The sequence below is a fragment of the Monodelphis domestica genome, chromosome 6 (genome assembly GCF_027887165.1).
Source record: "Monodelphis domestica isolate mMonDom1 chromosome 6, mMonDom1.pri, whole genome shotgun sequence".
Classification (NCBI taxonomy): domain Eukaryota; kingdom Metazoa; phylum Chordata; class Mammalia; order Didelphimorphia; family Didelphidae; genus Monodelphis; species Monodelphis domestica.
The window spans coordinates 13,319,877-13,424,799 of NC_077232.1; the positions used below are offsets into that span (position 1 = coordinate 13,319,877).

Here is a 104,923-nt window from a genome sequence, read left to right on the forward strand (position 1 = left end):
GGACTCCTGTACTAGAGAGAGGTATGGGCAGATTTTTGATGAAGGAAACTTTAATCTAAAACATCATCAAGGTTCTATTTTTATTAGATCTTGTCAGTATCATTCACGTTTCCTTTTGTGCCCTTCTCATGTCAGACTCTCCTCTGACTGATTTAACGTCTGGTGATACTGAGTCATTGCAGTGATTTGGCCTGGTGAAAATGGAAGTATTACTTCAGAATACCCTGAAACCCAGCTCAAGAGGGATCAGAGAGACTTTTGGATCATCTCAAAACTCCGGGAAGCTACGGATACTTCAGGGACGGAAAGCAGAAAAGCAGCTACTTTGTCCCTTGAGTTTTTAACTCAAAAAGGAGGCTACAGGTGTAGAGTTGCAGGGCAGATTGGTTCCCAGATGCTCTCACTTTCAAACACTGGTCAACATAGTTGTTTGAATTGTACTCCAGAAGACTGAAGATGTGGCAACTTTCCTTATCTCTCCAGAGGGACCAAGAAGAATAATATCCAGGAGGCAAAAGTGTCCTATAAATATCCCCTGAAACCCTTTGTCTTAAACAGGGGCCGGTCTCCTGTCAGACACTGATTTCCCAAGTATTAGGGACCGTGCAAAACTTGAGCATCTATTAGAAAAGTCTTTAGTCTCAGAGAATGTGCTGATAGCTGAATGAAAAAAGAACTTCAGTAATCTTAGACTCTCTGATTCCTTGGTACTTTATTGATTTTGGATAGTCCCCATGGGTTTGAGTAAGCTCAGATTCCCTTTCTTTATATTATTTGTGATCCTTCTGCTTTTTCAGATTTCTTTTTCTGAGTACCAGATAGGGGAGCATGCTTGCCAATTAAAGAGACCATACAATCCTACATATACAAAGGAAGGAGACCTAGTCATAGCAGGCTTCTTCTCCATGTTTTCGATCACTGAGTATAATATTTACCAGTCAACCTTCTCATCTTCTCCTACATGGATTGGTGCAGCCAAGCAGTAAGTTGCTATTTCTGTTTTTTTTTCTTGCATGGTGAAATATATTAATCCATATTTTTGACTGATTGACTCTGTCAGTAGAGTAATATTTTATATGGCCTCACAGATTTGGTTAAATCAAGGACTTGGGTTTGGAAATGTCTATCATATTGGTACTCGGGAAACAGATAAAATCAAAGGCTTTAAAATCATTGTGCAGTTTAACAAGCAGGAAAGTAGAAAATCTACATACACAGGAGATCTCAATTGAAAGAATCATGAATTCTTACAGACTGAAACAACTCTTGTAGGGTAAAGTTGGGATTCAAGTGGCAAAATGATATTCCTCAAGAATATCCTTTGTTGAGAAGTTATTGCTTCCATATTTGGAAGAAAGTATTCTTTATCAGAACCATATTGATGAAGTTCTTGGAATCATTTATTTATGTCAGCCTCAGATAAGATTTGGGTTGGGAGAGTCTTTCTATCTTTACACAGGAAACTGGCCAAAGGATCTAAGAGTACTTACCTAAGACACTAGAAAAGAGAAATCATTGAGAATCTTACCATCAGTGTAGAATTTTATCCAACTAAGAAATTCAAAAATTCTAATCAGGTCACTTCTGGAGTGCTGCATTATTTTCTGGTCCCAGGATGTAGATGATGCTAAGAAAATTTGTGTAAATGGGCAAGAAGTATGCTGAAGAAAGAGTCTTAAGACATTTCATAGGGTATTCAATTTTAAAGAATCCTAGTGGTTTTAAAAACCTGGGTGGGGGAACATGATAATTTATATATATATATATATATATATATATATATATATATATATATATATATATATATATAATGTGAAAGACATTTAAGACATTTAATTTGGAAGACTCATTGATTTTTTTTTTGCCTTATACCAAAGATCATTAATAGGAGAGATGGTTCAAATTTGATAATGGACAAACACTTTCTAATGGTTAATGTTATTTAAATATGGCCTGCCTTCTCTTGGAGACTGTGGGGTCCTCTTCCATGGAGAAGGAGCTGAAATAAAATGTCAAAGGAACCCTTATCATATTTTTTGTAGAGATGAACCTTTGAGTGGAATGATTTGTGTCTTCTCAGAATGGCCAGAAGAGTATTTGATAACATGAGTTTGTGTCCATATTGGCACTAATGAACATCCCTGGATAATTATTGCCTGAAAAACCAAATAAGAATTCATCTTTTGAGGTCTGCTAGCCTTTCAGGCTCTGACCCAGGCTTATCTGCCTTAGAAGGGAACAATATTCTCCTTGAAGTAATCTATATTGAATCCAAACTGATTTACTTGCTCTATCTCATATATGCAGTCACATTTCTTTCCATGACATCTTAGCACAGACTGTTCCCCATGTCTGCAAGATATTCTTATGTGTCTCATTCACTCTAATCCTTTGGTTCCTTTAAAGCACACCTTGAGTACCACTTTCTACAAGAAATTGACTGAGTCTTCAAGTTACTCTATCAAAAAGCCTCCAATTTTTATCCATTTTGTGTATCTATTTTCCATTTTTGTTGGGTGTGTTTGTATGCATGCAATTTGTTTCTTATCAGTAAAATATAAGCAAGAAATATCGAGGATGATTTAATTCCTCTATGTTGATCTCTAGCTCCTAGAACAGTGATTGGCACACATAGGGAAGTTAGCAGACATACTTAATGAATAAATGAATGAACTAAGCAGTCGGGAAAATGCTGCAGACTGGATCTACTACAAAATTGTATTATGTCATCCCAGTTGAGCTCTCCCTGATACAAGGCCACTTGGGTATTACTTCCCAACAGCTCATCAGTGTGTTTATTTACATTCACAAACTTCATAGAACACTTCAGTATCCTTATTCTCAGCTGATAGCAGGATCTTGCTATATACTGAGAATACAGAAACCATTATTTTGATCTTCTCTTTCTGTCTTCCCTCTATCCAATGTAGAGTTCATATAAACCTTTGTATAATCCAGTGCTTGATTAAGGATGAAACCAATCAGTTGGTTACTCCTAATCTCTACCAACCTCTAAACTCCTACATTGTCCCCTCTTTCCACTCACTTAATGGCTGCCCTTTAAGCACTGGTCACCTCTTTTCATGGCTTTGAAAGGATTCCCCTAATGACCCACAGTCTCTCCACTATGACACCTTGTTTCTGTGCATGTCAAGTTTTGCCCATTTCTTCACTTTCTGTCATTTTAGGTTCATGCTCAAAAATTACCAACATTTTCTCACTTTGCAATTTGCTGTGGATCAGATCAACAAGGACCCCCATTTGCTGCCCAACATAACCCTGGGATACCAGTTACTCAATAACTTAAACTCTAACAAAGTAGCTGTGGAGAACTCCTTGACGTATTTATCAGGGAGGTCTCTGACCATCCCTAATTATAGCTGTGGCAGGCAGCACAAGTCAGTAGCGGTCATTGGAGGGATGTCATCTGCACTGTCCATGTCCATGGCCACCATTCTGGGGCTCTATAAGGTCCCACAGGTAAGGAACTGTTGCATATTTTCAACCAATCTGCTCTTTGGGGTTCAAATAGACAAATCCTTTATAATGTGTCCTGCTGCAGCATTAGTGATTCAATTAGCAAAGATCAAGAAATTCTAGGCTCTGTTTTGAAAACAGAAGCTCCAAATAGTGGGCAAAATTGTCTTCCTTGATGGAATTCACCGTGTCCTCTAGATGAGGCAATGCTCTCTCGATTCATTTGTTTTGCCTCTGATGGTTCTGAACCAAGTAAAAACCTTCCCAACGAGTAGACCTGCCCTCTCAGTTCACCTTTTTATATTTGAATACGACTCTGTAGATTTAAGATGTAAGAGATTTCTTTTTCTCTCTCCTTTCCATTTTCAAATTGATCTGTGCCTTTTCATGAAAAGTATGAAATACTAGAACTTCCTTGCAGCATTTATACTTATAAATTCCATCCAATTCTGTGTTATAGCTATCTTCCAATTCTAGTAAGTATTTTCTTCCTTCTAGAATTTGGGTTTGATTTGTTAAAGATGTGATCTATCCCTTCAGAACAGAAATTGCTTATTCATTTAATTCAACTCATTTCTGGGGCATGATAACCGAATAGTACCAGAATATGATGATATATCACCTATGGCCTCTGTGCAATCTGTTTGGAGAGGCATAAAGGCAGCATAACAGAATTAATAGATGAGTAAGTGTAAATTCAAGATGTCATTTTCTTTTCTGTGCCCAAACCAAACCAGAGGGATTGATTTCAATCCTATAGAGATAGGCAGAGGAGATAGGCACACGCAGTAGAAAAGTAAGGAATTATGTATGTCCATAAATTCACTGATGTTCCTATACCATAGCTTATTTATAGTGTCCTTGTGTCCTTACGTGATCTTTTTGTATTTTCACAGTTTTTATCCTTCAAACATCATAATGATTTATCATCAGCTTTTAAAAAGCAAAAATTAATTTTTATTTCAGGAAACAAGTCAGGATTAGTGAAATCCCTGAATTGTAAACCAAATGAGATCGAGTACAATTCTGTACAAAACATTTTTATTAGCCTGTTTCATGTGACATGCATTGTGCTAGAATGTAGGGATCATGCTGAATGAAATTTCAATTAATTATATAAAAACTTCCTATTCCTTCATGTAGTTGTTGTTGTCCTGTTGGGTCACAAACAGCACCCTAATTAAATTACATTTCCAAAATGTTGTTGTTCTTCCTTTGCTCCATAACACATGCTTTAGCTGCCTCATGGCCATTTTGGAATGAATTTTCATCTGCCGATTCTGGTGGATATTATCTTCATGTGCTTGAGGTAGACATCCCAACTGATGAGATTTGAAGCCAGTCAGTTACCCTTAACTTGGTTTAGATTGTTTACAAAGAAGGTTTTACTGGTGTGTGGCCACTGCATATTATAGCTTATTGGAGCCACAAAGGAGTGTTGGTGTACTGGGTTTTCATGGAGGACTAGCACCTCTGGTCTGAGGACTTCATACCTTTTTCAGGGCTGCTCATTCACAAATTATTCTGATATACATATATACACAGTCATCTACGTTTGTATGTATCTCTTGTAAGATAAACATTAATATCAATAACTCCAAGTATTAATTTATAATATTTATTAATAATCACTTGAAGTAGAAGAAATAAAAAAATACAAAACCTAACTACCTAACTAAAGTAAGATGATGTGTGTAAATTCTCCTGCCTGGCTCAAAGCCAGCTTCAGCAGCTGCATTCAAGGAAAGAGAGAGAGAGAGGTGGGGTCACACCAAGACTTTATCCTCTATCCACACAATATCCATCTATTTTTTCTCTTCAATGTCTTCTCAATACAAACAAATGCTGAAGGAAATCATTGAACATTGCTGTATCAGCGAGTATAGATTCCCAGTTGAATTGGGACGTTCATGGCCTTAGTGACTACAAGAGGTAGGAGATCTGGAAAGAAAAATTGTTCAAAACACTGAGGCACAGAGTAAGTTTTTATGTTTATTTAATATCAAGGAATCTACTTCAGCTGAATATTGAATATTTGTATTCTAAGGATTTTTGTTAATGTTGTTTAATCATTTCAGACGTGTCCCACTCTTTCTGACTCTATTTAGAGTTTCCTAGGCAAGGATCCTAAAGTGGTATGTAATTTAATTTTCCAACTCATTTTTACACAGCTAATAAGTATCTGAGGCCACAATTTAACTCAGAAAGATGCCCTTTTCCGATTCTAGGTCCAGCATTCCATCTGTTTTGTCACCTAGATGTCATATTTGAGGGATATAAACTTAAATTTGCTCTGAAAAGTACACTGTTGCTAGCATGCAGATCAATATAGTTTCTGATTCCTTCTTTGTAGAGAGAAAGAAGTTTCTAATCTTATGAGGAGCAAGAAATTATTTTATGTGCCAAAATCTTAGAGCCTGAAATAGAGGACTTCCTCACATTCTTTTTTGAAAAAAAAAATTTATTTCATTAGATGATTTAGAATAATTTTCCATGATTACAAAGCTCATATTCCTTCCCTCCTCTCCTATCATTCCCCTCCCATATATGATGCACAATTTGCCTCGGGTTTCTGCTTCCACAGTTTTGACTCTGAATGTGGATAGTGGTCTTTCTCGTAGATGGCTCCAAGTTGTTCAGGATTGCTGCATTGAAACTAATGTAGAAGTCCATTACATTCGATTGTACCACAGTGTATCAGACTCTGTGTACAACGTTCTGGTTCTGCTCCTTTGGCTCTGCATCGATTACTGGAGGTCATTCCAGTTGTCATGGAGTTCCTCCAGTTTATTATCAACACAACACCTTATTATTAATATTTGCACTAGGGTGATCTTTCAGAGTCCACTTTCCCAGTCATAGTCCCCCTGACCCATGTGATCAAGGGTTTGGTTTTCTTCTGTGTTTCTTTTCCCACAGTTCTTCCTCTGGATGTGGATAGTGTTCTTTCTCATATGTTATTCCAAATAGTTCTGTTTCCTTGCACTGCTACTGGTAGAGAAGTCCATTACATTTGAATTTACCACAGTGCATCAGTCTCTGTGTACAATGTTCTCCTGGTTCTGCTCCTTTAAGTCTGCATCAATTCCTGGAGGTCTTTTCCAGTTCACATGGAATGCCTCCACTTTATTATTCCTTTTAGCACAATAGTATTCCATCACCAACATATACCACAATTTGTTCGGCCATTCCCCAATGGATGGGCATCCCCTCATTTTCCAATTTTTGGCCACCACAAAGAGAGCAGCTATGAATATTCTTGTACATGTCTTTTTCCTTATTATCTTTTTGGGGTACAAACCCAGCAGTGCTATGGCTGGATCAAAGGGCAGACAGTCTTCTGGTGCCTTTTGGGCATAGTTCCAAATTGCCTTCCAGAATGGTTGGATCAATTCACAACTCCACCAGCAATGCATTAATGTCCCCATTTTGCCACATCCCCTTCAACATTCATTACATTCCTTTGCTGTCATGTTGGCCAATCTGCTAGTTGTGAGGTGATACTTCAGAGTTGTTTTGTTTTGTATTTATCTGATTATAAAAGATTTAGAACACTTTTTCATGTGACTATTAATAGTTTTGTTTTCTTCATCTGAAAATTGCCTATTCATGTCCCTTGCCTATTTATCAACTGGGAAATGGATTGATTTTTTTTTTTGTACAATTGATTTAGTTCATCATAAATTTGAGTGATTAGACCTTTGTCAGAGGTTTTTGTTATAAAGATTGTTTCCCAATTTGTTGCATCCCTTCTAATTTTGACTACATTGGTTTTGTTTATACAAAACCTTTTTAATTTAATGTAATCAAAATGAGCTATTTTGCATTTTGTGATTTTTCCTAAGTCTTGATAGTTCTTAAAATCTTTCCTTTCCCAAAGATCTGACAAGTATACTATTCTGTGTTTGCTTAATTTACTTATTGTTTCCTTCTTTATGTTCAAGTTATTCACCCATTCTGAGTTTATCTTGGTATAGGGTATGATGTGTTGATCTAAACCTAATATCTCCCATACTGTCTCCTAATTTTCTCAGCAGTTTTTATCAAATAGTGGATTTTTGTCCCCAAATCTGGGATCTTTGGGCTTGCCATAGAATGCCTTGCTGAGGTCACTTCCCCCAATTCTATTCCACTGATCCTCCTTTCTGTCTCTTAGTCAGTACCATATGGTTTTGATGATCACTGCTTTATAGTACAGTTTAAGATCTGGTACTGCTAGGCTACCTTCCTTCGCAGTTTTGTTTTTCATTATTTCCCTTGATATTCTTGATCTTTTGTTCTTCCAAATAAACTTTGTTATTGTTTTTTCTAATTTTATAAAAAAAAGTTTTTTGGTAGTTTGATGTGTGTGGCCCCAAATAAGTAAATTAGTTTGAGTAGGATTGTCAGTTTTATTATGTTATCTCATCCTACCCATGAGCAATTAATGTTTTTCCAATTACTTAGTGCTAGTTTTAATTGTGTGGAGAGTGTTTTGTAGTCATTTTCATATAGTTCCTATATATATCTTGGCAGATAGATTCCTAAGTATTTTTTACTGTCTGTGGTGATTTTAATGGGAATTTCTTTTTCTAACTCTTGTTGCTGAGATGAGTTGGAAGTATATAGAAATGCTGATGATTTATGTGGGTTTATTTTGTATCCTGCAACTTTGCTAAAGTTATTAACTATTTCCACTAGCTTTTTAGTTGATCCTCTAGGATTCCTTAAGTAGACCATCATATCATCTGCAAAGAGTGATAACTTGGTCTCCTCATTGCCTATTTTAATACCGTCAATGTCTTTTTCTTCTCTAATTGCTACTGCTAGTGTTTCTAGTACAATGTTAAATAATAAAGGTAATAATGGGCATCCTTGTCTCCTGATCTTATTGGGAATGCTTCTAATTTATCCCTATTTGCAGATGATGTTTGCCTCTGGTTTTAAATATATATTGTTTATTATTTTTAGAAAAGGCCCATCTATTCCTAAGCTTTCTAATGTTTTCAATAGGAATGGGTGTTGTATTTTGTTGAAGGCTTTTTCTGCTTCAATTGAGATAATCATGTTATTTTTGTTGGTTTGCTTGTTGATATGGTCAGTTATGTGAATGGTTTTCCTAATATTGAACCATCTTTGCATTACTGGTATAAATCCTACCTGAACATAATGAATAACCTTTGTGATCGATCACTTGCTGGAGTCTTTTTGATAGTATTCTATTTAAGATTTTTGTATCCATGTTCATTAAGGAGATTGCTCTATAGTTTTATTTCTTTGTTTTTGATCTACCTGGCTTTGGAATCAGTACCATATTTGTGTCATGAAATGAATTTAGTAAAACTCCTTCTTTGCTTATGATGTCAAATAGTTTTTATAGTATTTGGATTAGCTGTTCTTTGAATTTTTTATAGAATTCACTTGTGAATCCATCAGGCCATGGAGATTTTTTCTTAGGCAGTTCTTTGATGGCTTGTTCAATTTATTTTTCTGAGATAGGGTTATTTAAGGATTCTATTTCTTCTGCTGCTAATCTAGGCAATTTATATTTTTGTAATATTCATCCATATCATCTAGATTGCGATATTTATTGCCATGTAATTGTGCAAAATAATTTTTAATGATTGCCTTAATTTCTTCTTCATTCAAAGGTCAGGTCTCCCTTTCATTTTGGATTCTATGAATTTGGTTTTCTTCTTTTCTTTTTTTAAAATTAAACTTACCAATACTTTGTCTATTTTATTTGTTTTCTTTTTAAGTACCAGCTTCTAGTTTTGTTTATTCATTCAATAATTTTTTTTACTTTCAATTTTATTAATTTCTCCTTTAATTATTAGGATCTCTAATTTAGTTTTCATCTGAGGATTTTTAATATTTTTACTTTCTAATTTCTTTAATTTACATGCCCAATTCATTGACCTCTACCCTCTCTAATTTATTAATATGTGAACTCAAGGATATAAATTTCAACCTAAGTACTGCTTTAGCTGCATCCCATAGATTTTGAAAGAATTTCTCTTCATTGTCATTTTCTTCAATGAAATTATTGTTTCTATGATTTGCTCTTTACCTGATTTTGGAGAATCATATTAATTTCTAATTAATTTTTGATTTGCCTCTCCCTATATCTTTACTAATTATTATTTTTATTGCATTGTGGTCTGAAAAGGTTGCATTTATTATTTCTGCTCTTTTGCATTTTTTGCAATGTTTTTATGCCCTGGTATATGGTCAGTCTTTGTGAATGTACCATATACTACTGAAAAGAAGGTGTATTCCTTTTTGTCCATATTTATTTTCCTCCTCATATCAACTAACTCTAATTTTTCTAAGATTTCATTTATTTCCCCTACCTCTTTCTTATTTATTTTTTGGATTGATTTATCTAGTTCTAGAGGAAGGTTCAGATCTCCCACTAGTATAGTTTTTCTATCTTTTTCATTCTTGAGCTTCACTAATTTCTCCTTTAAAAAATTGGATGCTATGCAATTTGGTGCATACATGTTGAGCACTGATATTTCCTCATTATCTATACTGCCTTTATCAGGATGTAATTAACTTCCCTATCTCTTTTAACTAGATCTATTTTTACTTTGTCTTTGTCAGATATCATGATTGTAACTCCTGCCTTGTTTTCATCTGATACCCAATACATTTTGCGCCATCTGCATACCTTTACCCTATGCATAACTACCTTCCTCATGTGTATTTCTTGTAGACAACATATGGTAGGATTTTGGTTTCTGATCCACACTGCTATTTACTTCTGCTTCATAGGTGAGTTTATTTTATTCATATTCAAAGTTATGATTACTACTTGTGTATTTCCCAACATTTTCTTTTTCTCTCCTTGCTCAGCTCTTTCCTCTTTCATTATTTCCTTCTTTATCAATATTCTGTTTTTAATCAGTCCCCCTAATCCCTATCCTTATTTTACTTTCCTTTCTCTCCTCTCCCTTCATATTCCTCTCTAATTTTCTTTTGGGGTCTTTTTAAGCTACCCCACACACTCCCCGCCCTTGAATTACTTCCCTCCCCACCCTTCCTTTCTGCCCCTCCCTTTTTATTCCCCTTTTATTATTTAAAGTCTATTAAATTATCTTCTTCCTCTTCCCCCCACCCCCTTTTTTGGTATTTGTGGTTTCCTTTTGCCCAATTATATGCTCATATTCAAAGTGAAATGTAAGTGAAATTGTTTGTGGGAAAAAAATCCATATTTGACAAAATTGCTGGGAAAACTGGAAAGTAGTTTAGCAGAAATGAGGTATAATCAACAGCTAACACCATATTGAAAGATATGGTAAAACTGATTTAGATAAACATGATAACACAAGCTAAATCAGGTAGCATGGAAAACTTTACCTATCAGATCTATGTATAAGTGAAGAATCTATGGCCAAACAAGATATAGAGCATTATGATATGTAAAATTGATAATATTGATTATATCAAAATAAAATGATTTCAAAGAAATGGGGTGAATATAACTAGGATGAAGAGGAAAGCAGCAAAGTGGGTGGGGGAAATTTACAGCAGATTTCTCTGATAAAGAACTTTTTTCCTGAAATATTTAGAGCACTAAGTCATTTCTAAGAATACCAATCATTCCCCAATTCATAAATGATCAAAGGATATGAACATGTAATTTTCAGATGTAGGAATTAAAGCTGTAGATAAATATCTGAATACTACTCTTAAATTACTATTATTAAAGAAATGCAAATTAGAGCAAATGTGAGCTACCCCTTCACACCTTCCAGATACTAATATGACAGAAAAGAAATATGACAAATGTTGGAGCATATTTGGAAAAATTGGGACACTAACACTCTTATTGTTATTTTGAATTGTTCTAACCCCTCTAGAGAAGAATTTGAAGCTGTATCCAAGGAGTTGTAAAACTATACCTATTGTTTTACCCAGCAATATCATGATTCTGTCTATTACCTAATGAGATCAAAGGAAGAGAATAAAGGACCTTTACATACCAAAATATTAAAGAAACTCTTTTTTGTGATTGCAAAAAATTGGAAATGAAAGGATTGCCTATCAAATGGGAAATGGCTGAATAAATTGGGCTATATGATTTTGATGGAATCCTATAGGGGTATAAGAAATGATGAGTAGGATGCTTTTAGAAAATCCCAGGATGATTAGTGGGAATGATGCAGAATGAAGCGAGCAGAAACTGGAGAATATTTTTATAGTAGTTTATAGAAATATTAGCAACATTGATGGTAAAGTGTGTATGACAACTACTCTCAGAAATACAATGCTTCATGGTAATCTATAAGAAGAAAATTTCCTCATTTCTATTAGTTTAAGAATCTCTTTAGTTTGATACCTTGTAACACTGTGATTTGAGAGTAAGAATTTAGTCTCATGCAAATATCTGTGTATATAACCAGATTAGGCAAGTAGTTATAGGATACTAAGTGGGTAATTAAAGTTATTAAGTTATTTATATTGTTAGAATAATTTTAAGTGTATTATATTAATCATAAGTGAGTTATTATGTTAATCCATTCACAAGGTACTCTGAGCAAGGTAGCTCACACAGGAACCAGGGGATCACCTGAAGGCTCTGGAGCTCTAGAAACCCCAGCTCCAGAAGGAGCTCCAGAAACCCTGATAGCTCTTTGAAGCTCCTCAGAGCTCAGGAAATCACCTTCTACACCTCTTGGAGGCCTCCTGAAGGGGCCAGGGAAATGTGGAGTTTAGGGGTAAGGATGGGGTTAGGTACAGACAGGAAACTATAAAAGCACGTGCAATTTGCAAAGTGGTGCTCCAGATTTTGAACTGGGAGGAAACCTGCAGACTTCTGGCCATGTGATTTCTTTGTCACAATAAAGCCAGATCTTTACTCAGAAGGGTCTTTCAGCATCTAATTTTTTTAATTTTATAATATTTTATTTGATCATTTCCATGCATTATTCATTAAAGATAAAGACCATTTTCTTCCCCCCCCACCGTAGCCTACGCATGATTCCACTGGGTATCACATGTGTTCTTGATTCGAACCCATTGCCATGTTGTTAATATTTGCATTAGAGTGTTCGTTTACAGTCTCTCCTCTGTCATGTCCCCTCAACCACTGTCGTCAGGCAGTTACTTTTCCTCGGTGTTTCTTGAAGACAACATATGGTAGGGTTTTGGATTCTAATCCATTCTGCTATTCGTCTATGTTTTATGGGTGAGTTCATCCCATTCATGTTCAAAGTTTTGACTGTCACTTGTGGACTCCCTGGCATTTTGATATCCTTCCCTAATTCTAACCTTTCTTCTTCAGCTCTACCTTTTACTCCAGTGATTTACTTTAAATCAGTCCCCCTTACCAAGCTATCATTCTTTGCAGATGACATGATGATCTACTTAAAGAATCCTAGAAATTCAACCAAAAAGCTAATTGAAATAATCAACAACTTTAGCAAAGTTGCAGGATACAAAATAAACCCACATAAGTCATCAGCTTATCTATATATCTCCAACACAGCTCAGCAGCAAGAACTAGAAAGAGAAAGCCCATTCAAAATCACCTTAGACAAAATAAAATACCTAGGAATCTACCTCCCGAGACAAACACAGGAACTATATGAACATAACCACAAAACACTCACAACTAAAACTAGACTTGAGCAATTGGAAAAAACATTAACTGCTCATGGGTAGGACAAGCCAATATAATAAAAATGACCATCCTACCCAAACTTATTTATCTATTTAGTGCCATACCCATGGAACTCCCAAAAAATTTCTTTACTGATTTGGAAAAAACCATGACAAAGTTCATTTGGAATAACAAAAGATCAAGGATATCCAGGGAAATAATGAAAAAAAAACACAAATGAGGGGGGCCTTGCAGTCCCAGACCTCAAACTATATTATAAAGCAGCAGTCATCAAAACAATTTGGTACTGGCTAAGAGACAGAAAGGAGGATCAGTGGAATAGACTGGGGGCAAGTGACCTCAGCCAGACAGTATACAATAAACCCAAAGATCCCAGGTTTTGGGACAAAAATTCACTATTCCATAAAAACTGCTGGGAAAATTGGAAGACAGTGTGGGAGAGATTAGGAATTGATCAACACCTGACACCCTACACCAAGATAAATTCAAAATGGGTGAAAGACTTAAACATAAAGAAGGAAACCATAAGTAAATTGGGTAAACACAGAATAGTATACATGTCAGACCTTTGGGAGGGGAAAGACTTTAAAACCAAGCAAGATATAGAAAGAATCACAAAATGAAAAATAAATAATTTCAACTACATCAAATTAAAAGGCTTTTGTACAAACAAAACCAATGTAACTAAAATCAGAAGGAAAACAACAAATTGGGAAAAAATCTTCATAAAAACCTCTGACAAAGGTTTAATTACTCAAATTTATAAAGAACTAAATCAATTGTACAAAAAATCAAGCCATTGCCCAATTGATAAATGGGCAAGGGACATGGATAGGCAGTTTTCAATAAAGAAATCAAAACTATTAGTAAGCACATGAAGAAGTGTTCTAAATCTCTTATAATCAGAGAGATGCAAATCAAAACAACTCTGAGGTATCACCTCACACCTAGCAGATTGGCTAACATGACAGCTATGGAAAGTAGTGAATGCTGGAGGGGATGTGGCAAAGTAGGGACATTAATTCATTGCTGATGGAGTTGTGAACTGATCCAGCCATTCTGGAGGGCAATTTGGAACTATGCCCAAAGGACAATAAAAGACTGTCTGCCCTTTGGATTCTTTCAATCTCTACTTTCCCCTCTTGTTCTAGGATCTCGGGACAGTTTTCCTGGATAATTTCCTCTAGTATCATGTCCAGGCTTTTTCTTTTGTCGTGGTCTTCTGGTAGTCCAATTATTCTTAAATTGTCTCTTCTTGAACGATTTTCTAAATCATCTGTTTTGTGAATGAGATGCTTCACATTATCCTCAATTTTTTCATTCTTTTTGTTTTGTTTTATAGTGTCCTGCTGCCTTGTGAGGTCACTTGATTCTAGTTGTTTTACTCTGGTTCTTAAAGATTGGATTTCATCTCTGGCTTTTTGGTCATCTTTTTCCTTCTGGTCTGATTTTCTTTGAAGATTGTCTTTCATCCTCTTTACCTCGTCTTTCATCTCCTTTGACTCATCTTTCATCTCCTTTGCCTCATTTTCCAGCTGGATGATTTTGGCTTTCAGGACACTATTTTCTTGTTTTAGTTCAAGTGCCTCTGTTTCCAGATGACTTATCTTAATTTTTAAGTTCTTTTCCCAATTGTCTTCAGTCTCTCTTAGTTGTGTTTTGAGTTCTTCCACAGCCTGTATCCAATTTGCTGGGATTTCTGATTTATTGTTTGCTGATCTCTCCCCCTCTGTTCCATTTGCTGAGTAGTAGCTGTCTATTGTAGTTTCTTTCTTCTGTTTCTGTTGTTTGTTCAAATTCACCCCTTCTTTCCTCCCCGTATTTGTCTGTGCTTTTGTTCCTCTCATTTTTTTTGGATGGGCACTTCTATTGGTCTCCCCTCTTGGTGCTTTAACAGAATATCTCTTGGTGTAATCTCTGGGGGAGGGTTGTTGGGGGTTTGAGCTTTCCTGCCCTATGGAGGCTTTTGATTGGCTTAAAGTCCAGCAGTCAATGAGGATGGGTGGGGAGCCTGGGCTTGCCTGCGTTCTGGAGACTTTTGATGGGATTGAGTTCAGCTTAGTTTGCTGGGTTTACTCTGAGTTTTAAACTTCCTGAATGGCTGGAGCAAATATGGAGGATCTCCAAAGCTCTGGCCAGGCTGCCAGGTCTATGCTCCTTCTAGGCTGCCATCTTGACTTGGCCTCTAGGTTTCTGTTTTTTCAGAAGACCCTGCTCTCTAAGGGGGAGGTGCATGGCCTCCCTGGGCTTTGAGGGATCCTGATGGGATTAGGTTCACCTGGTTTGGGCCAAATGAGCCCTGAAGCAATAAAACCTCCTCCTCCATAATCTGTGTTGAATGCCTGGAGACTGGCCTAGGTTGTTATCAAGTTAAGCCCTTCTGGGGCACTGAGGTTTTTGTTCTTTCAGAAGCTCTGAGGGCTCCTGATGGGATTAGGTTCAGGTGGTGTGGGTCAAATGATCCCTGAGCCAAAGAAAAGAGGAAAAAAAAGAAAAAAAAACCAACCTCCTCTTCCACAGTCTGTGTTGAATGCCCGGAGACTGGCCCAGGTTATTTTCAAGATACACTCTTTGGAGCAACCCCTTTGCTGGCTCTGAGTTTTCTGTCCTTTCAGTAGCTCTAAGTGCTCCTGATGGAATTGGGTTCAGCTGGTGCCCTAAAGCTGGGACCTCCCTTGAGACTCAGATGGAAGGACCCAGCCAGGGTGCTACAGGCTTCCCCCTTTTCTCTATGTTTCCCTGCCATCTGTGTTGGGTGCCCCGGAGACTTGCTCAGGTTGCTTTCAAGGTGAGTCCTCAGAGCCCTGAGGTTCCGGCTGCTGCCGTGGGCTCAGCACTCTGGGTTGGGGGGAGATGGGTCCTGGGACCTTCCTTCTGCCTACCCCTTAGATCCGAGTAATCTAGGGTTCTGGCTTTTGGGGTGCGGTACCTTTTGATTCAGGTCCAGGAGGAGGTTTCCCCAGTTCTATCCTGTTGTTCAGCTTGAATTTCGGTGTCTTAGGAGCACTCGGTTTGTGATCGGTAAGGAAGGGTTCCCGAGGTCTGAACTTTCGCTGCTTCTATGCCGCCATCTTGACCGGAAGTTCCAACTCCTCAGCATCTAATTTTTACAAATATTATCTTTCTACAGAAATGGAAGAGATAGGATATAAACATACTCAGACATAATTAAAAACATACTTAAAATTTTTGATATTCTTGGTTTTTTGGTCTGGGTTTTCTTTTGCAACATGGCTTGAGTGGAAAAATTTCATGTGACTATATGACTATATATATAGTCACGTAATATATATATAAAATCTAAAAAGGGGGAGGGAAGTTGGAACCAGGAATTATTACAAATGTTAAAAACTTTTGTTTACATAAAATTAATTACAATTCAATTAAATTAAATGCAAAAATCCAAACCCAACCAAAGCAAAACAAGCAGAGTTGAACCAATCCAGTGAAAGTACCATTTCAGCATAATCCTTCACACATAGAAATTCCTTCTGAATGGGTGATGTCCTTAGTTTATAATTAAGAAAACTAATGGACTAAGCCCTTGATCAGAACAGATTTAGGTGATGATTATTCTATCTCACTGATGATATCCAAGATGAAACGGGGAAAAGGATCACACATATAACCTAATAATAATGTCCATGTTTCATCTTGTATTGTTTGTCTTGAATATAATTTTAGATATTCATAAAATCATGCATTCATGTAATAGTTTATATGTTTTTCATACTGAGTTTTTTTTTTTTTTTTTGTATTGGAGCTAGACCTGTTTGGTAGTACTTTTGCTTCCTTTGCTATTTGGTTTAATATGTTGTTTATTAGGTCATCCTATATTATTGCCTATATCCTATATCATTGCCTATATTATTCTATCATAACATGTAATACAATAACAACAACAGCAGGAGCAGCTTCGACAACAATAATAGGTTTGGATAGTATTTTAAGCTTTGCAAAGGATTTTATAAATGTTGATATATTTGAGCCCCACAGTAGCCTTGGGAACCAGGTGCCATTATTATTCCTTTTTTATAGATGAAGAAAGTGAAGACCAGTGTCGTCTGTCCAGTGTACCACCAAGCTACCTAGATCCTAGCTCTAAGCCTCCTCTTCCAACCCCCACCAGATGCTGGACAATTGATGGTGGAGGTAAAAAAAAAATATCCAGATGGGAGTATAACTAGGTTATAAACAATTTGGGGGGGTGTATGGGGTGCTCAGGGAGGAGTAATATCTTTGGTATGGAGGGCTTCTCGTGCCCTCCTAGGGCAGCTCTCCATCCTCTGACCCTCACCAGACACCCAGCTCTCACTTGTGGCTCCCAGTAGCTGCTAGCATGCAGCAGCGGCCACACCCCGGGCAACGGCTTCGACAGGCCGGCTAAACCTTGTGAGGGTAGCCATTGGGTCATCGACCCCTGGTGAACCAGGGCTTTGCTCACCAAGCATGTGAAGACTGCTTCGGCGGAACAGGTGGAAGAAACCAATAAGAAGGTTCAACAACTGAGATGGCGACGCAGCAAGGCACTGTGGAGTGCTCAGGGCATGTTGGAGCACAAAAGACAACACGGCCACCCAATGCAGCTGAGGAGTCTCCAGGTGTAACGATTTTTCGTGCCCCTGGACCCAGGATTCCAACGCCGAGAGAGTGGGACTGTCTCTGTACATCGACTTTTCCACTTAAATCTTCATGCACAAGTGTCTTTGTGCACAAAAACGCACAAAGACAATCGTCATCCTCGGTTACCGAGAGACTACTACCATTAGGTCATCCATTGTTATTATTTCTTTCCTCAAACACTTTTATTTAATCTATTTTCATGTGTCATAGAGAAATTTGCTTGTGGCATATGGTACATTTTACTGGCACTATGATTTGCTGATATAATATATCAAGTATAATATATTGTGTTATTTCTGTTGCATGGGTTGCTGATATTCATTCATTCATTTTTGTTGATTCTGTTCTTTTTTGTTTTTGCTATGAATGATATTCTGACTTCCTGGTACCTTGTTTAATAAGTTTTTTCCCTTCTGTGCAGTGGCACATTTCATAAGTACAAGCCCCATTGCTAATGATGTTGTAAGAGACTATAATACTCTCAACCTTTGGAAGAAATATAATAATTCATTGCAAGATCTTGGTTCTTCATAATGACCTTGGTATTGATAGTTCTTCCTATCTTGGGAAGGGAAGACAATGAAGTGAGATTCTCTCTCAGAAGGGAAGATTGAGGGTATTAAAAAATTGTTGATTCTGTGCCACAAATCTGGGTCCAGTCCAGCTCACAGCTCCAGGGGTCCTCGGCAGGTAGAGTGGCAACATGGAAATGAATGATGGAAGGCAGCTGTGTGTATGTATTTGCCTGGGGCAAGGCTCTGCATGAAGTGGCTGTTTCACCATGCTCAGGTTTAGCTTTTATTTTTATACCCATTTTCTTGGCACACAGCTACATTATTCAACATATGTGTTCGAATAAAAATAATTGGATGTGATAGTGACTTTTATTTTAATTTAAAATTTTAATTTCATACATTGTTCCTTGGTTACAAAAATAATTTTATTTCTCTCCTTCCCCTACCCCATCCCTCCCATAGCCGATGCGCAGTTTGACTGGGTATTGCCTGTGTTCTTGATCAGAAGCTCTTCCCATGTTGTTGGTACTTGCTTTGTTCATTTGGAGTCTATTTCCCCATTCATATCTTCTTCGACCCATTCATTAAGCTGTAGTTTTTCCTTAGTGTTTTTACTCCCACAGTTTTTCGTCTGTATGTGGATAGTGTTTTTTTTTTCTCCTGTACCCCTCTAGGTTGTTCAGGGTCATTGCATTACCACCAGTGGAGGAGTCCATTACCTTCAATTGTACCACAATGTGTCAGTCTCTGTGTACAATGTTCTCCTGGTTCTGCTCCTCTCACTCTGCATCATTTCCTGGAGGTTGTTCCAGTCTCCATGGAATTCCTCTACTTTATTATTCCTTTTAGCACAATAGTATTCCATCACCAACATATACCACAATTTGTTCAGCCATTCCCCAATTGAAGGGCATCCCCTCCTTTTCCAATTTTTTGCCACCACAAAGAGCGCAGCTATGAATATTCTGGTACATGTCTTTTTCCATATAATCTCTCTGGGGTACAAACCCAGCAGTGCAATGGCTGGATCAAAGGGCAGACAGTCTTTTATTGCCCTTTGGGCATAGTTCCAGATTGCCCTCTAAAATGATTGGATCAACTCACAACTCCACCAGCAATGCATTAGTGTCCCAACTTTGCCACATCCCCTCCAGCATTCATTACTTTCATTTGCTGTCATGTTAGCCAATCTGCTAAGTGTGAGGTGATACTTCAGAGTTGTTTTGATTTGCATCTCTCTGATTAAAAGAGACCCAGAACACTTTTTCATGTGCTTATTAATAGTTTTGATTTCTTTAACTGAAAATTGCCCATTCACGTGCCTTGCCCATTTATCAACTGGACAATGGCTTGATTTTTTGTACAATTGGTTTAACTCTTTATAAATTTTAGTAATTAGACCTTTGTTGGAGATTTTTGTTATGACAATCATTTCCCAGTTTGTTATTTCCCTTCTGATTTTGGTTACATTGGTTTTGCTTGTACAGAAACTTTTTAATTTGATGTAGTAAAAATTATTTATTTTACATTTTGTGACTCTTTCTAAGTCTTGCTTGGTTTTAAAATTATTCCCTTCTCAAAGGTCTGACAAAAATTCTCTTCTGTGTTCACCTAATTTACTTATAGTTTCCTTCTTTATGTTCAGGTAATTCACCCATTCTGAGTTTATCTTAGTGTAGGGTGTGAGGTGTTTGTTCAATCCTAATCTCTCCCACACTATCTTCCAATTTTCCCAGCAAATTTTATCCAATAGTGGATTTTTTCCCCAAAAGCTGGGGTCATAGACTGTTCTGCTGAGGTACCTTACTCCAAGTCTATTCCACTGATCCTGATTTATGTCTCTTAGCCAGTACCAAATTGTTTTGATGACTGCTGCTTTATAATATAGTCTGAGATCTGGGATTGCAAGGCCCCCTTCCTTCACATTTTTTTTTCATTATTTCCCTGGATATCCTTGATTTTTTGTTCTTCCAAATGAGCTTTGTTATGTTTTTTTTTCTAATTCTGTAAAGAAGTTTTTTTTTTTTTGGAATTTCAATGGGTATGGCACTAAATAAATAGATAAGTTTGGGTAGGATGACTATTTTTATTATGTTAGTTCATCCCACCCATGAGAAGTTAATGTTTTTCCAATTGTTCAGATCTAGTTTTATTTGTGTGGGAAGTGTTTTGTAGTTGTGTTCATATAATTCCTGTGTTTGTCTTGGCAGATAAATTCCTAAGTATTTTTTATTGTCTAAAGTGATTTTGAATGGGATTTCTCTTTCTATTTCCTGCTGCTGTGATGTGTTGGAGATATATAGAAATGCTGATGACTTATGTGTGTTTATTTTGTATCTTGCTACTTTGCTAAAGTTGTTGATTATTTCCACTAGCTTTTTAGTTTTCTCTAGGATTCTCTAGGATTTTTTAAGTAGACCATCATATCATCCACAAAGAGTGATAGCTTGGTCTCCTCATTGCCAATTTTAATACCTTCAGTTGCTTTTTCTTCTCTAATTGCTACTGCTAGTGTTTCTAGTACAATGTTAAATAATCGCGGTGATAATGGGCATTCTTGTTTCACTCTTGATTTTATTGGGAATGCATCTATCCCTATTGCAGATGATGTTTGCTGATGGTTTTAGATATATACTCTTTATTATTTTTAGGAAAGACCCTTGTATTCCTATGCTTTCTAGTGTTTTTAATAGGAATCGGTGTTGTATTTAATCAAAGGCTTTTTCTGTGTCTATTGAGATAATCATGTGGTTTTTCTTGGTTTGCATTTTGATATGGTCAATTATGTGGATGGTTTTCCTAATATTGAACCATCCTTGCTTTCCTGGTATAAATCCTACTTAGTAATAGTGAATGACCCTCCTGATCACTTGCTAGAGTCTTTTTGCTAGTATCCTGTTTAACATTTTTGTATCTATGTTCATTAGGGAGATTGGTCTGTACTTTTCTTTCTCTGTTTTTGACCTGAAATCAGTATCATATTTGTGTCATAAAAGGAATTTTGTAGAACTCCCTCTTTGCTTATTATTTCAAATAGTTTGTATAGTATTGGGATTTGCTGTTCTTTGAATATTTGATAGAATTCACTTGTGAATCCATCAGGCCCTGGGGATTTTTTCTTAGGAAGTTCTTTGATGGCCTGTTGGATTTCTTTTTCTGATGTGGGATTCTTTGAGAATTCTATTTCTTCTTCTGTTAGTCTAGGCAATTTATATTTTTGTAAATATTCATCCATATCACCTAGATTGGCACATTTATTGCCATATAATTGGGCAAAGAAGTTTGTAATGATCACCTTAATTTCCTCTTCATTGGAGGTGAGGTCCCCCTTTTCATCTATGATGCTGGTAATTTGCTTTTCTTCTTTCTTTTTTTAAATTAGATTGACCAGTACTTTGTCTATTTTTTTGATTTTTCAAAATACCAGCTTCTAGTCTTATTTATTAGTTTGATAGTTCTATCACTTTTGATTTTATTAATTTCTCCCTTAATTTTTAGGATCTCTAATTTTTTTTCTTCTGGGGGGTTTTAATTTGTTCACTTTCAAGTTTTTTTACTTGCATGTCCAATTCATTGATCTCTGCCCTCCCTAATTTGTAAATATATGCACACAAGGATATGAATTTTATTCTGAGTATTGCTTTGGCTGCATCCCATAAGGTTTGAAAGGATGTTTCACTGTTGTCATTTTTCTTCAATGAAATTATTAATTGTTTCTATGATTTGTTCTCTAACTTATTTTGGAGTATTATATTATTTAATTTCCAATTAATTTTTGATTTGGCTCTCCATGAACCCTTACTGATTATTATTTTTATTGCCTATTGATCTGAAAAGGTTGCATTTTTTATTTCTACTTTTCTGCATTTGTATGCCATGTTTCTATGACCTAGTGTATGGTCAATCTTTGTGAATGTGCCATGTGCTGATGAGAAGAAGGTGTATTACTTTTTTGCCCCTATTTATTTTTTTTCCATATATCTATTAACTCTAATTTTTCTAAGATTTCATTCACATTTTTACCTCTTTCTTATTTATTTTTGACTTGTTTTATCTAAATTTGATAGTGGTTGGTTTAGGTTTCCCACTAATATAGTTTTACTGTCTATTTCCTCCTTCAATTCTCCTAGTTTCTCCATTAGAAATTTGAGAACTATACCATTTGGTGCATACATGTTGATTAGTGATATTTCCTCATTGTCTATTCTCCCTTTAACAGGATGTATTTACCTTCCCTATCCATTTTAATCAGGTCTATTTTTGCTTTGGCTTTGTCAGATATTGTGATTGCAACTCCTGCCTTCTTTCAGTCAGTTGAGGCCCAATAGGTCTTACTCCAACCTTTAATTCTAACCTCGTGAGTATCAACCCACCTCATATGTGTTTCTTGAAGACAACATATGGTAGGGGTTTGGATTCTAATCCACTCTGCTATTCGTCTACCTTTTATGGGTGAGTTCATCCCATTCACGTTCAAAGTTATCATTGTCACTTGTGAATTCCCTGGCATTTTTATATCCTCCCCTAATCCTGACCTTTCTTCTTTTGCTATAACCTTTTTGACCTCTGATTTACTTTAAATCAATCCTCCTAGTCCCCTCCCTTGATATGCTTCCTTTTCTATCCCCTCCCTTTTTGTTCCTTTCTTGTTTGTTTGTTTGTTTTTAGGGCCTGTTAACTTCCCGCACCCTGTCCTTCCCTCCCTTTTTATACTCCCTCTCCCCTCCCCTCCTTAATTTTCCCTTCTTGCTTACCCTGTTGGATAAGGTAGAATTCAAGATTACAATGAATCTATATGCTCTTCCCTCTCAGAGTTGATTTCACTGAGAGTAAGGTTTATGTAATATCAATTATCAGTCTCTTCCTCTCCTTCTTATAGGAGAATTCTCCCCCCCCCTTTTCCATGTATATCTTTGTGTGAGAAAGATTATTTTATTTAATTTTTTTCTATTTATTCAAGTATATCTTAGTATCATCAATGATTCCCCTTCCTTTTTTCTTTCTTTTTGCTTTTCTTTCCCCCTTTCTCCATATCGTCTTAACACCCCACTATTTCCCTATGAGTGATTCTTCTAATTACTCTAATAATGTAAACAATTTTTGAGTTACACATTACATTTTCCCCACATATTAATATATATATGTGTATATATATATATATATATATATATATATATATACATAATTTGATATAAATGTAGTCCTTATAGGAGAGAGTTTAAATAAAAGAAAAATAAAACATTTTCCTCCTTTTCCCTTTCCTTCATATTTACCTTTTCATGTTTCACTTGCTCTTTGTGTTTGGATGTCAAACTTTCCCTAGAGTACTGGACTTTTCTTTACTTGGAAATCTTTTATTTTGTTGAATGCCCATACTTTCCCCTTGAAGTATATAGTCAGTTTTGGTGGATAGGTGATTCTTGGTTGAAGACCCAGTTTCTGAATGTCATGTTCCAGGCCTTGCAGTTATTCAGTGTGGAATTTGACAGGTCTTGTGTGATCCTGATTGGCATTCCTTTGTATCTAAATTGTCTCTTTTGGACTTCTTGTAGGATTTTTTCTTTTGCTTAAAAGCTTTGGAATTTGGCAATTATATTCCGGGGAGTTGTCTCTTGGGGATTTAGTGTAGAGGGTGTTCTATGAATTCTTTCATTGCCTATTTTGCCCCCTTTTTCTAGAACCCCAGGGAAGTTTTCTTGGATGATATCTTGTATTATGATATCAAGATTTCTGCTCATTTCTGGCTTTTCAGGTAGACCAATGAATCTCAGATTCTCTCTCCTTTCTCTGTTTTCCAGGTCTGTCACCTTGTCAGTGAGATATTTTGTGTTATCTTCTAATTTCTTAGTCTTTTGACTTTGCTTTATTAATTCTTGATCTTTTACAAGATCATTGTCTTCCAGTTGCCTGATTCTGACCTTTAAAGACCGGTTTTCCTTTTCAGTTTGGTCTGTCCTGCTTTTTGAGGCTTTTAGCTGTTTCTCCAATTGAGAGTTCTTGTGCTTCATATTTTTAATTTCCCTTTGCATTATTCCTATTTTTCCTGCCAGAAGGCTTCCATATTTTTGATAACCTCCAATTTAAATTCTTCAAGAGCTTGTAGACAATTTCCATTTCTTTTGGAAAGGTTTGGAACATTTATTTGGGTTTCCTTTTCTGCTATTTCCTCTGTATTCTGTATTTCTCCTCCATAAAAAGTATCCAATGTCAACCCCTTCTTGCTTTCTTGGTGTTGGGGTGTTGTTGTTTCTGGGCACTGTTTGCCATCTCTATTTTTTTCTCCCCTTTCCAGTCAGAAATCTGAGTGAGGAGGGCTAGCTCTCTGTCTATGGGTCTAATGATCAAGGCTTTTGCCTCAGGCAAATTCTCGATTCTCCTCAGCTGAGCTGTTTTCCTGGGGGAGCCCAAGGTCTGCCCTCCCCTGCCTGCCAGTGTTTTGGGTGTTACTGCTCTCAGGGGTAAGTCCTTGGTGGTCTTAGTTAACTCCCAAGACCTATAGGTGCCCCTTGTTCACTTCAGGTGTGCCCTTCATGCACTCATTGATTATAGCAGGCTAGTTCTGAGCGCCCAAGATCTGAGCTCCCCTTGCCCACCTGCCGGGATTTTGGGTGTCACTGCTCTCAGGAGTAAGTCCTTGGTGGTCTTAGTTATCTCCCAAGACCTATTGGTGTTCCGTGTTCACTTCAGGGGTGCCCTTTGCACACTCATTGATTATAGTGTGCTAGTTCTGGGCACCTGAGATCTGAGCTCCCTTTGCCCGCCTGCTGGGGTTTGGGGTGTTACTGCTCACAGGGGCAATTCCTTGGTGTTCTTAGCTCCCCAGACCTGGAGCTGCCCACTGCTCAGTCCTGGGGTGCCCCTCTCTCACTTGTTCATTCTGGGGCTCACTGACTTTAACTCTGGCTCTGTAGGTGTGGTAGGGGAGGGTAGGTTAGCTCAGGTTTGGGTGGGAGCTTTTTCTTTCCCTTATAGTGTGGAAATGCCCGAATTCCACATACCTTCAGTGCTGCACCCTACAGTGGAGTTCCTCCATTCTTATGCGGATGGTTTTTTGGGGGTCTTTCGAGGTCTCCTGTATTGTTGGGTCTGAGGAGGGGAAGTGAGCCATGTCTAATCTGCTGCCATGCTTACCCAGAAGTTGATACAGTGACTTTTAACAAATCATTTGATAAACATTCTGAGATCATTCTATACTTATATTGTAACTATTGATTCTGACAGGATACGCAAAGGTTTTGCACAACATAAATTATTTTTTTACATGTGGCTTAATTTTCTCATTAACCTACGAGGAGCTTGAGATTACAGACAATCAAGGAAAATCACTTATTACCTTTAATAAGAATAGATAATCAATCAGAAATCCTAAAGACAATTAACCATCATAGCAGTGAGGATGAGAGATCAAAGGGGTACTGAAAACACAATTCAGATTTAGTATTAGGCTGATCATTTTTCAGAGTTTGTTCAGGAGTTTTTCAAGAAGGGTTTCAGCTGGTAAATCAAGTCACTGAGGCATGTTGAGACATGGTATACCAAAGCATATTGTATAGGCCTCTCCTTATGAATAATTTATATATACTGGCTTAAGAGAATAAATTTCAGTGCATGGGAGTAGGAGATTTCTGGGCAGAGCTAGTGGGCACAGATTTTGCTAGGAATCATATACCTAAGCAAAAGTTAACCCATGATGGTCCTTTGGGTTTGTTTTTGTGAGTCTGATCTTTTGGTGATATTTTGTGGAAATAGTGTGCAAGCATTTTGCGCTTATATGACTTCTTCAGAGACTAAGGAGAGGACAATAGTCATGTCAATTCTATTAGTAAAGGATGTTGGTGAGAGAGGACATACAGAGGGGGGTGTGTGGGTGATTCTCTCCTGTCAAGGAGCCACTTTGTGATCTCCTATCTTTCATGAGTGATCTTGTCAAGACATCATGGCCTGATGGCTCCCAGCAATTCTGAGGCAGTTTCTATGAGCTTTGGGAGGATAATGAGGGGGAGAAGCAGTCAAGTTCCAATACTATGAGAAAGATTTTGGTAATATGAATCCTTTACTCATATAAGTCACTTTTTTAGGACCAGAAAAGATGATATCTGAATGGATAAATGGTGTAATTGGTGACTTTTTTCAAATTTTAGCCCTCATCCTTGTAGCAGATGTGCTCAAAGTATACTCAACTCAAGGAACAGGAGCTTCTTATCCTAAATGAGCTTTTCTCTTCAATGACGTTTTTTTTTTTCTTACCCTTCTGATGACTAAATTACCATGTCCATGGACCACATTTTATACATTTTTATCATAGATACAAGCCTAAGAATAACTAGATGTTAGCATATGTCATGGGGGTGGGGAAGTACTATTTATCCTAGTTTCTTATTTTCTCACTGACCATATTCCAATAGTAGATTTGGCTGACAAGGAAATCAGTTTGGGAGTAGGAATCAAGATATTCATGCTGATTGGGTTATTAGAGCATGACTGAAATCACAGTTCACCATTAGTTCCTTTATCTCATTCTCAGAAATTTGAGGATTAAGGATGAAGACAGTATGCATAGTAAACATTACCTTGCTCTAGGACAACCCTGGTGATTTGGAGGAGATTTTGGGGTAGGAGATCATGAATTGGTATAATTAATGCATACAGAGTGGTGAACCAGTGCTCATCTCATAGTTTATTAAAGAAAATTAAATACCAAAAACATATTTCTGAACAAAACTGACATTTATTGTTAGAAAAACAAATCAGAAGGCCAAGTTCTAGACATATCCAGTCCTGGTATAAGATCTGTGACCCAGAGTTACATAAATATCAAGTATAGATTGTCAATGCAAAAAATCCAGATTAGACATACTCAACTCTCCAACTCCTCTCTCCAACATGACGAGAGAAGGGTGCCAAATGAATGTTTCTTTTGAGGTGGGGCAAACAGACTTTCCTCCTCTAGATGATTTCCTGTTTCAAGAAAGTAAAGGCTGTTTTTTTTTTCTTCTAAATCTTGTGGGCAATTAAATCTCTGTTCCATATATGGTGATAGTCAAGATCACTCTATAGCTTCAAAACTAATTGAGATATCATAAATCTCTTGCCTTAGGTGCATCTGGACATTTTGCAATAAGATTAAGTCATGCACACAACTCCCATTGGCAAGGATGTATTGTCAAGGCATTTCAGAGGATTTATTGTAGTTATTTTACTCACAATATTTTTTATTAATTACTTATTCTCTCAATTATTCAATCAATAATTGTGATTTTTTACTTTCTATTAAATGTAAGGTAATAATTTATCATTATAACACTGGATATCTAATAGGATTTCATGCAGAGGTTATAGTTCTAAAATAACAAAATGAATATTAACTGATAAAATTTGCTTTACTAGACTTTTCTTTTACATTTCCCTCTTCACTCCAACTATGGATCCAATTTAAGAGATGTTCTGGTAGAATCAAATTGCTTAGAGGTGTATTTTTATGAGGAGCAATCGCAGAGGGAAATTCTCCTTCTGAGACAAAAAGATGATAAAGGAAATTGGGAAATAGATTTGCCAAACAGTACCTATATCAAAGCAACATATTATGGTGTTATAAATCTAGAGACAACGAAAATTATGGTCACTTAAATTATATAGATGCTGTACCAGGAGCAAGGTTGTCTGGGGATGATTGTGAGGTAAATCATCATTATAAGGTCTGACAAAGTATGTGTTGACTTTCCAAGTTTCTTGGAAATAAAGGTAAAGAAGAAGATTGACAGTTATGAACACAGTCTAGCATAGCAACTAAAGCATCATTTAAGTAACATTGGACCAAGGATAATAATGGCTAGAACAATGAGCACTTATCTCAAAATAGTAGACATAATTCTAATACCCAAAAGCCAGGAAAAGGTTGAGGAAAGCCAGAAAAATGGGTCTCACCATGGCTGAGAGGAAGAAACAGGATTCTCATTTACAACTTGGTGAACTTTTCATCTGATCCTTTGTTGGACATGTGTAACAATGTCATCAGGGATATTTATGTATTAGCAACAGCACTCATTAATGGTGGCATAAGTCCCTCTTTGAACATCAGTGAGGAAGGTAAAAACTAGTTGATCCTGTATACTGTTTCAGCATGAGATAAAAGGATCCAAGAATCTTTTTCTTTAACCTATATAGTGATACTTCCCAAGATGGTTGTATACATCCAGCACAATGTAAAAAAAATTAATATACCCTTGCCTTCTTTCTTAGAATGAATACCATGTGTTGGTTCTAAGCCAGAAGAGTGATAAGGGCTAGGCAATGGAGGTTAAAGGACTTGCCCAGGATCACACAGTCAGGAAGCAGTGTAAATTTTTATTTAGACTTGGTCCTAAGGTTGAAAATCCATATAGAGAAAAAATCAAGAGTTCCAAGTTGTGTATTAATGTCTGATTGCTTTAGCTTCTTTAGCCACCTCTGCAGCGATCTAATATAATATAAGAGGAAATAGAAAAGTCTCTTTCTAGTAGTAATGTGTACATTAGACAAAAGATTCAGCATAGAAAATAGGGTGACCAAAATATTTTATGAGATGAAACATAATATCCACCCCCTTATCTCTACTCCAACTTGAAGAGAACTAAAGGCAAAATATCAGGCCTTGTGAGGTGAGTTTCTGACTTAAAGTGTGCCTATCATGGTCTTAAATCCTTTGTTTATCCCCTCAACTTGTAAACAGAAGAGCTTAGTATCCTTATATAGTGAAACAAAAAGTAAAGGTATATCAATATTAACTAACGAGTCTCTTTGTTTTTCAGTAACCCATCTCCAATGGTGACAAAATTCATCTCAGATCTCAGATATCTGAAGTAGTTTTCCAAAACCAGCTTCTCTCAGACATTCTGGGATATGTCTCCTTTTTAGTAGATTTGCTTCATTGGTTCTAAGTTGCTTATAGAGATTCATTAAATGTTCCTGCTAAAGTCATTTACCAAGCAGATCTTGATACAAATTAGTATATCTTTTCAAAGATTATTTCTCCAATTCCTAGTTAAGGTGTTAAAATCATCCATAATCTTGTAGTCTTAATCTTCTTAACTATGATGAACTGTCAGAAACTCACAGTGCCCTTAAAATTCAGAAAATTTGTTTTTTTTAATGTTCCATTAGAATCCATTACATTTGAAGTACAGAATAATTTAATCCATTACTTTTTCAAGACTTTGCACTCCAATAAATTTCACTTTCATTAGGAAGTCCAGATGTTATAAGGAATTTAATGCCAAATATAAAAATCATAAGAACTTTGGCAGATATAATTTCTCCACTCCCTAATTTCAATGACGGTGCACATGAGTTTACTTAAAGAGAATGAGAATTCCATTTGAACAAGAACTTGGGTTTGGATCTGCAGATACATTTAATTAATTATGGAGAAGATTTTACACAAAAATTAGTTATAACCTTAAAGAATGAGGTGTTTCAGAGACTCAATGTGATATTTGATTTTGTAAACATTAACTGGCAGATAACAAGTTCAACTACCAATTCACTAGGTTGTTTGAGATATGGAATGAGTATATATTTCATTTAAAATAGTAATAATCCGAAGGGTGATGATATAGAGATATTCTCAAGCCTCGCCTCATTTTGGACTATTTTATTTTAAAAAGAAAAAATCTAGTTGTCTGATTATGCTCTGGCAGAAGTGAAGAACATGCAGAAATATGAGAGCAGACTGGAATATTGCTGGCTATAAAGTCTAGAGTATCTCTATTATAATTCTTAATTGTGGTACCTACAGATTTTACATTTTATTGTTTGGTTTTGTCCAATTCTTTAACTGATTAGATTGCTTATTTAAAACTTGTACATTTTCTGAAACTTCTTTTAAAATCAAATTACTCAGTAGATGGACACTCACATACATAAAGTCAGAGAAACTTTTAACAATTCTAAGTTTAAACACACACTCCTAGACCACTCAGAATTTGAGGTAGAAATTTATCTTATTCTTGCACAATCAGCCCCTTTGAAATTAAACACACACACACACACACACACACACACACACAGACACACACACACTAAATGTTGGAACTCTTGTTGTAAGCTCTAGGAAATCAAGATAATTTGTGATTCTGCTAAGAACTTTAAAATTGGTGAAGGAATTAATCTTATCAACTTGTAAAAATAGTGGTGATTGAATGAATGTCAGCCCTCACCCCCAAACAAAATCTCAAACCCACAAAAAAAAATCCAAGCTGGTTATAAGATAACCGTCAAGCCCAACAAAATTCTGAAGCATAACATATAACAACTAAAATGTATAAAGAGAAAAAAACAGCAAGTATCTATAAAAATTGTCCAAGGCCAAATTACTTCTTAAAACAGCTAAAGTTATTCACCAGTCTCAGAAGTAGGGATCTTAGGTGAATTGACTTCCTTTACTAGTTAGTATCTCGAGTTGGGGTTTTCCTCGGACTTCCCCAGGAGATTCTCCTGAAGGAGCTCAGGTACGAGGAATCTCAGTCCAATTTGCAGTCCATCTGAGGTGGCCCTTTATAAAAGAAAAATAAATACTGGAAAGTGGTTATCTCAGTCTAACTGACATTTATTGATAGATAAGTGATCATAACACCAAGGAATAGACACACCCAGCATTATGATCTAATACCCAGAATTGATGAAGTGTAAAGTACATATATATATAGTCAGCACAAGAGTCATATTACACAATCACAAGGATCAGTTCATTGTTTCTTCTCAATGGGCAAACCAGAATTTCATCTGCTAGAAGATTTTTTTCAAGAAAGTAAAGTGTTCTAATACTCTAGGCAATTACATAATCTGCATTCCATATATGGTAACAGCCAACATCACTGTAGTTTCAAAGCCAAATCAGAGGTCATGAATCTCTTAGATCATGTGGACACGATCCATGATGTTGAAGGCACAGAAAATTCCCATTGGCAAGGATTTTTTGTCAAGCCCTTCCAGAGGATATTTCCTTTTTATTTTATTCACACAATGATTATTAATTTCAGATTCTCATATATGATTATTAAATCAATGATTGAAAAGTTTTCTTTCTATTACTATTATAATCTATTCTTATAATACTGGGTATCTAATAGTATTACATGCAGAGTGTACAGTTCTAAGAAAGCAATAAATATATAATTTAACAATAAACAATAAATATACATATAGATAATATATGTAAACAATGAATATAATCTGATTAAGGTTTCTTAATTGGGTTTTCTCTTAGGTGTTCTTATCAAAAAAGTAGGGATAATATGTAATGCCAACCTTGAAAATTGATTTCAGGCTAAGGAAGTCTCCCTCTTATATCCATGATTGAGTTTGGGCTAGAGAAGTTTTCCTCCTATGCAAGATTATGGGACCATGTGTTCCTCCCTGAAATCATGACAGGAGTAGAATGTTCACTCTAAAAAAGCTGAATAAAGGAATGGTTGATGATTGAGCCAAAGAAGACATGAGATAAGTTAGAAAGGATAGATAACTGTGCTCCAATATTTAACTGAGGGGTCCATTTTTCCCTAACTGGAAATTTTCAAATGTATACTAAATAATTGCTTAAGGAGACATTGGGAAAAGGATTCTTGGTCAGGTACAGATTTAGATTTCCCTTCAAAATGTCACATTCCAAAAAATCAGCATTTATTAATATCTGGTGTTTATAAAGCACTGATGAAAACAAAAGATACAAATGACATACATTTGAGATACAAATAAAAAGATTGTGGGATTTCTAAAATTAGGAATTCTGTTATTCTTATTTTATTTTTTTTTAGATTACTTATGGCCCATTTGATCCTGTCCTGGTTGATAAAGTCCAGTATCCATATGTCTATCAGATGAGCAGCAAGGAATCTACTCTACACCTGGCAGTGGTCCAATTGATGTTGTATTTTGGCTGGACTTGGGTAGGACTTCTTTTTTCAGATAACCCAAGAGGGCAACAGTTCTTCCGTGATCTGGAAGAGGCAATGGTTATGCATAGTATGTGTCTAGCTTTTAAGGAAAAGGTTCCTGAAAACTTTAACCAAGAATATAGGGAAGATCATAAAATCTTTCCTAAAGTCATTGCATCATCATCAAAAGTGATTTTTATCTATGGAAATACATATAGCCTTTTAAAATTTTCTATATTCATGACTCAATATATACTATATGGGAAGATTTTGGTCACTACCATTTCCTGGGATATTTCTGCACAGCGTAATAGTAAAATTATGAGCCATTTACATGGCACAATAATATTTTCTCAAGCCAACAGAGAGATTCCTGGTTTCAAAGATTTCCTAAGAAGCATAAATTCCACTGTAAACTCTGAGGACATTTTCCTAAAGACTTTCTGGGAGGTAGTCTTTCATTGTAGAATTTCTGAAGAAAGTCCTGTAAAAATGGTATATTCTTTGTGCCCAGAAGGTTTGTCCTTGGCAGATGTATCTACTCATGAGTTGAACACAGATATAATGACATTGAGTTCTAATATTTACAATGAAGTGTATTTATTGGCTCATGCTATCCACCAAATGCTTCAGATGGAGATAAAAGAGACACTGGAACTTGGAGTCCATCCACTTCTTTCTTGGAAGGTAACATTTCTCTTCTACCTTTGAACTTAGAACAGATTACTCACATCCTTCAGTGGCTAGATTTGTTGTATGAATGATGTAACAATAACCTGATATTTCATGAATACTTCTTATTCCTTAATATTTTTCTGACCTCTTTTCACATGTGTTATATTCTGGGTAAAACAATGGGATTTTCTCAATAGGCATTTTCTACAATTCTTATATAATAATAATTGCAATATTGTTGGTATTCTTCCTCATACACATCCCTCAGGATATGAGTCTCTGTGGCAAGAGAGTTTCAATGAATCTAATTCAAATTAGGGTATTGATGCTGGCCTTGATTTTAATCTTGCAAATGCCATAATGATTCCATGGGATTTCTCATTGATCAATATTATTTTAACTTTTAACAACAGCTATATGATAAACAAAATATTTGATATTTGTATTTGGACACGTTTGCTGCAATACTACAATTACTTGTTTTTGCTGGGTTTATGTATTGTCATGCAAAATATATTTCCATATTTTTCATTGTTGCAAATGAATATGCATAAAAAACCAAAACCACTAAGTAAATGCATCATATTAGCATCATGGTATTCCATCACCATCATATACCATCATTTGTTTAATCATTCCCAAGTTGATGGAAATCCCCTCAATTTTCAATTTTTGCTACCACAAAAAAAATTTGGTATAAACAATTTATATAATTAGGTCTTTTCAGCTTCCTTTTAGATCTCTTTGGTATCTAGAACTGCTAGTAGTATAATTGTTAGAAAGCATATGCACAGTTTTATAACCCTTTGAGTATAGTTCTAAACTGCCCTCTAGAAAGTTTGAATTGGCCCATACCTCCACCAACAGTGCATTAGCGTCTCAATTTTGCCATATCCCTTCCAACATTTTACATTTGCATTTTCATTTGCATATTAGCCAATTTGATAGGTGTGAGGTGATATCTCAGAGTTTTAAAAGTTTGCAGTTCTCTAATTAAAAGTGACTTAGGAATTTTTTCGTATGATTTTTGATAATTTTTATTTTTTCTTCTGAAAACTACTTGTTCATATTTTTTGACCATTTTCAATTGGAGAATTACTTATTCTTATTAATTTGACTTGGTTCCCTATATATTTCAGAAATGAGATCTTTATCAGAGAAATTTGTTATAAAATTTTAACCCGGTTTGTTTTTTCCCTTCTAATGTTGGTTACATTGTTTTTGTTTGTCAAAAAAGCCCTTTTAAAATTTAATATTGTTAAAATTATTCATTGTATATATTATAATGCTCTCTATCTTTTATTTGGTCATACATTCTAGCCTTCTCCATAGATTTATAGATTTGATGGCTAAACTATTCTATGTTCCCCATTTTTTATGGTATCATCCTTTATGTCTAAATCATCAACCCATTTGAGTTATAGGCTGTGAGATACTAGGTTATACCTCATTTCTACCATACTGTTTTCCAGCTTTTCAAGCAGTTTTTGTCAGATAGTGAGCTCTTATCCCCAAATGGTAGTTTGGTGGGGTCATTTACCTCTATATTTTTGTATCATATGTATTGCATTGATCCATCATTCTAGTTCTTAGCTAGCTCATTGTTTTGGGGATTACTATTTTATAGTAGAGTTAGAGATTTTATGCTGCTAGGACCCCTTCCTTCACATTTTTCCCCAATAGTTGCCATGATATCCTTGATTTTTAATTCTTCCAGTTGAATTTTGTTACTGATTTTTCATTTCTCTAAAATGTTTTAGAATATTTTTCCAATAAAATATTTTTGGGAGTTTGATTGGCATGGCACTGAATTAGTAAATTAATTTAGGTAGAATTATTATTTTTATACTATTGGTCTACTTGCAAACAATATTTTTATAGTTCTTTAGATCTGACTATTTGTGTGAAAAGTATTTTGTAATCGTGTTCATATAATTTCTGTGTTTGTCTTGGCAAGTCAATTCCAAAGTATTTTATATGGTCTAGAGTTATTTTAGTAGAATTCCTTTTATCTTGATGCTTGACTTAGCTATCCATTTGCTTGATACTTTTCTAGCCATTCATTTATGTGGGTTTATCTTGTATCCTGCAACTTTGCTAAAGTTACTAATTATTTCAACTAGTTTTTTTAGGTGATTCTCTAGTATTCTTTAATTTTACCATAAATATTATCAGCAAAGTGATAGTTTAGTTTCCTCACTGCCTACTTTAATTGCTTCAATTTCTTTTACTTCTTTTCTAAAGGTAGCATTTCTAGCTTAATATTAAATAATAGTGGCAGTAGAGGTGATAATGAGCATCTTTCCTTCAATCCTGATGTTAATTGTAAGGCTTCTAATTCATTCTCATTGCAGATGATACTTTCTGTTGGTTTTAGATAGATACTACTTATCATTTTTAGAAATTCCTTGGCTTTCTGTATTTTTAAAAGGAATGACTATTGTCAAATATTTTCTGCATTATTGAGATAGTCTTGTGATTTCTGTTATTTTTGTTATTGATATGACCTGATACTGATAGTTTTCCTCATATGAAATCAGCCCTGTATTTCTGGTATAAATCCTACCTGGTCAAATTGAAAAATTCTTGTGATATGTTATTATAGTCTCTTCACCAGTATTTTATTTAAGATTTTTTCTTTGATGTTAATTAAGGAAATCATTTAGAAAATTTCTTTCTCTGGGTTTTGTCTTCCTAGCTTAGGTATCAGCACCATGTTTGTGTCATAAAAATAATTCTTAAGATATCTTGTCATTTGCCTATTTTGACAAATCATTTATGTAGTATTGGGATTAAATGTTCTGTAAATGTTTGATAGAATTAATTTGAGAATCCATCTGGCCTTGAGGATTTTTTCTTGTGGAGTTCTTTGATAATATTTTTCAATTTCTTTTTCTGAGATGAGATTGTTTAAGTATTACATTTCTTCTTTTGACAATCTGGGCAATTTATGTTTTCATAAATATTCATCCATTTCATCCAGATTGTCAGATTTATAGTCAGATAATTGGGCAAAATTGTTCTTAGTGATTATTTTAATTTCTTCTCCTTTGGTGTTGAACATATTCTTTTCTTTTTGATACTTGATATTTTATTTTCTTCTGTTCTTTTAAAAATCAAATTAACCACATATATTTTATTTGATTTTTATAACACCAACTCCTACTTTTATTTATTAAGTCAATAGTTCTCTTAATTTTATAATTTCTCCTTTGATTTTTTGTATTTCAATTTTAACATTAAGCAGGGATTCTTAATTCATGTATTTTCTAGTTTTTCTAGAATACCCAATTCATTGATTGCTTTTCCTCGATTTTATTGATATAAGCACTCAGAGATATAAATTTTCCCCATAAAAACTGTTTTGACTATATCCCATAAATTGTCATTATAATCTTTTTAATGTCATTCTCTTTAGTGAAAATATATATTGTTTCTATAGTTTGTTCTTTGATTTACCCCTTTTTTACAATTAGATTATTTAGTTTCTAAATAATTTTTATTTTAGCTTTCCACAGACTTCTATTGGTGATCACTTTTATTGTATTATGTTAAGAAGGAGAAGAGATGATGGAGAGGAAGAGGGAATAGGGGTGAGAGAGTGAATGGTTTGTTCTATTTGTTCTTCTCCTCCCTTACTTCTGGGGGGAGAGAAGACAGGTTATAGCCCCTTGAAAAAAGGAGTATGTCTCCACAGAGATATTTTCTGGGAGATGGAGGACAGGAGGCTAGTGTGGGATTGCCTCAGTGAGATGAGAGGATGCATCCCTCAGAGGAGCCCAGGGCTCCTGAGGTCAAATCTGTCCTTAAGAGTCAAGATGACCTCTTATGCCTCTGCTTCCTCCACAGACATTAATTGTCAGCCCTTTTCAGGGTCTTAGAAGTGGTCAACTGTCTAGGAAAGATGTCAGTTCCTTTGGTCAGACAATCTTGAATCTCAACCCTCTCTTGGGTAGAGGTGTGACCCCGCCCCCCACCCCAAATCTTCAATCCCCTTAACTATTTTGTTTAAAAACAGGCCCAAAACAAACTCCTAGATGTCAAATATTTTATTGAGGTTCAAGCAGAAATGAGATGTCAGGGATGTCAGGCAGGAAAGTGAGTAAAAAGGGAAGCCCTATGGATTGTCCCCTCTAGCAAGTTGCCCCCCTCCCTCAGAGTCTGAAGGTCACATGTTTCTCAGCCCTGACCTCTCCCTTTTGCCAATTGCTTTCTTGCCCCTACTCTCAACTAGCACCCTGAAAGTATGAGTCCAAGGACATATAAGGGAGAGAGAGAAAGGGAGATAAATCTTAGGAAAAGGGTCTGTGGATGGCTTTGTTCAAAGTCCTAATCCACAATCCCACTTGAGGATTTTAGACTACTATAACTGAAAATCTTATTGGAGGTGTTCAGGGTTTCAGAAGGCATAGTAGATCTCCAAAGAAATAGGCTTCTTCTCAACTTCAGGGAACCTACTTTTCTCCTCTACCTTCCCCAGCTGGAAAGGAGTTGCCAGCTGGATTTTCAAGCTTCTAAATGTTCCTGAGAATTCTCAGCTTTTCCTTTGCCCCTCCTCCACTCTCTCTTCAGCTGGTCTCTTCAAGAGACTCATATTTCCTCAATTTAGAATCTCTCTTCTCTTCTCTTACAATTATAATCTGAAGAGGATGCATCTGTTATTTCTGCTTTCTTGCATTTAATTGTGGAGTTTTGATACTTTTGTATATAGGCAATTTTTGTTCAGATGTCTTTTATGACTGAAAAGAAAGTATATTCCTTTTTTTATCCCCATTCAAAACTTAAAAAGCAGAATAGGCCAAATGGGAAAAGAAGGTTCAAAGGCTGGGAAAATGAGGAAATAAAAAAAATTCTAAAAATAAAAAATTATAATGGAGTAAAAAAAAACAAGGCATAGATTCAGAAGGGGACATATGACCGTAAAAATGTGGATTTAAATAAAAAATAAGTGGTCGCCATGAGAAAAATTACCAAATATGAAATATCCAAGTCAGCTGGGTTTTATGAAAATTTTAATTAATACAAATGAAGGAATTTAAGGAAAGAGAGAAAGACAGAGTAAGAGGAAATAGTAGGAGAAGGCCTATACCAGCTGGGGCCAGCCTAGGCCTAAGCCTTAAGAGAGACTAGTCAGTCTTTTATCACTCACCACAAGATTTGTCCCAATCAAAACCCTAGTGTTCAGAGAGACCCTCCAGATCAGCTCCTCAGCTCAACTAAGTTCAGTCACCAAGCCCAGCTTTCAGCTCCTGACCTCCTTTTAAAGAGAATTTTCTCCTATGTCACCTCCTCTAAATTTTCAGATCTACCAATCACAGTAGATGTTTTCCAAAGGGCTGACCATTCTTAATTCACATCTTGTTATCACCTTCTCTGGGGAGACTAAAACTTCACATCTCTTTGCTAAGATTGCCCTTTGTAAATTGCTTGACTTTTTAGTGATTAATTTGACCTTCATAGGTATTTACCACCCTTTTGTATTAGATCTAAAATAGACCTAACTTGAGATTTTGGTCTCACTATGTGACAAGGAAATCACTTTAAAAGACTGATATATATTAATTTAAGGTCACCAAGGAATTCAGCTATGTAATTCCTAAATGAAAACTCAAGTCAGCCATCAACCTTTTATAGAGTTTAATTACAGACAGGAGGAAGAAAGGAATTAGAGATAGAGAGAGAGAGGGTGAGAGAAAAGGGGAGAGAAGGGAATAGGGCTTAAATACCCCTTCTGTTTAGGCTGGGCCAAAAGGCCCAAGCCCTTAGAGAGCTGGGGCAAAGAAAAGAGATCAGTCCCTATTACTCACGTGACCAAAATGGAGAAACAGTCTCAGAGACCCCCACCTTCAGCTTCCTTCAGAGCAAGCTTCTCAGAGCACCTCTCCAAACACCCAGAGCCAAAACTCTCCCACCCCCCAGTCCTCAGATCCCTCTCTCTTTAAGGAAACCATCCAAGTTCCCTCCCTTCTGTTCTCACATCTACCAATCACTGTCCATCATTTTCCCTGTGCCAATGGAGGCTCTAGCTTAACCCAGGACCACCCAGAGGTCTGGGCTTTGCACATGTCTGTTGGAGGTCATATTCTCAAATAATTAAATTTTGATCTATGCTGCAGCCCTTCCTAAATCCTGTTAGGACTGAGTAGGGTAGAGATTGGAATAATTAAATTTTGATCTATGCTGCAGCCCTTCCTAAATCCTGTTAGGACTGAGTGGGGTGGAAATTGTATTTTCCAAGACCTGATTCTGTCATTCCAAGTATCTCTATTGTATCAATTCTAAAATCAATCATGACTCAAAGAAATTCCTGTTCTGTGCTTAAGCATAGGTCAAAGCCCTTTCCATTGTTCAGCAAAAGGTTTCTGTCCTAAAGTAATCTTAAGAAAGGAGGAGAAGGAACCTCCCATGCCAATGGGGTTCACATTCCAATACATTATCAGTAAGAAATTTTCCAAGTATGAAATTTCCCAATGGTGAAATTTCCAACATTTATAAGTCTAAGAAATTTTAAGGTTTACAACTATAAATATGAGTTAAGTACCTTTCCATTGTTCAGTAAGGAGTTGTACAACTTTATCTTCCCCTAAAGTATGGCTAAGTATGGGTGGAGTAATGTTAGAGTTTCCAATACATTCCTGATCAAGTACCTCCATTGTTTAAATGGGGAATAGCCTTAACCAAAAATGTTCTAATGTACAGTCTGAGAATTTTTAAGATTCACAGACAGCGAGTTAAAAAACTATGTAAAACTTCAGAGAAAAATGGAAATTTGAATCAGGCTCTGGAGGAGTTAAAAAAAGAAATCTAAAAATCAAATAAGAATTGCAAAAGAACAATAGGAAAGAGGAATAAAAGCCATGCAAGAAGAAAATAGCTTAAGGAGCATTCATTTTTTAAAAGACAGAGGAACTCTGGGTGGAAGGGAAAGTGAGTAATGACAATAAAGAAATCATTGATCTGTTATTTTTTCCCATGGTTAGTCTTCCACAATGAATGAGTTTTGTAATTGATTATAGAAAAACAAAATAGTAAAGAGAGATAATTCTTTGTTCTGAAGTGGTACACTTCACAAATGAGTTCAAACACCTAGAATTTCATTCATTGGAACCATAATTCTTTAATAAAAGAGAGAGAAAAAAGAGTTTACTAATTGGGGCAGAATTCCCTAATGGAAAACTTCACTGGTTTGACATTAAGGAACAGTTTATATAGGTTTCCAAGATACAAGTTATTTCTCTTCACATTTAGGTTCTTATCTGACAGTACACAGACCTTAATGCAGGAATTTGAGGTTGGAGACCAGAAGCCCATCCTGGGGTTGTGATCTTAGGAGCGTTTATCTTTACTTAGTCAAATGTTAGTTCTCTGACCCTTTGATATTCCTGAAATTCCTCTTTTGTCTACTGCCCCTCCCCCCAAGCTAAGCAGAAACCAGTTTGTTATCTGATTAAATAGCTTGTCTCTCCTGGAAGGAAGGGAGACCAGGTCTATCCCCCCAAAATGCAGGCAGGGGTAATTTTTCCATCTTTGGTCTTTTTGGGGCTACTTCAGTTCAAATTTGAAATTAGATTATGAAATCCCTGCAACTAATATTTGAGTTGACAAAATGTGGATTAGTAAATGTATAGATAAAGGATATTCTGACCAGGGCAAGGATGAAGGTTACCCAGGAGCTAAGCTTTGGATCAACTGATTAGTGTTTCTGAGGGCATTTGAGACTGTGGGTCTGTGCTCATAAATGATTGGGAGAACCACCTGCCCATCTTGTACTGACTTTCCCCATCCCCCCACCCTCCTAAAGTGATGAGATAGCTATGATAATTTACTGAGTATTGTATTTAGATTTAGAAAGATTTCATTTAAAAAATCTAACCTCAGACACTTAATAGCTATATGATCTCATTTAATCTCTATTTTTCTGATTTTCCTCAACTATAACATGGGGATAAGAATAACATCAGCCTCTTTGGGAAGTTTTTTTTTTCCCCAGGGATTTTTTCCCCTTTTTTATTTAGAATATTTTTCCATGGTTACATGATTCATAATGCCCCCTGCCCTTCCCAGCTCCTACAGGCTGTTCCACTGTGTTATACATTGTTCAAAACCTAGTTCTGTGTTATTCACATCTGCAGTATAGCAATCCCTTAACATCAAAACTCTATCACACTTTGTGATCTTTCACATATTTTTCTTCTGCATTTCCATTTCCACATTTCTTTCTCCTAAGTTCCTCTGGATTCTCCTGGGTCATTGCATTGCTGCTAGTAGAAAGTCTGTTACAATCGATTGTGCTACAATGTATCAGTCTCTGTGTACAATGTTCTCCTGGTTCTGCTCCTTTCACTGCATCAGTTCATGGAGGTTGTTCCAGTCTCCATGGAATTCCTCCAGTTCATTATTCCTTTGACCACAATAGTATTCCATCACCAACAGATACCACCGTTTGTTCAGGCATTCCCCAATTGGAGGGGATCCCCTCATTTCCCAATTTTTTGCTACCACAAAGAGCCCAGCTATGAATATTTTTGTACGAGTCTTTTTCCTTATTATCTCTTTGGAGAATCTGAGTTGTTTTGATAAAAAAATAGTTAAAAATTTCCTAACAAAATGTCTGGCATTGATTAGGTAATATATGTATATATACACATACATATATATAAACTACTTTTAATGAAAATAATAATAAGATTATTAATATTTATATATAGTTCCTAAAATGTATGATATATAATTATAAAATATAACATCATTATGTAAAATATAATATATAATTATATAACAATAAAAACAACACTAATACTACTTCTACTACTACTTCCACTGCTATTACTACTACTGGGGTGTATGGGGTATTCAGGTAGGGGTAGTATCTATGGTATGGAGGGCTTGACATTCCCTCTTAGGGCAGCTCTCCAGCCTCTGACCCTCACCTGACACCCAGCTCTCACTTGTGTTTCCCAGTAGCTGCTAGCTTGCTGCAGCGGCCACACCCCGGGCAATGGCTTCGACAGGCCGGCTAACCCTTGTAAGGGTAGCCATCGGGTCGTTGACCCCTGGTGAACCAGGGCTTTGCTCACCCAGCATGTGAAGACTGCTTCGGCGGAACAGGCGGAAGAAACCAATAAGAAGATTCAACGGCTGAGATGGCGATGCAGCAAAGCACTGTGGAGTGCTCAGGGCATATTGGAGCACAAAGGACAACACGGCCATCCAATGCAGCTGAGGAAGTCTCCAGATGTAACAATTTTTTCGTGTCACTGGACCCAGGCTTCCAACGCCGAGAGAGTGGGACTGTCTCTGTGCATCGACTTTTCCACTTAAATCTCCTTCACACACAAGTATCTTTGTGTACACCTATCTATCCTAACCCCATCCACTCTCTTCAAGACCTGCGGTGATGGGGGAGTGACGGCGCAACAGGTGGAGGTGACCACTGGCAGTTGTAGTCACGATCCTGCACTTAGGCAGCCCATGAACCAGTGGTCGCTTGGCTCTGTAGGGCAGCAGAGACGTTTGGCAGCATCCTGGGTGACTGAGCAGCCCTCTCTAGGACAGCACTGCTCACCCTAATCAAGGGAGGGGACTAGAAAAGGTGTCCCAAACATTGCCTGCCCTACAAACACCCAGTCAGCAAACCGAGGCTGGTGGGTCATCCCCTTTAAGGGGTTGGAAATCAAAAGAAACAAAATACAAAGAAACTCCTACTAGGAGCATGGAACACCAGGACATTACTTGACAGAGAGAATACCCCAAAACCTGAGAGAAGAACAGCTCTAATCGGTAAAGAACTGGCATAATATAACATTGACATCACAGCCCTAAGTGAAACATGCTTACCAGAAGAGGGATCACTCAGCGAACCCACCACTGGATACACCTTCTTCTGGAAAGGTAGAGCCTCAAATGAAGACAGAATCCACGGTGTTGGCCCAGCTATCAAGATCAGTTTGCTCAAACAGCTGCCAGACTTGCCTGTGGGCATCAGCGAGAGGCTCATGAAGATCTGTTTACCTCTCAGCAAAGCAAAGACCGGTATGCCACATTCATCAGCGCATATGCCCCAACACTGACCAGCACAGATGAGATCATCGAGCAGTTCTATTCTGACCTGAGTGCTGTCCTGCACACAGTGCCCACAAATGACAACCTGATACTACTGGGAGATTTCAACGCCCGCATTGGCCAGGACCATGAAAGATGGAAAGGAGTGCTCGGCAAACACGGCGTGGGCAAAATGAACAACAACGGCCTACTGCTACTTAGCAAATGCTCAGAGTTCAAACTCACCATCACGAACACTGTGTTCAGAATGGTGAACAAATATAAAACAACATAGATGCACCCAAGGTCAAAACAGTGGCATGTCATTGACTACATCATAGTACACCGGCTTGACATCCAGGATGTACAGATCATCAGAGCCATGAGAGGAGATGAATGCTGGACAGACCAGCAATTGGTTAGAGTGATTCTTCAAATGCGCATTGCGCCTTGCCATCCAAAACTCACCCAGGCAGTTTGCGCATTTATGTGAGTCATCTTAGAGATCCGTCTTATTTGCAAACATTCCAGTTCTGCCTGGACGACAAGCTGTCTGCCAAGGGACCACTCTCTGGAAGCTCAACTGAGAAATGGAACCAGTTCAGAGACGCAGTGAAGGAAACATCAAAGGCAGTCCTAGGCCCCAAACAATGCAACCACCAGAACTGGTTCGACGAGAACAACACTGCTATTGAAGACCTATTAAGCAAAAAGAACAAAGCATTCATGGAGTGGCAAAATAACCCAAACCCTGCTTGCTCCTAAAAAGGACAGATTCAAGTCTCTCCAAGCCACGGCACAGTGTGAGATCAGGAAGATGCAAGACCGACGGTGGGGAGAAAAGGCAGAAGAAATCCAATGCTTTGCTGATACGAGAAACTACAAACAATTTTTCAGTGCCCTCAAGACTGTCTATGGGCCATTAAAGCCCACCACCACTCCCTTGCTATCCTCTAACGGTGACACTCTCATAAAAGATAAAAAAGGCATCAGCAATAGATGGAAAGAACACTTCAGTCAGCTTCTCAACTGACCCTCTTCATTCCACCAAAGTGCCCTTTACCAGATCCCCCAAAACCGCACCATTGAACAACTTGACATCCCTCCTTCAAAAGATGAAGTCCAAAAAGCCATTAAACCAATGAGTGCAGGCAAGGCACCCAATAAGAATGGGATCCCAACCAAGGTGTACAAGGCCTTAAATGGAAAGGCACTCTAGGCATTCCACATAATGCTGACCAGCATATGGGATGAGGAAGACATGCCCCCAGAACTCAGAGATGCTTCCATCGTAGCCCTGTACAAGAACAAAGGCTCACGAGCAGCCTGTGACAACTACAGAGGCATCTCACTACTCTCCACTGCTGGAAAGATCCTCGCCTGTGTCATACTCAACAGACTCCTGTCATCTATTTCAGAGCAGAACCTGCCTGAATCACAATGTAGTTTCTGACCAGATTGCAGCACCATTGACATGGTCTTCATGGTGAGGCAAATGCAGGAAAAATGCCTTGAGCAGAACCTGAGTCTCTACATTGTCTTCATAGACCTGACAAACATGTTCGACACAGTGAACAGGGCCACATCGTGGGTGATCCTCAGCAAGCTCTGTTGTCCAGCAAAATTCGTCAAACTGATCCAGCTCTTTCATGTTGACATGACAGGGGAAGTCCTATCTGGTGGAGAGACTTCAGATCGCTTCAACATCTCCAATGGCGTGAAACAAGGCTGTGTCCTCGCTCCGCTACTATTCAACCTATTTTTCACCCAAGTATTAAGACATGCTGTGATGGATCTAGACCTGGGCATCTATATCAAATACAGACTCGATGGCTCACTATTCGACCTTCGCCCCCTGACTGCAAAAACAAAGACAACAGAGAGACTCATCCTGGAAGCTCTCTTCACAGATGACTGTGCTCTCATGGCCCACCAAGAAAATCATCTTCAAACCATTGTGGACAGGTTCTCCACATCAACAAAACTGTTTGGCCTGACTATCAGCCTCAGCAAAACAGAGGTGCTGTTCCAACCTGCACCAGGGAGGCCAACGAACCAGCTGTGCATTACAATTGACGGCACATAGCTTTCTAACGTCAACACTTTCAAGTATCTGGGCAGAACCATGGCCAACGACGGGTCCCTAGACCACAAGATCAATGCCAGGATCCAAAAGGCCAGCCAGGCACTCGGGAGGCTGTGCTCCAAAGTCCTCCAACACAGAGGTGTAAGCACTGCGACGAAGCTCAAAGTGTATAACACAGTGGTCCTCAGCTCGCTCCTGTACAGTTGTGAGACATGGACACTGTACCGGAAGCACATGAAGCAGTTGGAGCAATTCCACCAAAGCTCTCTCCGGTCAATCATGAGGATCCGATGGCAGGACTGAATCACCAACCAGGAAGTCCTCGACAGAGCCAACTCCACCAGCATCGAAGTCCTGGTCCTCAAAACCCAGCTACGATGGTCTGGACACGTCATCTGCATGGACCCACAGCGAATACCAACACAGGTATTCTATGGTGAACTGTCAGCTGGACTCAGGAAATAAGGCCGACCAAAGAGAAGATTCAAGGATCAGCTAAAGTCCAACTTGAAGTGGGCTGGCATGACACCAAAGCAACTAGAACTCGCTGCCTCTGACAGAAGCAGCTGGCGAACCCACATTAACCATGCCACCACCACCGTTGAAGATGAACAACATCGACGTCTTGCCGCTGCGCGTGAACGCCGACACCAGACCACAACCGCACCTCCCGTAACAACGGGCATCCCATGCCCCATGTGCCACAAACTCTGTGCCTCAGGCTTTGGACTTCAAAGCCACATGAGGGTACACCGTAGATGAAACTGCACAAAGACAATTGTCATTCTCGGTCACTGAGAGACTACTGTAAAAAATAGACTTGAATACAGGACTACAATCCCCATGAGCCTTTGCTCTACTTCCCCAGAATGCCTTGTAATCTCACTTGGGCCGAGATCAAGAAGGTATTTAAGCTGATTCAAAGGCTTTTGAGGGCTCTCTCTTGGTTCTTGGACTTCCGTTTTGGGGCAAGCGTGGCTTTTTTTCATAATGTAGGTGAGGTTGTGTCTAGGCCACTCTATGACCTGGACACGTGTTTCTTCTCCTGTATTTTCTTTAATCCTTAATCTTAAATAAACCTCTAAAAAATATAATACTCCTTGCAGAGAGAAACTAATTTCTACCTGCCTCAGTCTCCCTGTCTCCCCTAAATTTTAATCTTTACAGTTTTCAACCTAATGGGGAAAAAAAAACTCTCAATCTTCTGATTTCTTTTATGATCTTTAGTTCAACTTTTAATATCTAGTGCCTAGAAAAAAATTTTTTTGAGCCATATCTATCTGGCCAAGGTTTTCTACCCTTGCAAAGCTGCTACAGGCTCCAGACCTGTTGTGTTTGCTGCCCACCCCACCTGGCTCGGCCCCGTCGCTTCCTGCCTGCAGCCTGCAGCCCTGATCGTCCTCACCTGGTACCTGGTCCTGGCCTTTCCCACCCCGGCAGCTGCTCCAGCTCCTGCTCCTGGCCTCTTACCGGCCCGCTGCCTGCCTATTTCTGCTCCCCAGACCCACGAGCACAACCCCAGTTGGCTCATCACCCAGATCCTTGGAGCAGATCGCTCAGGACTCATTTCGACCAGTTGGTAACAGTATTGGCCACGTGGGAGGAGAGGAGAGAGGAGAGGGAATGGAGAACGGGTAATTTCCCCTTAGGCTAAGTCTCCACGTGGGCTCCACGTGGACTGGGGCAGGAGGAGGGATCATATCAGGGGAGAGGGGAAAGAGAGAAGAAACAGATTTTTTCAAACAGAAACTTAAAAAGCAATGGGCTGTTTAAAAGGATTTTTGACTGTTCTGGTAATTTCATTGATTTTACCTGCCTGTCAGGGAGCAGACTCAGCCCAAAGATTCAACTTTAACTTTGGGGAGGCAAATGGGTGGCTCAGCGACCTGATAGCCAGACATATAGACATTTGGTCCTGGGTTAAAATCTGGCCTCAGATACTTCCCAGCTGTGGGGCCCTGGACGGGTCCCTTGAAACCCATTGCCTAGCTCTTACTACACTACCTTCGGACAATAGACATTTAAATGGATAAACACACTTAAGGAACTTTAAAGACTAGAGGCTATATTCTAAGACATTTCAGACTCCAATGGTTTATAAAAATCTCTGTATTCTATTGCATTTTTTGTTATGGTTTAACTTTGTGATTTTAAGTTCATATATTACTGGATTGAATATTATTCTGTGAACTGAAGGTTGATTGAATTTATTTTGAATGTACTGAGTTTTGAAATTCTGTTGTTTTCCCCCTATAACTATTGACCAAATATTATTGTGAATAAGCCTATATATGAAAAAACAGCCTTTTTCTATTTTGCTGAGGATAGATGGACTTCAGAACTGGTTATAATTATATTAACAACTTTGGAAATTTTAATGTGCTAAATATCTCAAATGATTTTAAGGGTTTTTTAAATATGATTTTTGGAATTTTTTTAACAATCTCTGGTTATTTTTGCCTGCCCCCACCACAAGGTAAGGCCCATTCTAGTAGCTGAAGTGAAATACATTTTATAAACCCCAACCTTCCCACATGTGAATGGAAGTTGGGCAGTTCATTTCAGGGCATTTGTATCCCTATAAGCCTCCAAAAGGAGCACCACTTTATTTATGCTCTTCAGCTCACTACTTTACTTGCACCAGAATGATATCTAGATTTCTTGATTATGTTCTTAACCCAAGATGAGTTTTACCTTGTTTAAAAATATATATATATATATATATATATATATATATATGTTTATTACCAAGGTTGAAAGATTGCTATGTTTGTAAAACTTGTGACAAATGTCCATCAATTCATAGGTTTAAAAAATGTCATACAGCAACTTATGTGAAATATGAAAGTGTGTTTGTTTGCTATTGTAATTAATTGGGCTATTGAGAATTTTGGGGATTTTGGTAACTACATATTTGCACTACTGTATTTTTAAAGATGAAAAAAATGTTAACCTTGTTCAATTCATTTGCCTTCTACTCACAGTGATCATGGCCAGACATTAAGAGGAAATGGATCTCATTTTTGGTGAGAAAGTCTTGTAATCTTTATTTTCTTAGCTGACACAGAGTGTCAATGATTATAAGCTATATTTTTGAATTTTCTTAAAAGCTCTTTTATTATTATATTTTTCTTGCATGTTGTGCAATATACTTTTTCAGTTTTTTTTATTATTTTTCTCTCCTTTTTATATTTGAAGCACATGTCACCAGCATTAAGATTTTCTTTAACTTTTTGACTTTTCAGTGCTACAAGTTTAAAATAGATTTGTCAATGCATGCCCTAAAAAGCTTGTGACTATAAAAAATGATGCCTCTAATTATTTAAATAAATTATGGGACTTTGCTTAATGATTCTGTCTGATTCTAGGACAAAATATACACAAAAGAGCCACTGCATAGTGCTAATAGAGCATAAGGTCAAAGAGACCAACCAATCCTGGTGAAATTGATGTCACTTTGAGCCTAGACAAAGAAGACTTGAATGTGTTTGGGGTTCGAGGTTGCGGCTGTTTAACATGTGTTAAAAGCAGGTCTTCCTTGTTCCACATTCTACCAAGTACCTCAAACTTGGCTCCTGGAACCTTGGCTTATATACTCTGGTCTCCTTTTCTGCCTCTCATAGCATGGTACCTTTCTGTAGTCCTGGCTACTGACTGGGTAAATGCCTCATTGCTTAGATCATTTTGATTGGGCCCTGATTGAAGGACCTGTTATAGATTTATTTTTCTTATACTTGGAATTTTTACACATAAGACTTTGATAGTCTATATTTCATCCAGAAATTTTTCTTTTCTTTTTGATTTTTCTGATGTCTTTTTAATATCCCTTGCCAATTGATTCATATACCTCATACCTCAGCCATGCATCCCTAACTGATTCTGAATCTTTCAATCACCCACAACACGGGGAAATGTAAAAAAATATTATTGTAAATTGCAAAGTTTAAATTCCTTTTGAGAAGGATTTTAGGCAAAGAAGATGCTACCTCTCTGAATCCAGAACTGAACTGTTGGAGAAGCCACCATGAAGAAGCCTCCAGACTACAAGCTGCACAAGATCAAAATGAACTTTGGGTGTGGTTGATTGAACATTTATTTGTATCTGTACTTTCATGCCAAAGGGGACTGCCCCCTAACTGGCTTTTTGTCAATGCGTTCGGCAATTATTGGTTTTATTCTTTTGTTTCTCTTATCCTCAAATTATTGTAATCTTTAAATTGATTATGTTTTCATGATCCTTTGGAAAAAAAATTAATTTTTTTCAAATGATCAAACGGTGGAATGTAAAAAATAGACTCGAATACAGGACTACAATCCCCATGAGCCTTTGCTCCACTTCCCCAGAATGCCTTATAATCTCACCTGGGCCTAGATCGAGAAGGTATTTAAGCTGATTCAAAGGTTTTTGAGGGCTCTTTCTTGGCTCTTGGACTTCCATTTTGGGGCAGGCCTGGCTTTTTTTCATAATGTAGGTGAGGTTGTGTCTAGGCCACTCTATGGCCTGGACACGTGTTTCTTATCCTGTATTTTCTTTAATCCTTAATCTTCAATAAACCTCTAAAAAATATAGTACTCCTTGCAGAGAGAAACTAATTTCTACCTGCCTCAGTCTCCCCGTCTCCCCTAAATTTTAATCTTTACACTACCACTACTATTACTACTAACAATTCTACTATCACCACCACTACTATTACCCTTATTAACTTTAGGGTAGTACTTTTTTTTTTAATCCTTCCAGAAGAAGTACCTTTTTGTTGTTTTATTTCAATTCTTCTCTTATTGATTTTTGTTGTTGTTGTTGAGACTTAAGAGAGTGAGGGAGAAAATCTAATAATGCAGATTGAATGTAGAAGTATTTCTGGAGAATAGATTTTTGGGGAGAACTGGTTTCTCTCATACCACTTGTAAGCACCCCATATATTTTTCTGACATTTTTATATCATACTTGAATACTTTATTTAATTTCAACATTCTTTTCTTTTTAAATATTGAGTTCTTAATTATGTCTCTACCTTATACCACTTACCCCACATATTAAAGTGAAACAATATGGTAGTAACTTTAAATTTGAAATCATGTGAAATATAATTCTGTTTTGATAAAATTTCTTTAAGAAGCAAGACATATGAAGAAAGTGAGCAAATTATACTTCAATTATACTCAGAGTTCATCAGTTCTCCTTTTGGAGGTAGATAATTTTTTTTGTGTGTGTATGTGAATCCTTTGTATTATTTTGGATCATTGTATTGATTAGAGAAGTCCAGTCTTCTACAAATGATCATTGCTTCTACATTAATGTTAGCTGTGCACAATGCTCTCCTCATCCTTTTTACTTCACTTTGCAAAAGTTCATATAGATCTCACCATGTTTCTTTGAATCCAACCCCATCCTTATTTCCCTTAGCACGGTAGTACTCTAACAATCATATGCTACAAGTTGTTCAGCCAATCACCAATTGAAAAACATCCTTTCAATTTACAATTAATTGTCAAATGGAAAAGAGCTATTACAAATATTTTTGCACACATTGGTCCTTTTCCTTTTCCTTTGATCTCTTTTGGATATGGTTCTAGTATTGGCATTAGTGGTTATAAGGGTATGCATAGTTTTATATATCTCATTGGGCAGAGTTTCATATTATTCTTTCTAATGGTTGTACCAATACACTATTATACCAATAGTTCATTAACACAGTTATTTTTAACTTATCCTCTCCAACATTTCTCATGTTGATAAGTGTAAGATGGTACCTCAAAATTATTTTAATTACAATTTTTCTAATCTATAATAAGATAGTTTTAGCCTTGATTTCTTCTTATGAAAATAGCCTTGATTTCTTCTTATGAAAATAGCCTGTTTATATCTTTTGATCATTTATCAATTGGTTAATGGCCCTTATTTTAATAAATTTGAATCAGTTTTATATTAAGTATGCTATAACTATGAATATATTGAGGAATATAGACTTTACCACATGATTTTGCATTAAAATATTTTAAAATATTACTTTTCTATCTTTTGTCATAACATAATTTCCCTTATTATATTTTTTAATTAAGAATATTTTTTAATTTTGCTTTGTCTGAGATCATGATTGTTTCCCATGACTTTCTTACCTCATTAAAATGCTACTGATTCTATTAAAGTTCCTTATCTGAGTTCTTTCTGTGTCTTCTGGCTTCAAGGATTTTTTTTCCTAATGAAACATATTGTTAGATTCTGATTTCTATTCTATTCTGCTTTCTCTTTCTCTTTTATGGGTGAGTCCATCTCATTCACAATTACATTTTCTTGAATTGAAATTATCCTTCCTATTTCTTTTTCTTTTTTTCTTTTTTTTTGTCCTCATCTCATTTAAAAATTTTTTTATTTTATTTTTATTTAGTCAATTTAGAACATTCTTTGGTTACAAGAATCACATTATTTCCCTCCTTCCCCTCCCCCACCATCCTGTAGCTGACATGCAATTACAATGGCTTTTACATGTGTCCTTGATCAGAACCCATTTCCATGTTGTTGATGTTTGCACTAGGATGATCATTTAGAGTCTACATCCCCAGTCATATCCCCCTTGACCTGTGTAATCAAGTAGTTCTTTTTCTTGAGTGATTCTGCTCTCACAATTTTTCCCCTGTATGTGGATGGTGTTCTTTTTCATAGATCCTTCCAAACTGTTCAGGATCACTGCATTGCCATTAATGGGGAAGTTCATTAAATTGGATTGTACCACAGTGTATCAGTCTCTGTGTATAATGTTCTCCTGGTTCTGCTCATCTCACTCAGTCTCAATTCCTAGAGATAATTCCAGTTCACATGGAATTCCTCCAGTTTATTATTCCTTTGAGCACAAAAGTATTCCATCTCCAACATATACCACAATTTGTTCAGCCATTTCCAAATTGAAGGGCATCCCCTCATTTTCCAGTTTTTGGCCACCACAAAGAGTGCAGCTATGAATATTCTTGTACAGATCTTTTTCCTTATTATCTCTTTGGAATATAAACCCAGCAGTCCTATGGCTGGATCAAAGGGCAGACAGTCTTTTATCGCCCTTTGGGCATAGTTCCAAATAGCCCTTCAGAATGGTTGGATCAATTCAAAAGTCCACCAGCAATGAATTAATGTCCCAACTTTTCCACATCCCCTCCAGCATTTATAACTTTCCTTTCCTGTCATATTAGCCAATCTGCTAGGTATGAGGTGATACCTCAGAATTGTTTTGATTTGCATCTCTCTGATCATAAGAGATTTAGAACACTTTTCATGTGATTATTAATACTTTTGATTTCTTTATCTGAAAAATGCCTATTCATATTTCTTGCCCATTGATCAATTGGAGAATGGCTCGATTTTTGTCCAATTGATTTAACACTTTATAGAATTGCATAATTAGACTTTTGTCAGAGGTTTTTGTTATGAAGATTGCTTCCTAATTTGTTACTTCCCTTCTAATTTTTGTTGTATTGGTTTTGTTTGTACAAAATCTTTTTAATTTAATGTAATCAAAATTGTTAATTTTACATTTTGTGATTTTTTCTAACTCTTGCTTGGTCTTAAAATCTTTCCTTTTCCAAAGATCTGACATGTATACTATTCTGTGTTCACCAAATTTACTTATAGTTTCCTTCTTTATATTCAAATCATTCAGCCATTCTGAGTTTATCTTGGTGTAGCATGTGAGATGTTGATCCCACCCTAATGTCTCCCATACTGTCTTCCAATTTCAACAGCAGTTTTTATCAAAAAGTGGGTTTTTGTCCCAACAGCTGGCATCTCTGGGCTTATCATAGACAGTCTGACTGAGGTCACTTCCCCCAAGTCTATTCCACTGATCCTCCCTTCTATCTCTTAGCCAGTACCATATTGTTTTGGTGACTACTGCTTTATAGTATAGTTTGAGATCTGGTACTGCAAAGCCACCTTCCTTCTCATTTTTTTCATTATTTACCTGGATATCCTTGAACTTTTTTTCTTCCAAATGAACTTTGTTATGGTTTTTTCTATTTCAATAAAAAAGGATTTTGGTAGTTCAATGAATATGGCACTAAATAAGTAATTAAATTCAGCAGGATTGTCATTTTTATTATGTTAGTTTGTCGATGTGTTTCCAATTGTTTAGATCTAGTTTTAATTGTATGGAGATTGTTTTGTAGTTGTGTTCATATAGTTCCTGTGTTTGTCTTGGCAGATAGATTCTTAAGTATTTTAAATGGAATTTCTTTTTCTAATTCTTGCTGCTGAGATGTGTTGGAAATATGTAGAAATGATTTTGACATGTGGGTTCATTTTGTATCCTGCAAATCTGCTAAAGTTGTTGATTGTTTCAACTAACTTTTTAGTTGATTCTCTAGGATTCTTTAAGTAGACTATTATGACATCTTGAAAGAGTGATAGTTTGGTCTCCTCATTGCCAATTTTAATACCTTCAATTTCTTTTTCTTCTCTAATTGCTACTGCTAGTGTTTCTAGTACAATATTAAACAATAAAGGTGATAATGGGCATCCTTGTTTCACTCCTGATCTTATTGGGAAGGCTTCTACTTTATCCCCATTGTAGATAAGTTTCCTGATATATACTGTTTATTATTTTTAGGACAGGCCCTTCTATTTCTATGCTTTCTAGTGTTTTCAATAGGAATGAGTGTTGTATTTTGTCAAAGGCTTTTTCTGTATCTATTGATATAATCATGCAATTTTTCTTAGTTTGCTTGTTAATACGGTCAATTATGTGGATGGTTTTCCTAATATTGAACCATCCTTGCATTCATGGTATTAATCCTACCTGGTCATAATGAATAACCCTCATGATCACTTGCTGGAGTCTTTTTGCTAGTATCCTATTTAAGATTTTTACATCTATATTCATTATATACATTCATGTTTTTGACCTGCCTGGCTTTGGAATCAGTACCATATTTGTGTCATAAAAGGAATTTTGTATAACTCTGTCTTTGCTTATTTTGTCAAATACATTTTATAATTAGTTCTTCTTTGAATATTTGATGGAATTCATTTGTGAATCCTTCTGGCTCTGGGGATTTTTTCTTAGGAAGTTCTTTGATGACTTATTTGATTTCTTTTTCTGATATGGGGTTATTTAAGGATTCTATTTCTTCCTCTTAATCTAGGCAATTTATATTTTTGTAAATATTCATCCATATCACCTAGATTTCCCTATTTATAGCCATATAATTGTGCATCATAGTTTTTAATGATTGCCTTAATTTCCTCTTCATTAGAGGTGAGGCCTCCCTTTTCATCTTGGATACTGTCAATTTGTTTTTCTTCTCTCCTTTTAAAAATTAGATTGACCAGTACTTTGTCTATTTTATTTGTTTTTTCAAAGTACCAGCTTCTAGTCTTATTTATTAAATAAATAGTTCTTTGACTTTCAATTTTATTAATTTGTCCTTTGATTTTTAGGATCTCTAATTTAGTTTTCATCTGAGAAATTTTAATTTGTTCTCTTTCTTGTTTTTTAATTCTCATGCCCAATTCATTGACCTATGCCCTCCCTAATTTGTTAATTTATTTACTCAAAGATATAAATTTCCCCCTGAATGCTGCTTTGGTTGCATCCCATAGGTTTTGAAAGGATGTCTCATCATTGTCATTTTCTTCAATGAAATTATTGTTTCTATGATTTGTTCTTTAACTGATTTTGGAGAATCATATTGTCTATTTTCCAATGAACTTTTGAGTTGCCTCTACATGTACCATTACTTAAATATTATTTTCATTGCATTATGATCTGAGAAGGTTGCATTTATTATTTCTGCTCTTTTGTACTTATTTGCAATGTTTTTATGCCCTAGCACATGGTCAATCTTTGTTAATGTACCATATGCTGTTGAAAAGGTGTATTCCTTTTTGTCCCTATTTGTTTTTCTCTACATATCTACTAACTCTAATTTTTCTAAGATTTCGTTCACTTCTCTTACCTCTTTCTTATTTATTTTTTGGTTTGATTCATCTAGTTCTGATAGAGGAAGATTCTGTTCTCCCACTAGTATAGATTTTTATCTATTGTATTCTTGAACTCCACTAGTTTCTCCTTTAGAAATTTGGATCCTATGCCATTTGGTGCATACATGTTACATACTGATATTTCCTCATTGTCTATACTCCATGTTATCAGAATGTAATCACCCTCTGTATCTCTTTTCACTAATCTATTATTACTTTACCATTGTCAGATATCATGATTGTGACTCCTGCTTTCTTTTTCTCAGTTGATGCCCAATATATTTGGTTCCATCCTCTTACTTTTACCCTATGAGTGTCTAACTTTCTCATGCGTGTTTCTTGTAGACAGAATATGGTAGGGTTTTGGTTTCTAATCCACTCTGCTATTTTCTTGTGCTTTATGGATGAGTTCATTTCATTCACATTCAGAGTTATGATTACCAGCTGTGTATTCCCCAACATTTTGAGTTCCAATCCTAGTCCTACTCTTCCTTCTTTCACTATTTACTTCTATACCAGTGTTTTGTTTTTAATCAGTCCTCCTAATTCCCACCCTTATTTTACTTCTCCTTTTCACACCTTCCTTTCTTATCCTCCTCTTATTTTTTTTACAGTCTTTTTAGACTACTCCGACCCTCTCCCTCCCTTGTATTGCTTCCCTCCCCACCAGTCCATTTGTTACCTGTCTACTTCCCTATAGGGCACAAATTAATTCTCTACCCCAGTGTATTTGATTGTTCTTCCCTCTCCAAGTCAATTTCAATGCATGTAAGAATTGAGTATTTCCTATCTTCAAACTCCTTACCCTTCCAGTGTATTGATGTTCTCCCCCCACCCCTTGCTATATATTTTTTGTGACATATAAATTTACCCCACTTTGTTTCTTTCCCCATTTCTCTTAGTATTAACCTCTTTAAAAAAATCTAGTTTTATATGTATGCATATATATGTATATATATACATTTATGCATACATATGTCTATATACATATTTATGTCTTGGCACTTCATCCTATGCAGTTTGTCAATGTTCCCTCAAAGTATAATTCTTCCAGCTACCCAGGTGATTCTAAGAATTTTAAGAGTTACTAATATCCTCTCTTCTTTTTTTAACTTATTTTAACTTTTTATTAAATTAAATTAAAATTAACATTTTAACTTATTGGGTCCTTTAAAAAAGATTTTTTTTTGTTTTGTTTTGCTTTGTTTTCCCTCTTTCTTAATTACATTTTGATGATTCTCTTGACTTCTGTATTTGGGCACCAAATTTCCTATTCAGGTCTGGTCTTATCTTTAGGAATGCTTGGAATTCTTCTATGTTGCTGCATGACCATACTCCCCCCTGCAAGAATATAGTCAGTTTTGCTGGGAGTTGATTCTTGGTAGTAGACCTAGTTCCCTTGATTTCCAGAATATCATATTCCATGTCTTTGGTCCTTCAGTGTAGATGCAGCCAGATATTGAGTTATCGTCACCGTAGTTCCATGGTATCTGAATGACTTCTTCTTAGCAGCTTGTACTATTTTTTACTTGGTCTGGTAGTTCTTGGATTTGGCTATACCATTCCTGCATGTTGTCAGTTGGGGATTAAGTACAGGAGGTGATTTGTGGATTCTTTCGATCTGCACTTTTCCCTCTTGTTTTACAATGTTGGGGCATTTTTCTTGGATGATTAACTGTAGGATGATGTCCAGGCTTTTTATTTTGTCATCGTCTTCTGGTAGAGCAATGATTCTTAAGTTGTCTCTCCTGGAACTATTTTTTAAATCTTCTGTTTTGTGAATATAATATTTCATATTTTCCTCAATTTTTTTCATTCTTTTGATTTTGCTTTATAGTTTCCTGCTGCTTTGTGAAGTCTCTTGCTTTTAATTGTTGTATTCTAGTTTTTAAAGACTGAATATCATTCCTGGCTTTTTGGTCATCCTTCTTTTTCTGGTCTGATTTTCTTTGAAGGTCATTTTTAATCTTCTTTGCCTCATCTTTCATCTCTTTTGCCTCATTTTCAAACAGATTAATTTTGACTTTCAAGACATTATTTTTTCATTTTAGCTCAAGTGCCTCTGTTTTCAGATGACTTATCTTGATTTTTAAGTTCTTTTCCCAGTTGTCTTCAGCCTCTCTTAATTGTGTTTTGAATTGTATTTTGACTTCTTCCAAAGCCTGTGTCCAATTTGTTGGAGTTTCTGTATTTTTACTTGGTGTTCCTTCATCTTCCTCTGCTACATTTGTACTTTGTTCATTGCCTGGATAGCAGATGTCAGTTTTAATTTCTTTTTTCTTTTTACTGTTCTTAGATCATATTTGCCCCTTCTTTTTCCCCTGTAGTTGCCTGCACTTTGCTCTTCTCATCATGTGCTGGATCTGTGTGTTTGGACTTTTCTGTCAAACTTCACCATTAAAGCATAGTCAGCAGAGCTCTCAGAGTAGTCTGTGGGGGAGGGGTGTTGGGGCTTGACCTTCCCTGCCCTCTGAAGGCTTGATAAGACTAATCCCAGAGGAGTTGATCTTTCATATCTGGAGTTGCCCCTAGGCCAAAACCTTAGGAAGAGGGGCAATATGGAGTGTCTCTGTTGTGACTAGGCTGGTTGCTCTATGCTTCTCCTTGCCACTTTGTTCAAAGCCCTGAGCCTGGCACAGCTTTGTCCACAAGGTACTCCCTCTAGATTAGTGCCATTGGCAGCCCAGAGATTCCAGTCACTGCTGGGGGCTCAGTACTGTAGGAGTCCTGGGACCTTCCTTCCTCCTTTCCCTTAGACCTCAGTGTTCTCAAATTAAGGATTTTGGGGGGCTTAGCTTTTAAGTTTAGTCCATCAGGAGGGTTCCTTAGCTCTGTCCTGTTGTTAAGTTTGGTTTTCAGGCCCCTAGGAGCATTTAGGTTTTAATCGGTGAGGAAAGGTTGTCAGAGGTCTGAACTTTCGTGCCTCTATGCTGTCATCTTGATTCTGCCCCCTCTTTATTTTTCTTCACTGATTTTTTTTGGGAATTGTTTAACCACTTAATCATTTGTATTTCCTTTTCCTTCTATACCTTGAACTTTATCACCATGAATATCATATTGTCCTTCATTCCTAAGAAAACGTGATCTACCACTCCACAGACTTCATATGGACTTTTTAAAAGAGACTTTTTAAAAGTTAGCAGATTGCTATTAAAATCATTGTGCTAACACACATTTTTAAAATACCCACTGTTATGAGGAAGAGATAAGTTTAGTAAGAAAAGAAGGTTGCAGGGGATACTATGTACCAGGAATTGTTAAAAGTTTTGGGAAATGCAAGGAAATACAGAAAAGAGTTTGTTTTCGATGATCTAGGAATCTAATGGGGAAGAAGTACTGGGGGTGTCCTTGTCTAAGACACTAAGTTCCCTGTGAGTATGGATTTTACAAAAGAAATTATAATGCCAGGTATCAAAGATATTTGAAAAAAAATTATGATTTAGTGGAGGAAAGATGAAATTACTTTTGAGGTAAGTTCATTATCTAGAATACATGTTTGTTTCCTGGCCTTTCTGTTCTTCTGTTGTCTATGATTTGCTAGGGAAAAAGAGAAATTGAGTGCAGAATGCTAAGAAGAGCTCAGTATGAAGAATTTTAAGAGAGAATGATAACTTTTTCAAGCTCCAAATGCATAGCGCATTTTATGTTGATAATCAAGTATTGGGACATTAATGAATCCTTCTTTCCCCAAGGAGTAACAAATTACTGTCCTTGCCTTCAGCTCCACTACTATCTGAAGTGTGTCAATTCTGTCCCTGGTGCCAATGATGAAGTATGTGGGGATGAATCCAGGATCATGGCAGAGACATATAATGTCCTAAATTTGCAATTTTTTCCTGGTCCTAAGGAGACACTGGTGAAAGTTGGAGAAATCAGTCCTTTTAATAAGGGATTAATTATTAATGAAGAAGACATTGCTTGGCCAGATGATTTCTCTGAGGTAAGTAACAGGTGAATAATATGAGCTCCTAAGATGAGACTAATTGGACCTGTTATCCCTCAATATCTACTAAGAAGATAATTCCTCTTAAATTAGGATCCCCTTTAAGCTTTCTGGGACCAGGATGACTTTCAAGGTCTTTTGGGACACTGTCTCACATATCCTAAATCCCATTGATAATGGTTCAAAATGGGAAGAAAAGTTTACATTTCTTTTTCCCTATTTGAAATGTTTAGGAGAAGTCTCATATTATTGAGTCCATCCAGTGTACATTTTCCTTCCTGGAAAGGAATGTGACAAGGCCCATGGGCTCTGTCACCAGTGATTCCAGAGAAGTATTTTCCCTCAAATTACCCAGAAATATGTTAAGAAACTGAAGCTCATGTTTAGCAGTTTGACTTTATTGTAATGTATGGTGTGAGATTTTTGTCCATGCTTAGTTTCTGTCATACTGTTTTCCAGTTTTCCAGCAATTTTTGTCAAGTAGTGAATTCTTTCACCCAAAGTTTGCATCTTTGTGTTTATTGAACACTAAGTGGTATGGACATTAACAGTAGTATGTTGATTACCTAATCTATTCTATTATCCATTACTTTAATTTTTAGCCAGGACCAGATTGTTTTGATGATTAGTGCTTTATAGCATTGTTTGAGATTTGGTATAGGTAGACCTCCTTCCATTATTTATTTTTTTCACCAATTCCCTTGATATTTTTGCCTTTCATTCTTCCAGATGAATTTTATTTTTTTCTAGTTCTACAAACTTTTGGGGGTAGTTTTATTTGTATAGCATTGGATAGGTATATTATTTTAGGTAGGATTATCATATTTATTATATTGGTTTGACCTTTCAATGAGCAATTAGTATATTTTTTAACCCTTACCTTATGTCTTAGAATTAATACTATGTATTGGTTCCAAGGCATAAGAGTGCTAAGGACCAGGCAATAATTGGTTAATAAATAGGTTAAATAATTTGTCCAGAGTTACACATGTAGGAAGTATTTGAGACCACATGTGAACCTAGCACCTCCAATTTGTAGGTTTGGTTCTCAATCCACTGAGCTAACTAGCTGCCCCCTAGTAATTAGTATTTTCCCAATATTTTAGGTCTGACTTTATTTGTATGAAGGGTATTTTATAATTGTGTTCATTTACTTGCAGAATTGTTTTGTAGGTATGCCCCTAAAGATTTTTTATTGTCTAGAGTTATTTTAATGTAATTTCCTTTTCTATATCTTGTTATTGGGATTCATAGGTAGTAAATAGAAATGCTGATGATTTATGTGTATTTAATTTTTATCCTGAATGTTTGCTAAAGGTGTTAATTATTTCTATTAGTTTTTTGGTTGATTCTCTAGGGTTTTCTATGTATATCATCATATCATCTCCAAAGAGTGATAACTTTGTTGGCTCTTTTATATATTTCACCTTTATTTTTCTTCCTTTATTGCTATATCTTGCATTTCTAGTATAATATTAATTACTAGAGATGATAATGGGCATCCTTGCTTTAACCCCAATCTTACTGAGAAGGGTTTCATTTTATTTCCATTACAGATAATACTTGCTGATGGTTTTAAGTTGACACCATTTATCATTCTGAGGAATGTTCTATTTATTCCAATGGTTTCTAATTATTTTATAAGGAATGCATATTGTATTTTGTAAAATTCTTTTTACTGCATATATTGAAATAATCACATAGTTTTCATCTATTCTGATGGTTTTTCCAATATCAGGGCAACCTTGTTTTCCTAGTATAAAATCTACTTGATTTTGGTATATGATTCTTGTGATATAGTGTGGTAATCTCTTTGTTAGTATTTTATTTAAAATTTTTACATCAATTTACAATAGGGAGATAGAGCTGTAGTTTTCTTTCTTTGTTTCTAGCCCTACCTGGTTTAGGTATCAGTACTATATTTGAGCCATAAAAAGAATTTGTAAGGATGCCTGCTTTCCTTCCCCACCTCCCCCAAATCGTTTATGTACTTATATAGTTAGTTGTTCTTTGGTTGTTCTGTAGAATTCATTTGTAAATCTATTTGGCCCTCTGGGCCTTTTCTTAGTTAGTTTTTTTGATTGCTCCATTTCTTTTTTATGTAATGGGGTTGTTTAAGTGTTCTATTTATTCTTTTGTTAACTTGGATAATTTATATTTTTGTAGATATTCATCTATTTCACTTAGATTTTCAGATTTTTTTTGGCAGTGTGAATTTTAGATTTACTCCACCCTGTTTAGTCATTAGAATTTTAGCAACCAAGAATGTAGACACCCCCACTTAAGGATTGAGTGTGGGGGAGTAAGATGACACACGTGTGCTAGCAAGTGACAAATCAGAAACAACTAATTGACCCCCTGGGCTGTCCAAATCCAAGTTTAAGCAACCATTGGTACATGTAAGACACAGGAAGAGATGTAAAGAACTGCCTTTATATTTCACATGACTTTCTGTGAGAGGGGCTGGGCTGTGGAACTTGCTCATGAAGGAACTTGAGTGTGAGACCTCAGACTGCTTCCCTTAGATAATAACGTGATGAGTGATAAGGCTGATTCCCCTTGCTTTGGCTTTTCTGGAGTAATCAGCATCTGGAAAGGCCCATCTCTTGGGCCCCCTTTCCTTGACTTTTCTGGAGGCAACAACATCTGGAAAAGCCCTTTGGCTGAGGCCTATGAACTCCTGCTAGGTTCAGACCAGGCTGTGGCAGCTATCCTTCCCTTCCCCCCCCCCCCCCCCCACTCTCTCTCTCATTCTTAATTTCTTCCTTCTATTATAAATAAACCACCATAAAATTCCATTATGACGAGTATTTCATTGGGATTTAGAATTTAAATCCATGGAGACTAATTAAAATATATTCAATCTCAACCATAAAATTTATCCCTAACAGCAGATAGCTAGAAAAATCTTCCAATAATTGGGATAATTTCTTCTGCATTGATTGTGGTTTTACCTTTTTCTTTTTTGATACTACTAATTTGGCTTTATTCTTTCTGTTTGAAATCATGTTAGCTAATAATTTACATATTTTCTTTATTTTTTTCACAAAACCAATGCCTTGTTTTATTTATTAGTTCAGTGTTTTCCTTATTTTCCATTTTATTAATCTCTTCTTTGATTTTAATGATTTCTAATTTGGTGTTTAATTTAATTTCCCATTCCCATATATGAATGTACTCAATTTAGCCATATTGAAACCCTTAAGTTATTGCTTTGGGTTTTTATCCATCTTATGAATGTAGAATTTGTTCAGTAAATTTTCTATTTGGATCTGACTTTTTAGTCCAGAACTTCTGAAATTCCTTTATTTAATTAAATTCTGTTTCCCCTTGTAGTATGAATTTCAGTTTTGCTGGGTATATAATTCTTGATTATAGTACTAAATTCTTTGCCTTTTTGAATATCATATTTCATGACTTCCAGGCCTTTAATATAGGGTCTGCTAGGTCCTGTGAAATACTGACTATGTTTCTCTGATATTTGAATATTTTCCTTCTGAATGCTTGTTATATATATTTTTTTGTTGTTGTTGTCTTGGGAGATCTGGACTTGGGTGATAATAGTCCTGGGGTATTTTATTTGGGGGTCTTTTTCAGGAAGTGATTGGTAGATTCTCTTAATTTCCATTATCCTCTGAGGAAAATATTCCCATAGAATCTCTTATAATATGATGTCCAGGCTCACTTTCTGACTGTGGCTTTTTGGTATTCCAATGATTCTTAGATTATCTCTCCTTCTATTTTCCATGTCAGATATTTTTCTTGAGAGGCACTTTAGATTTTCCTCTATTTTTAATTTTTAAAATTTGTCTCATTATTTCCTGATGTCATATGGATTCATTAACTCTTTGTATAATGTTAATTTTAACTTAATGTCTAATATTCTTCCTTGAGTTTTTGTGCTTCCTTTTTCACTTGACTGATCCTATTTTTAAAGAGTTTTTTTCCCCTCAATACTTTTTGGCTTGAATTTTCATTTTGTCCTTTCTATTCCTCAGGGTCTTCTTTTTTCAATGTATTATTTTGTGTCCATTTTCTTTTTACTTATTTCATTTTATAGGGAGTTGCTTTCTTCAGGAGACTTTCCCCCCATTTATAGAGTTTTTCAGTCAAGGTTCTTATTATTTAGTTTTTTGACTTGCCAAGTTCTTTCAGGCATTTTTGGGGGGGGGGGGACAAAGCATCCTTTGAAGGTTCTTCACATGTTCCCTTTTAAAAATTATTGTTTTCTTTTGAGTTCATATTTTTATCTTTGCTGCCACTAAGATAATTTTCTAAGATAAGGATGTTTTAATTTTTTCCCTCATTTTCCCCCAGTTTCCTCATCTATGTTTCGAGGGTCTTCTCAGTTCATGGGGTAGAGGGAGCACTGCTATAAATTGCAGAGTACTATTCTCTAAAATTTAGTGTAGGCTAGCCTGCCTTTGTTTCCCACATTGAGTCCAATGAGAATGTGGCTCTGTTAGCTTGCCATAGGGAGGCTTGTTGCTGTTTTTGTCCAACCAGATTCAACACCCTGTGTTACCAGTTCCCCTGTTGTTTTATGGGCTGGATGGGTCCCTACTCTGCTACTTCCTCTTCTTGCCAATTGTCTTTGGCTGGACAAACTACCCGCTCTGGGACTGACTGCTCAAGATACTCTTCTGTCATCTGGAAGTGTGTTTGTTCCTGCCTTTGCCTTCAATGCCCCTGTTGAGTGGTTTAAGCTGGGCAGATTTCCCATTCTGTCACTTTATTGTTTTGGGGTCTGCAGCCTCAGGCATTCTGTTGCCATGTGGGGATGAGTAAGTTTCTGCAGTTTGCCAATCCCCTACTCTGCTCCCTTTCTGCCTCAGGCACTCTGAAGCTAAGTGAGTTTTTGTTGTTTTCTTGTCCTCTTTTACTTTACTACCCCTTTCACATGGCCTATGTTGGCTGGGTGCCATTCCTTGCCCTCTCTGCCTGATATATGCCTGTTGAATGGCTTGGACTGGGTCTGCTCCCTGGATAGAGCTTTGTGGCCTCTGGCAGAGTCAAAGCATGTTGAACTGGTTTAAGTTCTTCCATTTCCCACAGATATTGGGCTGCCTTGGCTACTCTGTCTTCTTAGCCCAATGAGACATCTTCCTTTGACTTTACTTTGTTTTTTAGGCAATTAGATCCTCTGTGTGTGTGTGTGTGTGTGTGTGTGTGTGTGTGTGTGTGTGTGTGTGTGTGTGTGTTGGAGGAGTGCATTATCTTTTACTTTGTCACCTTAACTCCCAGTATACAACTTATTTTTAGAGATTCTTAATTTAGATAAGTTGGTGCAATGGACAGAGTGCCTCGAGTCAAGAAGACCCCTTTCCTCAGTTCAGATTTATAGTCAGCGTTTTACTACTGCTATCACCCTGGGCAAGATCCTTAACCTCATTTGCCTCAATTTTTTCATATTTTAAAGTCAGTTGGAGTAGGAAATAGCAAACTCATCCAAAAAACCTTTACCAAGAAAATTCCAAGAAGAGCTAGGAAGAGATGGACAAAAATGAGAAACTGACACATCTCCAAATCTAAATGTTATAGTTATGTCCTTTTCTAATGTAGATCATGCATGCATACATATATACATATATAGTTATATTCAGCTTCAGTTTCATTCTTCTGTGTCATTCAAAAAATTCTATCCTTTATTAATCTCCAGAATTAAGTCTAAATGCCAGCCTCAAAAACAAGATAAACCAATCAAATGACCTGATTCTTAGATTCAATCATGCTGTATGGTTTAATTAATTAATTATATTATAACCTCCCTAAAGTTTTCACTCATTGAAACATTCAAGATTCTTCACCAAAAAAGAAAGAATAGGGTCTATTTGGAGAAAAAAAAATAATTTCCCTCAGCCAGCCTGGTCACTTGTGAATTATGTCAGAAGTATTTGTAGAAAATGAAATGCACTTTGGAGATATACTAGTATGATATACTCGATGGAAAATGTGGCGACCACATAAACGTTTAAAAAAATCAGGCACTTTATTGTGCTTTGTGGAGCATCTGTGTGTGATCATGACTTGGGCAAACATTGATTTGCAGTGATGGAAGAAAAAAGAAGGAAATTTCCATTGAGATATATATATCATTCTTGCTCTGAATCACTAAAAATCCTTAAACTAATGTCTTCCTTGGGAGAGATCTGGAATCATCCTTGCCTCAGTGCATCTACGTTTCATCAGTCTTTCTTACCATGATATTTTTTCTCTTCTCTTGATGGAAACTCAGACTCCAATTTCCATATGCAGTGTGAGCTGTGGCCCTGGTTTCAAGAAGATAATTCGTGAAAGCGAGCCCATATGCTGTTTCGACTGTACTCTGTGCTCTGACAGGGAAATTTCCAATCAGACAGGTGGGTGCCTCAAGACAAATGGTCCTCTCGAATTAGAGACATTGGATTTCTTTCTTTTTTATTTTGAATCTTAACCTGAGAAAAGTTTTCCTTAATATAATAACATTTCTGAGCTAAAAAAAACCCCTGTATTTATTCAATCACTTGTGTTCACTGAGAATGAATTGGGTGCCTTCTTTGGGAACAGCACAATATTAGACAAGTCAAGAAGACACAATAAAAGGCAAAGTTCTTGCCCAAGAAGAAATTGCTTTTTTCTGGGTCCAGTTTTCAGTATGGGGCCAGTTTTTAGAAAATACATATAGTTTGCTTTAGATGTATAATTATAAGAAAGCTCCTGTCATCAGTCTTTGGGTTTTTGGTCAGCCTAACTGAGGTTCTTAATTAAGGATCTCTAAGTTGTGGCTTAGATGTAGTTTAACTTCCCTACTCCCTATTCAAGCTTCCCTATTCAAGCAATCAGATAAGGATTTTGCACAATTTGCTTAATTGAATGAATTTTTCTCACAACACACAAACTGAATTAGATCCATAATTGATTAGAATTGAAACTAAATTAAATCTAGAATTGAGTCAAAAGAAAGAGTCAGTGACTTAAAATTGTTTTTTAGACTGTTACCTTCCATATTGAAATCAATACTATATATGGGTTCAGTGGCAGAAGAGTGGTAAGGGCTAGTCAATGGGGGTTAAGTGACTTGTCCAGGGACACACAGATAGGAAGTGTCTGAGACCAGACTCGAACCCAGGACTACTGCTTCTGGGCCTGACTTTTAATTCACCCAGCCACCTAGCTGCCCTGAAATTGGTGGCTTTAAATCAATTCTCACTTCCACTTGCAGTTCTAATTCCTTAAATTTCATCTTTTGACTTATGAAGGAGGGGTAAAGATACTTCCTCAAGGAATCAATTATCTTAAGTCAAAGCTGTGTGTTTTTTATACTTTCATAATCAAAATATATGCCAACCTACAGATCAAATGGATTAGAGATCTCATAAAGAACTAATTTTGAAGACAGATTCATATCACCAAGGCAAGCAACAAAACTCAGCAAACATAAAAACCACGAAATGCAAGGTTAAAGCAATATAATTATGATCATCAATATCTGAAAAATTAAATCTCTTTCCATACTAGTCACCCAATCCCAATATCCATTTAATCAACAGAACTAGTTCTGATTATCAGTTGATCCTTAGAAATGTCGTCTCTTGGACATTCTGGATTAGGCCTCCTTTTCAGAGCAGCTGTGAAAGGGTCTGTTTTTCTGTTTCTAACCCATTTGTTGAGATTCCTAGAAAATTCTGACAAAATATGGCAATAAGTAGACAATATAATTCAGTACTGTTTCAAATTTGTTTCTCCATATCTGAAGTGGCAGAGAATTACTTTTTTTACATATCTGTTGCTATTTTTATCTGTATCTTAATACCATGCCAGATATAAAAATCTTTAAAAATGCATGAGGGTATAAGTTGTAAAATAAACTCTTCTGTCTTTCAAAATGATCAGAAAGATACATTAAAATGGGAAAATAATTTAACTTTCTTTACAATTAGTTCTACAATTTTAAATGTAAGATCCTTAATCTATATTTAAGAACTTATTACTAAAAGACAAATTCTGAATTTTTATGATAAAATAACTTGGAATTCAATCATATGCTCATGTATGTAGTTCTTAAATCCTGTTGCTTTCTCAAATTTTGCTATTCTGTTTAATTAGAAAACGTTTTCATCGCATTTCTTTTTTGTCTTTTTGATTTGTCTAATTGTCCCATTAGGAGGCTATAATCCATATATAATTTGATGATTATAATTATAAAAGTTTTCATTCTTGCATTTTATTATAGGAACTCAGAGTTGGTCTAGTATCAATCTATTATTTAATAAATTTAATATTGTATTCACCAAACTTCTACTGCTGACTTTTCCTGATTATAGAAACTTGCTATGAAAGGAAGAAGGATATAGTTATAATAATGTTAAGGGCACTGACTGACTGATATATACCATAACAGGAGAAAAGTTCCATTGGCTCTGATTTCTAAAATTTTAAAAATATAAAGGATTTTATTTTATATTACTTTTTAATTAATTAAGTTAATTTAGAATATTTTCCCATGGTTACATGATTCATATTCTTTCCTTCTCCTCCTTCATCCTCCTTCCCATAGCCAATGAGCAATGCAACTGGGCTTTACATGTATCATTGATCAAGACCTATTTCCATATTATAAATATTTGCAACAGAGTGATCATTTCCCTATTGAATTATGTGATCAAACAGTTGTTTTTCTTCTGTGTTTCTACTCCCACAGTTCTTTCTCTGAATGTGGCTAGTGTTCTTTTTCATAAGTCCCTCAGAATTTTCCTGTATCATTGAAATGCTGCTAGTAAAGAAGTCCATTACATTTGGTTGTGCTACCATGTATCAGTCTCTGTATAAAATGTTCTCCTGGTTCTACTCTGCATCAATTCTTGGAGGTTGCTCCAGTTCACGTGGAATTCCTCCAATTTATTATTCCTTTTAGTACAATAGTATTCCATCACCAACAGATACAACAACTTGCTCAGCCACTCCCCAATCAAAGGGCATCCCCATATTTTCCAACTTTTTGCTACCACAAAGAATAGCTATCAATATTTTTGTACAAGTATTTTCCCCTATTATGTTATTGGGGTACAAACCCAGCCGTGCTATGGCTCGGTCAAAGGGTAGGCAGTCTTTTAAAGTCCTTTGGGTAAAATTCAAAATTGCCTTCCAGAATGGTTGGATCAATTCACAACTCCACCAGCAATGCATTAGTGTCCCAATTTTGCCACATCCCCTCCAACATTTATTACTTTTTTTTGCTGTCAGATTAGCCAAACTGCTTGGTATGAGATGGTATCTCAGAGTTATTTTGATTTTTATTTCTCTAATTTTAATAGATTTAGAACACTTTTTCATGTGCTTATTGACAATTTTGATGTCTTTAGCTGAAAATGTCCTATTCATGTCCTCAGCCCATTTATTAATTGGAGAATTGCTTGATTTTTTTTTTGTACAATTGATTTAGCTCCTTATAAATTTGAGAAATTAGACCTCTGTCAATGGTTTTTGTTATAAAGAATTTTTTCCCAATTTGTTTCTTCCCTTCTAATTTTGGATACATTGGTTTTGTTTGTAGAAAATCTTTTTAATTTAATGTAATCAAAATTATTCATTCTGCATTTTATAATATTTTCTATTCCTTGCTAGGTGTTAAATCCTTTCCCATAGATCTGACAGGTACATTATTCTATGTTGACCTAATTTACTTATAGTTTCCTTCTGTATATTTAAATTGTTTACCCAATTCTGAATTTATCTTGGTGGTATTATAAATAAGAGAGCAGATGAAGTGGGTTTGCAGTGATATAAGTATTTATACACTTATATATGTATACATATATATACATATACATATACATACATATACATACATATATATATATATATATATATATATATATATATATATACCATCTGAATTAACTTTTAGGTTCAGGCATGTTGACCTGGAGAGACTGGCTATTTTCTCTTGGTGTCAGTTTCTACCTTATCTTTTCTGTCTTACTTGCTTCCCTGCTGGCTTTTATCTACAGAGCTTCCTGGTTTGATCCTGAAACATCTGTCTGTTAGATTAGCTCTGAGATCCATATGGATCCAGGACCTCTCCTTGGCCCTCTCCTGCCTAATTGTCCAAACCTTTCTTTCACTGTCAGAAGGGGGTTTGGGGATTAGTATAGGTTTATTTATATTAGGGTCTGGGATCTTAGACAGATGGGTAAAAATCAGTGTGGCTCAAAATCTGTGAAGAAAACTCTATGAAGTGTTATTTATATCAGTGAGGTTTTAGATAGTTGACATTAGTTTAGGATTATCCCCAATCCCCTTTTCACCATCTCTTGTTTAATAAATTCTACAATCTGTCCCTGTTATAGAGTGATCTGTGTTTGTTACCTCAGGTCAGGCTCTGCCTAGACCAGACTTGTAGCCTTCCCAAAACAGTTGTCCATCAGATACTGGCCTACATTAAAACATCTAATCCCATCCCCAAACCACTCTAAATTACAGTTTGGCTGAGTCAGGTGGTTTGGACTTAGGTTACTTTTGGGGCAAGGGAGTAAGGGATTTTTTTCAAACTTTTGTCAGTGATTTTTACTGACACTTGAGAGGGAACTTTGAGCTGACAGGCTTGGAATTTCCTGAAGCTGTCAATCAAGTGCCAGCAGGCAGTAGGATTTTAAGGTGCTTGCTGGAGGGGGCTGCTGTCCTTCAGCACCACAGTTGCATCTATCACTGAGCACAAGCTGCTGTCCCCTGTGGAAGTGAAACTCTTTGATAGAGGCTTGGGTTTTTCAAAGTGGAGGGTAATTTTACACAACCCTTCCTATGTCCAGTGTTATTTCCTCATTACTCTTGTATGACTGCTAACATGTTACAGGCACTAATGGAAGTTGTCTATGGTTATTTGCTGATGATGCCATATAAATTGTTTAGTGTTATACAAGGATGTGTGTATGGATTGTTAAATTGGGATATGATAAGACCAATAATGCAATTGTCACTACAGACAGTGTGTTCACAGTTACCTGTGGCTTTGGTGGGTATTGCTATTATATATAAATATAAATGGATTTTTTATTATGGTTGTCTATAAGATCGAGATGGTTTTTACAATGGAATTCAGGGTCTCAGAGATGAAACAGATGATGGTATTAATGCAAAGAAAGTTGAATATGATGGAGAAATGTTTTAATGCAACTCTTGTAAATAACATAAACGGAAAAATACTGGCTTTGAATTTTAAAATGTTGATGTGCTTGGTGTTGAGAAATTAGCTGAGGGAAGTGATATAATACTAAATACTCCCAAGTAGGCTAGAAAGGGAAACTGAGGCATTAGATAAAACACGTGCTTTGTTGTTTCCTTTGAGAGCCCTGCCTATTGTTACTCCAGCCAGGGGGATTATTCATCTAAAATCCCATAAGAAATTCTCCTCAGCTGAATTAGATGCAATGAAAAGGAGACCCCTTAGATATTTTGATGAACCTCATAAGGTTGCCCACAAGTTCAGGAAGGCGATTAAGATCTTTGACCCTGATTATGTGTTACAGATAAAATTTAGAAATATGGGGAGACTGAGGCAGGTAGAAATTAGTTTATCTCTGCAAGGAGTATTATATTTTTTAGAGGTTTATTAAGGATTAAGGATTAAAGAAAATACAGGATAAGAGACATGTGTCCAGGCCATAGAGAAGCCTAGACACAACCTCACCTACATTATGAAAAAAAATCCACATCTGCCCCAAAATGGAAGTCCAAGAGAGCAAGAGAGCCCTCAAAAGCCTTTGAATCAGTTTAAATACCTTCTCGAGCTCGGCCCAGGTGAGATTACAAGGCATTCTGTGGAAGTGGAGCAAAGGCTCATGGGGATTGTAGTCCTGTATTCGAGTCTATTTTTTACATACCCCCATTTGATCGTTTGAAAAAATTAATTTTTTTCCAAAGAATAATGAAAACATAATCAATTTAAAGATTACAATAATTTGAGGATAAGAGAAACAAAAGAATAAAACCAATAATTGCTGAAAGCATTGACAAAAAGCCAGTTAGGGGGCAGTCCCCTTTGGCATGAAAGTGCAGATACAAATAAATGTTCAATCAACCACACCCAAAGTTCAATTTTGTGCAACTTGTGGTCTGGAGGCTTCTTCATGGTGTCTTCTCCAACAGTTCAGTTCTGGATTCAGAGAGGTAGCATCTTCTTTACCTAAAATTCTTCTCAAAAGGAATTTAAACTTTGCAATTTAAATAATGATATTTTTTACATTCCCCCATGTTGTGGGTGATTGAAAGATTCAGAATCAGTTAGGGATGCATGGCTGAGGTATGAGGTATATGAATCAATTGGCAAGGGATATTAAAAAGACATCAGAAAATCCAAAAGAAAAGAAAAATTTCTGGATGAAAATATAGACTATCAAAGTCTTATGTGTAAAAATTCCAAGTAGAAGAAAAATAAATTTATAACAGGTCCTTCAATCAGGGCCCAATCAAAATGATCTAAGCAATGAGGCATTTACCCAGTCAGTGCCAGGACTACAGAAAGGTACCACACTATGAGAGGCAGAAAAGGGGACCAGATTATAGGAGCCAAGGTTTCGGGGATACTCGTCTGTGAGTATCTTCAGGGTGAGTGTGGATACAAGGAAAGCCTATGTCTTAACACATGTTAAACATAGTAACCTCGAGTCTTCACACTAGGTTCAAGACCTTTGTATTGGCCTAGAAGTGCATCAATCCATCCTAGATTGGCCTTTCTTTGGCCCTATGAAATGGCTCTTGTGTGTATATCTTGTCCTGGAATCAGACAGAATCATTAAGCAAAGCCCCATAATTTATTTAAATAGTGGCATCGTTTTTATAGTCACAAGCCTTTTAGGGCATACATTAGCAAATGTATCTTAAACTTAAAAATCAAAAGGTTAAAGAAAATCTTAATACTGGTGACATGTGCTTCAAATATAAAAAGGAGAGAAAAAATAATAAAAAAAAACCGGAAAAATATATTGCACATGCAAGAAAAATATAATAATAAAAGAGCATTAAATCCCCAAAATTCTCAATAGCCCAATCAATTACAATAGCAAACAAACACACTTTCATATTTCACATAAGTTGCTGTATTACATTTTTAAAACCTATGAATTGATGGACATTTGTCACAATTTTTACAAACATAGCAATCTTTCAACCTTGGTAATAAACATATATATATATGTATATATATATTATTTTTTTTAAACAAGGTAAAACTCATCTTGGGTTTAGAACATAAACAAGAAATCTATATATCATTCTGGTAGAAGTAAAATAGTGAGCTGAAGAGTATAAATAAAGGGGTGCTCCTTTTTCGGAGGCTTATAGGGATACAAATGCCCTAAGATTAACTGCCCAATTTCCATTCACATATTTAGAAATGTGGGAAGGTTGGGGGTTATAAAATTTATTTCACTTCAGCTAATGGGCCTTAGGGCAGGCAAAAATAACCAGATTGTTAAAAAAATTCCAAAAATCATATTTAAAAAACCCTTAAAATCAAATCATTTGAGGTATTTAGCACATTAAAATTTCCAAAGGTTGTTAATACAATTATAACCAGTTCTGAAGTCCATCTATGTGATAATTTACAAAGTCAAAATAGAAAAGCTGTTTTTTCATATATGGGCTTATTCACAACAATATTTTCAGCACAGTTATAGGGGAAAAACAACAGAATTTCAAAACTTAGTACATTCAAAATAAATTCAATCAACCTTCAGTTCACAGAATAATATTCAATCCAGTAATATATGAACTTAAAATCACAAAGTTAAACCATAACAAAAAATGCAATAGAGTACAGAGATTTTTATAAACCATTGGAGTCTGAAATGCCTTATAATATAGCCTTTAGTCTCTTCAAAGTTCCTTGGGTTCTTATCCATTTAAATGTCTATTGTCAGAAGGCAGAGTGGTAAGAGCTATGGATCTGCTCGGAGCCCCACAGCTGGGGAGAATCTGAGACCAGATTTTAACCCAGGACCATGCTCTCAGTGCCCTGAGCCACCCATTTGCAAATTCAAAGTTGAATTTTGGGCTGAATGTTTCTTCTGGCACGCAGGTGAAATCAATGAAATTACCAGAACAGTCAAAAATCCTTTTAAACAGCCCATTGCTTTTTATGTTTCTGTTTGAAAAAATCTGTTTCTTCTTTCTAGTCTCTCTTTCCCCTCTCCCCTGATATGATCCTTCCTCCTGTCCCAGTCCACGTGGAGCCCAGGCCGCCCACGTGGAGTCAATACACCCCCTTTTGCTCAGAGGCTTAGCCTAAGGGAAAATTGCCTTTCTCCTTTCCCTCTTTCCTTTCCCTCTCCTCTCTCCCCTCCACCCACGTGGCCAATACTGTTACCAGCTGGTCACAATGAGTCCTCAGGGATCTGCTCCAAGGATCTGGGTGATGAGCTGGCTGGGGTCACGTTCCTGGGGCTGGGGCTGGGGTGATGAGCCGTCTGGGTCGGAGGCCAGATGGGGGAGAGACAGACCACCAGGGTGGGTCGGGCCAGGAGCCATCAGGTGAGAGGCCAGGAGCAGAAGCAGGAGCCAGAGCGGACCACAGGCAGGAGCTGATCAAGATGGTTTTCTAAAGAGCATCTTGGAGAATTGTGGCTTTTAAAAAAAATTCTCTAGGCTAAAAAAATTTTTGAGAAGTTCTCATCCAATCTAGTGGTAGCCATCTGTTACAGTTAAATTTAGAAATATGGGGAGACTGAGGCAGGTAGAAATTAGTTTCTCTCTGCAAGGAGTATTATATTTTTTAGAGGTTTATTAAGGATTAAGGATTAAAGAAAATACAGGATAAGAGACACGTGTCCAGGCCATAGAGAGGCCTAGACACAACATCACCTACATTATGAAAAAAATCCACATCTGCCCCAAAATGGAAGTCCAAGAGAGCAAGAGAGCCCTCAAAAGCCTTTGAATCAGTTTAAATACCTTCTCGATCTTGGCCCAGGTGAGATTACAAGGAATTCTGTGGAAGTGGAGCAAAGGCTCGTGGGGATTGTAGTCCTGTATTCGAGTCTATTTTTTACATACGCTGATTTCTCTCTTCTTATGGAAGAGCTATTAATGAGAAGGGAGAAGGAATACTACATAGAAAAAACCCAGAATGATGCTGATCTAACACCATGACCAGAGACTTATGAGGAAATTGACTTAAGTTCAGTGTACAGTTATAGAGTATTGAAACAAGCTAAAGAATTTATAATTGACGTTATGAAAAGGAATTCAAGAAGACCTGGTGCCTGGTCAAAATTTGAATACATTAAGCAAAATCTAGGGGAGTCACCTGCTGCATTCTTGGACAAATTTATGGAAGCTGCTGAGTTGCAATTGGGTCTTGATGTACTATCAGAGGAGATGATTTCTTACACCCGGAGACTGTTAAAAATGCCTGTGCTGGAGTGAGAAATTTTTTTCAGAAACAACTGTCCTAACTGTTGTTCTAAATCAAATCTCTCCCATACTGTTTTCCAATTTTTCCAGTTTTTGTCAAACAGTGGGTTCTTGTTGCCAAAACTGGGATCTTTGGGTTTATTGTATCCTATTTTGTGTAGGCCATTTACCCCAAGTCCATTCATCCTCTCTTCTGTATCGTAGCCAGTATGATGTTGTTTGATTACTACTGATTGATAATACAGTTAAAGATCTGGTAATGCTAGATCCCCAACCTTCACATTTAAAAAAAAATTCCCTTGATATTCTTGATCTTTGGTTCTTCCAAATGAACTTTGTTATAGTTTTTTTTCTAATTCAATAAAAAATGATTCTTGGTAATTTGATAGGTATGGTATTGAATAAGTAACTTAATTTGTGTTGGATTGTCATTTTTATTATATCATCTCATCTTCCCCATGGGAAATCAATATTTTTCCAATTATTTAGATGTCATTTCAATTGTGTGAAAAGTATTTTGTAGTTGTGTTCATATAATTCCTGCGTTTATCTTGGCATTTAGATTCCTAACTTTTATATTGTTTAGGGTGATTTTAAATGGGGTTTCTCTTTATAACTCTTGCTGATGAGTTGTGTTGGAAATATAAAGAAATGCTGATGATTTATATGGGTTTATTTTGTATCCTGCAACTTTGTTAATGTTGTTGAATATTTCCAATAGCTTTTTAGTTAATTCTCTAGGATTCTTTAAGTAGACAATCATATTATCTCCAAAGAGTGATAGCTTGGTCTCCTCATTGCCTACTTTAATACCTTCAATTTCATTTTCTTTTGTAATTGCTACTACTAGGGTTTCTAGTACAATGTTAAATAATAGAGGTGAAAATGGGTATCCTTGTGTCACTCTTGATCTTATTGGGAAAGTTTCTAACTTCACTCCATTTCAAATGATACCTGTTGATGGTTTTTAATTTATACTGTTTATTATTTTTAGGAAAGACCCATCTATTCCTATACTTACTAGTGTTTTTCAATAGGAATGAATGTTGCATTTTGTCAAAGATTTTTTTCTGCATCTATTGACATAATCATGTGATTTCTGTTGCTTTGGTTGTTGGTCAATTATGTGGATGGTTTTCATAATATTAAATCATCCTTGAATTCCTGGTATAAATCCCACCTGGTCATAATCAATAATTCGTATGATCATTTGCTGGATTCTTTTTGCTAGGATTCTATTTAAGATTTTTGCATCTATATTCATTAAGAAGATTGGACTGTAGTTTTTTGTCTCTGTTTTTGGTCTGCCTGGCTTTGGAACCAGTACCATATTTGTGTCATAAAAGGAATTTTTTTAAAACTTCTTTGCTTATTTTGTCAAATACTTTTATAGTATTGGAATTAGTTGTTCTTTAAGTGTTTGATAGAATTCACTGTGAATCCATCAGGACCTGGGAGTTTTTTCTTAGGGAGTTGGTTGATGGCTTGTTCAATTTATTTTTTTCTGAAATGAGATTGTTTAAGTATTCTATTTCCTCTTTTGTTAATATAGGTAATTTGTATTTCTGTAAATATTCATCCATTTTACTTAGATTATCCTATTTTTTGCCATGTATTTGGGCAAAATAGTTCTGAATAATTACCTTAATTTCCTCTTCATTAGAGGTGAGGTTGCCGTTTTTATTTTTAGTACAGCTAATTTTATTTTTTTAATTAAATTAGCCATTACATCATTTTATTTCTTTTTTCAATGTACCAGCTCCTAGTCTTATTTATTAATTCAATAGTTCTTTTACTTTTAATTTTATTAATTTCTCCTTTGATTTTTAGGATTTCCAATTTAGTTTTTATCTGGGGCTTTTTAATTTGTTCTCTTTCTAGTGCTTTTTTTTAAATTTGCATGCCCAATTCATTGACCTCTTCCCTCTCTTATTTGTTGACATATGCACTCAAGGACATAAATTTTCCCATGAGTCCTGATTTGGCTACATTCTATAGATTTTGATATGTTGTTTCCTCGTTGTCATTCTCTTCAATGAAATCATTAATTGTTTCTATGATTTATTCTTTAAAGAACCAATTTTGGAGAATCACATTTCTTAATTTCCAATTAATTTTTGATTCACCTCTCCATATACTCTTACAAATTATAATTTTTATTGCATTATGATCTGGAAAAAGAAGATGCATTTATTATTTATGCTTTTTTGCATTTGTTTGCAATGTTTTTATGCCCTAGTACATGGTCCGTCTTTGTGAATGTACCATGTGCTCCTGAAAAAAAAGCTGTATTACTTTTTGTCCCTATTTATTTTTTTCCATGTATCTATTAACTCCAATTTCCTAAGATTTCATTTACATCTCTTACCTCTTTCTTGTTTGTTTTTTGGTTTGTTTAATCTAGTTCTGATAGAGGAAGCCTCAGGTCTCCCACTAGTACACTTTTACTATCTATTTCCTCCTTAAGCTTCAATTGTTTCTCCTTTAAAAATCTGGGTGCTATACTATTGGTGCATACATGTTGAGTACTGTTATTTCTTCATTGTCTATACTGCTTTTATCAGGTTGTAATTATCTTCCCTATCTCTTTTAATCAGATCTGTTTTTACTTTGGCTTTTTCAGATATCATGATTGAGACTCCTGACTTCTTTTTCTCAGTTGATGCCCAATAAATTAGGCTCCAGCCTCTTACCTTTTCCTGGTGTGTGTCTCCCTGCCTCATGTATGTTTCTCATAGACAACATATGTTGGGTTTTAGTTTATAATCCACTCTGCTCTCTCCTTCCACTTTATGGGTGGGTTCATCCCATTTACATTCAGAGTTATGATTACCACCTGTGTATTACACATCATTTTTATTTCCTCTTTTCATCCTGCTCTTTCTTCTTTCATTGTTTCATTTTACACTAGGTTTTTTTTTTTTTGCTTTTAATCTGTCCCCTTATTCCACACACTTATTTTACTTTACTTTCCTCCCCTCCCTTCTTATTCCCCTCTTATTTTTCTTTAAGGTCTGTTAAATGCAGCTCCTCTGACTTTCCTTCACTTTGAATGCTCCCTGCCCCATTTCCCCCACTTTGGTTTTTCCCTCTCAACTTCCCTGTGGGGTAAAACAGAATTCTATACTCCAATAGATCTGGCTGTTTTTCCCTCTTAGAACTGATTCTACTGAGAGCAAGGTTTAAGTATTACCTAGTACCACTCTCTTCCTCTCTTTCTTATGAGTGTTCTTCTTTCCTGCCCACCATGAGCTTCTTTTTGTGATATAATTCATCCTATTTTTCTTCTTCCTTTAAGTTGCTCTGGTGCCATCTTCTATTCCACTTCCCCCCTTTTTTACATATCATCTTAAATAACTTAGTACCCCAGTCTCTGCCTAGGATCAATTTTTTATCTATTATGATAGTGAAAAAAAATTTGAAAGTTACAAATATAATTTATGACTCCTTTGATAACTCTTCCACATTCAGAAATACTTAATATTTATAACTGATACATAAACTGTGTGGTTCACCACAACCTATTTCCCTTTTCCCTTCCTTTGCTTTTTTTCCCAGTACATAACCAGAATAGAATATATGAGATTGAGTACCATATTTTAGGTTATTTACTTTTCTTATATAATTTCTCTCTTGATTGCCATGGTTGAATAAAATAACCAGGGCCCAATATGCTGAAAATATATGGCTGCCTCCATTTCCTGATGGGTGTAATGAAGAGGATGTTATGAATCTTGTGGTGGTGACACTTGAATGAAATTGGGATATTGAGTAGATGTACTCCAAAAATAAACTATGTAGGGTGACTTGTCACCCTTCTTTCTACCTACTCCTTATTCATTTCTCTTATATATATTGTGTGTGAAAATAACATAAAGTATAACTCATATAGTTGGCACAGGTACATTAAGGTAGGATGCAGAGGGACAGTCTCTTGGGCTCCCATACCTTCCTGCACTCAAGTTAGCTCCATGCCAGGTCTCATTTTGTCTGTCACAATTATATGGGTAGCTGGGCCCCTTGGCCCCAACTTATGAAATGGATCAGGGCCCATTAGGAATCCAGGATCTGATGAAGGGGAAGTAACATGGCTACTGACTCTGGGGAGTTTGTTGGTGATATCTTTTTTCTCTGTTTCTTTCTTTTTACTAATAAATACTTATAAATTTAGTATAAAGTCTTCAAGATTAATTTTTATTCATTGCATATTCTTATCCCAGATTTGATGGTAGGAAAGATATTTTATACCCTAATATTTAAAAAAAATGATTGAGTTTACTATATCCATTTTATTGAGTGATGAATTATTTCTAAGGTACCACATTTTGATTAAATGCTAGTTAATCAAGTTTGTTTTTCAATAAGCTTTCACTTATGTCTTTAAATTTCACTTTCTAGCCTAATCACATAAGATTAAATGAATAACAAAGTTCATGATCATACCATTTTTTAATAGTTGAGCCAAAAATGAAAGAAAGACTTAAATATTTATGTACATAGTCAAGATATCCACCTAGTATGGGGAATAGTCATGGGTGCTATAGTAATTAATATCTATACAATAGAAATACCACCCAGATGCATGGAAACCATAAAGATATCAGGGTAGAAGTTTATTTTTACAAAACTTGAATCTAGGAAGTCGTTCACAGATGGAAAATCTAGGTTCTGATGAGAAAGTCAAGATCTTTTTCAAAACTAACACTAGTCACTTTAATTGAAGAATATTTACATCACCATAATCATGTGCCCAAAATAACTCAGAAGACTTGAAGTTACATGAAATATAATTTGTATAAAACTTATATAAAATATTAAAATAATCATAATCAAATAAAAAACCCTTTTCCATATCATTTATTCAACAATATGTGGTCTATCTATGAAAAATGATAATAAAATTTTTCATTTTCTCATTTCTATTTTGAACATAGATGATTATATTTAAATTGGTTACTTATCAATTTAGGCCTCATTATAGAAGGTTTTATTACCCCTCCCTGAGCACCCCATACATCCCTGGAGGGCTTGTCATGCCCTTCTAGGGCAGCCCTCCAGCCTCTGACCCTCACCGGACACCCAGGTCTCACTTGTGGCTCCTAGTAGCTGTTAGCATGCTGCAGTGGCCACATCCCGGGCAATGGCTTCAACAGGCCAGCTAAATCTTGTGAGGGTAGCCATCGGGTCGTCGACCCCTGGTGAACCAGGGCTTTGCTCACCCAGCATGTGAAGACTGCTTTGGCTGAACATGCGGAAGAAACCAATAAGAAGGTTCAATGGCTGAGATGGCGACGCAGCAAAGCACTGTGGAGTGCTTAGGGCGTGTTGGAGCACAAAGGACAACACGGCCATCCAGTGCAGCTGAGGAAGTCTCCAGATGTAACGACTTTTCGTACCACTGGACCCAGGCTTCCAGCGCCGAGAGAGTGGGACTGTCTCTGTGCATTGACTTTTCCACTTAAATCTTCATGCACAAGTGTCTGTGTGCACAAAAACGCACAAAGTCAATCGTCATCCTCGGTTCGAGAGACAACCAACATAACATAGAAGGTTTGATTTTTAAATGGATTAGAGACACTTTAATTTTTGTTTATTAAGGAAATGATAGTAAAGCAATAATTTAATACATTATTTTATCCATATGTAAAGATGTGGAGATACTGAAATATGGGTATATCTTATTGAGCCTCTAAAATTCTTGTCCTGCCGGAGGAGTAGTAGGAAGAAAAGATGGAGCTTCATGTAGAATGACTAAACTTGTGATTTACTGGAGAAATAAAACTATATATATAACAAGAGATTCATTTTTGTCTTATTCATAGATGCACAGCAGTGTCTGCAATGCCCTGAAGATCAGTACCCAAGCAAGGAGAGAGATAGATGCCTCCCCAAGACAATAACTTACCTGGCTTATGAAGAACCTCTGGGAATGGCTCTGGCTTCTGCAGCTCTCTGCTTCTCCCTGCTCACTGCTCTAGTCCTTGGAGTCTTTGTGAAGCACAGAGACACCCCCATAGTCAAAGCCAATAACCGCAGTCTCAGCTACACTCTTCTCATATCCCTCACCCTTTGTTTCCTCTGTTCCTTGCTCTTCATTGGTCTTCCCACTCAAGCCACCTGCCTGCTGAGACAAATCTCATTTGCAGTAGTGTTCACCGTGGCCATTGCTTCTATCTTGGCCAAAACTCTAACTGTGGTTCTGGCCTTTGCGGCCACCAAGCCAGGGAGTGGGCTCCGCAAGTGGCTGGGCTCCACAACATCTTATTTTCTCATTTGTATCTGTACTCTTATCCAAATGTGTCTCTGTGGCATCTGGCTTGGAACACATGCCCCATTCCTTGAGAGGGATATACACTCCGAGGCTTCCCTCATTGTCATTCAGTGCAATGAGGGATCGCTCTTTTTCTTCTACTCTGTTCTAGGCTACATGGGCTTCCTGGCCTTGGTTAGCTTCATGATGGCCTTTCTGGCAAGGAAACTGCCAGACACTTTCAATGAAGCCAAGTATTTGACTTTTGCCATGTTAGTTTTCTGCAGTGTCTGGATTTCCTTCCTGCCCACATATCAGAGCACTAAGGGAAAGGCCATGGTGGCCGTGGAGATCTTTTCCATTGTGGTCTCCAGTGCTGGGATTCTCACCTGTATCTTTGCTCCCAAATGCTATGTGATCCTTCTGAGGTCAGACAGAAATACTCTGGAGATACTGAAAAACAAAGTTAGTTTCTGAAGAGCAATGTGATCTCAATCTCTTCCTCACCAATCATAGAGATGCAGCTCTTAACTTCCTAGAGTCTTAATAAAATAGCCTAGCTTGTATACCTTTTATTTTCTGTTGTTATTTCTTTCTTTCTCATTGGAATCAAATACTATTTTGAATGGAGTCATGTTGCCTGATTTTTTAATAGAGGAAGAATTAAAAGTAGTTATATAGAAATACATTATATGGAGTAGACACCTACAATAGGGATGACAAATATAATTATGGAATAATTAATGAATTTAAAAATATGAAGGCTTGATTTCTAATTCTTGGTTGAGTTTGTATCACATTTCTCTTTATGCATAAGCCTATCCAGGGTTCTGATTTAAAAAGATTTGCAAAGCTGGACGTCTATTCTTTCCCCAATATGTTTATCTGGGTCATATCAGTCATTACATCTATTGGCTATTGTTTGATGAATTGTAAATATAGGAGAGATGATTTGTTGAAGAATTATGAAGACCCAACTGAATAGGATGATTTTGCATGTATAACAAGCTACAGTAAGCTATTATGCCTTTGATTCCTTTCTATAAATTATTTTATCATATGATGATAATCTCTTATGAACAATCTTTTGCCAAAGCCTAATTGTTCTCTTCCTGTCGTTTCATGAATGATACTTTGAATGTAACACTAGTTGATTGCCATAAGACATAATAAAAATGAGAAAATGATCATGCATCAGAACTTATTCAGTTTTTTCCTTCATTTAAAAATATTTTTTCTGTATATGTCTCGCAATTCAACTTCAGACGGCTTATTTTATTAGTTTTAAAATCTCAAATTCCAAATTCTCTACTGCTTTACATTTCTTCCATCACCCATTGAAATGACAAGTAACATAAACCTGTTGTTACATGAGAAGTGATTAAAAAGATGCATCTATTATAATCAAAAGGAAAATATTTATAAAAATTCACTGTAGAAAAGAACTTAAAAACTAGAATTGGTGAAATGACAAAAAGATTTATAAGATCACTGAAGAACATTATTCTTTTAAAATAAGGTTTGGACAAGTTGATGCTAATGACTCCATGAATAATCAAGAAAAAGTAAAATAACAATGAAAAATATAAGAAAATGTCATATTTATCATTAGAAAAGCAACTGACCTGAAAACAATCTCACAGTACAATCACACGTATACCACATGTCTATGAACCTTGTGGCAGCTTCAACCTTAGACTCTATATTTTGGATTTCAGCCTTTACAGTTTCCTTAGCAGGGGATGAATCTAAGGTGAAAGATTTTTCCTTACTTCCTGGGTAAGTGGAGGACATCACATATTTCCTTATTGTACTCCTGAATTCTCTTATTCCAGGTCCCCATGTTCTAGGAGAGAAAATTTTTAAGACCCATAAGTCTGGGAAAAATTTAAGTCCCTCTGTTTCTGAGTTAAACACATACACTTTTTCCTACCCTGTGACAAAGAGAGTTGAGAACAAGGAACCAAAATAGTTCTGAAGACCAAGAAGAACACCATATATGTATCAGTGAAGTTTGTACCTTGGAAAAAGAGATGTCAAAATTGTTGGCATTCCTTAAAAATGAAGGAGTAGGAGCCAAGATTGCCCTAATTTGAAGCTACATACTAATATTATGCCAACATCTATTTAGATGGAGGTCAAGTCATTTTGTCCTCCCCAAATTTTACTCTTTAGAGCAAGAAGTCAACCAGTATGTATTAATCAATTTCTATTTCATGGAAACTACAGAGCTAGACTCTGTGGATAAAATGGTAGACTGTGCTCCAATTTGTTAGTAGCTAAATCCTGGACTTGGAATGAAATTGGTCCCAAGAAGCTAATTCAGGGAGGGTCACAAAATGAGTAATATGACTTATCAACAAAACAAATAAACTTGAACTTGTTACTCAAAAGGGTAATATTATTAAAAATAAATCCTCTTAATAGGTATTTCCTGATAGGATTGGATTAGAATGACAGCTTTTTAGAGGAAAATAAGGACAAAGAGCATCATTCCATAACTGCATGGGTAAAATATAAGGAGAATGGGTCATATAGTAAGAGTAGCAATAAGTATTGATAAGAAATGAAGTATTAATATGCTCCATGGGAACATTATAATTTTGGGTAAAACTGGAAGTTATATGGAAGACCTGAGATGTTCTTAACTTGGGAAGTTGAGTCTCCCAGAATGGGCAGATATATCCAGATTTTGATCACAGTCTATGGAGGAAAAACCCACAGTGAAATCATCAATTTATTGGAGTGTTTTAAGTCTTTTCTTTAGTTCCAAAAAATACTTGACTCAAAATCAGGACTTAATGAATGTTTATTTCAGATAAATTATTTAATCTTGACATTGGCCTATTGTGAATGAGAGTAAAATGGTTCCCAATTAAAACATGACAATTGTTGTGTGATGTACTTTTCTCTTCTGGATTATGTCCCAATTGCCTCTGGGAGGATGGCCCTATGAAGCCACTAGTAACATAGCAGGCAGATTTATGAAAAATGAGATTTATCAGACAGGTGGAGTCAAGATGGTGGCTTAGAGGTAGCAAAAATGTAGACCTATATAAACCCTTCCTCACTGATCAAAAACACAATGCTTCCAGTGGATTGAAAACCAAATCTAACAACAAGTGTTAAATGTACTTTGTGTTTGAGATGGAAATATATTAATTATGTGGTCACCAGGGATTTAATTTCTAAATTCCAAAATGGATTATCAATGTAAATGGAATTCATGGTAGTGTGTTTACAATAGAGGAAAGATATTAAGGAAGAGAGAAAAGGAGAGAGAGAGAGAAAAAGAGAAAGAGGTAGAGATCTCTGACTTCTTCTGATATCAGTTAGAATGTCTAAGCCCCAATCAGGGGAAAAACGTCTCAAATTGATGGGCCTTTTCTCGGAGGTTTAGCCCTCTGAGAAAGGCAGGGTCACTAAATCAGCCTTTCACTCACCAATGGTGACCATCTAAATGGAAAGAAGTCTGAGTGTCTGTCTTCTGGTCACTCCTCAAGTGTATGTCTTTCAGTCTCTCTTCCAAGCCAAAGAGCTCTTCGATCTCCTTGAATTGAATATATCTTTTATTCTGGCCTTTTGCTGTCTTTTTAAAAGACCTTTTTCTCTTGTGTCACCTTCCCTAAACTTCATGTCTACAAATCACAGCACTTTTCTCTAGGACTGTCCACTCTTTAATTCACACCTTCTTTGGTTAGATTATACCTTTTGGGTTACTTAACACCTTTCTGGTTCTTTCACCTTTTGAAGTTACTTAACACCTTTTTGTAGTTAAAATGGATAGATCTACTTAAAATACTGAGTTGCCACCTTTTTGGAGATTAAAATCTAAAAATAGATGGTGGATTACAATCCAATCTTCCCAATAAAGGAAAAGCTAAGTACCTTCATTGTTACAATCAGGGGATTACAATTTAATCTTCACAATCAAGGAAGAGCTAAGTATCTTCATTGTTACAATCAGGAGAGAGCTAAATCCAATTTTCACATAAGACAGAGCTAGAGAACCCTGCTCCTGGACCCAACTTAAAAGGTACACCCCCCCAAAACTGAACTCCAGAACATGCAGGTTTAAGGAGAAGGAAGAAGGAAGATCCCAGGACCCCTCCCCCACCTACAGTGCTGAGCCTGCAGTGGTGACTGGAATCTCTGGGTGGGCAAGGACACTAGGCTGGAGGGAGAACCTTGCTGGCAAAGCTATGCCAGTCTCAGGGTTTAGAACAATTGTGGAGTAGAGGCAGCAAGAGGAGAAGCTCAGAGCAGGCAGACCATTTACACTATTGATTTAATAAATAAGACTAGAAGCTTGTATTTTGAAAAAACAAATAAAATAAACAAAGTACTGGTCAATCTAATTTAAAAAAGGAAAAAAGAAAAGCAAATTAACAGCATCATAGATGAAAAGGGAGACCTCACCTCAAATGAAGAGAAAATTAAGGTAATCATTAAAAACTATTATGCCCAATTATATGCCAATAAATATGGCAATCTAGGTGATATGAATGAATATTTACAAAAATGTAAATTGCCTAGATTAACAGAAGAAGAAATAAAATTCGTATATAATCCCATATCAGAAAAAAAATTGAACAAGCCATCAAAGAAGAAAAAAATTTCCAGGACCAGATTGATTCACAAGTGAATTCTATCAAACATTGAAAGAACAACTAATCCCAATAATATACAAACTATTTGACATAATAAGCAATAAACAAAGAAGGACTTCTATCAAATTCCTTTAATTCCAAAGCTAGGCAGGTGAAAAACAGAGACAGAAAACTATAGGCCAATCTCCTTAATGAACATAGATGCAAAAATCTTAAATAGAAGACTAACCAAAAGACTTCAGCAAGTGACCACGAGGGTTATTCATTATAATCCGGTAGGATTTATACAAGGAATGTAAGGATGGTTCAATAATAAGAAAATCATCCATATAATTGACCATATCAACAAGCAAACTAAGAAAAACCACATGATTATCTCAATAGATGCAGAAAAAGTTTTGACAAAATACAACACAGATTCCTTTTGAAAACACTAGAAACTATAGGAATAGAAGGGACCGTCATAAAAATAATGAACAGTATAGATCTAAACCCATCAGCAAACATTATCTGCAATGAGGATTAACTATAAGCCTTTCCAATACGATCAGGAGTGAAACAAGGATGCCCATTATCACCTCTACTATTTGACATTGTACTAGAAACACTAGCAGTAGCAATTAGAGAAGAAAAAGAAATTGAAGGTATTAAAATAGGCAACGAGGAGACCAAATTATCGCTCTTTGCAGATGACATGATGGTCTTCTTAAAGAATCCTAGAGAATCACCTAAAAAGCTATAATCAACAACTTTAGCAAAGTTTCAGGATTCAAAATAAACCTACACAAATCATCAAAATTTATGTATATATTTCCAACACATCTCAGCAGCAAGAATTAGAAAGAGAAATTTCATTTAAAATCCCTAGAAAATATAAAATACTTACAAATCTATATGCCAAGAGAAACGCAGGAACTATATGAACACAACTACAAAACACTCTCCACTCAATTAAAAGGAGATCTAAACAATTGGAAAAACATTGATTGCTTATGGGTAGGATGAGCTAATATAATACAAATGACAATCCTACCCAAATTAATTTACTTATTTAGTGCTTTATTTATTTTATATATATTGCTGTCATGTTAGCCAGTCTGCTAGATGTGAGGTGATACCTCATATATATATATTATATATTACTTACAATATATATATTATATATTACTTATTTAGTGCTATATCCATTGAAATACCAAAAGACTTTTTTACTGAATTAGAAAAAAAATCATAACAAAGTTTATTTGAAAGAATAAAAGATCAAAGATATCCAGGGAAATCCTGAAAAAAATATGCCAAGGAAAGAGGCCTTGCAGTCCCAGATCTCAAACTATACTATAAATCAGTGGTCATCAAAATAATTTGGTATTGGCTAAGAGACAGAAAGGAGAATCAGTGGAATAGACTTCGGATAAGTGACCACAGCAAGACAGTCTATGACAAGCCCAATGATGCCAGCTTTTGGGACCAAAACCCACTATTTCATAAAAACTATTGGGAAAATTAGAAGACAAAATGGGAGAGATTAGGTTTGGATCAACATCTTATACCCTACACCAGGATAAACTCAGAATGGTTGAATGACTTGAATATAAAGAAGGAAACTATAAGCAAATTAGGTGAACACAGAATAGTATACATATCAGATCTTTGGGAAAGGAAAGACTTTAAAACCAAGCAAGAGCTAGAAAAAAATCACAAAATGCAAAATCAATACTTTTGATTACATCAAATTAAAAAGTTTTTGTACAAACAAAACCAATGCAACCAAAAATTAGAAGGGAATCAACAAGTTGGGAAATAATCTTCATAACAAAAACCTCTGAAAAAGATCTAATTTCTCGAATTTATAAAGAGCTAAACCAATTGTACAAAAAAATCAAGCCATTCTTCAATTGATAAATGGGCAAGGGACATGAATAGGCAATTTTCAGTTAATAAAATCAAAACTATTAATAAGCACATGAAAAAGTGCTCTAAATCTGTTATAATAGAGAGATACAAATCAAAACAACTCTGAGGTATCACCTCACATCTAGCAGACTGGCTAACATGACAGCAATGAAAAATAATGAATGCTGGAGGGGATGTGGCAAAGTCGGGACATTAATGCATTGCTGATGGAGTTGTGAATTGATGCAACCATTCTGGAGGGCAATTTGGAATTATACCCAAAGGATGCAAAAAGACTGCCTGCACTCTGACCCAGCTATGGCACTGCTGGGTTTGTACCACAAAAACATATTAGGGGAAAATACTTGTACAAAAATATTGATAGCCATGCTTTGTGGTGGCAAAAAATTGGAAAATGAGGGGATGCCCAGCAGTTGGGGAATGGCTGAACAAATTGTGTTATATGTTGGTGATGGAATACTATTGTGCTCAAAGGAATAATGAACTGGAGGAATTCCATGCAAACTGAAATGACCTCCAGGAATTGATGCAGAGCCAAAGGAGCAAAGCCAGAACATTGTACACAGAGACGAATACACTGTGGTACAATCAAATGTAATGGACTTCTCCATCAAGGACAATGCAGTGATCCTGAACAACTTGGAGGAATCTATGAGAAAAAATATTATCCACATTCAGAGTCAAAATTGTAGAAGTAGAAACACAGAAGAAAAACAACTGCTCAAAGGCATGGGTCGAGGGGATATGGCTGGGGATGTAGACTCTAAATGAACATCCTAAAGCAAACACCAACAACATGGAAATAGGTTCTGATCAAGGACACAGGAAATATCCAATGAAATTGCCGGTCAGCTACGGGAAGTGTGGGGGAAGGGGAGGGAGGGAAATAATGTGATTCTTGTAACCAAGGAATAATGTTCTAAATTGACTAAATTAATTAATTAAAAAAAATAAAAACGGTATATACTCTGATGCTGACTTCATTGTCATTTGGTGTAATGAAGGCTTCCTCACCTTCTACTGGGTCCTGGCTACATGGGCTTCCTGGCCTTGGTTAGCTTTATGGTAGCTTTTCTGGGAAGGAATCTGGCAGAAACTTTCAATGAATCCACGTGCCTACAGCATGCTGGTGTTCTGTAGTGTCTGTGTTTCCTTCCCACCCATATAGCAGAGCACCAAGAGGAAGGCCCTGGTGGACATGGAGGCTTTTTCCATTTTGTTCTCTATTAAAGCTTTATTTAGGGATATTTTAAAGATAATATACTTAGGAGAGTCTGAAGCCAAGAGTTTTAGAAACTTTCTCCATTTGAAATGTTTTTGAAATGATACTATTTATTCACCCATTTCACCCTGGTGGGCAGCAAGCATGGGCCCATCTCTTTTGTTGCTGTGATATCCTTGAATATCTCTATGGGCTCAAAGCCATTCAATGGGAACTATATTGATGTTCCTTCTCTTCTAAGAATTGGACAGAGCCATTTTTCTATATTTAATGCTGACCTGGGCTGACAAAGTGCCTGTCTCTGGTTTATTCATGATTAATTTATTGTATTTTCCAAAATATTAAGAAAAGGACTGTTGTAAGTCTCTAGGCTGAAATTGTTCCTGCCATTTTTCCCATTTAACTGTATCCACTCCTCATTCAAAGGCATTTCCCATATGTTCAGCTGCGCCTTTCATATCATAGAACAGTCATAGTTCATTAGTTTCAACTTTGGTGAGCTAAAACTGAAACAAACTCATCTGGCTTCCTATTTTTCAGAAAGAAGATCAACTCAAAATGGCTTTTACATTTTATTTAATTTAATTTTTACATAATTTATTTCCCCTATTATATTTAATAACAATTTTCAGCATATGATTTCTGACATAAGTCTGACATTTTCTCCCTCCCTTCCTTGCCTCTCCCCTCTCAGAGGTGGTAATCAATTTGAGCTGAGACATACCTGTATTATTCGGCAAAATATCCTTCCATATTGGTCACTGTTGTAAGAAAATACTTATATTAAACCAAAATCCCCAAATTAAAACATCAATAAACTAAAGGGGAAAATAGTATGCTTGGATCTGGATTCTGACTCCAGCTATTTTCATGCCCCTTTAAGTGAGATAATTTATCCTCTTCTGTATCTTCCTTCCCTTTTTTGTCAATGCAATCTTCTTTTTCACCCCTTGATTTCTTTGAATACAATGCCATTCTAATCAACCTTCTCCTGCAACATCAATCTATGTATATTCCTCCTCACTTCCCTCATAAAGATAGAAAGTTTAAGATAAGAATATTTTTTCCACATAGGAAGAGAAAAAAACAACTACTGTTTGACTATCTTGAATCTCTAAATTTTGTCTTTTTTGTTTATATTTTTTAAGTTTCTTTAGAGAACTGTTAGGTCTAGTGTTTTCATTACAAATGCTTAAAAATCTTTTTAAAAAATAATTTATATAATCAATTTAGAACATTATTCCTTGGTTACAAGAATCACATTATTTCCATCCCTCCCCTTCCCCCACACTTCCAGCAGCCCACACGCAATTTCATTGGGTATCACGTGTTTCCTTGATCAGAACCTATTTCCATATTGTTGGTGTTTGCTTTAGGGAGTTCATTTCGAATCTACATCCCCAGCCGTATCCCCGACCCATGCTTTTGAGCAGTTGTTTTTCTTCTGTGTTTCTACTTCCACAGTTTTGACTGAAATTGGATAATGTTTTTTTCTCATAGATTCCTCCAAGTTGTTCAGGATCACTGCATTGCCATTGATGGAGAAGTCCATTACATTTAATTGTACCACAGTGTATCAGTATCTATGTACAATGTTCTGGTTCTGCTCCTTTGGCTCTGTATCAATTCCTGGAGGTTGTTCCAGTTTGCATGAAATTCCTCCAGTTCATTATTCCTTTGAGCACAATAGTATTCCATCACCAATATATAACACAATTTGTTCAGTCATTCCCCAATTGAAGGGCATCCCCTCATTTTCCATTTTTTTTTGCCACCACAAAGAGCACAGCTACGAATATTTTTGTACATATCGTTTTCCTTATTATCTCCTTGGGGTAGAAACCTGGCAGTGCTATGGTAGGATCAAAGGGCAGACAGTCTTTTAGAGCCCTTTGGGAATCATTCCAAATTACCCTCCAGAATGGTTGGATCAATTCACAGCTCCATCAGCAATGCATTAATTTCCTGACTTTGCCTCATCCCCTCCAGCATTCATGACTTTCCTTTGCTTTCATCTTAGCCAGTCTGCTTAGGTGTGAGATGATACCTCAGAGTTGTTTTGGTTTGCATTTCTCTGTTTATAAGAGATTTAGAACACTTTTTCATGTGCTTATTAATAGTTATGATTTCATTAACTGAAAATTGCCTATTCATCTCCTTTGCCCATGTATCAACTAGAGAATGGCTTGATTTTTTTGTACAATTGGTTAAGCTTTTTTTAAATTTGAGTAATTAGACCTTTGTCAGAGGTTTTTGTTATGAAGATTATTTCCTAATTTGTTGCTTCCCTTCTAATTTTGGTTACTTTGGTTTTGTTTGTACAAAACCTTTTTAATTTGATGTTATCAAAATTATGGATTTTACATTTTTTCCTAGCTCTTGCTTGGTTTTAAAATCTTTCCTTTCCCAAAGATCTGACATGTATAATATTCTGTGTTTACCTAATTTGCTTATAGTTTCCTTCTTTATATTCAAGTCATTCAGCCTTTCTGACTTCATCTTGGTGTAGGGTGTGAGGTGTTGATCCAAACCTAATCTGTCCCATTCTGTCTTCCAATTTTCCTAGCAGTTTTTATGAAATAGTGGGTTTTGGTCCTGAAAGCTGGGATCTTTGGGCTTGTCATAGACTGTCTTGCTGAGGTCACTTACACCAAGTCTGTTCCACTGATCCCCCTTTCTGTCTTTTAGCCTATACCAAATTATTTTGATGATCACTGTTTTATAGTATAGTTAGGAATGTTTAAAAATTTTTTGTTTTATTGAATGATCATTTTCTCTACTTTACTCTACTTCCACCTGTTGGTGATCATGAGGGAATTGCAGCACCACTCCTGTCTGCTAAGATGTTTCAAGAAAAACCAAACAGATTTTTTTCAACTCATAGAGCAGCCTCCTTGAACCACCTTCCTTAGTGAGGAATGTCCAAAGAGTGAATTCTTGGTCCATTGCCTTTCCCACGGCTCTTTGGGATCATTCTTTTCCCATCATATCTCTTTGAGATTCTGCTCTGTTTTAAAGAAATCCAGTTCATTCAAACTCCTCTCTCCAGTCATGTATTACCTAACCTATCAATAATCATTTTTTTTGCTTACTTTATTAACAGATACTCATAACACTCTCCTTGATCTATTTTCCAGGTCACTTTTTTTCAGAGATATTTCATGTATTATTCTATTTTTCATTTTTTTGTTTTTATTTTATTGTTTCTTCATGTCTCATGAACTTGTTAGCTTCTACTTGGCTAATTCTATTTTTTAATTTTGAAGGAATTATTTTCATTCATTAGCTTTCAAACTACATTTATCATCTGACCAGTCATACTTTTTAAGATACTCTGTTCTTCACCGGATTTTTTAATTTCTTTTTTATTTGACCCTTTTCAAGGAGTATTTTTCTTCTTGCATCTCTTTAATTTTGCTTATTTGTTTTTCCTCTACCTCCTCTACTATATTTTTGACATCAGATTAAGTTCTTTCAAATTGTGAGTTTTGCATGTAGCAGTGAGAGAAGTGGACAGCAGGTGGCGCCGGTCTCCTCAGACAGAAGACTGTCCAGTTCACAGACTTTGTTGACAGCCTCCTGTGCTCTGCCAGAAGGATGAACTTTTGTTTTGATCAATAGCGGAAAAGTTGCTGCAGGAGTTTTATTTTAAGTTAAGAAACTCTAACTGAAAATTTGCTTTTAGAATTTTAGAATAGGTTAGTAAGACAGAAATTATTTACAGATAGTTAGGAAGTCAGGTTAGATCTAAATTCATTCAGACATGAAGACTTCCCTTGTGGGAAATAATTGGGATCAGGGTATTAGTTGGAGCTTTGTAGTTTAGGGAAATACATCTACCAATAATCAATATGCTCACTACCTTTCCTTTTCCTTCTCCTTTCCCTGCAATCTTTAGAGTTAAATAAACAGGTTTTCTATATCTTGTCTCCAGCAAATTTCCTCAGCTGTAAATCCAGTTGATTACCTCAAGGGACAACAATGGAATCTCCTAATAAGTAAGCCTACCAATAAGTATCAATACCAATGAATATCAGGATCAATATTCCCCATAACCATGGTTAGGTGTTGTTTTAAAAATATTTTCCCAATATTTTTCTTGACTTTTATTTTCATTTTAGAGATGGGCTCTGTTCTTATACTAGAGGGAGCACTGCCTTAAACTTCAGTTTTTACTCACTGCTACCCTCCGCTTTAGTTCCTTTTCCCTGCAAGTTTCAGTTCTTCTAAGGTGTCATGAAAGCTTGTGGACTCGGAGCTCTGAAAGCCACTTCCCACTGCTGAGTCCGTCTACCTCAAGTTCCACTGATGGCTTATGGGCTTTAGACCTTATGAGTTAAAATTATGGTGGGGGTCAGGATTTTGCTATTCATTTGGGCAGTGACTTTAGGGCTTGCTGTAGGCTTAAACTGGCCAGGGACACTGAGGACTGTCTTGTGCTGGGGTCGAATTCCTCATTGTTATATCAGACAGGAGCTCTGGGTCTGCCCTTCAGCTTGAAGCAGCTGGGTGTGCTATGGACTTTCTAGAGCTGGTGTTCCAGGCCTTACTGCAGTCTTAGGCAGGGGCTCTGGGCCACCCCTTCTGCTTGCACCAGCCACATGTTTTATATTAGACCTTGGGACCTCATTGCAGGCTTGTGCTAAGACTGAGATCTTCAAGAGGTGGGAACAGAAATGCTTTGCTTTTGGCTTCAGCAGCATCTTAAGGGTCTTGAAGTTGTCTTGGGAGCAGGTTGAGATCCTTGAGAAGTAGGGGTGGAGTTGGAGGGGAATTGTTGTTGTCTTGTGCCTGTGCTCCTTGGTGTGGCCTTGCTAGGGAGAAGGCTCCCTTTCTAGCCCCCAAAGAAACCCATGCTTTCTGTCTAACTTCCCTGTTGTTTTCTTCAGGAAAATGGCTTTATTCTATCTCATTGTTGCTTCTATCATTCCAGTATTAATTTTGAAGCATTATTTTGCGATTGGTTGGAGAGGATTTTCATTAAGGTTTCAGCATTCCTCACTGCTACTTCACCATTTTGGCTCCATCTTTAGACTTTTTATTTTCAAAATATTAAAAAAATATTTTCTTTTATTGAAAAAATCAGTATAGTATAAAAAAATACAGAAGACCAAATTTTGTCTATAGGTCCTCACTTGAAGCCTTGTACTTATCTTTTGTCAACATCTACTTTAGACTGAAGTCAAATCATTTTGTCATCTCCCAATGTTGCTTTTCAGAGCAAGAAATCAACCTGCATTTAATTGTCAAATATTGTGTGCAAAGCCCTGAGCTAGCACTGTGGATAAAACCATAGTTCATGCTCTACCTTAACTGTAGCTAATTCTGGGTTTGGAATGACATTGTTCTGAAGTAGTTAATTCAGGCAGCGTCCCAACCCTGACTTGATAAAACATTGCAAAGTCAACTCCAAGTCCTTTATCAAAAGGGTGAAATTTTAAAAACACATTGTTGTTGCTTTAATCGTTTTTACCAGATGGAAAGTTATAATAACGAAGGCTTATTAAGGAAACCAGGATAGTCGTCATTCCTTATATGTATGGGTAAAATACAAGAAGGATGGATGACATGGAAAATATTGGCCTTAAGTGATGAAACATTAGTGTGCTCAATTGTTAGATTTATGTTTTTCAGAGAAATTAGGGAATTTCTTCAGGACAAGTGGTGGCACCACAATGGAAAATCAGGGGGAAGACTGAGATAAGACTCTCCCAGAATGGGCAGGCATATTTGGGTTGCGATCAAAATCTATGGAGGAAAAATCCAGAGCGAAGAGACCGTCATGTTCTTGGAGTGTTGTGAACCTTGACTTAGTGTCAACAAAAACTTGACACAGAATCAGGATTTGATGAATGCCTGGAGGCAAAAATATACCTCAAATATATCCTGTAATGTTTGTCTTTTGCCTTTGTCATAGAGACACTTGGCTAATGGCTTAAAATATGATTTTGCAAGTGTGAGGGACCGAGCAAAACTTGAGCATTTATTAGAAAAGAAAAAAAATTTGATGACAAAGAATATGTCTATAGATGCATGGACAAAGACCCTCAGTCACCTAAGACTCCCTTGCTCCTTAAATCTTTATAAATTTGGGGTATTTGCCATGGGCTTGGATAAACTGGGGCTCTCTTTGTCTAGATTACTTGTGATCCTGCTGTTTCAGTTTTCTTTTTCTGAGAAGCATGCTTGTCACTTCGAAAGAGATGACAGTTCCACATATAGAAAGGAAGGGAGCCTGGTCACAGGGGGTTTCTTCTTATTTCTGAAGGCTGAGACTCATATTGACAAGTCCTACTTCACTTATTCTCCAAATTGAAGTACTGAAGATACAAAGTAAGTTGCTATTTCTGAGTTTTTCCCATGGTCTGGTGAAATACAGCTATCCATATTTCAGACTGATTGACCTTCTCAGGAGAATTGTTGTGTTTTTTGGCCTCACGACTTTGGTTAAAGCAAAGACTTTGATTAGGAAAGATCTAGAAAATTATTATTCAGGAAGCTGAAAAATTCATAGGATTTATCATTTTACAGCACAGGAAGCAGACAAATAAAAACTATGGGATATGAAAATATGAACAGTCACAAATCCATCCTTACAGATGGAAGCAACTCCCCTAGGTCACAGGTAAGGAAGACATGTCAGGGAGGGAATACACTCAAAGATGGGACTCAGGTGGCAAAATGATATTCTCCAAGAATTCTCTTGGTTGAGCAAGGGTTATTGTTCCCAACTATGGAAGACAATATTCCTTATGAGACCCAGACTCTTGAAGATGTTCTTAGATCAGTTATTTATGTCATGTTTGGATGAAGTTTGGGTAGACTAAAGAATCCAACATTATTTAAGATAGCAGAAAAGAAAAATAATTCAGAATCCTACTCTCGGTCCAGAGTTTTATTCAGTCAAAGGCTTCAGGATTTATTGCCTGAAAGAGATTAAATAGTGGGAAAAAACATTTATCTTTGCCTCAGCTTTTAGGCTTTAAGACAGTTTAGTCTGTTATTTCATATAGAAGTTCTATTATTATAACTATAACAACAATGCAATGTGGAGAAATGTGAGAGGTTTATAAAAGGTTGGGCTGGAGTATTTAAGAATAGAGTCACCAGGAATTTAATTAATTCCAAAGAGATTTATTTTAACAATTTAATTATAAAATATAGGAAGAGTGAAAGTAAGAAAATCAGACAGAGAATAGGGTAAGATATCTAGCCTAAGCACTAAGTATTTTCTCCAATCCCTGGCTCAATCCAAGCAGAGATAATTAGTCCTTAGCCAGAGGGGCCTCAGCCTTGAGCTGAGGACCTGGGGATGCAGGGAGCCTCTCTCAAGGGGCAGGTCTCTCATGAGGCTGGTCTCTTCAAAAACCCAGAAAAGGAGTCATCACTTTCACTCACCACGTGTCAATCCAAAGGGAGAGATTTAAGAACAGTCACTGCAAATCCAAGGTCTCATAAGCAGATTCTTCACCAGCCTTCAACTCGAACTCCAAACTCCAGAAGAACTCCTCACATGAAGTTGTAATTTCATTTAAAAGACACTTCTTTTGCATCACTTCCTGTGTCTTCCTCCACTTTTACTTCTACCAATTACAACTAATTCTTTGCTTAGGACTGCCCAGGGGACAGTCAGTCCATTCTGATTCCTCACTTGCTATGACACAGGTGGATCACAGATCTCCCTCACTCAAGTGTAAATAGGTGTTTACACTTCTTGTGATTGGGCAGAGGAGAATTAATTTAATCTTCACAAGCAGGGGAGAGTTAAATTTAATCTCCACACCAACCTGTATATAAAATCTCAATCAATACAAAGTTTATAGTGACCAAAATGCCATGTATTTTAGTTTGTTTGAAAAATGTATGAATTCTATTAAGTTTTCACCACTTCTATGCCTATACATGTCCTACAATGTGTAGGGCTCCTTTTGGTATATAGGACAGTTTCACTGGATCAAAGAATCTCATCCTTAGGTGTTGCCATGAATGATGGATTAAAAAAATAAAAATGACTGTGATCTCAAAAATTGTGTCATTTACTATCACAGCAGTGTTATCTATATTGTAGAGTATATTTGTGCAGAAAATTTATCTTCTGAATAATGTGAATGCTCTTTTTGAACTTTTTGATATCAGGTTTAGAGAAATTTGTCTCATTTTCCTTTCTATTCTTTCCTTTTCTACTCTTTCTCAATCCTTTGATGGTCTAGAAATGTTAGGAAAGGATGTAATAGATCTGATTTTGCATTTGTCATTAGAAGGTTATAAAATGTCAGAGATAATGAAATGCCATTGTGTTCTCTTCTAGAATATCTCCAAGTTGAAGTGTATGAAATGAGCACTATTTCTTTTTCCTCCCCTGGGTCTTACCTTCAAAGCAGGTGGAATTTTCCTGCTTGCCTTTACAGATTTTTTGAACAACATCCCCATGAATGGAATCCAAATTGATTTACTTGCATCTCATACATGGAGTCTCATTTTTGTTCATGGCATCTTTAAACAGGCTTTTCATCATATCTAGGAGATGGTCTCATGGATCTTTATCACCTGAAATCTTTTGGTTGCTTTAAAGCTAATCTTGAATGGCACTTGCTAAAAGAAGTTTAAGCTGAGCCTTCCAGTTACAGTTACAAAACCCAGAAATTTCTTTGTATCTCTATTTGTGTTTCTATTTTCTATTATTATTGTGTGTTGTTTCTTAATAATCAAATTTAAGCAAGAAGTATCCATTTCTCTGTTTTTATCCCCAGCAGTCAGAATAGTGATTGGCACATCAAAGGGGAGTTTTAAAAACATATTTAATGAATAAATAAATGACAAAAGAAGACCCAAAATATTATAGTCTGAGGGCACTAACAATTTTATATTATGTCATCTCAATCAGATTCTCTCTGCTCTAAGTCAATGTGTAATGTTTCCTATTTGATTTTCTATTCATCTTTCCACAACAGCTTTCCACAAAACTTCACATTCATTTGCAAAATTCTAAAATCCCCTCATTCACTTCATTCTCAGTTGAAGATATTAATCATAAAATTTACTGAGAAAACAGAAGTCAGGAGTTTTAACATCATCAACTTACAAATTACAATAATTTGAGGATAAGAGGAAAAAAAGAACAAAACTAATAATTGCTAGATGCATTGACAAAAGCCAATTAGGGGGCAGTCCCCTTTGGAATGGAAGTATACATACAAATAAATGTTTAATCAACCACACCCCAAAGTTCATTCTTGATCTTCTCATGCAGCTTGTGGTCTGGTGGCAACTTCATGGTGTCTTCTCCAAACAGTTTCTGGATTCAGAGAGGTAGCATGTTTCTTAACCTAAAATACTCTCAAAAGAAATTTAAACTTTGCATTTTAAAATAATAATATTTTTATATTCCCCCATTAAGGGGGTGATTGAAAAACACAGGATCACTTGGGGATGCATGGCTGAGTTATGAGGTTTATGAATCAATTGGAAAGAGAAATTAAAAAGACATCAGAAAAATCCAAATAAAAAAAGAAAATTTCTGGATGAAAATATAGACTATCAAAGTATTATGTGTAAAAATTCTAAGTAAAGGAAAAATAAATCTATAACAGGTCCTTGAATCAGGGCCCAATTAAACTGATCTAAGCAATGATGCATTTACCCAGTCAGTAGCCAGGACCACAGAAAGTTTGCCACACTATGAAAAGACAGAAAAGGGATGAGATTATAGGATCCAAGTAGGAGCCAAGTTTGGGATACTCGTCTGTAAGTATTTTTAGTGCGGTTGTGGATACAAGGAAGGCCTATGTCTTAATGTATGTTAAACATTGCAACCTTGAATCTTCACACTAGGTTCAAGTACTCTGTATTGCCTTAGAAGTGCATCAATCCATCCTGGATTGGTTTAGCTTTGCCCCTATGCAATAGCTCTTTTGTGTATATCTTGTCCTGGAATCAGACAGAATCATTAAGCAAAGGCCCATAATTTTTTAAAAACAATTAGTGGCATCATTTTTATAGTCCCAAGCTTTTGGGGCATGCATTGACATTATAGCAAATGTATTTTAAACTTATGTTACTGCAAAATCAAAAAGTTAAAGAAAATCTTAGTACTGTTGACATGTGCTTGAAATATACAAAGGAGAGAAAAAATAAAAAAAATGAAGTAACATTTTGCACATGCATGAAAAATATAATAAAAGAGTTTTTAAAAATTCAAAAATGTAGCTTTTAATCATTGACACAGTGTTAGCTAAGAAAATATAGAATACAAGGCTTTCATACCAAAAATGAGATCCATTTCTTCTTCATATCTGGCCATGATCTACTGTGAGTTCAAGCAAATGAATCGAATAGTAGTATAAATATATAGTTGTCAGTATCCCCCAAATTCTCAATAGTTCAGTTAATTACAATAGCAAACAAACACACTATCATATTTCACATAAGTTGCTCTATGGCATTTTTAAAAGCCTATGAATTGATAGATATTTGTCACAATTTTTACAAACATAGCAAATCTTTCAACCTTGGTAAACATTTTCAAACAAAGTAAAACTTATTTTGGGTTTAGAACATCATCAAGAAATCTAGATATCATTCTGGTGGAAGTTAAGTAGTGAGCTGAAGAGTTACAAATGAGACATGCTCCCCTTTTTTGGGGGGGAGGCTTCTAGGGTACAATGCCCTGGGATTAACTGCCCAGCTTCCATTCACATTCTTATAAATGCAGAAGGATGGGGGTTAAATTTGTATTTCACTTCAGCTGTTAAAATGAGCCTTACCTCGTGGTATGCAAAATGTCCAGAGATTGTGAAGAAAAATTCTAAAAATCATGTCTAAAGAACCCTTAAAATCGATTTGAGATGTTTAGCTCATTTATTTTCCAAAGGTTGTTGTAACAATTTTCTGATGGAGTCCATCTATCCTCTATGTGACAGTTTAAAATCAAAAATAGAAAAGCTGTTTTTATATGGGTGTACTCAAAAATATTTGTTCAGTAGAGTAATAGGGGAAAAGCAACAGAATTTAACAGTAGTTAAAAACCCAGTACATTAAAATGATTCAGTATAACAGAATAGTTTTGAATGCAGTAATATATGAACTTAAAATTACAAAGTTAAATCTTAAACAAAACAATCAGCACAATGCAATAGAATACAGAGATTTTTATAAAACATTGTAGTCCAAAATGCCTTAAAAATATAACCTCCAGCCTCTTTAAAGTTCCTTGGGGTTTTTTGCCTATTTAGATGCCTATTGTCCGAAGGCAGAAGATTCGTAATGGCTAGGCAATGAAGGTTAAATGACCCGTCCAGGGCCACACTGCCAGAAAGTGTCTGAGGCCAGATTCCAACCAAGGACCTCCGTCTCTAGGCCTGGCTCTCAATTTACTGAGCCACTGAACTGCTTCCCCATAATGAGGAATCTCAAATTTGGCTAAAGAGTTGCAGGGAGCTGAATTTTCCCCCTGGAACACAGGTGAAATAAATGAAAGGATTAATGCAGTCAAAAGATATCCTTTTAAAGTAGACATGCTTTAAATTCCTGTTTGGAAAAGCCTCTACATTCTTTTCTTTCTTTCTTATTTTAATAGGTATTACCAGAGGAGGGTTGTTATAGTGAATTCCCTATGAAGGAATATAATGTAAAGATCATCCTTCCCCAACATTTGTGGAAACATAATGATGTTGGGTCACATAGTAGCATAGCAGTAAGTGACAAAGTGTTAGCATACTCCATTGTTATATTATCTTGTTTTGAGGAATTAGAAAATGCATGTAGGGTAAGTGGTGGTCCCATGATGGGAAATTGATGGGAAGATTGAGGTAAGACTCTTTCAGAAAGGTTGGGTATATCTGGGTTGTGATCAAAATTTATGGACGAAAAACCAAAAGTGAGCACATTATTGATTTCTTGGTGTGTTAAGATTATTGTCATTCATGTAAAGAAAACTTGGCACAGAATCAATCAGGTCCTGATGAATATATAATTCCAGTTGATTATAAAATTTTGACTTTTGTCTAGTGAGGATGAGAGTAAAGAGCCAAAGTGGACCCCAATTAATGTATGGCAGTTTGTAAGAGAAGAAACCTAGGCTGAATCTGACATTTTGGTATTTCGCTGCCTGAGTAAGCAGGTGTTATATGGTTTCAATATCAGGAGTTGTCTCCTTTCAGTGGTCACAGCATTTGGGTTTGTATGTATCTTGGTATGTCTGTTATTTTGCATCGTTATTGTACCCTTTGTTCTGTGTAATCCTGTTCTGATATTGTGAACCTCTGTTGTATCCCTGCTCATATTTTTATTTCATCAGGAATAATTTTACTATGTGTCCCACTCTCTGGCATAAAAAGAATTTCCTATTATCTCATTGCCCCCTATTTTGGTATTGTAGATTTTGATATGGGAATATCCTGATAGTAGCTACATTCTTGGTCTCCTCTAACTCTTTCTGTCTAACAGTTTCCTTGGTCTTTTCTAGCTTCTGCTTTAATTCTTCTTTCTCTTTTTGTTGTTCTGTATGGGTCTTGTATATGTATATGTCAGAGTCTCTCAGATCTTGGAGAGATAGAGATTAAAAATTTAGGCAAAAATGCTTGAAGAAATGACTGAGATTTCTGGAATATCCCTTAAAAATTATCTCTTTACATGGGGAATACATTCTTGGCTGTCCTGTCCGTATCCCAAAATTACCTCATTTTCCATCAATCTGTCAATGTAGACAGATAGATGTTCTATCTGCTCCTGCATCAATCTATAAAAATTTTCCCAAGAATTTCATCTTGTACAAAAGGACTTGATCACCTCTAATATATCTTCCCTAGTCTTTTTAAGGAAAGTCATGTTTGATGGTCTTGAAAAATCAAAATCCTCAAAATATTCAGGCCAACTTGTCAGAGTATTGTCTTCTCTCATTTTCTTAATGAATTGTGAATGTTCCTGGGGGCTAAAGAGTTATGATAATAAGATTTCTACATCCTGGAAATCAGGATCATATAGTTTGAATGCTTTTTTTCTTAGCTCCTTTAAATATCTAAATGGTCCTACACAAAATTTTGGCATTCTCAATTCCAGAGAATGCAAATCCTGAATGGAAAAAGATTTGTGTACTTTTGCATGGAGAATACCTGAATCTGGGGTTACTTTAGCAAAATCTCTGACAGGCATGATCTTCGGTGCTGCTGGGACTTCCTCAAGTTCTTCATTTGTTTGTCCACCCTGGTTTTCTCAGTGCACAACCCCACTGTCAGAACTGTTGTTAATGTCCTTGCAAATGTCTCAATGTCCTTGCAAATGATATGTCTGTATCATTACCAGCCTCCTTAATATCCTCCCCCATAGTTAGCTCCTTTTCCTTGCACAGTTTCTCACTTTTCTTCATATTGAATTCCTGGCATATCTCTATAATTGTTGACATTTGGGAGAACAAAAGCTCTAGCCTATTATCTATGTTGTTGTTCATTATATTCTTTTTGCCCAGAATTATCTTCATCCCCTTCTTCATAATGTTGTATAATTGCCAGAGAACAGCAAGAGTACCTTATCCATCAGGGAGGGATAACAATTTCATTGATATTTCTAATGATATCTGTTCCCAGTATTTTGTCATATACTAGACCAGTGATGGTGCTAAAGATGGAATAGTTCCATCAATGTGATAATATGGCTACCACCAGAAGTGTCCACATCATTTTCTGGAACATTGTTTCTATCCTCTATTTATCCCTCTTTTCTCTTTCTAATGTATAGAAATCAAGATGTATGCCTTGATCCTGTTTGTTGTTATTTTCAGAATCTATGTCCCCAAGATGACTCTCCTAAACAGTCACTTCCAATTGCCAGTCAGTGACTGTTAGTGATGAATTCTTTTGTATTGTGGGATGCCACTGTAATGGAAGGAGTAGGAATGGAGTCTCTTACCACTAATTTCAGGACCAGAGTGACGTAGAGAAGAAATATAGCCAAGGGAGGAAGAGAGAGTATAGATTGGCTTTTCCTCTCTCTTTCCCTAGTGAACCCCACTCTGGATGCCTTCAGAATCACAGATTAGTATTTCCTCATAGATTTGCCTCTTTCTTGTTTATTTTTTGATATGACTTATCTAAATTTGATAGTGGTTGGTTCAAATCTCTGACTAATATGGTTTTACTATTTCTTCCTTCAGTTCTCCTAGTTTCTCCATTAGAAATATGGGTGGCATAATATTTGGTGCATGCATGTTGATTAGTGATATTTCCTCATTATCTAAAGTCCCTTTTAACAAAGTATAGTTACCTTCCCTATCCCTTTTAATCAGGTCTATTTTTGCTTTGGCTTTGTCAGATATCGTGATTGCAACTCCTGCCTTCTTTCAGTCAGTTGAGGCCCAGAAGGTCCTGCTCCATCCTTTAATTCTGACCTTGTGAGTGTCTACCCTCCTCATGTGTGTTTCTTGAAAACAACATATGGTAGGGTTTTGGATTCTAATCCATTCTGCTATTCGTCTACATTTTATGGGTGAGTTCATCCCATTCACATTCAAAGTTATGATTGTCACTTGTGGACTCTCTGGCATTTTGATATCTTCCACTAATTTTGACCTTTCTTTTTTAGCTATAAACTTTTAAGCCAGTGATTTACTTTAAATCAGTCCCCCTAGTCTCCTACCTTGATATGTTTCCCTTTCTAGCCCCTCCCTTTCTGTTCCCTCCCCCTTTCCCCTCTCTTTCCCTCCCTTTTTGTGTTGCCTTGTCCCCTACCCCCCTTGGTTTTCCCTTCTCCCTTACCCTGTTGGATAAGATAGAATTCAAGATCCCAATGGATCTGGATGCTCTTCCCTCTCAGAGTTGATTTCACTGAGAGTAAAGTTTAAGTAAAAACTCTCTTCCTCTCCTTCTTATAGGAGAATTCTTCCCCTCCCCTTCCCTGAGAATCTTTGTGTGAGAAAGATTATTCTATTTAGTTTTCCCCCCTATTTCTTGGAGTATATCTTAGTACTATCAACAATTCCCCCCTCCTTTTTCTTTCTATCCCCCCTTTCTCCATGTCATCTCGATGCCCCAAATGTTCCCTATGCGTGATTCTTCTTACTACTCTAATAATGCATACAATTTTTGACAGCTACACATTATATTTTCTCCAAATATACATATATATATATACATATATATATAATTTGATATAAATGTAGTCCTTATAGAAGAGGGTTTGAATAAAAGAAAAAGATAACATTTTTCTCCTTTCCCTTCCTTTCATATTTACCTTTTCAGGTATTCCATGCTCTTTGTGTTTGGATGTCGAATTTTCCACAGAGCTCTGGTCTTTCCTTTGCAAAAACTTGGAAATCTTCTATTTTGTTGAATGCCCATTCTTTCCCCTGGAAGTATATAGTCAGTTTTGATGGATAGTGGATTCTTGGTTGAAGACTCAGCTCTCTTTCTTTTTTGAAAATCGTGTTCCATGCCTTACAGTCATTCAGAGTGGAAATTTCAAGGTCTTGTGTGACCCTGATTGGCATTCCTTTATAAATAAATTGCCTTTTTCTGGTTTCTCGTAAGATTTTTCTTTTGCTTGAAAGCTTTGGAATTTGGCAATTACATTCCTGGGAGTTGTCTTTTGGGAGTTTAGTGTAGAAGGTGGTCTGTGAGCTCTGTCAGTGGCTGTATTACCCCCTTGTTCTAGAATCTCTGTGCAATTTTCTTTGATGATATCTTGTATTATGATGTTGAGATTACTATTTATTTCTGGCCTTTCTGGTAGGCCAATTATTCTCAGATTGTCTCTCCTTCCTCTATTTTCTAGGCCTGTCACCTTCTCAGTGAGATATTTTATGTTCTCTTCTAATTTCTTGGTCTTTTGACTTTGCTTTATTAATTCTTGCTCTTTTGCAAGATCATTGTCTTCCAGTTGCCTGATTCTGACCTTTAAAGCCTGGTTTTCCTTTTCAGTTTGGTCAAGCTGTTTCTGTAGTTGCGTTTTTTTTTTTTTGTGCTTCAGATTGTTGAGTTCCTTTTGCATTATTTCCCACTTTTCCTGACAGAAGGCTTCCATCTTTTCATAATTTCCAATTTAAATTCTTCAAGAGTTTTTGGAGAATTTCCATTTCCTTTGGAAGGTTTCAGAGCATTTGCTTAGTTTTTCTCTTCTATCTCCTCTGTATTTTGTATTTTTTCTCCATAAAATGTGTCCAAAGTCACTCCCTTCATCTTGCTTTTCTTGGTGTTTGGAGGCTTTTGCACTTCTGTACTGTTTGCCATCTCTATCTGAGTGAGGAGGACTGGCTCTTAGTGTATATGTCTGATGATCTGAGGCTTTAGCCCCAGGCAAATTGTCTGTTCTCTGCAGCTGCTCTGTCTTCCCGGGGAAGCCCAAGGTCTGCCCTCCCCTGCCTGCCTATGTTTCAGGTGTTACTGCTCTCAGTTCCCTCCAGTTGCTTCTCCGCTGCCTTACTTCCACGCTCTGAACCTGGCACAGCACTGTCTGCAAGGTACCTCAGTGCCTTTGCTGGCCTTGTGGTTTCTGTTCTTTCAGAAGACCCTGCACTCTAGGGGTGGAAGGGTCCTGGCCTCCCTGAGCTCTGAAGGCTCCTGATGGGATTAAGTTCAGCTCTGTTCGGCTGGATGTGCCCCGAAGCAAAAAACCTCCACTGCAGCCTGTGTTGGATGCCCTGAGATTGGCTGAGGTTACTTTCAAGGTATGCCCTTTGGAGAAACCCCTTTGCCAGCCCTGAGGTTTC

At 36.3% G+C, this 104,923-nt stretch overlaps 1 protein-coding gene and 1 pseudogene across 1 annotated transcript; both read left to right on the forward strand.

The window, feature by feature from the left end:
• The first annotated feature begins 809 nt into the window (after positions 1-809).
• VN2R652 (vomeronasal 2 receptor 652) lies at positions 810-80,958 on the forward strand. Its single transcript, NM_001102435.1, is given in 6 exon segments — positions 810-982; positions 3,189-3,480; positions 32,013-32,819; positions 58,623-58,841; positions 65,080-65,203; positions 80,054-80,958. Coding segments are annotated over 6 exon segments (2,424 nt in total). The 5' UTR covers positions 810-905.
• Positions 87,988-88,257, forward strand: VN2R651P (vomeronasal 2 receptor 651 pseudogene; annotated as a pseudogene).